Here is a 144,179-nt window from a genome sequence, read left to right as displayed (position 1 = left end):
CTACATCCACTACCAAAACATGGTCAACTGACCCAGATACAAGCAAAAAATAGAGAGTATTGGACTTAGCACCACATGTAATGACAAGATTTCTACATGTAATCTTCCATGAGGAATTACCAAAATAAATTGCGTAACCCACATCATCTAAAGTGTCAGTAGAGATAAGGCTCTTCATCATGAGAGCTAGTACATGACATACATCATGAAGAGTAAACATGCAACTTCAACCAAACTACAACTAGACATTACTAATACCAACTATCTCTAATGCTAGGTCATTACCCAAATGGACAGATCTAGTCAAACTACGATAGGAGTGGAACCACTCTCTATGAGGGGTCACATGAAAGGAAGCCCTTGAATCTATCAGCCAACACTAGGTATACTCTGACAAAGCATCAGTCAATTGTGAAGCATCAAGAGAAGAAGCAACAAGTATGAAATCATCATCAAAATCAATCTACACAGTATTAATCTCTTCAATCTTAATGCCTCACTTACTAGGGGCACTGCTGCAATCATCATTTTTGTCATATACTTTACCCTTGCCCTTTTCCTTGTGCTTGTCCTCACGTATTTTACGGCACTGTGTCCAAATATGCCCTACTTTGCCACAGTAATGACAAGTCAATGAGGAACTTATTGCGAGACTATCCACGTGATTGAGAATGAGACTGTTGAGAGTTGCTCTCAAAATGGTCATTACCACTTCTACCATTATTGCCTCTAATTGTCAAAGCATGAGAAGTGCGAAAAGCATCTACATTCTTTCTATTAACCTCTTCATTCAAGAGTGCACCCTCTATGCCCTGTAAGTCTAACCCATCAATAGGCATATTGACACACATAGCAATACAAAATGTATCCCATGATTCAAGTGCTATAACCAAGAGGAACAAAAGGGGGAGATTATCCTTGAATTCAATCCCCTGTAAAAACAAATGGCTGAGAATAGAATGGAATTCGTTTAAGTGGGCTAACATGGAAGTGCCCTCCTTCATGTGAATGTCAAGAAGTTGCTTCAACTAATACATCTGAGAAGCGAGACTCTGCTTGCCATAGACATAATGAAAATTTTTCCATCAATCCCATGTGGACTGCCCATCAGAGACAACATTATAGAACACCTGCTTCATAGAGAGGAACAATATAATGGTGGACTTACATAGCTCATCTAATTCAATCCGATCCTTAGCATCAATACATTTGGCCTTGACACCCTCATGTTTCAAAGGCTTAACTTGTATTTTTTGCACTTAAACTTGCCAGATTTGGGCCTTCCAATAGCTATAGTTGGTACCATCCAACTTGTCAATATTAAAAGATAGCATTATCATTAGAACCACCGGCCATACTAAGACCAAATAAATGCACAGAAACTAAGTGGCTATAATTACCCACAAATCAGCCCCAAAACCACTGCCAAATCAAGTTGAAAACAAGGGAAACTAACCAAGTTATAAACTATTCACAAACTCAATGCAAAGAACTGTCAAATGGAGGTGATTGCTTGCATAAACAGTGCAATAAACTACAATTCTAGCATGCTAAGAATGAAGTACAACAATGAGAAATCAATGCCAAAAAGGAGCAATCACTAATATAAGACAAAGTACAATTGCCAGGCAATGGCTCCAACTAGTAGTGAGTGAATATGTGACAGGCACCAAGAACTGTTAAAAAGAATCAATGTGTCAAACTAAGATACATCCCATAGGCATAACAATCATGCATAGCGTGAGTCTCACGAGTAACAAAAGAGACCAACCAAAGGCACAACAGACTCAGCAATGTAATGGAAGCTCAATACATAACCAACCAAGATGCATACATCACTGACAACATCATGAAAAAGATAGGTGCCGGTCCAAGAGTAATGTCAAATCAACCCACTAAGCATCAACTATGCATATAAAGCATGATAAGAGCATGTACATATTGCCAAGTCCCCCAATCTCACTGTGAAACCCTCAAGCTCAATTGCATAACTAAATGTTCAATGTAATATCCAAGTGTTAAGTAGTGGCCCCTACTGGAACAAATGTAGAATGGCAGATGAGCAAACAAAGCTCAAAACATCATTTGGAAGGCATCCATACATCCAAGATCCAAGTGAAAGGTGAGAAGGATCGAAGCTTGCACTCCAGAGCTATGGCGGGAGAGCAAAAGCAAGAAAGAGAGAGACAAGAAATGGGAGCTCCAACAGTCACAATGTGTGACCGGGCCTTCCTTTATTCAAACTGTCACTAAAAGAATAAAGAATAAAGTGACGGTGATGAGCGCCCGCCACCTGCAGTGTGTGCAGTGGTGGTGACTGTTAGTGTAATAATACATGGGCGGCTAGGCGGAGGCGCCTTTACCCCCAACAACCTCCCACTTAAAGGCGAATCTGCCCTAGTGAGGAGTGAAAAAGAAAAAATGAAAAAAGATAGTACAACATGTACACATGTACAACAAGATGAGGAAAGACGTCATCTCATCCCATGCCCATCAACCTCCTGAGGAAGGCAAAGCACTCTATAGAGAGGCTTTTCATGAGCAGATTTGCAAGATTCTGGTCAGTCGAGATCTTGACAAGGTCAATAGACTTGTCCTCAACGACCCCATGTATGAAGTGATACCTCACCTCAATGTGTTTCGTCTTCACATGGAAGACTGGATTCTTGGCTAAAGGATTCATGGCTAACTGAATAGCACTCATAGAATCCGAATGCAGTGTAGGGATAGCATCAATACCAAGGTTAGCAACCAAACGACCCAACCAAATGGCCTCCTTGAAAGCCTCTGTGGCTACAACATACTCAGCCTCTGTAGTAGAAAGGGCCGTGCATTTCTGCACCCTGAACATCCAAGAAACAGCACCTCCAGCATAGGTGAATACATAGCCGAAAGTGGACTTCATACTATCTGCATGTCCTGCATAATTAGAGTCAGTGTACCCCACGACTCCTGTATCTGGTTGCCATAGCATATGCACATATCTGCAATGCCCTTCAGGTACCTCATGATACCCTTCACACGACATCCTAATGCTTCTTGCCAGGTGTAGCCATATAGCGTGCCACAACATCAACTGCAAAGGCAATATCTGGACGAGTGGCTATCATGGCATACATAAGACTGCCCCACTGCAGATGCATAGGGAATCTTGGCCATCTAGGCCCTCTGCTCATCTGTCTGCAGACGATCAGCCTATGATACCTTCACATAAGAAGGCAATGGACAGCCAATAGGATTTACATCCTACATGCGAAAGCACTCAAGGACTTTATGGATGTACTCCCTCTGTGATAAGTAGAGAAGTCCCTGATGCTTGTCGCGTCTAATGCGCATACCAAGTATGTGAGCGGCCTATCCTAGATCTTTCATCTCAAAGCTCTTCTTGAGCTAAGCCTTAAGAGCATCTAGCTCATCATGAGCTTTCCCTGCTATCAGCATATCATCCACATAGAGTACCAAAATCAATAAAGAACCATCACGAGCTTTCTTTGTGTAAAGACACGGATCCATAGCACTCCTCTTGTAGCCGTGTGACTGCATAAAGGTATCAAACTTATGATACCACTCCCTAGGTTCCTGCTTCAAGCCATAAAGACTTTTCTTCAATTTGCACACTAGATGCTCCCTCCTAGGTTTTGCAAAGCCCTTAGGCTGCTATGTATAAATCTCATCATGCAAGTCCCCATGTAAGAAAGCTGTCTTGACATCCATCTGGTATAAATCCAAGTCAAGCTAAGCAACCAAAGCCGAGACTAAGCACAGGGTGGTCATCTTAACCACAGGAGAAAAAACCTCATCAAAGTCCACACCATACTCTTGCTTAAAACCCTTTGCTACCAATCTAGCCTTGTATGCCAGCTTGGGGTGTTCAGGGGTACTTTTCAGCTTGTACACCCACTTGCATAGCAAAGCCTTCTTGCCCTCAGGTAAGGAAACTAAATCCCAAGTCTCATTCTTATGCAAGGAGTCTATCTCAGACTGCATAGCCCTCTCCCAGGAGTGACTGTCACCCCTGTGCATAGCCTCATCATAAGTTAAAGGTTCTCATGTATCTGTAACCAAGACATAATGCATCGAGGGCTGAAATCTATCAGGTGGACGTCTGTCTCTAGTAGACCCGTCTCATGGCAGGCTCTGCTACCTGCCCAGCTACCTGTCCAACACCCTGACCATGAGCATCTACTGCAGCTATAGGCTGTCCAATTGGCTATGCGGGAGCTCTCGGCTCCTCCTGAAATATGACCCTGCGAATCTCAACAACTCTCTCAGGCTGCCTATGCATCTTGTCTTCACAAAAGACTACATCATGACTACGGATGACTTTCCATGCCTGCGGATCCTAGAGATGGTAACCCATCTCACCTGCATCCCCATAACCAAGGAAAATGCATTTGACACTCTTAGGATCCAGCTTACTTCTCTTGTCTCTGGGCACATGGCAAAATGCCTCACATCCAAAGACACGGAGATGCGCATAAGAGGGAGGTTTTCAAGTCCATACCTCCTCAGTAACCTGGAAATCCAAACCACTAGAAGGTGATCTGTTTATGATATGCACAGTTGTACTAACTGCCTCAGCCCAAAAGCTCTGTGGTGGTAAGCCTGCATGGCTAAGCATGCTACGTACACGCTCCTGGATGGTTCTATTCATCCGCTTAGCCAAACCATTCTGGGGGGGTGTAGGGGGCGGTCAACTGACAGTTAATACCCCTCTCATCACATAACTGCTCAAAAGCACATGAGACATACTCACCCCCATTATCTGTCCTTAGGCATTTTAGCCTATACCTAGGCTGGTCCTCAACCAATGCAAGCCATCTCTGAAACACATCCAAGACATCGGATTTCAGCTTAATGGGATAAGCCCAAACTTTCCGTGAAAAATCATCTATGAAAGTAGCAAAATACTTGGCACCACCCATAGATTGACAAGGCATGGGCCCATAGACATCCGAATGTACCAATGCCAAGGGCTCACTCATGCGTGGCCTACCAGACTTCTTATGCGTAAACCTAGTTTGCCTGCCATAAAGACAATGCTCACATGAATCAAAACATGCATAATCAAGGGGCGGTAAGTACTACAAACCAGAAAGCATTTTCATTCCCTTCAAAGACATATGGCCCAAATGGGCAAAGAGATACATGTGGGATGCAGACAAAACATGATCAAGGGAAGAAACGGATACAATCAAGGCATAGAGACTGCCAATCTTGGCACCTCTCGCAATCACAAGTCTGCCACCACGAATGATATTCCATGCAGATTCTCCAAAAGATACATGATAACCTGCATTATCAAGCTGTCCAACTGACATGAGACTGCATGTCAAAGCAGGTACATGACGTACATCCTACATAACAAAACTGCTGCCAGAAGGAAACTGTAGCCTAGCATCACCAATGCCCACAATGTCAAGAGAGCTGTCATCACCCAAGTGCACAAAACCCGAAACAGTACGATATGAATGAAACCACTCTTGGCAAGGTGTCACATGAAAGGACGCACCTGAGTCCAAGAGCCAACACTGTGCATACATAGAGTGTATCTTTGTCATCTGTGAAGCACTAGAAGAACCATCATCATCAACATCCTCAGGCTGCATAACATTGATCTCTTCAATTTTAACACTGGACTTTGCAAGCACTATGCTGCGATCAGAAGACTTATCCTACACTTTGTCTTTCCCCTTATCTTTGCGACTTCCATTGCACAGTTCATGGCGTTGTGGCCTGGTATGGCCCTTTTTCCCACAATGGTGACAAGTAACATCTGCATTCCTGCCATGGGATTTGCTACGTAACTTCCCATGAGACTTGAATCGAGATTTTTGAGAATCCCGTCCACGGCCACTGCCACTGCCATGCTGTTCATATCCATCATTCCTGTCTCTAACTGTCATAGCATGCGACACAGGAGAGGCATCCAAATTCTTATGATTAACCTCTTCTTGTAGAAGAGCACTCTCAACATCAAATAATTTCAAGATAGCAGTAGAGGCACATAATGCAATGCGGAATACATCCCATGACTCATTAAGAGTACCAAGCAAGAAAAGAGGAGTGACATCCTCTACAAAAGTGATGTCCTACGAAGTCAAGTTTTTGAGTATAGTATGGAACTGGCTCAAGTGAGCAAACATAGTCACATTCTCCTTCGTGCGCAGATCCATAAGCTACTTCAGCCAATACATCTGACTCACTAGACTTTTCTTGTCATAGAGATTCACGATTTTATCCCACAACTACCATGCACTCTATTCTTCCTCAAATACATTGTAATGAACCTATTCTATGAGAGATAATACAATAGTGGACTTGCATAACTCATCAAGCTCAAGCCATTCCTCATTTGGCATAGTTGCAGGCAGATGCACGCTCAACCTCAAAGGTTTGATCTGCGATTTTTGCACCAACACCTGCCAAATCTAGCTCTTCCAATAAGAGTAATTCATACCATCAAGCTTAATGATGTTGAAAATAGCATGAGCAGTGGACGAACTCACCATAATGCAGGCTGAAAGACTATAGACAATTCAAAATTACTTATTGTTTACTACAGAAAATGACCAAAAAATCACCAAAATCGAGAGAAAATGGCAAGAAAAGTGTAACCAAAGCTATTGCCTACCAAGTACTAGTGAAAGTACATCATTTCAAAATATTTCAGCATGAAAAATCCATGTCAATCTGAAGTTATATGCTTGCTGTAATAAATGACAACAGGGTACTGTGAGAGTTCATTTTTGACCAAATCACTGGACCAAGTCAATAAATGACAACCAAAACATGACCAGCCATAAACGGGCATAAATCACTACCAAACAGTCATCAAGACTTTGAGCAAACACCCAAACATGTCACCAAAGCATCCATCAATGAGTAGGCATACCCCTTGGACAATAGGGCAAAGTATACATAACACTGGCAAGACCTGACACTAGTAGGTGTATGCTCACAAGAGTGCAAAGCCCAAGCTCAAGTCAAAAGCAACTCCAAGATATCAGTGCATGAACCATGCAACATTTTAGTGTAAGAGATCCCAAAGTCTCAAGTATCTGCAAAATGCTCAAAATAGCATAAACCTCCTGCTCAATGTCGGTCAAGCATACAAGATGCTCCCAGTGGCACAAGAGGATAAATGAGCTCAATAGCTCAATCAAACCAAATCAGAATACCAAAGACACGTAACCAAGACAATGCCTCAATAGCATCCCAAGAGCATGACGGCTACAAAGCAACTATAGGTAGCATCCATGAGCAAGACATACATCCCAATAAATATCTCTGACAACCAAAGTGACATCCAATACAAAATTCCAAAATAGAAAATTAGAATCCAAGCCAAGTCTTCAGAGAGCACTGAAGCTCAACAAGTACATGGTACACTGTGCCAAGACAAATGCATCAAGCCGTAGGCATCGGGTAACCATGTACCCAAAGAGCATGTAACTGTCAAAGCACTGACCATTGTCAAGCATAAACCAATGTCAATAAGTACGGGCTGAAATAAGCTCAAGCTTCCAAAATCATCTAGATCCAATGACAAGCTCGAAGCCGTCCGTCGATAATCAATACATCATAGCATAACCCAAGACATACATCCAAAACCAATAGGCATATGTCAAAGCATGAAAGATAGCTTCAGCCCAAGAGTATTCAGCATGCATTACTGTTATAAATTGAGTATTTCTAGCCCTACAATCAGGCCAAAATCATAGCATTACATGTAGCTTCAATCCCCCAATCAATCGACATCAATAGAAGCGTCACATAAGCCATAGGTATACAAATACATGTTGTCTCAGACCTGAAATCTGTTGTAAAATATTCTCTCATCAGAATTTGGCAAATTTGACATCACCATCGCGTCCGAAACATGCCAAAACCCCAACTTAGACTCTTACCTTGCCTGAATCGGGTTCCAAATGCCCGAGATATGACAAAAAGAGTGATTTTTGGGCCAGATTTTGAAACAGGCGCAAAAAAAACGTGAGCTGGCTGGGGGGGTCTGCTGTTCCACATCTCAACAATGGGGCCTAAAGGGGGTACAAATGGGGGCCAAAGAAGGCCTACACCAAGCCTCAACAAGCCTTGATAGGCTGGAAGCAAGATCCAGGTGAAGGAAGCTCCAAGAGGTGTGAGCTATGCCTGCCCACAACCTGTGAAAAACCTTGTTTACCTAGACCTGTGGACTAAGATAAATCTCTGAAATATGAAGCAATACCTCAATTTCAATGTCCTGGTGGTGCCTCAATAGGCCGGAAAGAAGCTCGGGAAGCTCGGGAGTGACGGGAGCTCAAGAGAATGAGCTAGACCTATGTAAAACTGAGCAAAAGAGTTCTCAATCCCATAGCATTCCAATACATTGGCATAATATCCTTAGATGATTCAGCATCAAATAGGCATCCTGAGTGTTGAGAAATAGACAAATGATGTATGCTCAAGGAAGAGATGTACTAAATCCCATATGCACAATGAGGAGATTGGAACAACCCAACTTCTATAAAGCATTGTACTTGACTATCATTTTCATATGAATATATACAATGTCATGATCCTTTGTACTTTCAGTTAAGTATCTTGTCGTTGTCAGTCCTACACAAGATTATGTTTATGAGTCCAAGCTTTCATCTTGGAACCTAATTCACTTGTGTAATAGTTTGTCTCTACTTGTCCATGTCATCATGAATTTGGTCTTTATCTTTCATCCGCCATAGCTTTTGTCATGCTCTAGATTCACATCTTTTAATATGGTATCAGAGTGCAATTGAGCATGGCACAACTCCATTTTGCTCTCATCTAGCCTAATGCAGGACAAGTCTAGCACCTCATCTCCCACTTGACCTTGTCCAGTGCAAGACCAAGTCCAGCACCTCATCTCCCACTCCTTCTTCTCCACTTGACCTTGTAGCAGCCATAGCCAACAATACCCTACTTGCTTGAAGCTCTCATATCTCTCTCTACTGGCCAAATCTTACCGAGCCTCCTTCTGGAGAAGTGTTCCCCATAGCCAGCAGTACCCTTTTTGCTTGAAGCTCTCATATCTCTCTCTACTGGCCAAATCTTACCGAGCCTCCTTCTGGAGAAGTGTTCCCCTGCTACGGAAGCTTCTTTGTATCACTTGAAACATCAGCATTGCCCTGCCATAAGCTCAGCATTATTAATTTTCTCAGGATTGTTCTATGTCTACCATAGCCAAATCTGTACCTACCTTTGATTGAGCTTCTTAATCTCCACCTACAGAGCCTAACTTCACTTGCTTTCTTCTAGGGGATTGTTCCTTGGCTCTGGGCGGCGCTGCTATCACATAACAGCACAATATTGGTCATTGTAGAATGCAGCATTACAAAAATTTGTGGTCATTGGAAATTCTACGCCTGTATCAATTCATACATCTCGATCTCTATCTGCACGCTGCAATTCCACCTCTGATCATAGGGCATTTGAAGAATGACTTCTAAGCTTCATCTCAATCAAATATGCGACTGAATTATCCACCATAGATGCTATATCATCAGAAAAAACAGTCACCTACACCTCAAACCCTAATAAACTCCATAGCCAAAGCTCCAAATTTTCTCTCTTACACTTTCTCAAGCTCACTAGAGCTCCTACCACTCAAGTCCACTGCCCAATCAAACCAACAAATCAGTAAGGAGGATCTTGCAAACTTGAAAGACTTGGAGCAAGCAACAAAGACTTTAGCAAGAGGAAGGTTTGAGAAGCCTAAGCATCAACATTCAAAACATAGTCAAACAATGCTTCTTGGCACTTGATTCTTCAGTCTACTCATGAGTAACTCATCTTCTGATTCACGCTTCAAAGCTTATTCTCAATGTGTGATGATTTAAAGTCACATTGATAAAATCCCATGTAAATCTCAATCTTCTTGTAAAAGGATAGACACTGCCTGAGAGTTCTTGTGGTAAGACCTCCTACTAAGATGACTGAAGTAGAACAGATAGCAAAGTTTAATGGCGAAGGCTTTCATGCCTAGAAGGAGAAGAGCATGTACCACCTTATGCGAAAAGACTTGTGGGACTTGATTGAAGATGAGGAAGAAGATGCAGATGACTGGAAAGAAAATACAGCAAAAGACCAGCCTTAAAAAAAGGCATAGAAGAAGATGAACAACAAAGATCTAGGTATTATTGCTTGGGGTCTATCAGATGATATATTACATCACATCTTCGGCATCAGGGATGCAAAGAAGGCATGAGAAGAACTTGACAAAATCTTTGTTACATAAGCAAAGAACTCAAAGGTAAAATTACTTATGCAGTTTTATAAGTTGGATGCAAAAGACAGTTCATCTATGATTGTACACATCAATAAGTTCAAGAGCCTTAAAACTTAGCTAGCAACTCTTAAAAAGAACAATGATGAGGATGAGGCAATAGCAGTGCTACTTGCCAATGTTAATCATGAACCATATGAGAACCTTGTTTCAACACTGAGTAATGTTCCCAATCTCTCACTCAAAGATATTGAGCATTCACTGCTTGATGGAGAAAGCAAGTTTAAAAGCAAAGACGTAAAAGAGACCAGCTCAAGGGAAAATCTCTTATACACTAGAGGAGCTACTGGACCTAAGGGAAGAGGTCGAGGATTCAACACCGACAACAGAAGTCAGATGACATGTCGTTATTGTCGTAAGACTAGCCATATTGCCAGTGAATGTTTTCACAAGAAGAGAGCACAACAAAGGCAAAATGACCACCACCAAGGTCAATTCATGAATGAAGAAGAAGAAGAAGAAGCTTCCCCTACCATCAACAACTCTGACAGATTGTTCTAAGGAATTTGTTCCCTTAGTGGATTTGCTTTGTAAAAACCCTTGCTAAAGATGTAAAGTCTCAAGCTTTAACTTGACTAGGCTGCCTATGAGCTAGTCTCCTGGGCCATGTTATCATATAGGGGGGAGCAAAAGCCAACAAGTGTAGGGACTCATCATTTGAGGGGGGGTGTTGAGAAATAGACAAACGATGTATGCTCCAAGAAGAGTTGTATTGAATCCCATATGCAAAGTGAGGAGAGTGGAACAACCCAACTTCTATAAAGCATTGTACTTGACTATAACTTTCATATGAATATATACAATGTCATGATGCTTTGTACTTTTAGTTAAGTATCTTGTCATTGTCAGTCCTACACAAGATTGTGTTTATGAGTCCAAGCTTCCATCTTGGAACCTAATTCACTTGTGTAACAATTTGTCTCTACTTGTCCATGTCATCATGAATTTGGTCTTCATCTTTCATCCACCATAGCTTTTGTCATGCTCCAGATCCGCATCTTTTAACACCAAGAAGCATAAGTGACCTCCAAAAAATGAGTGAGGAGCTGTCCAAAACTATAATACTACAAACTATCATAAATTGTGAGCCAATGGCTAAGCCCAAGAGCTCCAATTGATGCTCAAACTCATACCAAAGGCATCGGGTACAATGCCAAGTGATTGCCCAAGACCAGGAGTAATGCCAGGAGCTAGAGATAACATAGGATAAAGCAAACCTAAGCAAGAAAGGAGGCAGCACAATCAGTGCAAATTGCATATGTTGTCATGGGCTCAATGCTAGCTGGGTTGAGGTCAATAGAGCTAAAAGAGAGCTCAAGGGGAGCTCAATGAAGCTTTGAAACATGCCTTGATGAGCTAGATAGTAAATGAGCAACAATACATACCACTTCAAGCTAAACCATGGTTGCCATTAAATTGTGAATTGAAGGTATGCTCCGCAAGCTAAAGCAATGCCAAGTTGGGCTCAAACTCTTGGTGAAGGTGACTTTGATACTAGTTGAATGGAGTGAGCCCTGAAGTGGAAGTACAGAGTAGAAACAAGAGCTATGGTGGAAGGAGCAAGAGCAAGAGAGAGACACACACAAGATGTGGGAACTCCAACAGTCACAATGTGTGACTGACCTTCTCTTTATTCAAATATCATTGAAAGAATAAATAATAAAGTGAGAGTGATGGGCACTCGACATCTACAGTATATAGGTGTACATGTAACTAATACAGTGTGTAGGTAGTATTAGTGTAACTAATATAAGGGCGGCTAGGCACAGGTGCCTTTACCCCCAACACCATTGAAGAAAAACTGAAGCTTTCAAGTCCAAGCTAAAGTAAAATGAAGGGAAGAGCTCCTCAATCTCAGCTCTAATACTAGTTGAAGGGAGTGAGCCTTGAGTGGAAGCCCGTGAGTGAAAATAAGAGCTATGGTGGAAGGAGCAAGAGAGCTAGAGTAAGAGACACAAGGTGTGGGAACTCCAACAGTCACAATGTTTGACTAGCCTTCCCTTATTCAAATGACACTAAAATAATAAAGAATGAAGTGACAATGATGGGTATCCACCACCTGCAATTTACAAGTGTGCAGGTACTGTTAATGTAACTAATACATGGGCGGCCACTAGGCACAAGCACCTTTACCCCCAACACCTTGGCATCCATCTTTTTCCTCAATAGGCATTTCCATGGCAAGGGCATTCTATTCAAAGGAAACATAGATGATATGCATTACTGAAATCATTCTTTCAACCTTCAATGATATGCATGAATTTGATCAATGAAAGTAGAATTAAAATTTTGAGATTGTTTGAGGGTCTTACCACTGCAAATTCCTGACTCACTAATTGCAATACTCAATCTTTACAATATATTTCTTGGATACAAGAGAATCACAAAATCAAATCAAGGTTATGCATAAAGACATTGAAAATGGTAATCATGATGAGATTGGATTGAAATGAATGCTAAAATTTAATGTAGAGAACTCTAATTTATGGAAAAAAACATTAATCTCTTGTCTATTACTCATTTAGAAGCTCAAATGACCATAAATCTCCCATCAACAAGTGAAAAATCTTGAAAAATGGATGTAGAGAGATTTTTAGAGATTAAGCAAATAAAATATCTCTTATTGACTTGAAGAAGATGGATGATTCATTTAGAATCAAGCCTTAGTCCATTAGTAGAAGGAATTACCCCAAATCACTCCAAAAACTTCATGCTCCCATTATGAATCCCTTGAATTCATCCCATCCTTGCTTGGAGATCATTAAATCCTCGAAGAATAGTCGCCTTGAGTCCTCTTGAATACTTGAATACCAAATATTCAAGTTTCTTGACCAAAAGCCCCAAAATGTAACTCCATTATGCACTCTAAGAAGCTTGATTTGCTATAGTCCTTCCAATTTCTTAAATCTTGAAGCCAATCTTACTTGATAGTAGCAATAAAGAAGCCTTAGAGGTTGGAAAGAGCTAAATCTTGAAGAAATTTGAAGCTTCAAACCTAACACTATGGCTGTCCTCCTAGTTTTTAGGGTTTTAGAGATCATGATCAAATGAATGATGAAGAGGGTTAAAGATCACTTTGAGAATAAGATTATTTTCTTGCTTTTGAAGCCTAAAGAATCTAGAGTTAAGTGATCAATGGCTGAGAAGTACTGTAGAACTCAAAATAGGTAGTGCATTTTGTATTGAATTTTTTGAGGCTAATCATGTAGTAATCACACACTTTATCTTAGCAAGTAGGTACTTTATTTGATGCTCAAAAGATATGGAACAATTGCCCCATGGTTAGAGTTAGAGATGTGATCACTGGAGAGTAAGAAATCACAATCCATGCTGATCTCCATGAAAGCTTTCATAAAAGCTTGAAAGAAAGAGGAAAGAGAAGGTGTGTTTAAAAAATAATGGGACTTCTAATCCTGACTAACTCTATTTTCCCATTCTTTAACCATTTTACCTCCAGAGTGGCCTATTTCTTGTCCATGACCTACCATTTTTTCTGTGATACCTCCAACTTGGTCTCCATTTAGCTCTAATTAGATTGTCCTTGGTCTCATTGGTTTTTGCACATGTCCACTTCCGAGCTAACACCCTATCTATGAGAAACTAGAACAACATAACTAGTTTGAGAAGGAAATCTAGGGAAAGATTATGACCAAATAGATCAAAGACTAATCCTTTGATGCCACTTGTGAAGAAGAGGGTTGAGAGATGAGAGAAAGGAGAGCATAAGAGAGAGAAAAGAGAAGAGAGAATGAGTGATGAGGAGAGAGAAATACTAAAAATATAGGAGAGAAGAGAAAGAAGCCATGGGAGCTATGAGTAAGAAGGTGAGATGAGAGACAATAATTGTATTATTTCCAATAGTGATGAAAATTTACGTCTCACAACTTTTGTACATGTGTCACTATGACAATGTATTATTAATAATCTCTCACTAAAATATAAGTCTTCTCAACTTCTTACACCAATGCAACCAAGGAAACAAAGGATTCACAAAATAAATGATGGTTTATTTTATTTTTAAAATCCCCCAAGAAAATGCAACTAAGAAGATATGTATATTTGGCATAAGAGTGGTAGTGAGGATAGTAGCAAACAAGTTAGCTTTATGAGGCCCAAGATTTTGGTAAGGGAAATATGCCTAGGGTTTTGAATGGGGATTAGGGTTATGCAGAAGTGAATGTGAGTGTGCATCTTTGTGTGCATGTTCGAGTGCAATGTTGTGTGTGTGTGCCTACATGTGCATGTATTTGTGTGTGTGGACACCCTCTTTGTGCTTGCCCATGCACCCCATTGCCCCACTACTAGTACTTCCACCTACATGCTACCACCTACTATCCTTTTGCCTTCTCTTTCCCCACACGAAGAGAGGGAATCCCCAATGTGCTCATCCATCCACTGTATATTGGTGTGTGTGTGTGTGTGTGTGTGTGTGTTCCTATGTGAGCATATACATGGGTATAATTATCTATATATGCATGTGTAGTTGTATGTGTTGATATGTGTGCATATGTAAATCTATGTGTTTCTTACCTTGAAGATAGTGCTTTCATGTGTGCATGTGTGTGTGTGTGTGTGTGTGTGTGTGTGTGTGTGTGTGTGTGTGTGTGTGTGTGTGTGTGTGTGTGTGTGTGTGTGTGTGTGTGTGTGTGTGTGTGTGTGTGTGTGTGTGTGTGTGTGTGTGTGTGTGTGTGTGTGTGTGTGTGTGTGTGTGTGTGTGTGTGTGTGTGTGCGCGCGCGCTAGTGTGGGGACAAGTATGCATGTGAATATGTGTGTACTAATGACTAATGTGTACATGAATTTGGGTACATGCACATGAGGGTGCACAAAGAGATAGAGTGGACATGTGTGTGTATGAGTGCTTGCACATGTATCAATGTGCTTACTCAAGAATTACATCAACCTACTGAGATGAGAGAGAGAGAGAGAGGTTTGTAATTCACACACACACACACACACACACACACACACACACTCTCTCTCTCTCTCTCTCTCTCTCTCTCTCTCTCTCTCTCTCTCTCTCTCTCTCTCTCTCTCTCTCTCTCTCTCTCTCTCTCCACATATACTTGCCATGCCACCTGGCCACTGATTTTCGTGTCTCTGTGCCTCTCGACCACTGCTTTGAGTCTCTCTATCGTTGCTCTACATCACTTTGTATTGCTTCCATTCCCACTTCGCCATGTGTATTGCTTCTTTCCTTCATGTTGTTGAGTGCCTCACTGCCCCTTCACCATGCTACTCGAAGCCCAACTCCTTTCACATGCCTCCGCTGCTCTGTTGGCCAGTTCGCCCACACTGCTTTGTCGTATTTGTTGTTCAATGAGATGCTGAAAGATGGGTAAAGAGAGAGATAATACTCTATCACACACACAAAACACATGCAAGATCATCCATAGGACCATCATACTTGCCAACTTGTGTTTGAGCCCTTTGCAACACTCTGTTGGTTGTTGGCCACCTCTGTGTGTGCGTGCATGTGCGCGCTTGTGTGTGTGTGTGTGTGTGTGTGTGTGTGTGTGTGTGTGTGTGTGTGTGTGTGTGTGTGTGTGTGTGTGTGTGTGTGTGTGTGTGTGTGTGTGTGTGTGTGTGTGTGTGTGTGTGTGTGTGTGTGTGTGTGTGTGTGTGTGTGTGTGTGTGTGTGTGTGTGTGTGTGTGTGTGTGTGTGTGTGTGTGTGTGTGTGTGTGTGTGTGTGTGTGTGTGTGTGTGCACGCGCACACACACACACAGACACATGCACATGCTCTCAAAGCATAATAAACAAAAATAGAGGAAATATAGCAAGAGTGTTAGAGAGAGAACCCTTCTAAATTTTAAATTTCATAGGTTTGTTAAAATGCTTATGTTTGGGAGGCTTTCTAATGTGTAGCATGTATTACTAAAGGAAAATCATTTTTTAAAAATTACAACAATATGAAAATGCAACGAGGCATAAGCCTATTCAACATTAACCTCCATAACAATATATTCATTAACCTCCATAAGGCACATCCCTTTCCCATGGAGGGTTAATAAAAAGCCTATTCAACATTAACCTCCATAACAATATATTCATCTTATTAGACTCGATGGTCTTCCAAGCTCTTCTTGCTCTCTCTTCCAAGTTGACACTTTGGTGAATTCCAAATTTGTAAAGCCACGTGAAAAGAGGGACCTTGCACCTCCCTACTTTTCTTGCATTGCCATAGTGGTTTACTAGAATCAGCAATCATGTGCTTAGTTGGATGGCTTAAGATTAGGACAATTAAAGTCTGCCAAGGCTCCTAGAGTCTAGAACAAACTTTGATTAACCTATCCAACTCCTTATTTGAGAGTTAAAATTATTGCACGAGACTTGCCAAATATTTCCACTTGTGGTTTATCAAGTCCTAGATGTCAACCCAAATTCTTATCCCTTTCCCATGGAGGGTTTTGGAGACGAGGACGCTCCAGCACTTGAGGGTGATGTGGATCATATGCATGGCCTAATAGCCAAATATATCGATGAAGTGATGGATCTACCCCTTCTAGATACCTTGTTAGACCAATGTGCCTCCTTCAATAATGAACTCCATGCTTTAGCTAAGCTATGAGCAATTAGTGAAAGAGGTATTTTGATGGAGATACTACCTAGAACATCAAACTAGTTCAAGTCCAGCCATATGTATGATAGTTGAAGACATTTAGTATCGCATAAGAATTGCTCATGGTTGGTGGACTAGAATCCTCTTAAAAAGATTGAGAAGAAGTCGAGTAGATTTTGTTATGGAATTATGTTTATCAAGGTATTATATTAGAAGGATGAAATTATCACAATTTTTTATCTCAATTTTTTGTGGATTTTGATTTATTTGCACAAAAGCGAGTCATACAAAGTGAGGAAAAGCAAGAAACACAAAAAGGATGCTTTCAATGTATTTTGAGTACAAAAGCTTATTCTAATATTATAAATACATTCATGGGGGAGGTGCTCATCCATGCATGGGGGGACATTGTACCCAATCTTATGCATGCATGCTTTCTTCAATTCTCTCCTCTTTTGCAATTTGTGTTTCTTTTAATTTTGTTTAATGGCTTGTTGTTGTATGGTGAAGATCCTCAACATTGGTATTAGATCAAGGTGATTGGTGGATGTATCAACATCGAAGAAGAAGCATATATCCATCTTGAATAGTTATCTCTTCATCCCCATCAAGGCACATCTTATTATCCATTAGATACAAGCTTTATACATAAGTTTGTGACAATGTAGTATATTCTTATAGATTCTTAATGCTTATTATCTAATTATCATCATCACTATCTTTTGTATCTGAGACTTGTCAAGTAGTCTGACACAATTTACAATATGAAGCCTTCCAAGCAATCATTTGTGTGAAGGGACCTGTAAAAGCAACTACGAAGGTGTTATCAAAAAGATTTATCTCACAATATATCAACATTCCCAAACCAACTAGTGGAGCATCTCTAACTACAAGCATTCACGAGATAGTCCAAGTTCCAAGTTTGATATTTAGATACGTGTTCAATATATGACTTAAACAACTTTCTTATTGAATTGATTTTTTTGCCTACGTTAAGTTAGCACCAAAATTAGATCTGAAGATATTAATAAAGTCTAACTTTCATTTTAGAATAGACCCATATGTTAATTATTTAGTTTATTCCACTAAAATCCCATAGCCCTCTTAAGATTTACCCATAGAGGAATTAATCTTCCACAAAGATAATAATTTCAAAAAGACTTAAGCTTAGTTTGATATTCCATTGATTATATTTTTTTCTTATTAGATCATATAATTATAAAATTAAAAAATATTAATTTTAAAAAATCACTCACCTCCCTAATTATACATTGTGCTAACTATTACTATGTCTTATGTATCTCCAATTTTTCATATAATTAGTTTGTTGAATATAAATTATGCATGTGTATATTTATGTATTTATATCTTTAGATTTTTTTTAACAAACTTGAAAAGAACTAATGATATGTATATATCTATATATATTTTGATAAAGTAAAATATTAGGCTTATATATTTATCTTAATTAGATTTTCTTTTCATACCTTTCATTTTAGTATTTTTACAAAGTCCCTTAAATGCTCCATATTCTGTTAGATATGATCAATGCCCCACCCTCATTAGGTGCTACCAATGATCCATGGTGCTCAAAGTTGTAAGGCCCCCATTATGAGGAGAAGCCAAATGTGAGCCCGGACATTGGTTGAGTCCTGACTTGTATATCAGATGAGGTCTATGTGACCGGATGGCAAAAAGGTGACTGTTGTGGGTCTAATCTTTGGGTTAGACGGAGTGGTTAAGTTGGTAGCAACTCGAGGCACATTGCATCGAGTTGCGTGGTAAGGGAGTTAAAAGGGGCCCCTATTGTGGGGTCCGGGGGCCGCGGAAGCGGCCCCTGGCTGGGGGGTCCCAGGGGGGCCAGCGGCCCCCCTGGCGGGGGTCCGGGGGCAGCGCCCCCAGCCCGATGGTAAAGGGAATATTCCCTGGCCGACTAGTGGAGGCTCATATGGTAGGTCGGTCAGCAAGCCGACCTAACGACTTTCGCGGGCTATAAAAGCTAAACCCCTTCGCAGCCATCACTCACTCATCTTTCATCCAGTCAGAGTTGTTGTTCCAGCTACCCTTAAGCTCTTCACCTATCTTCTGTCTAGATCGCCATCTAAGCTTCACACAGTGGAAGCGCACGGGTGGACAGAGCCATCTTTGTATCAGTTGTTTGAAGTTAAAGAATTTACTGATTCTCCTCTTATCTGTTGTGTACTCTCTATCTCTTTCTCAGATTCTGTTCGCTACGCCGTGTAATATTTTACATATTCCAAGATATTTGTGATCCTATATCTTTTCAAGCTATTAGTCAAGTCCCATGAAAATCCTTTATATTGGATGTTATCATAGTATTCGACCATTTATTGATTATAGCAACCCAATAAAATAAATCTCATATATATATATATATATATATATATATATGATGAAAGGTGAGCTTTGCAATCGACAATAAGGATTACTAGAAACTTTTATGGATCATTATGATTGGGACTTAGTAGTAGGGTGTTTTCCTTTTTTTCGTTCACTTGTCCAAAAAGTATATGGCATAAATCTTTCATGCATTGGCTAATTTTTCCACATGTTTTTGTTACTTTGGAAAAAATGAGTATATGTTTGACCTTGAGTTTCTTTTTGAGTAGTGATTATTTGTTGTTACAATGGTAGTCTTTAATCTTATAAATCTAGATGTCAAGGTTACTAAGTGCTACATGACTTAGTAACTATCTATATCTAGTTATCACTATGTATACACTAACATACTGGTAGAGCATCAAAGTCCATGGTTTTTTTTTAATCCATATTTTCTATTCCCATGATAATATAATCATTGTTGTGCAAACAATTAATGCTCTAGGCACTATATCGATATGACATTTCTAATCCATGTCATTGATAAACTTAATGATTCCTTGTGACTTATGCCTTCATAAATATAGCATCACGATTTGATAGATTCTATCCTTAGATTTTACTTATAAAGATGGTTCTATTATGCCTTCTCATTGAAAAGAGGAGACTACAAAACATTGAAAGGCATCCAAAGTTCAAATTTGCTCCAAAATTTATATTTAGAGTGGACATTTCTTCTCATTAGAAAATTCATAATTCTTTTCTGATCAATTTGTTGAAACCCTTCAAGGAAACACCTCCAGTTACTCCTATAGGTGATGATCTACTTTTGTTAGAAGCTAATACTAAAATTTTAGTTCTTAAAGTAATACTTGACCATGACCACGCTACTACCATAATAGGAAATCAATATCATAGAATATATTTATTCAAGTATAGAACTCATTATGTAGAAAAATCACAATGGATACAAAAATTAGCACTAACTACGTAATATGACAATTTAATTAACGTCTACTACTCACAATCACATTAAAGATCCCAAGGGCACAAATTTGCCATAGTAGGTAGTGTTTCATGTAAAATCCATGGAATTTTATAGCATAGATTCAATGCAAGAGGCAGCATTGCATGCGGTTGGCCACCCTTGCATATTTTTCTTTACAACTATGGACAGTTGCTTTTTAACACCCAAGAAATGTTATGGAATTATGTTTATATGGTGTTTTACCAAAATTATAGAATTATGTTTGTCACAGTATTATACTAGAATCATGAAATTATCATGCCGTGTTTTACCATAATGTATTGTGATTTTTTTTCATTTGCCACATAATATGTGACTTATCATGTGAACACATGTGCTCGATACTAGTCACATTATGCTTGGCAAATAGATGGAAGGATACTAATGTATGTTGTGTTGTGATGAGTAGATAATTAGATAGACTAAGCGAAATAATTATTATCAAAGTGTGTACTTTTGTGTATGGAATTTATGCACTCTTCACTGTGGAAAAATATTGCCGAAAGCATATTTTTGTATATGTCTATTAGCATAAGGACTTTGCATGCACACATGTGTAATATATTTATTTTTATGTATTTATTAGAGGAAAAAATACTATTTTTGTAAAGTTATTAGAATAGGGTGTGTTTTGATTTATTTGCACAAAAATAAGTCATGCAAAGCAAGAAACACAAAAATGATGCTTATGATGTATTTTAGGCATAACAGCTTCTTCTAATATTAATACACGCATGGGAGAAGTATTCACCCATGCATGGGAAGAGATTGTACCCAATCTTGTGTCGTGCATGCTTTCTTCAATTCTCTCTGTTTTTGTAATTTGTGTTTCTTTCAATTTTGTTTAATAGTTTGTTCTTATACGATGAAGGTTCTCAACAAATTTAGATTACAAGGATTCCAAACCACCACCACCATCTTTCTTACATGTTGTTAGGGTGGACCAAGAAATTCGACCAAAAGGCTTGTTTTCTTCCTTGTTCCATAGGAAAATCCTGAAGGACTTCCTAAATTGCAACCATGCAAAGCTAGTAAAGGGGAGGATGGAGCCGATGGAGACCAATGTAGATATTAAAATGGTCTTTATTATAGAGCCAATGAGAGACAACTATTCATTTTTCCACTTAGCAAGTTTATTATAGATTTGCTTCTTGAAATAATAAAATTGTTGCTTGGAATATATGCCCACTCCAATAGTGCAACCTTAGGATCTAAAAACTTCCATCACTCTTATGAACCTGAATCCATAAGACAAAAGCCACGGCTAGGGGTCTTCATATGATAGGGGGACCAACTCCATTTTAGAGGAGTTGATTTTGGAAACATATAGCACTTGAAATCCTTATGAAGTGATAGCAAGTTGTTTGCTAAATACTTATCCGCTTGCACAATGCTTGCATTATCATCTGCAAAAAATTGAGCAACAAAGTGTTCACCATTAGGCAGGGGAAGCACCTTAATTACATCACTAGTAACATACTTATCTATCGTTCTAAGTAAGGGATCTATAATTAAGCAAAGAGAAGTAGGGCCAAAGGACAATCGTGTCGATTAAATAGCATGAGGGGAAAGGGGGAGTACACTAGTCCATTAACCATTACAAAGGTGAGATCATCCTAATAAACACATGACTAAAACCAAATGCCTCCATAGTTGAATTTATAATCTCTAACTAACCCTATTGTAAGTCTTATCTAAATCCATGTTTACCAACAAAACTTAGACTAGTTTGCTAGAAATCAAATCATCTTAGATCTTACGACCATGGATGAGCCCAAATTGATGCAGATGGATCACTCTAGCCATTAAAAGCTTAATTATATAGGCTAGTGCCTTTGATAGAATCTTATAGGGGAATGGAAGCATAGTCAAAGGCATCTAGTTAGAGGGCTTGCTCCTCTCCAAGGACTTGGGGGGCAGCTTTATAATTCCCTCATTTAGCTTATCAGGGAGGTAACTTGACTTTCTCACCTAGCTGCCGCAAGTCAACTAAGTTAGTGGAGTAAGTGTCCCATAAGCTCTAAAATAGATCAAATCCAAACCTAGGGCTTTTCCATGCTTCATAACCATGAGTGTTGACTTGACTTCCTCCCGAGTGAAAGATCTTTCAAGAAGAAGAGCTTCTTCTAGGAGTGGGGTTAGAGACACCATGAAAGAAAGCAACTATTATTTCATCATAATCATGAACCATAGGAGGTTCAATGCCCATGATGGGAGCAAGATCGTCTCCAAAGACTATCGCAATTTCCCGATCATCATATGTCTTGTTACAATTTGGGTCCTCCACAAAACTAATAAGCTCTTTCTTGTGCTTTTTCTTCAAATAATTAAAAAACATTGGAGTGGGGGCATAACCCATGATCTCCTAGGTGCCCCTCAACAACTGAACCTTCATTGTGTTCACCCAATCAACTTTAAGCATGCTTTGAAATAACTCAATCTCAAAGAGAAGGCATTGTAGAACCACATCACCAAGGGGGAGACTTTGAGAGCATCCAACACCGAAGAGTGGATGCTCACAATCAAGTTCCAGTCCCCCTTTTTTTTTGGGTAGCTTTAAGTCTTCCATGTTTCTTTGAGGCTTCAACTACAGTTGACAAGCATTTTGGTCACTTGAAATCCAAAGTTAGAGAAGGATCTCGAGTGTCCAACCAGGTCTTTTTCAAGTACTTCATGAACTTCTTATCTTTGAGAAAAGATACCTTGAACTAGGATGTGTCGTGAAGAGGATTTAGAAGCCAATGGTCTAATTTTGGCCTCAGGACATAGCCATCAGGTATTAGCATTATCGTAAATTCTGTCTAGCTTAGAAGCTCTCAGTGTGCTCCCTTTATGCCTATTATGCCAAGTAAAACCAACATTTTTCCCATCTTGAAGTGCCAAAGCAAAATCATAGAGATCATGAGCTAATTCCAAGTCATTCCAAGCTTCTTGTTCCACACTGACAACATATTCCCTCCCCCATGGGATGCATCCTCAGGTCTAGTAGCCATGTTCCATTCCCCCATTAAAAGAGCATGGGTTCTAAGAAGTTTCTCATCTATGCATAACCACCAGGGACCCCTCTTAGATGAGGATAGAGGTGCATAAATAGACCAAATATGCAATTCTTCACTACATAGAAAAATATTGATAGCAATGGCAAATCCATCACATGACTTCCATACTAAGCTAGGGGAGTATTCCTCATTGATTGAGAACCTAGTAATGCACCACATCTGCCTCTATTGTAGATATCAACAAATATAGAAAATCTAGGGAGTGAGAAATCTCCAACACTAGAATAATCAAAATTTAACTCTTGTAGAGCAATATTGATCCCTCATTTGTGCTTGCAAATCAAGCTATAACATGCATTCTTCCTAAGGTTGGAGGATAAACCCCGTGCATTCCATGAAAGGAATACTGCTTTGATTGAATGCTTTAGTTGATTAATCACCTCCATCAATAGTCGCATAAAAATTCCTATCGACCAAAGGGGTGCGGGCCAATTTTTGGAGTGATATTTTGGACTTTTTTTAAATGATTTGGTAGCCTACCAAACACCCTTGGGGGAAGATTCTGTTTCTGAGGCACCGACTTGGAAGAACCCTTTGCTTTGTTAACTGTCCTTGTAGCCAATTCTTTGAATCCATCAACTTTCATTGTGTCAATCTTGGAAGTTGAAGGGAGGGGAGCTTTGCCTTTATTAGAATCTTTGTCCTTACACATGTATGGTTTGTTAGGCAAAGTGAGGGAAAGTAGTCTCCTTTGTTTCCTAAGGCTCTTGCACTTTACCATCATCATTTGACTAAATGTTCCTCTTAAGATAGGTCCTAGAAAAATGCCCATTCTCATGGCATAAGTAGTAAGAGTTTGGGAAGGGTGAGAAGTAGATCCCTAGAACCACATTAAAACCTTGCACGTTAGAGCTTTCCAAGAAGTCAGGAGGTTCATTCCTATGATCCCATGAGATACACACCTTGTGCTCATCTTTGAATTTGCCTAAGATAGTAGTCGAGGTAGGGACATAAAGTTATTTGCCAAATGCTTATGCTAGTTTCATGACTTCATCATCCAGCCATGGAGGTAGATCTATGAATGTATCCCACATGAGGCACTCGTGTTGAAGGACCCCTTCTAGCAAGAATGATGAACACCATGGTAGTGTGTAGACTAGATTCCCCTTATGAAACTGACTATAGAGTCCAATATCTAATCTCGCTCAGCTCTTGATCCAACCACCACAAAGCATTTCCCAATGAAGCGGTATTGGACTAGTACTACCTTGCCTTGGAAAGTAATCTTGAACTGGTGTACAAAGTCATACTCACTAGGAGAACAATTGAGAAAATCAAAGAACATGCCTAAAGAAACAAGCTTATCATAATTTTTCTTAACTCTATCTAAAGATAATGTGATTACTGCTTTATGCACTCTTTTGCCCAGCTTAGATATGACTACCTTTGATATCATTGTTCCTAGTTTGATCAACTTGCAACTAGTTCTCTAGAGTAACCATATCAACATCAAAATGCTTCATTGCCTTGCTGATAATACATTCCCTATGCTAGGGGAATCCTCCATTTGAGTCACTCCATTCACCTCAATCCTTTGGTGCTTCCCACTCAAACCCCCACCTGCATGCATGCAACTGTAGAAAACTTGTGGTCGTCTACTCTTATTGTTGAACAATGTCATAAACAATAACGCCATGAATAGTCCCCAATGGTTGTAAGTTTGCACACTTTAAGTAACATAAAGACTCACTAAACAATAACCTTGATAACAAGGTGCTTTTCCTTCAATACAAAACAACACCCCATGTTTGGGAGGCTTTCTAGAGGTTTGGGGCCTCCCAACCCTATTGTCAAAATGATATATAATATAGATATAGTTAACATGAACACATGGCTTGCTTGCTCAACACAACCAAATAATTGCACATCATACTAAAAGATGTTAGATGGAAATTATATTTATGCAAAACCCAAATTTCTAACCATATATCAAAGCAATTGGATCAAACACGCTACTACGTTGTGTATTTCAAACACTATGAATTTCAATGTGTGAAACACTGATGAGTTACAAAGCGCTAAATATGATTTGTGCATTCATGCAAATGATGAGGTCCGACTAACTTTTTTATTCAGTCTTTGATTTTCTAGCTCATCAATAAGGTGATGAGGTTAACCATGGTCCATGAGTGTGATTAGAAAGCAAGATAGAGAAAATTGTAATTTCATGATGCTAGGAGGCATATTCCACGGTGGATTTCGTAAAATTATATTTATTTTTCGGGGCTCGTACACAAGGTGGATTCCTTGTGTGAAAAGTCGATGGGGACGCCTGTCCTTTTCGGGTGCCATGTTAATTTAATGTGCAAGTGGGTGATTCCATAGCAGGTGATTCCGTAAAATACATATTTAAATTACTGGACATTTACGAGTTTAGAGTGCGCACTCCTATTAAATTAAGGTTAGGATAGAGTTCCAACCTATTTATTTATTTTGTAGCTAAAGACTGCTAGGTATTCACTTTTGTCGGTTTTATTTTATTATTTTCTAACAATTGTGAATGCTTTAGTTGATGTGTAGAGTAGGTGGCGGTGGCGCTGGGAAGCATTGAGCGATAGTGTGTATTCAAGTTATTTAGAATAAATTATCATTTTTTATAGGCGCACGTCTTAGGCGTGGTGCCAATATTTATTTTGACGTACTTATTTATTAAAGTGCTTGACATATATTTATTATTTTGTATGTGCATGGACGCACGATTTAAATATTCATTATTAGTCGTTATATTTAGACATAGCCCGCCTCTTGGAATGCCCAACTGCTTTATTCTTTATTTGGACAAAAGCAAACACAAAATCTAAAGCATGCTAATTGTAAATTTGGGCTATTTTTGAGCTTGGAGATGAATAATATATAAAATACATGCTTTGTGGAGTGCTCACACAAGGCATGGGGGGAGATTGTACCCAATTGGTCTTCTTACTTCATGTCGTGTAAGTCTAATCTCTTGGATTTTGAGCAAAAAGTAGAGTTTTTTATTCTTGGGGATATTTCGGCGCTCGCTACGTACACATATGACATCCGATTTGTGCACCAGTGGTATCAGAGCGAAGCTGAGATCGAGGGCTTCCAATCGCTTACCATCTCGTGCGAAGGCGAAGCTCCTGGAACGAACGGGCTCTACAGTCGATCTCATGACAATTCGTCAATACCATCGTGTTCCTGGTGGTGAAGAACCCTCTACTATGCAGTCGGATCGCAAAGGACCACTCTCAGGAAGTGAAGGACCACTGAGGAAGTCTCTTTGAAAGTCGTTTTTTATCTCAGATATCAGAAAGTAAAAATCTTATTAAGAATAAGCGTAAGAGCTTATAAAAGCTTAAGCTTAACTTAAGCTTTGGAAATTTGACGATGGCGTGGCGGATGGATATACTGCAGTCCGACGACGGCGACGTCAAACAGCTCCTCACATCTTGAAAATTTCAAAAAAAAAAAACTATTAAGCTTTTATTAAGCTTACTAAGGCTTAAAATTACAAAGCTCCAATCTCTCCCATAGTGGGCATTCACACTCATCTTATCCCGAATCGGTTTTCGACCTCCCTACAAGCCCCTGTTCACACCTATGCTGTGGCAGAGAAGGATTCCAACAAGCAGAGAATCACACGCAGATTATACAGAAAACGTATCCGCTTGGAAGAAGGCCGCTGACATCAAATTCCATAACCGAGAAGAAGAAAGTTTACTAAAAAGCCGTTTTTTAATTTAAAAAAAGCAAGCCTTGTAAACCTAACTTTGAGCTATGCTCGTCCCGCTCACACGATTTCAAATGTGTGAGGTTGTTTGAAATTTTGTAGGATGATTGATCAAAATATGGAAGATTTTATGGCCGAAGGTGATCTATTGGAGCCAATGATGGAACAAAAACTAACCTAATTATGATGCAACTCCAAGAGGAACGAAGAGCACGTCAAACTTTGCAAGCTCAATTGGCTAGTCTTCAACGATCTACTACCAATCAAGATAGACCACAACCTAAAGATACGATATGACGTACGATTGATGCGACACTTGAAGCACAATCTATTCGGAAAGAAACCAAGATAAGTAAAAGAAATTTCAAATTTCATACTTTCAATGGGTCACGCGATGGAAAGACTGTACTTGCTTTTATCAGTTAGTTTGATGATTATTTCCATGAAGAATAGTATGCCGAAAAAGACAAAATTAAGTGTGTCACTAATCATTTAGTGGACAGAGCATCCCTATGGTGGATTGTTGTTTGCAAAAGCATTGATTGTCCTACTACTTGGGAGACTTTCCAAAAGAAAAATTCGCAAAATTTTCTTCCACCCCAATTCCACAAAAAAGCAATCAAACAGTGGGATCTTCTGCAACAAAGTGATTGCGAGCCTATTTCACAATATATTGAGCGTTTTTGGAATGCTTTATTGCAACTTTGAATGCTCAAGGACGCGCATCTTAGGCATGGCGCCAATATTTATTTTGACGCGCTTATTTATTAAAGCACTCGATATATATTTATTATTTTGTATGCGTATGGGCGCACAATTTAAATATTCATTATTGGTCATTGTATTTGGGCATAACCCGACTCTTGGGGCGCCCAACCACTTTATTCTTTATTTGGACAAAAGTAAACACAAAAGCTAAAGCATGCTAATTGTAAATTTGGGCTATTTTTTGAGCTTGGAGATGAATAATATATTAAATACATGCTTTGTGGAGCACTCACACAAGGCATGGGGGAAGATTGTACCCAATTAGTCTTCTTGCTTCATGTTGTGCAAGTCTAATCTCTTGGATTTTGAGCAAAAAGTAGAGTTCTTTGTTCTTGGGGACCTTCCAACGCTCGCTACGTATGCATACGACATCCGATTTGCGCACCATTTCACTAACACTATGACACATGCAAAAGGATCGTAAGTTGCCAATGCCCTTCATCAATGATACCACATATGCAAAAGAGCACCAAACTTATGAAGACATCATGGGCTAATGTTCATGGTTAGAGAAATCACTAACTAATGGGCAACAATAGCTTTTTTTAAACAATGTAGACCTTTATATTGAGTGAATTTTTACATTTGAAAGGAGAGTAGATTGAAAGTGAGTTTAGGGGCTTGATAATTACAGCTATTTGGGATCTTTAGATGAAGGTTATTCTCAAAGGTTGTCTTGGTGTTATGACTAGACCGGGAAAATTTTATTGTTAAGGTATTTAAGTAGCAACTTCTTAGATGATATGACAATGTGATCTCAAACAACAATATGGGATTATGTGCACTAGTTGTAATGTACAAAACTGTAATAGGTCCATGTGTTCAAATTGACGCGTGTACATCAATGTTGAGTTGAACCTTGACAATCTCCAAAGTGAATCTTAGTTAGCCAAGTAGCCCATTTTGAGGTGTTATGTGATTTACTACAAGTGTTGATGACATGGAGGTGTCATGTTGGTTGCATTAAGCTTGATTGCATCTTCTCTTTCCTATTGCCATGTTGATTTTGTCTTCTCTTTCTTCACATTGATGATTGGGTCCATGGCAAGCTTAACTTGCACATGGATGAAATGACATGAAGTTTTTGCTATAGCCGATGCATCATGCATTGGTTGATCGACTTGTTAGAGGGTTATAAGTTGGGGTTAGTATTAGTAGTTAAGGGTTAGATTTAAAAAAAAAATGCGATGCCATTTCTAACAATTTATTTGGCACCCTCATAGTGCCCCATACACGTGGAATGACAAATCCACTAGTTCTGCCCCAAAAATCGAGCTTGGCTTCTCGCTAAGAAGTTATAAGTGGGGGTTAAAAATTGATAAATTAAAAGTTACATGTTTCAAAAAATGCGATGCCATTTCTAACAGTTTTTTTGGTACCCTCTCACAAGGTCTCGTACAAGTAGAACAATAATAGAAATCGAACTTGGCTTCTCGCTAGAAAGTTATAAGTTGGGGTTAAAATTAACAAATTAAAAGTTACATGTTTCAAAAAATGCGATGCCATTTTTAACAAAATTTTTGGTACCCTCACAAGGCCTCGTACAAGTAGAAAGATAATAGGCAATGCCATTTCTAACAATTTTTTTGGTAGTCCTCGTACAAGTAGAACGATAATAGGAATCGAGCTTGACTTCTCGCTAGAAAGTTATAAGTTGAGATTAAAATTAACAAATTAAAAATTACATGTTTCAAAAAATGCGATGCCATTTCTAACAGTTTTTTTGATACCCTCAGAAGGCCTCGTACAAGTAAATCTCGTACAAGTAGAAGGACGATAGGAATCGAACTTGGGTTCTCACGCAACACAGAAGCAAAGCAGTTGCATTACCAGCTACTCTTAATGCTGCTTGGTTAAAATTTTTATCAGGGATTAGAATTAGCAGGTTATTAACGAGCAGAAATCCTCCCAAACAACAAGCGAGGCACTTAGAAGTTAGCATGGCTGTGGCTGCTCTACCTTGATCCACAGGAAATGGTTTCCCGATCTGAAGCTTCTCTGCGATGGCGCTTACTTCGCCATTATCTTCTTCCGGGTCGAGGTTTGTGAACTTCGCATCTTCAAAAGAAAAAAGATAGAAGTGATCCTGATGATATGCCAGCTAAAAAACGGTGCTCATCGTCATAAAATGCTTGCTCAGACGGAGCTTCGCAAGAGGATGAAGAGCTAGCCAGGATCTCCAGACGGCCACGCGGCAGCTTTGGTGTCGTCTCTGGTGAGAGCGTTGGATCTTGTGAGGAAGAGCCAAGCACTGGGCAAGGGAACGTCCTGATCAGATACAGCCTTCATGCAGGATCAAAGAAGGAACTAGTTCTCCTGTAAGTAACAGCATGTAACTAGGAACTACCGCTCCTGTAAGTAGTAGCTGTAAGGTTTCGTCTTTGTAATACTTCATATTTCTGATGGTAAACTTGTGAGGACGTGAGAATCCTTTCCACATACCTTTAAGATCACTTTCAACCTGACAGCGTCGTCAACATAAGAATACTAAAAGCACTGCCAAAACAAATGGTTGAGAAGCTCTTCCTAAACACAGCCACACAGTGATTGCCTGAAAGTTGCCGGAAAGTACGGGAGTGTTTGTCAATCTATGAACATGCATTGCAATCTACATAAGTTGATCACACATACCAACATCTTGTCTAGTTAAGAGGTAATGAAAATCAGCCAAGTATGCAGGACATTTACCAAATACCTAATTAGCATCTACAAGAGGGAATCCTTGGAAGCATACAAGCCAAGTCCGAAAAGATGTTGCCTTTGTTGTCATGGAAGAGGAATGTCCAGGAAATTTGGCTAACTCTATTCCCCTATTTTCCAAGGTGCTGCCAGTGAGTGGACGACCGTAATGCATCTCCAAAAGAAAACTCTCTATTTCAGGGGCAACTTTTTCCCCCACACATTTTCAAGTTTAGTTTGCATTGTTTGTTATTGGTCTTACATATATCTCATAGCTGATTAGTATGCTCCATGAACCAAGTTCTAGAAGTAATTGACTTATAAATATTACTTGCTGATATCTTCTTTAAATGTTACCTCATTTTCTTGTTGTCTATCCCTTAAGAGGGTCATCAGTATGGTTCAGTCTAAAGGCATATTAATCGCTATACTTGCTGTTAGTATAAACTCCAAAGCTTTTGTCTTCTCTGAGATCAAAGGGAAAGTTAAAACATTGCCTTACTCCAAGCATTACAAGACACATTTCTTTGATTTTGGTAATACTATTACACATTGTCTAGTGAACCCCAAAAAGAAATAAAACCCACCATCCAAGTACAAGAGAAAGTTTACAAATCCTTGTGATGGAAGAAACATGATGTAAAGGCGAATGGACAGAAAATTGCACTCAAGAGTGAGGGATGCAAGTAACAACTTAGATACAACTACTTGGCAATAAAAATTGAGCAATTGATTGATTCTTGTAAGTTGTCATGAGAGGGATGTTAGGATAAAGTTGATGTAAGCATCTTTAGACTTCCAAGGCAAATCTTGTGAGAGTGTGCAATGGAAGAGATTCATTGAACATGGAGAGAAAAGGAGAGAAGGCAGAAAGAGAAAAATGATCAGCACTGAACAAATCGACAGATTCATGCTTGGAAATAGTATCCAGCTACTACTATTGTTGTTGTTGCAAATAGGCAGTAAAATTTTGCAACAATTGCCTTACATAATTTGTGGGACCTAAAGCATCACCCATCCTGCTAAACTGCGTTGCAGACTTTCACATCAGATTCATCAAAGATGTTGAAGGATTAAGTGTCCAGTGCCAAAGTCATAGAAACTCAAAAGAAGTTCAGCAGTAGGCTAAGCCCAAAAACAAGTTAGAAAGAAGAGGAGAGAAGAGGTTGTTGATTCTAGACAGGGGTTCAAGAGAGCCAAAAACCACTTTGTATTGACTTCATGCATCCAACAAACATACATACATCTGACTGTATCCAATAACTATTGTTAATCTAAAAGACCATAGTTCATCATGATCAGACCCAAATTTCAATCAGATGATGTCTTTCTGCTTGGAAAGCATACATAGAGTCAATGTATCAAAACAGTCCTATTCTTTCATAAGAACAGTCCTGGGTATAAACAACCCACATAAACCTGTATTTCCTTGATTTGGAGTAGTTTTAGACCCTTCTTGAATATTCAAACAGCAATCTATTCATACATGACAGTAGAGATGGCCAAAAACATCAAATCTGTCCACTATTTTGCCTGGGACAATCTTCAAGAAGCATACAAATATGGAAGAATTATGGACAGCAGTAGTGCTGCCCCTGTTGTACCCTGTTTACTTAAAATCCCAGCCTTTCAGTTTTTACAACAGTAAGAAAAGAAAATTTCAAATCTGTCCACGCTTTTCCCCTATTTGGGACAGCCAAGAGTAGTTGAATGCACCTGGTTCAAGAGAGTTCTGCTTGTAAAAGCTATGGGCAGCAAAGGTCAGCCTATATACACTGTATTACAGTAGTGAACTGCTGTACGTCAGCCCCAGATTTACAGCAAAGAACACTTCTTCCTCAAGTCTTCTCCTTCTGTCTGGCCTTGTATCTATCACCTAGTTGAATGCTTGTATGCTCAAAAACTTTAGATCAGCCCCACGTTTTGCTTCAGCCCTTCACTTGTTTTTTGCGCTGAATTTTCCCCTTGGACAGCATGTAAAATTTCAGCATAAGAGCTCCCTTTAATCTCTCCCAAAAGCATACATTAATGTGTATGTCAAGACTCTCTTCCTTCTCTTGTGTAAAGTGTCCTATAGATATCTAAACTTTAGCATGAACCACATGAACTTGTCAAGTAACATTAAGAAAACTGAATTTTCACTGAGCATGTAAGCCACTTCTTAAATCTTCCTGTCCGGTTGCTGAACTAAGTTAACTCCTCATGTAGAGAGACCAACAAGTGTTTGTAGGTGTATAAGTGAATTCCTTGCGAAAACTTTTTCATCGCTTTCTTCCACTGGACTAAAAACCGCACGACAATGCATGGCCTATCATGGTCCTATGAGCTTCCAGTGGTTTTGTGCATGTTATTGTATCACATTGTGAAGAGTAGATTTTAACTTTAATACTAATAAAACACTCATACAGATCCAACCTGCACACGTGCCACAATAGAAGCCATACTTCTGCAAAAACAAAAGAGAGAGGAGAGACTTCAAGGTCACCTCCTAGCCATAGAGCCTAATGGGATTCACCCTCAAGCATGGGAAAAGTAGCATTTTGGCCGTGTTGACATAAGGATTTATAATGAGCTTAAATTATTCCCATGCTCTTACAGTATACACTTGCACGTTGGATGGACTCATGTTAGTGTTCTTTGTAGACTCTAGTGATGCAGATGCAAATCAACCACATATTTAATAGATAGGTATCATGATGGTATGAAATAGTTGACCAGCAGGAGTAAAGGTCTAAGGGCAGATTAGCTGCTCTAAGATATGGTACTCTCGTGATCCATTACATAAACTAGTTGCAATACAAACAATGGGTCTCATTCCTTTTGGCATTTGAACTGGTCAAGCTATATATAAAACAGGAACTATTTGTATGTAGTCAATTTTCTATTATGTATTTGTCTATAGTGAATCTTCTCTTTCTACGTAGTTGCATAATTTGTGGGTATTTTGATGGGAAGGATGGTACAGCCAACGATCTGGTGATGACCTTGGTTTGACTGATCTTGCACTTACTAAGATGGAGAATGTCGACATGACAGGAATTGTTGGTAAGCAGTTTGCTGAAAGTACCTAGGTGAAAAGTTTTTATTGATCCAAGTTTAAAGTAGTGGTGTACTATACATAGGCTCAAACAAAATCTCTATGCATAGTAAACTTAATAACTTTTTCCTCTTCTTGCATGTGAATTATTTATACTGGAATCATTGTTTGGAAAGTCTAAGAAGGAAAAATTATTATAATGACCCTACTTCTATGTGAGGATTTGATACTGTATGTGAATTAAGTGGGCTATAATTAATTGCACAAACGAAAGCTGATGCCCCAAAGGAAAATACAATAATGAACAGTTGCAAGAACCTAAGTGAGGTGCAATGTGGTAGAATAGGATCCAACTGCAGGTTTTGGACCAAGAGTGAAGGCTATAAGGCAAAATACGGTAGTAGGACACATGGTTTAAGGAAACTCAAAGAGGCAGTCTTGGCTATGTGAAGCACATGTGTTAGGGACTTTCTGAGAGGTGGTTTGGACTTTGAGGTGCTGAAGGTAGAGTTGAAGATGCCATGAACAGCAGTGTGGAGTATGTTGTCACTCGTATACGTTCCTGAATGTGAGCAGCCAACCAGGACTCATAGTGGACTGCGAGATGGGTTTGTGTTTTGGATGTGAATGATGTGAGCAAAATCTGCTTCTTGGCTGTATCAGCAGGTGGGGCAGCAACAGTCCATGTTTGGTGGTGCAGACAATGTGTTTTGGGCATAGGAGAAGTCCGGGGGGCGTCACAGTCTGTGTTCAGGTTGTTGATGGATTAGCAGCAGCATGAGGTGTTGTCTAGGGCTGCAGCAGTTGCAGCGGAGGTAGATAGTGTCATGACTGGAGGAACAACAATGTGGACAGTAGAGTGTGGTGGGGCTGGAGGCGGAACACTATTGAAGAGACGTGATGCTGAAAAGTGGTAGTGTTCTTACATCGTATCAGAGCTGGGTGCTCTTGACACCTAGTGCTACCATAACATTTAGAGCTTTCAAGACCATATGCTAACACTTGATATCTCAGCCATCTCCCTTGAAGCTTGCACCATTGGAGCCCTCATCCTCTTATCTAGTTCCCCCCATCCAACTTGTTAAGGCACCTTGCTCAACTATCCTCCCGAGCATAGTCACATGGAACTCCATTCCAAGGCTTAAGGAACTTGGGAACACGATCCATGAGCATCACTATTTCTATTCCCGTTCCCATTCCTCAAACATGCATAGTGTGATGAAGCTATCTTAAGGTGCGTATGGATGAAATCCTAAACTTAAAATCACTTCTTAATCATATGAGTGTCATGTATTGCCACATTTCAATAGTTATATATTTTGGGCCTTATATCATCTTATGTTGCAAAGGTCGTCAATATGTTAGTGACATGGCATTCTGAAATATATTTAGTGCCCACATTCCCATCCCGAAAAGGATTCTTGTTCCATCTATATGTTCCCATTCCATGTGGCTCTACTCGTAAGCCTTGTGGATCTTTTTGAGATCTGTACTTCAATAAACCATAAGTCACCTTTGATATCTGTGAATCCTTGCTATATTCTTCATCTTTGGATAGAACACTGGCTGTGTTCTCACTATGATTTCAGCACCATCAGCACTAGGCCTTCAAAAGGTGCAATGCAGCTGGGGCAACCAGTTGGCTTGAATTTGGGGCTCCTAGTTGTGAAGAAATGCTCTAAATGCAGAAAACACAAAACCAATCGTACGACAAAGCATAGATTGATAAACATAGAAGTTTAGAATATGGTTAGGTTTAGGGTTCAGGTAACTCAGAGATAGTGAACACAATGAATAATGAAATGAATGAATATCGAATATATAGTACTCATGTAGTAAATGCACTATTATGGATAACTCTTTTCAGCCTTGCACATGGATGAAATATTCTTCAATTTGCCTATTTTGCTTGTTGTCCATCCCTGGGTCACACTAGGACAAAACTGCACCTTTGAATTTGGTTCATGTAGGAGATGAGCTTAGACCTAATTATGCATAAGATCAAACAAGCGGCAATTTATATTTCATATTCTAATATGTAAGTAACTTTGAAAAATTAAAATCAATAAAAATTAGAAACAGATTTGCTCGGTTCAATGGATTGCCTTGTTTGCTCCACTAGTTCGCTTGTACGGGCAAAGCTTGCAAGCCCACGGTTGAGAGCCTCTATCGGTCAATGGGTGGTCAACATTTACTTCTTTCCACCATGACCAATCATCAGACCTTCTTCCTCAACTATCGCCACAACAAGCAAGGTGGAAAGATAAAGCCATTTCAAGTTGAAAATTGAAATAAAAATAACTCAAGAAATGCCTAAAGGGCTGGCCATTGCGAAGAGCCTTGAGATAAGAGAGAAGAGTGAGCGAGAACTTAGAAGAGAGAAGGAAAAATTAGAGAAGGGAGAAGGAAGAAGAGAAGAGGAGAATAATGGAGAAGAGAAGTGAGAGGAGGGAAGTGGAGGAAGAAGGAAGAGGAAAGTTGTAGAGCAGAAGGAAGAGAGAAGAGTGTTAGACAGCCATTTCTTGGATAGAGGGTGGACAATAGAGTACGGCAGAGTGCCACGTTAGTAGTACGGATAACAACAGCCACGTCAGCAGCCATGTCAGCAATTTGCGCAAGTGTCACGTGGCAGCCTGCAGTCGGACAGGATAGGCTGTAGTTGGACAGTTTTTTATTATTTTTCTGCAGTCGGCTGTATTTAATGCAGCCGACCTGGTGCTGGGCATTCTTTTCTTTTTGGCTATTTATAGCTAGTTGGTGGCACACTCCAGTTATTATTCATTTCAGTTTTTGATCTTGAGATCTGTTGGCTGGGACAAAATGTGCTCGGGCTGACGGAGATCGAGGTCATCAAGTTGAAGACATTTGCAGATATTTCCTCTGCCCCCTTGTGTATTTTTGCACTCTTATACAACATACTACACTGTAGATTTTCTGCATTTACACACTCCTCTCTCTCTCTCTCTCTTCTCTCTGTGTTCACTCTCTCAGTCTTTGTCCTATGCTTCCGCATTGTTGCACTTTGACATGGTATTAGAGTGGTGAAGATGGACTGACTGAGGGCTGAACCTATGTGAAGAGGAGATTTCAGCGCGACACAAGGCTGCGTTTCTAGGATTCGAGGGCAAGCGGGAGTGTTGTGCATCGGATCAAGGCTGAAGTGAGTGTGGGCATGTGGGAAAGGAGTCTAATCGGTGAATTTGCTGCAGGTTATTGATGTTTGAAGGGGCCAAGAGGCTGCTCAACATAGATCTCCTCCTGCAAGTCACCATTCAGAAAGGCCGACTTCACATCCAACTGATAGATAGGCCATCTCCTATGGCCAGCCAAGGCAAGAACAGCTCGAATAGTCACCATATGAGCAATGGGGGCAAAAGTATCATGGAAATCAATGCCTGGGCGCTGAGCAAAACATTTAGCAACAAGGCGAGTCTTGTGCTTGTCCAAAGAACCATTGCTAAGGTACTTGGTCTTAAAGACCCACTTGACTCCAATCATCTTCTTGTGAGAGGGACGAGGCACAAGAGACCAAGTGCCATTCCTCTCAATAGCCTCCAACTTGGCTTCTATGGCCTTCTGCCAATGATCAGACTGCAAAGTCTCCTTCATTGAAGTGGGCTCTCAATCTTGCATAACACGGGTCAGCAAACAATAGTTGGAGCAAACAAGCTCCGAAGAATGTGTGTGGGTCCTCCGTGACCTCCGTGGTCCACCCTACGGTTCCCACTCCTCAAGGATCCCCTCGATCCCTGAATCTCGGAGTGTGTCATGGGCCCAACAAGGAGGAGGATGAACCTTTCCTCGGCGCTCTCCATTTGTTGAAGACTCAAGAACATCCATCGGCAGAAGCTTCTCGGGGGTGGCCGGTGGAAGATAAGACTCTGAATCAAAAGAAGAATCTCCTTCAAGAGGCTCTGGCTCCAAAAGAATTGTCTTGGGAGTCCAACTCTCCCATGGATCTCCAAGGACGGGGTGCTTCTCACTCCTCTTTGTGGTCGGAACTTCCATGAACTGCACATCTCGGCTCGTGTAGACATCCCGCTTGACAGGATCAAACAAACGATAACCTTGGGACTGGGAGCTATAACCAATAAAAACCTGTCGTTGGGAAGCTGCCTTGAACTTATCACGTTGCGTCTTCGAAATGTGCACATAAGTGTCATATACCCAAAGATCCTGAAATAAGAGACATCAGGCTTAGTCCGAAGTAAGTCTCAAAAGGTGTCATCTCGTCAATGGCTGAAGTGGAAGATCGATTGAGGATGTGAACTACGGCGGCCATTGCCTTGCCCACAGAAACTGAGGTGTCTATTGGTGCTCCATCATGGTGCGCGCCATCTCAATCACACTTCGGTTCTTCCGCTCTAAGATGCCATTCTCTTGGGGAGTGTTGGTGTTAGCAAACTCTTGGTGAATGCCCCTATTTGCACAAAAACAAGCAAACTCATTAGATATAAATTCACCTCCCTTGTCTGAACGCAAGGTCTTCAGTCGCCGGCGAGAACAGTTCTCTTCAAAGAGAAGCCAATCCTTGAAGTGAGAGAAAGTCTCCGACTTCAAAGTCAAGAAATAGGCCCAAGTCATCCTACTGTAGTCATCTACGATCAACATGAAGTACAGGCTTCCCTTCAGGGACTCGGTCCTCATCGGGCCACAAAGATCCGTAGATACAAGCTCCATGGGTGAAGTAGACCACTTAGAAGCTTTGTTGGGAATCACATCCTGATGCAGTTTCCCACGAATGTAGGAGACACATGGCTGATAGCTCACCACTATGTCCGGAAATCCTCGGACAAACGACCCTCGCGACGCCTTCCAAAGGTACTCGTAGTTCAGGTGGCCAAACCGAGCATGCCAAAGCTCGGACTGTGTCTGAGAAGTAAGAATAAGAGAAGTAAGAGCTGAAGAAGACTTCAATTTATAGACGCCATTCTCCTCATACCCTGCAGAGAGAACCTTCCTCCATCCACGATCAAGGATTCGAACAATATCACTGTCAAACTCCACCTAGAGGCCAAGAGCACAAATCTTATGGACCGAAAGTAAATGATACCCTAAACCTGGCACATGCAACACCTCAAGTGTGGGTACCACCATGTCCATCTGGAATAAGCTGCATCTCATCCCGTGGAGCAATAGACATAGAAGAGCTGTCTCCAATGAGAATCTGCCCATGCGAAGGTTGCAAATGGGCAACACCAACGGAAGGAGTCATGTGCCGGGAGGCACCACTGTCCACAATCTACTCACGAGCCTGGGGAGCTGCCATCGCAGCATCAGAAGTCTTTGGTGTAGAGTCCTCAGTGACTGCTAAGTGTAGAAAAGTAGTTGATGAGGGTGCAGTCACTGCTCCAGAAACCTTCGTGTCCTTCTTCTTGGTGTCCTTCTTGTCTTTGTTGGGGCAATCCTTCTTTCAATGACCGGTCTTTCCACAAATATGGCAAGTTGATTCCTTCTCCTTGTCCTTCTTGGATTTGCTGTCCTCCTTCTTCTTTTGCTCCTTCCCCTTGAGAGGCTTGACCAACCAATGCCTCCGATTTGGAAGCATTCTGTCCCTTTAATTGTTTCTCCCAGTCCAAGACCATAGGAACCAACTCTTCCCACCGAAGAGTTGACTTCCGCCCTGATGCAATAAGAGCGGAACAAAAAGTACCAAATAGTGGCGGCAACTAGGATAGTAAAGTGATCGCCATGTCTTCGGAGGAAATAGGCTTTCCCGCATTTCGAACCTACATCTGAAGCTGCCGAAGCTTGTTGATGTGTTCCCGAAGCGAAGAAGACTTATTCACGGACAAGGTCCGCATCTGCACCTCCAAAGAAACCCTCTTTATCAGGGTCATCCGGTTGTACATTTGATCGAGCTCCAGCCATATCACTCGAGCCACCGTCAAGTGCTTGATATGAGCTATCACGGTTGTAGTGCAAGACAGAAACAGAAAAGATCGAATCCTGGAATTCAGTTTGTCCCAATGAGATTGTGCCTTGGTCAACTCCGCGCGAGCATTGGAAGAGAGTTTGGACTCATCCCTCACCAAGGGCCTGTTAATCTCCTCCATCACCAGTTCCACCAAATCATAAGACTCCAAAATGGCCAATATCATCACCTGCCAGATGCGGTAATTATCACTATCAAGCTTTTGATTTGATGGAAGAGCCAGTAGGACAGGCACCTTCTTTTCCATTATCGCCTGGAACTCCAAATCAGTCTCTGTAGACATGTTAACCTGAAATACCTGCACAAACGCAAAATCAACCCCCTCTGATTGTGAAAGCGCAGCCTTCTAGGGCTGGTTCCTCCGCTGCCCAAACCTTTTTCACCCGCTAGAGGCGATGAAAAGGTAAAATTTGCAATGGAAGGCCTCAAATGCAGAAAAGTTTACAGGTTGAAGAAGGCCTTGTATGGCCTCAAGCAGGCTCCGCGTGCATGGAACGAGAAGATTGTCTTGTTTCTTCAGTCGAAGTTGGGATATCGGCGCTCCAAGGCTGATCCACAGCTTTATGTTCACACTTCCAAGGCTGGTCGTGTTTTGTTTGTGTTATATGTTGATGATTTGATTCTGACAGAGGATCATGCACAGAAGGTCCGAGAGACCAAGACAGCTTTACATCAGGCATTCGAGATGACGGATTTGGGGCTTCTTCATTTCTTCTTGGGTCACAAGATTTATCAGTCTCAGAGGGAGATTTTCATCTCTCAGCAGAGGTACATTCAAGAGCTCTTGGTGACTTTTGAGATGGAGACTTGTCGGCCCATTACTACTCCTATGGATCCGAATTGGAAGGCCACTTCACACTCAGATTCTCCCATGATGGATGCTTCACACTATCGTTAGTTGATTGGATCCTTGATTTGGCTTCTCAACACTCGTGTTAATCTTTGTTTTGCTGTGGGTCTTTTGGCAGGGTTCATGACTAAACCCAAACAAGTGCATTGGTAGGTTGTCCTGAGGATTCTTCGGTATTTGAGGGGGACCTCTGACTTTGGGATTTCTTATCTCTTAGGTACAGATGCTTCAGATTTGGTTCCTGCAGGTTGGAGTGACTCAGATTGGGCCGGCGATGTGGACCATTGACGGTCTACTACGGGCTACTATTTTACCTTGGGTACAGGTGTTATATCTTGGAGTAGCAAGAAGCGGCCCACGGTAGCCCTTTCTTCTACTGAGACGGAGTGTTGGGCTGTGTCTTCCACCGTATGTGAGGTTGTGTGGCTTCGGAGATTGTTGGAGGAGCTTGGCTGCCCCCAGACTCGTCCTACTCTTTTGCGATGTGACGATGAGAGTTGCATTGCCTTGGTACAGAATCTTGTTTTTCATGCTTGTACAAAGCACATCGAGATCCAATATCAGTTCATTTGGGAGAAGCTTTTGGATGGGACCATTGATGTGGAGTATTGCAAGACGGAGGATAATCTTGCAGATTTGTTCACGAAGGCGCTTCCCCAGGCTCTTCTTCGGCAGCGTTCCAGATCCCTCAGTCTTTTGACCTGTCCAGGATCTGAGAGGGGGTGTTAGATAGTCATTTCCTGGACAGACGGTGGATAGCAGAGTATGGCAGAGTGCCACATCAGCAGTATGGATGACAGCAGCCACGTCAGCAATCTGCGCGGGTGCCACATGGCAGCCTGCAGTCGGACAGGACAGGCTGCAGTCGGTTTTTTATTATTTTTCTGCAGTCGGCTGCAGCCGACCTAGTGCTGGGCATTCTTTTCTTTTTGGCTATTTATAGCCAGTTGGTGGCACACTCCAGTCATATTTCATTTCAGATTCTGATCTTGAGATCTGTTGATTGAGACAGACTGTGCTCGGGCTGACGAAGATCGAGGTCATCAAGTCGGAGACATACGCAGATATTTCCTCTGCCCCCTTAAGTATTTCTGCACTCTTATACAGCATACTACACCGCAGATTTTCTGCTTTTACACTGTCTCCTTTTCTCTCTCTCTCTTCTCTCTGTGTTCACTCTCTCTGTCTTTGTCCTACGCTTCCGCATTGCTGCACTCTGACAAAGAGGAGGTGATGGCATTGCAGATGGGAGTGACGAATCATAGGGGGCTGGACCTAATAGGACTTGCAAGTGGGCGAGAGTATGTAGATAGAGCTGGACAATAGTTGCAAAATGAGTAGGAATCGACCGAGCTTCAAGATAAGTGGCCTATCATGTGGCGTTTCTTGACCTTTCTTGATAGGGAATGTAGCAAGGAATGCGGGAGCAGTAGTCAACCGAGCTTTAGGATAAGTGGTGTGCCACATGGCGTTCCTTGTCAGGAACGGGACATGGAATGTTTTGCTAGATGAGAATGTAGTTCGAGACGGCAGGGATGGCGTTGCGGCGTATCAAGGGATTATTCCTATGGATCTCACAAATGCTTCAGTAGTGTTTCAATATCTAATGAATGACATCTTCCTTGTGTACCTAGATGACTTTGTGGTAATATATTTAGATGATATTGTAATGTTTTCTAAGAACCAAAAAGAGTATGGGCATCACGTGAGGTTACTTCTTGATACCCTAGATGAAAATGACTTTTATGCTAAATTGGAAAAGTGCTATTTTCATAAACTAAAAGCGAAATTCCTTTGATATACTCTCTCAAAATGGAATCTCAATGGACAGGATTAATTGTAAATGATAAATTTATGTGGAAAAACTTTGATGCCGAGAAGGCTTTTCAAATACTTAAGCAAATCTTTTCTACAACCCTCCTCTCTATTGGTACATATAGATCCATTCAAGCCTTTTTTCTTGGAGATTGATGCTTCATATATTATGCTCTTGGTGCTATCATTTTCCAAGTTGGCAATGATGGTTGAATATATTCAATGGCTTTTCATTTTTAAAAATTCTTAGTAGTTTGAAATAAGGAACCATTTGGCTATTATTGACTCTTTTGAAACATGGAGGTATCTTCTAGAGGGGACACTTCACAAAATCATAGTCTTTACATGCTATTAACCTCTAGAGTACTTCCATGAGTTCTTAGGTGTATTGTCTCAACGCTCCTATCTTACACCTAAAAAAAGAAATGCACTTCATGATCAATAGGATTTTTTTATTTTAAAATTGGGACAATTCCAAATTTGCACAATAACAAACAAAGCTCTAGAAGATCCAACCTTTCTTCTACAAGTCAAGAAAAGGCTTTACAAGGATTGCTTTGCTTAAAATGTCAAGCAAAAAATTCAAAAAGGGTGTACACATATTGAAGGCTCTTGGAAAGTTGAAGGAGTGCTCTATTGTCAAGGGCTATTGTATATACCACTTGGATCACTTCAGCTACATGTACTCCAAACAAGACATGATGTTCCAGTTGTACGATATTTCGGGGTCAATAAGACAATAGAGCCCATCTCTTGAGACTATTGGTAGCCTCAAATATGGAAATTCGTTAAAGAATTTGTACCACATGTGATAGGTGTAATAGAGCGAAAGTCCCTTGCCATGAACATCATGGGTTGTGTCACACCTTGCCTATTCCTAATCACCCTTAGTCATCTATATCAATGGACTTCATTATCGATCTACCTTCTTTCAAGGGGTGTGATTCCATTCTTGCGGTGGTTTATAGATGGCACACTTCATCCCTATCCACAAGATAGTTATTGGCAAATGCATGGCTTGACTTTTTCTTCTGCATATCTTTCGTTATCATGGGATACTAGATGATATTATTTCAAATCAAGAACCTCAGTTTGTGTCAAGTTTTTGGAGAAGTCTCCCCTAGCTTCTAGGCACCCAAATCACTTGTCTTCAACCTGAAAGGGATGCAGGAGACATGGGAGAGAGGAGCATACACAATGTAGGTGCTGTCAACAATGTTATGACAGCCTTATTGCACTTTCATATATATATATATATAATATGAATAAATAATATGGGCGGTCATTGTACACGGGTAGGCCCAAGGGCCTTTTACCCCAACAACCTCCCACTAAAAGGCCAATGGGCCTGGGAGTGAAAAAAGCAAAACAAAAGAAAAGAGACAGGGTGAGGAATCATGACATCTCACCCAACGCCCAATCGGAAAGTGAGCTATGCAATAAGTGGCGGGAACCTCCTCACAAGAAGAGTCAAGCATCCCCGAGTCCATGACATCCGGGAGATAAGCGATCCCATAGCTCTAGACAATAGAGCAATCCATTACTGCTTCCCATGAAGCAAGCAACATAACTCATAAGTGCACGGCTGTAAAGCATGAGAGTGGCACATAGCATCAGCGTAGTGCATAAAAGATAGCGGAGAGCATACAGACTCTCCAAGGTCAATCATCGAAAGAGGGCTAGCATCCCGGACATAAGTCAAACGGGGTCTCAAGACAGTATGCGGCCTCAGCAAAGCGGAAGACTGACATACGGCTATAGAATCAGCCATAAAGCGCATTGAACGCGCATCAAGAGGCCTGAGAGGTGTCTGCGTCTCATAAAAGACAGCATGATGGCTGCGTAGAACCTGTTGGGCATCTAAATCCCAAAACATGTAAGCCGTAAAGTCACCATCTCCATAACCAAGGAGTATGCATCTATGTGACATAGGCTCATGTGGCATACTGACATCCTCAAGTGATCATAGGAGGGTCTCATGCCACTCCATGCCTCATGCAGAGTAATAACATCCAAAGAGAAACACGATGTCCGATTAACCAAGTAGACTGCCGTTATAAGGGCCTCAACCCAAAATCCATAAGACAACCTAGCTGTGGTAAGTATAGAAGCAACCTTTGTCTGTAAAGTAAGGCACATGCCATGACCAATCCCATAATACCGTGGGCATAAGAAATCAATGCCATATTGCTAACAAGAGATCCGTAAGCTGGGAGAGATAGCATGACTCTCATAATCCATTTGCAAGCATCTAGGCTTGCTACCAGTAGAATCCATAAACCTGTCAAGCATAGTAACAGTATCCTTAATCCGTACCAAAGGGTAAGCCCAAACACGGTGGGTAGCATGATCCATGAAGGTCACAAAATACGATGCCCTACCAAGTGATTAGGAAGGCATAGGTCCATATACTGCAACATGGACTAGATCTAGAGGAGCATGCCTCACACGATCGCCATAAGCCAAAGAGGCTCTGCACGGACCATGAGTACAAGGAGGGCAAGTAGCATGGGGAAGAGCAGGCAATAAGCCCATATCACATAAAGCATCCATCTCAGTGTGTCGTACATGGCCTAGGAAACAATGCATGTGGTATTTGTGTAACTACAACCATAGAATCTCCCACATGAGAGACATGCACTACGTAATCCAGTGCCATATCTAGCACCTCTAGCCAATACCAAGCAACCACGATGGATTTTTCATGAAGTATCTCCAAGAGAGACATAATATTTGGCACCATGCAATTGACTGACAGAGATTAGGCTCTTACTGAGCGTAGGTATTTACAAGACATCATTGAGCATAAGAGAAGACCCATTTGGCAAAGCCAAGTGTATATTCCCTGTACCAGTAACATGACAATCTTGCTCAAGGCCCAAAGAAATACATCCATCAACCTCCCTGTAAGAAGAGAACCAAGCTCTATGCGGAGTAATATGGCAAGATACCATACTGTCTAAAAGCCAATCAAAGGTATAGGCCATATCGCTGAGCAAGTAATCTGTAGGGTAACACGATGCTAGGAGTCTAGGCTCAGCTGCATCATCATGGATAACTACATGCACCATACCACTATCAACAGTGGTCTCACCTACTGTATCACTGACTCTACTCTCATGTCTAGTGCGGCGGTTGAAGTATTTATGCTTCACATGCCCTGTCTTTCCACAATGAAAGCAAACAGAACCTGTAAAACCTATAGTATGAGTAGGGCTGTCCAATACATCCAAGGAGCTCAAAGAATCAGGGGAACTCTTATCAGAGAGAATAGGCTCATCAAGAGGACTGTCTGCATGACTAGATGAGCTGGAAGTCATCATAGTATATTGCAAAGGGTGTGAGAGTGCGCTGCGGAAGAAGGAATACGAACACGGAGGGAGAGAGAGAGAAAGCAGAAAATAAGGAAGAGAAATCTGCACTGACTGAAATGAATGCTGAATACAAACGGGAAGGCGGAAGGAGACTGATCAGTCCTTGCATGCAGCCCACAGCGCCAGTGAGGGCACCAGATCAGGTTGATGATGATGGCAGCACCACCACGGGGGAGGAGTGTTGGAATCTGCAAGAAGACAAGTGATCAAGTGGGGGGGGGGGGGGGCTGTCTATAAATAGGCAAAAGAACAAACCCTAAAAATGCCCTAAAATGGGCGCCCCACATCAGTGACCAAAAAAAGTGGCCGGGCAGCCAGTGGCTGCCCACTAAAAGAGGCCAAAAAGAAATGCACATCCTAAGATAGCTAGTCGAGAGTGACTAGTCTCCCCCATCATAACACATGACAGACATGTCAGAGCTCCTAATGTCCTCGTCTGACTCAGACTGAGGCTCACAGGCAGGAGATGACAAGGCATGACAAACATGACTGCTAACACCCCCTCTCAGATCCTGGATGTGGTTGAAGGCCGAAGAAGAAATAGATCCTGGGGTGGCAAGAAGAATGCCAATGTCGATGAAGTCCGCCGATGTAGACTGCCGCTGAAGGAGCTCCTCACGATCTTGGGAATCCCCCTCTAAAACACTAGGGGCCAGGGAATCCATAGTCGCATCACCGAGATTGTCCCCCTCTGAAAGGGATGGGAGGTATGAGGGAACCACCGGAGGAGAGGGTGGGAGATGGGAAGGAACCTGTGGAATAGAAAGTGCATAAGCGGGAACGGGTGTAGCAATAGACTGCCTTGGAGGACCCTGCATCAAAGAAGGGGAATGAAGCCTGTAAAGCCTGCTCTCCTGCCAACCTGTAGATAAGATAGCTCGTGTAAAAGAATCCTCAATAACAATGGCATGCTCAGTGAAGATCACTCGTGTGCCAAGCCTCGTAAGGCCATAAACTGAGAGGAGGGGAAGGCCCAAATCCGGAACATATAGGGCCTGTGAAAAGGAGCTCGAAGGTCGGTCGGTAAACAAAGGCAATGTGCCAACACCACTAGTAGGCACGGATAAAATGTCACCAACTGACTGAACCCTCTGATGGATGGAGATCCTGTAACAAATCACCTGGGGGAGTCATATGACTCGAAGCACCACTGTCCACTAACCAAGGCTGCGCAGAAGACACTGCAGCCACGGAAGAAGGATCCTCTCCAAAGCATGGATATGAAGGAACACTGACTCATGGGTAACAGCTGGTGTAGAGGTAGAAGAAGGCTCTGATGTAGATCCACCCTTCGCTCTCGGACGAAGGTGAGGGTACTTCTTCTAGCATTTCTCCTCGGGATGTGTCCCTTTCCCACAGTGTGGGCACTTCGGGCTTTCTGAATCCGAGTCAGAGCCTGAAGAACTGTCCTTCTTCTTAGCCTTTGACTTCTTCTTCTTCTTCTGTCCTCCCGAACCTGCAACAAAGGCTCTAGTGGAGTCGGATCTACTAGCATTGACCTCTCTAAGTCGCTCGTCATGCTCCAAGACAAGTGGGGATAGCTCCTCCCATAGAAGCTTGGCACGGGTCCTCAAAGTAAGAAGGCTGGTGTAGAAGATATCAAACCGAGGCGATGGTAGTTGAGTCAAGAGAATCATAGCCATGTCTTTAGAAGATATCGTTCGACTTAGGGATGCAAGCTCATCCCTCATATCCTATAATCTGTTGATGTGGTCCTTCATGGAAGGACTATCATCAATAGCGAGCATCCGCAACTTCTTTTCGAGAGATATCTAGTGGGCAAACGTCTTTTGTTGATAGAGAGACGCGGGCTTTCTCCACATGTCTGCTGCAGTCTTCAACCTATGAGCATGAACAAGAACAGAATCCTGCAAATTCAAAAAGAGGAAAGATCTGGCTCTAGAATTGAGCTGATCCCATAAGGCAGCACGATCCATAGATGTCCCTTCTGCGGGATCCACCTTAGGCCGGGGAATAGGAACAGAAACAAGCTCCCAAAGATCGAAGGAGTTCAAGATACACTTCACCTTGCTGGACCATAGAGAAAAGTTGGAGCCATCCAACCGGTCCTCTTTGGGCAGTTGAGGAAGTACGGGTACCTATACAGGGGGTACCAAAGGCTGCATCTTCGACCCACTGGAAGGGGCTCGCCGAGATACATGAATAGAAGGGGGACGGGAAAGAGGAATAGACTCCGGACGACGGTCCTCATGATAGAAATCACACCTCCGTTTAGATGAGTGTCGAGACAAAAGCTCGTCATCTAAGTCATCAAAGCCCGTAAACTGATGATAAGACATCTTCGATATCTACAAACACCAAAACACAACAAGGGAAGGTTGTCGGTGCTGAAACGCAAACACCAAAAGCTCCTGAGCTGGCCGCCTTGCACAGAACGCAAGGATGATGTCAAACGCAAGTGCTAACGATGCAATCACCACAAAAAAAACAGCCTCCTGCCCCTATATGCAAGTAGGAATGAGGTCGCCAGCTTGGAAGAGTGCTGCCAGAGGTTGAACGCAGCCACAGAAGCTGAAAACGCAGCTTGGTGGAGTGTCGCCCAGCTGTTGGGGAGGCCGCTTGGCTGAAAATGCAAGCAGGAAGAGGTTGTTGATGACGTGGCAGCAACTGGAGAAGGCGCCAGCAGCAAACACAAACAAAGATTTGGGACCTCCTGAAAGGGCTACCTTGGCTGTTGGGGATGATGCCAGCAGCAAACGCAAGTAGGTTGACACCAAAACATGCCGCCTTAATCAAGGAGATGGTGCAGAAGGTGACGCCTCAGCTGTTGAAGACGTCTTGACCAACAAATGCAAGGTTGTGGGTGTTCTCCTCCGTAGATCTCAGCTCCGTGTACTCTCCTTCGGCTCTGATACCATGTGAGAGTGCGCTGTGGAAGAAGGAATACGAACACGGAGGGAGAGAGAGAGAAAGCAGAAAATAAGGAAGAGAAATCTGCATCGACTGAAATGAATGCTGAATACAAACGGGAAGGCGGAAGGAGACTGATCAGTCCCTGCACGCAGCCCACAGTGTCAGTGAGGGCACCAGATCAGGCTGATGATGATGGCAGTACCACCACGGGGGAGGAGTGTCGGAATCTGCAAGAAGACAAGTGATTAAGTGGGGAGGGGGGGCTGCCTATAAATAGGCAAAAGAACAAACCCTAAAAATGCCCTAAAATGGGCGCCCCACATCAGTGACCAAAAAAAGTGGCCGGGCAGCCAGTGGCTGCCCACTAAAAGAGGCCAAAAAGAAATGCACATCCTAAGACAGCCAGTCGAGAGTGACTAGCCTCCCCCATCATAACACATGACAGACATGTCAGAGCTCCTAATGTCCTCGTCTGACTCAGATTGAGGCTCACAGGCAGGAGATGACAAGGCATGACAAACATGACTGCTAACAAAGGGGACTCATTCAAACCAGAAGGGAAGAACACAAAGGCATCAACCACGGATGCAAAAGCTCCCACACGGACAAGCCTAGCAGACAAAAGCATGACATATCCAACCACTGTAGCTTGCAGCCATAAAAGTATAGCATGCCGCGAAGTCATAAATGCATAAGCATCCCCGAAACATAGGAGTATACATAACTTTGCAGTGTCTCAGACCATGTATTGACATACATGTCCAGCCAAGAACGGCAGGTGGGAAATAAACCTACAAGAATCAAGCTCCAATAAAAGCCCAAATATCTGTGTAAAAGCATCCAGGTAAGAGGCTCTGTAAAATACATAGCAGCAGACCATGTGCATACACAGGTGGCCATAAAGATCAACTGCTCCCTGACATACATGGGCAATAGTAGCCCAAATAGCATAGATATCATACAACATAGAAGCATGACGGCCATAACTATAAATCCCAAGCACTATCCAAGTCCACTGATCAGTAAGTATTGCACATATCAAATGCAAACGAGCAATCACAGCTCAATAGACAACTGCTAAAACAAGGGAGCAGTTCACTGCTCAATACTTGTAACTACATCCACGTAATAGTCAAGATCCATAATCAGAGCATCAAATCCCATATAGCATCCAAGGTCGTAACGGAAAAAGCCAAGTTGTAACGGAAAAAGCCAAGTCAATGTCCAACTGCTCAAGGGGATACTCAAATGAGTGTCGAGATGAGGCTCAAACAACTGCCATCCACAACCAACCAAAAGCATTTACCAAGACTTCATAATCCGCACTGGGTAGCCTAGGCATAAACCATGTCATGATAGTGAAATGCCTGCTGCAAGGAAGTGACAGTGAACCATAAAATCGAGCTCTAATCTCAGCTCAAAACAATTTTGGAGCATAGAAGAACCATGTGGCATCATCCAAATCCGTGAATATATCAACCCAAGTAGCCGGGAGCACCCCGTACGCAATAAGCATAACCTGGCAAATCATTAAATAGCTTCAGCCCTGAAGTTTCCAGCAGCATATAACCTCTGTAAATTGAGCAAATCAGTGCTCAATTCAAGTTCAAATCCATAGGCAAACCATAGGCATACATTCCCGCATGTATAAGCACCAACCGGGCATAAAATGTCAAGACCAAGCATAAAATTGAAGTAACAGGTAGATGCCCTGTTTTGGACAGATTTGGGACTGTTCAAAACAATCAATGGTTGAGCTAAATTAGCTCCAAATGCGTCTCACATAAGAGGCATAACATTCACAAGTGATCCGGTATCAATAGACATTAGTAGAAGTATCACATAAGCCATAGGCATACAAATACATGCTGTCTCAGACCTGAAATCTGTTGCAGAATATTTTGTCATCAGAATTTGGCAAATCCGACATCACCCTTGTGTCCGGAGCGTGCCAAAACCCCAACTTAGACTCTTACCTTGCGTGAATCAGATTTCGAATGCCTGAGATATGACAAAAAGAGTGATTGTTGAGCTATTTTTGCAAACAGACGCAAATAAAATGTGAGCATGCTGCTGTATTTGAGGGGCCAAATCAGGGTGGGTAGGGGATAAGCAAGAGCCCAATGAAGGCCTACAATAGGCCTACACAAGCCTAGGACAAGTCCAAGCAAGAGGTGAAGAGAACAAGCTTCAATGATGGAAGCTATGGCTGCCTCTTCATAAAACCCTGCTGTTCATGTCAAAGAATGTCTGAGAACTGAGTGAGAAGCAAGCTCTCATACCTCGTGTAGATGCCAGGGAATGTTGGGAAGTTCTCGCGAAGGACCTGCTTTGATACCAATTGAAATGGATGCAGGAGATGCGGGAGAGAAGAGCACACACAATGTAGGTGCTGTCAACAATGTTATGATAGCCTTATTGTACTTTCATTTATATATGAATAAAGAATATGGGTGGTCACTGTATATGGGCAGGCCCAAGGGCCTTTTACCCCAACACAGCCAATGTCTTCGGCCAATCACCCTTGAAGTAATGGACAAATAGAGACAGTGAATCAAGTTTTGAAACAATATTTTCAATGTACAATGAATTTACATCAAGATAATTAGGTGGATTTACTTTTCTTGGTTGAACTTGCGTATAATAATGCTAATTAACTTGAGCTAGGCAAACTCCATTCTTTGCCAACTATGGAAAATATTCTACAATAGACATTTATATGAGTCACCCAGTAAAGAATCCAATAGTTATGAATCTAGTTTAACACTTGTCAAAGATTCATAAGGATTTAGAGTCGCATATTCAACAAGCCTAGGAAAGATATGGAGACAATGTTGATCAACAATAGATGTTTTTGAGCTAAAATGCATTAGTCTAACTTAAACAACTCTAAAACATGCTTAATTAATGAGGAAAACCTCTTATTTTAAAAAGAAACGCGATCCTATAGAGTCACTGTGTTCCACATGTTAAACCCTAATTTGGGTGTCCCAAACTTTCTATAATATGCATGTAGCCTACCACTCTTCCTTAATCTCGTATTTGTAGGTTTTAGGAGCTGTATCTTTGTTGCCCATACCTTTTTCGCGGAGGACATTGCGATTAGAGCTTTTAGCAGCCTCTTGCTACTATATGGTGCTTGATTCCAGCCTTCCTCACATGTTTGTAGTTGTCGCTAGGCTCCATGAGCTATTGCCTACAATTGGGTAATGCCATCTACGGTTGGTTGCTGCTGTCATTAGTTGCTAGTTGTTGCCATGATTTTCTCTTTTCTCTAAATGTCGCATTTTGGATTTTTGGTTGCCACCCTAACATTCTCTCACCATTGTCTGTTGTGCCTAACAATTGTTGTGTAGATTTTTACTCTCCTCAGGTACTTGTGTTTTTAATCTTTCTTTTCCCTGTATTGCCGTCTCTATCAGATCCAATCTTCCTTGGCTATGTTTGTTGGTGTTTGATACTCGGAGGCTGCCTTTGTTGCGATTTAGGATTTGTTTGGAGTACGACACACTCTATAGCTCATAACCTCTGTCTTAATCCCAGAGATACGAGAGTTTGAGGTTCGGTATTTATTGCATAGTGTGTTTGCTACATGAGCATTGTATATTCATTATTCATTGTGTTCACTGTCTCTGTGTTACCTAACCCTAACTTTGATTGTCTTTTGAGTATCAGTTTGTGCTTTGTCGTAGGATTGGTTTTGTGCCTTTTGCGTTTAGAGCATTTCTTCACCTACTATCAGAGCTAGGTTCTATTTGAGAAACCTTGGCCTTTGATCATCAAGCTCATTCGCTAAAGCAAGAACAACAGAAGGGTTAAATGACTTCAAACACATTCACAACATTGCTCCAATTTCTACAGCTAAACATGGATATAAACAATCAGGAGTGGGTCTCCCAGCTTGCTACTGCTTGATCTGACATCAGCAGAGAATTGTTGGACTACCATGGAGTCTACAGACCATATCAAATTTTTGCGGTTGAGAATGATCTCATCCTTATGCATAGGGCTCAGCTGGAGATTGAAGGTAAGCTAAAGTTTTCTCCTTTAGATTTAGTGCACAAAACTCACGATCTGCAGGACCTTCGGATCTTCACTACGGACCGGCCATCTACAAGTGGAACTTGACTCAGATTACACATCACTTCCTCAGTACGTTTTTCCTCTAATGCTAGGTATGAACCCTATTATTTCAGATTCTATGCCAACTAATTCTATATTTTTTGTTGGATTGAAAGATACTTATCAAGAAGGGACTCTTCAAAACAAGCTTTGGTTTGTGAGTAATGAGGAGGATATGTATTTCTTTATGAACTGAAAACTAGGTAAAAAGCTAAAAGAAGAACTTGTAAATATTCCTACCTTTCCTTTTTCTTCAAATGATTTTATTTCTCATGGTCAATATGGAGTAGGTGCATCTTTATCTAATGCATTTAATGAACAAAAGGAACCTACGATGTTTCCCACAACATCCATCACAAATCTCTTTGGGTTCCCTTCCATCCCTTTCTCATCTTCCGCTTTACCCTCCTTTTCGCTTTCTTAAGTGGACCGTATTATCCACCACACATGACACCGGGGGGTTCTACATATTTAGGCACAACCTTTAGGATCTCTACACATTTAGGCGTAGCCTTTAGGATCTCTACATACCTGTTTCTAGGTGTACCTGTGACGGAGGCTCGACCTACACACACACATTCGGGCTATCCCTACAGATATTTTGACCAAGGTGGTCAACCGGCCAGTTCTCCAATAATTTCTACCATGGATTGGCTTGGATACACCCTTCTCTACTTCTTTAGATTGACAAGAAGAGGGTGCTTTTCTCGTACTTTTCCCTCCAGTTTGAGAGGAAGAAGTTTTCTTCTCTTGATAGTGAGAGTGATGATGTTTATAACTTTTTAGTTTCAGACATTTATTTATTATGTCTTGTATATTATGGATATTTGTAACTTTATCCACATTGTCAGAATGACATGATTGTAAAAGGGTGCTTGGGTAAGTGTACAGTTTCCCTGCGAGGGCACTATCCAAATGGCACCGTTGCATTGTATTCTACATGAGCATAACTATTTGCATCCTCCTTTGCATTACCCCATGCATCGGCATTTTGTTCATGTAAATATGCATATGTGCGCATTTATCCCTTTTCAGTCACCCTTAGAGTGGTAGACTTTGGATTCACCATAATCGTGGCATTGCATGTGATTGTCTTCGAAGGCAATCTTTCCCTATGCTTGCATGTTGGCTTTACTTATCTTGCTTGCCTACCTGTCTTCCCTCTCTCTTCATATATTCTCCATATGATTGATGCATACACACACACACACACACGTAGGTATCCCTTAATACTTATCCCAGTAGTGTGTGGGATTGTTTTGCTTGTTGTATAAAGGTCATGGGGCAATCTATTTTTTTTTTCTCGTACTTTGGGGCATAGTGACTCAATGGGACGAAAATTGATTTGAAACCATTACTTAATACTAGATCTTTTGAAAAAATCACATTAAGATTTCTCAAACAAAATAAAAAAATAAAAAAATCAAAAGTTCATTGCTTATTTTATCCACATTTGCAAGACTTGGTAGGCTCTTGGTCAGCCAATGCACACCCTTGGTCCGATGCCTTGGCCTTTCTAGGGTGTTCACTTGGGCTCCCGTGGTAAGATAACCATTGCTCTAGGTAGCTGACGTGCACCATTTATTTGAAGCCCTAGTTGCTTTGGGATGGGACGCCTTGGGGTAAAAGAAAATATATATCAAGGGTTTATTTCTCATGGCTCAGTTTTGGGCCTGAGAGTGTTAGAAGTGGAGTAGTAATGGAAGCGTAAAGATACGTTGTAATAAACTGTTGAAGCACAAGACAAAAGAGATTGGGAAAGAAAGAACACTGGAAAACACAATATAGATGAGAACTCAGATGTATGCTCGGGAAATGGAATCCATATATCCAATACGAGACAGTTGCATACAACAGTGAGTCACTGGCTGTGTGGGCACTGGCACTAGCTCCTCTCTTCATGGAGTCTCCACACGTGAGGTGGCAGATGAGTGACTAAGTGAGGAGTCATTGTTTGAATATATAGAACAAAAAATATGTCTTTAATATGATCAGGTCGGCTAGCATTTAATGCTGGTCAGCCAGCATTAAATTCTAAATGTGACCATAAAAAATACCCAAAATATCCTAAATAATGTGCTTAGCCTTTGCATGTATAGGCTCACACATGAATTGACGTATCTGCTAATAGGGAGGGGGTGTCGAGCTAAAAATGCATTAGCTTGACTTAAATAGCCCAAAACACGCTTAATTAATGAAAAAAACCTCTTATTTAAAAACGAAATGTGATCCTAGAGAGTTATTGTGTCCCATATGTAAAACCCTCATTTGGGTGTCCCAAACTTTCTATAAATATGCATGCAGCCCACCACTCTCCCTTAATCTCGTTTTTGTAAGTTTCAGGAGCTGTATCTTTGTTGCTCACATCCCATTCACGGAGGACATCTTGGTCAAAGCTTCCACTAGCCACTTGCTACCATTTGGTACCAGATTTCAGCCTTCCTCATGTGTTTGTAGATGTCGCCAAGTTGCAAGAGCTGTCACCTAGAGTTGGATGCTATCGCCATTAGCTAGTAGCTGTCGCCATGATCTTCTCTCTCCTCTGAATGTTGCATTTTGGGTTTCAAGTTGCTGTCTTGATATTCTCTCACCACTATTTGCTACGTTTGCACATAACAGCTGTCGTGCAGATTTTCTCTCTACTCAAGTACCTGTGTTTTTAGTCTTTTTCTCTCTTGTACTGCCGTTTGCATCAGATCGAGCCTTCCTTGATTGCGTTTGCTAGTGTTCGACTCTTGGAGGCTACCTTTGCTGCAATTCGGGGTCCGTTCAGAGTACAACACACTCCACAGTGCATAACCTTTGCCTTCATCTCAGAGATACGAGAGTTTGAGGTTTAGTATTCATTGCATAGTGTTTGCTGCATGAGCACTATATATTCATTATTCATTCACTTTATTATTCATTGTGTTCATTGTCTTTGTTTCGCCAACCCTAACCCTAACTGTGTTTTGAGTTTATTAGTCTGTGCTTTATTATACGATTGGTTTTGTGTTTTTTGCATTTAGAGTATTTCTTTTGAGATGCATTATCCAACTTATAATATCGGAGATTGAGTTTGGGCTTTATGGCAAGATTATGTTATTCAAGCCCTTTCCAAACTAGATTATCAAAGATTTCGGTTGTTCAAGATCATTGGCCAAATGAATCGAGTCACTTATCGTCCCCTAGTTATCATGATCCATGAGAATTCACCTATTCCATGTCTCAATTGTGGAGCCTTGCCATACATTCTCAATAAGAGGGAAAACTTACAACCACCACCATATGTTAAAATCGAAGGTCACCCAAAGCATGAAGTCCAAGCTATCTTTGATTCTAGAATCTTTTGTGGAAGACTTGAATATCTTGTTCATTGAAAGGGCTATGATACTAGTGTTACTTTTATTGTGTAGTTGTTGGGAAATAAGTGTGAGGGATGACCGTTCGGGGGACCTTGGGCGCCTGAACGGGGTCAAGGGGAGCCTAGGAAGTAAGTGAGTTTAAAAATAGTATAACTCACCTAAAGTTGACGGCTGGCAGGGGAGTCACGATTTTGGGTGGAGAGTAGAGAGGATCTCTTCGTGCTCGTTTCCCTAGAGTTGAGTGGATATCATCCGCAGAAGACAAAAGGAATAGTCCCATATGTAATATTGGTATCAGAGCCACTTTGACTACATCCGATGTTGGCGACGATTGCAATTGAGCCACGTTCTGCGTCATCGTGCCCTGTCTTCAGTCGCTACGGCCACCTTCTGCATCATCGTGTCCTGTCTTCAGTCGCCATCGTGTCCCGTCTTCAGTCGTTGCAGCCACGTGATCAGGTCCTGTTGTCAGTCGCTGTGGCTATATTTTGCATCAACACGGGCCACATTAATTATCACTCTGGCCACGGCCTTGTTCCCATGCGACCTGGTTGTGGTGTTTAATTACACCCTTACCCAGCACACCCTTACCCAACGCTCCTGCCAATAGGTTTTGTTTCCACGCAACCTGCATACAACCACTATAGATTGGAGAAAAGTCGCATTGTTCCTCATGTGCTTTCTACCACTGAACTATAAAGGCCATCGACATCTATCCTACCTTTGTAATCAGGGAAGTACCCCATCTTTGTTTGCAAATTTCTTATATTTTCTTTTCAATTCCAATGTATAGATGGGAAATGTATAGATGGGGGAAAAAGGGAGAGAGGGGGCAACGGGAGCCTCTAGTTCCGGGGACCACCCTATGGTGGATCCCCATGAAACTGAAATGCAAGAAGAACACTGGGAATAATTTTTTGCTACACGAGAACAATTTGATGATTTAACTGCTTGTGTGCAAGCACAGGGGTTCAAATGGAGCTGCTAACTCAAGCACTCATCGAAATAAAATCTCAATTAGCCTTATTACTAGAAAGGGATAAAGGTAAGGTAGAGACCTCAAATATTCCATCTTCATCGAAAGACCTAGATGCGACCATGCGAGACCCTAGGGAATCCCACCAAAAGCTGAGGGATAACCCAATGTTAAAAGATATGAAACCCCCTCAGTTTCATGGGGAGGAAAAATATAGAAATAAATATACTATCTTTAACTTCCTCCAAAAATGGGAGGATTTGCACAAACTTAAGAATACTCCACCACATCTCCAAGCGTTGGAGGCCAGTCTAACCTTGGGGCCAAAAGCATATAAATGGTGGAGAACTTTAAAGGAGGCAAATAAAATACCTGAAACTTGGGCTCAATTTGAATCGGTCTTTTTGAAAGAATTCCTTCCTGAAAATGAAATGGAAAGAAATTGGGAAGATTGGGATTTTGTCAGACAAAAGGGAAGACCTTTGTTGACATATCTCGAGGAGTATTGTGAGATAATCCTCAAATTGGAAGGAATAGATGAATTTCAAAAGACGAGGATTCATAAGGGGACTGGATAAGGCCTGTAAAAAGGGATTGAAAAGGAGTTCACCCAAGAAGCTCGAAGTGGCAATTGAATTTGCATTAATCAATGAAGATAATATGCGTCCAGGTGCACTCACTAGTCTCCCTGATACGGAGCCCAAAACTAAGGAATTTGAGACCTCAAAATTTGTTTGGGAAATCCAAAAGGAAAATGCCGTTCCTTAAGGGTAAGAAACAACCCTTTGAAAAGAAACAATATGTAAGGCCGAAGTTAAGTCAAGATGACTTTGATAAGGCCAAAAAAGAAAGGCTGTGTTTCAATTGCCTATCCCCTAACCATGCTGCTTGGAATTGCCCTCAAAGAAAGAAGGGAAAAGATAAAGGAAAGGATAAGGACAAGGGCAAGGGAAAAGAGAAACAAATCCATGTAATGCAGACCTTGGAATTAAAGAGACATGAAAAGTAAAAATCTTTAGAGGTCTTGCACAAGGATGTACAACATAGGTGTTGTATGACAACTTCTATGTGGCAACCTACCTTCGGGCCACATGAATTAGTTAGAGTGTATGGATTGATAGATGGGGAGCAGTTTAGAGGCATGATTGATGACTCTGCCACCCACAATTTCATAAGTTATGCACTTGTCAAAAAGTTGAAACTTCCCCAACAAAAGAGTGAACAGCAATGCATTGTTCGTATGATAAGTGAAACATGGTACGAAGAAGTCGAAAAAAAAAAAAAGGATTACCTTGATAAAGGGTTTATACAACCCAACAATTCACCTTGGGCTTCGCCAATTTTATTAGTGAAGAAAAAAGATGGTTCTATGCGACTTTGTGTTGATTACAGAGCGCTTAATAAAATAACGGTGAAGAATAAATTTCCTATGCCCAGAATGGAAGATCTTTTTGATCAATTATAAGTGGCAAAATTCTTCACAAAGATTGATTTAAGATCAGGCTATCACCAAGTAAGAATTAAGGTCCAGGATATTCCTAAGATGGCATTTCGTACTAGATACGAGCATTATGATTTTTTGGTGATGCCTTTTGGTCTCACTAATGCACCAGTTACTTTTATGAAGCTGATGAATAGTGTATTACGGCCCTATCTAGGACACTTTGTAGTAGTCTTCTTGGATGATATCTTGATTTTTAATAAATCAAGAGAAGAACATTTGGAACACTTACGGTCAGTATTCCAATTGTTAAGAACCCGTTCCCTTTATGCGAAGAAAACTAAATGTGATTTTTTTGCACAAGAGGTCAAATATTTGGGGCATATTATCTCGAAAGAGGGAATCAAGATGGATCCAGAAAGAGTAAGGGCAATTATTAAATGGCCATCTCCAAGGAACCTGGAAGAGTTGCAGATCTTCCTAGATTTATTTGGATTTTATCGTAGATTCATTTGAGATTATGCCAAGCTAGCTGTTCCAATGATGAACCAACTTAAAGGAAAAGGAAAGAGCTTTAATTGGGGAACAGACCAAAACGAAAGTTTTAAAAAACTTAAGGTAGCTATTGCTACAGCTCCAGTACTGTTAATTGTGGATCCCAATAAACCATTCGTGGTTGAAGCTGATGCCAATGATAGGGCAGTAGGCACGGTCTTATTACAAGAAGGTCAATCGGTTGCTTTTGAAAGCAAGAAAGTAGACCGTGCAAAACGGAATTATTCTGTTTGTGAGAGGGAGCTGTATGCAATAGTGCATGCAATGAAGAAATGGAGGCACTATCTGTACGGTGCCAAACTTTTGATCTTGTCGGATCATGAAAGCATTAAGTGGCTTAATGACCAACCGGATCTACAAGGGCGTAAAGCCAGATGGGCCAAACTTCTCCAAGAGTTTGACTATGAGATAAGATATAGAAAAGGAAAGTATAATATAGTGGCTGATGCACTCAGCAGAATGCCCATCATAAATGAATTGAGTTTTACTCAGTTCACTTCCGATTTGCTTGAATCCTTAAAAGGGAAATGCCAGGTCGATTTGGCATATTCCAACATATGGGAAGCAATAGAAAATGGGGATCCAAATGGAAGAGCCTCCACTGAAGAAGGAACATCTAAGGATGTTCAACAAGGAAATGGAGCATCAGGGGTTGCTCAAATGGGATTCAAGTGGAAGAATTTTACCATTGATAATGGTTATTTACTCTACAAGGGTAGGGTATGTGTCCCCGAAAGATGAAGAAATAAGGCGTCAGTTACTCTTTGAGTGTCATGATACCCCTAATGCGGGACATCCAAGAGTTAATAAGACTTATAGTCTTATTAAAAGGCAATTCTATTGGCCTGGAATGAATAAGGACGTCCTTGACTATGTGGTCAAATGTAATAAATGCCAGGTTAATAAAGCTAAAAGATTAAAAATGGGAGGACTTCTCCATCCATTAGAGATTCCTTTTAGAAAATGGGAGAGTATCTCCATGGACTTTATTGTCGCATTACCCAGAACACAGAGGGGGCACGACTTTGTGGTGTGATTGTGGATAGGTTAACCAAAATGGCTAGGTTTATTCCAACTTTAACTGATGTTAAAGCACCAAAATTGGCTAGATTGTTCACAGAGAACATATACCGATTGTATGGCCTTCCAGCAAATATAGTTTCTGATCAGGATAGAAAATTTGATAGTCAATTTTGGCGTGATGTATTTAAAAAGTTAGATACTAAACTTAGCATGAGCACGGCGGAGCGCCCACAAATTGATGGGCAAACTGAAAGGGTTAACCAAATCCTTGAAGTTATGTTGAGAGCATATGTAAGTAAAAGGCAAACTAATTGGGAAGAGCATTTATTGATAGTAGAGTTTGCATATAATAGTGCCAAGCACTCTTCCACTGGATATAGTCCATTTATGCTAATGTATGGGTTTCAGCCCAGAGCTCCTCATGCAGTAGGACTGCATAAGGAAAAGGTTCAAGCAGCCAATGATTTTTTGGAGGATATGAATAGTATGTTAAAATTTGCTCAAGAAAATATTAAGAAAGCTCAAAATTGAGCTAGAGCTTATGCAGATCCTTATCGAAGAGACATCTCCTTTGAGGAAGGAGAATTGGTCTATCTTAAGGTGCCTGAACAAACTAAAACCATGAAAACGGGACGATGCCCAAAGCTTTCACCCAGGTATTGTGGTCCTTTCACTATACTTAAGAGGGTGGGGAAACAGGCTTACAAGCTCCAACTACCTATTGGTAGTAAAACACATCCAGTTTTCCATGTAACCAAGCTAAAAAAGAAACTGGGTGATGTGGATAATCTAATCTTAAATGATAACATTGAGGAGCTATTAGGTGACCAATCTATTCCACATGAACCAGAAAGAATTTTAAATGTTCGTAATAGACGAATAAGGAATACTATTTATCAAGAATATCTGGTGAAATGGAAAGATTGTTCAGAAGAAAGCTCAACATGGGAGCGAGTAAGTACTTTAGGGAAAAGGTTTCCCAATTTACAGTTGGACCTTCCAAGTATCGTTTCGAGGACAAAACCGATTCTTAAGGGGGAGGAAATGTTACATTTATTGTGTAACTTGTTGGGAAACAAGCGCGAGGGATGACCGTCCAGGGGCATTGGGTGCCCGAACGGGGTCAAGGGGAGCCTAGGAAGTAAGTGAGTTTAAAAATAGTATAACTCACTTGAAGTTGACGGCTGGCGGGGGAGTCACGATTTCGTTTTGGCCAGCAACTTCCTAGGTGTGGCTGGGTGGAAAGTAGAGAGGATCTCTTCGTGCTCGTTTCCCTAGAGCTGAGTGGGTATCACCCGTAGAAGACAAAAAGAACAGTCCCGTATGTAATAACTAGTGAGCGAACATGGGAACTAGCCTTCTATCTTTGCCAAGCACTTGTTGAAGTAAAGGAGTTTCATCAATGACATCCATTGAAGCCAAGAGCCTTATCAAGAAACCTCATCGCTACTTGTGGAACTTGTTGCTAAAGGAGGATGTAATGTCATTGACATCAAGAAACCTAGTATCTTCTAGAAAAGTCTAGAAGATTCTCTTTTCAAGGACACTTGCAATGTTTACATAAGCATTGCTTATGTCATGCCTTATTTGAGTGATACTTGTGTCATCATCTAGAAGCTTCCCCTTAAACTCCTCAACTTTAGTATAAATAAGGGTCTGGGGTTACAAGCCCTTTAGTCTTGCCAAGACTAGTTGTTAGGCTCCTGCGAGGTAACTCTTCTCTAGTTCCAGTCCAAGCCATGTATCTCTGGTTCTTGTCTTATCTTTGATCTAGTCTTGTATCAAGAAATATATTGTTGTACTTCATCCTTTTGAAATAAATAAATAAGTTTTTCTTCTCTTCAAGTTATTCCCTTGCAAGTTACGAGGGTGACAATTCTTGTCCTCTCCAAGTTCTTGTTGTCCTCATAACAGTTCTGTGGCCTTGGATCAGGGGTTTCCATTGTACATGCTTGAGGTGTATTCTTGTGCCAAAATCTTGTGAGTGAGAGACTTTTGAGGAAGGCCCTTGCAAAAAGGGAGCAGCAAGGAGGGTTGGCCTTGAGGGGTGAGTGATTGGAGGAGAGTGGGGAGAAGGTATAGGAGAAAGAGCAAGGTAGTGGAAGGGGAGGTGACCAGGTGGGGGGAGTAGCAGAGATCAGGGTGGTGAGGCGAAAGAGGGGGCTGATAGAGGAAATTGTATGTGGCAAAGCTAAGGTGGCATGCAGCACAGCAGAATATGAGAGGGAGGGGAGTTGAGGACTCTGTGAGGCGAAGAAGGCATGAGGGAGGCGGAGGCACAAGGGGTTTAGGCTGCAGATGACATTGGGCAGCTCAGGTGGCAGGAACTTTAGTCAGTTCGTCACTGCTCTCCAAATGTGATAAGGAACTTGGATGTTTTGAAAATACATCGATATTTTGGGAATTTCACAAAAATTTGAGGTTGTTTGGGCCGGTTTGGAAACTTCAAAAGTATGTGGGTTGTTTTGGTGATATAAGAAAAAATAAGACCATTTTCCTGTAATGAACTCTGAACTAACATTCAAATGTGATCATGTTCTGGCATAAACAAACTTTTATATGGTGGAATGAAATATTATGTTATTGTTTTTGTTATGATGAATAACCGAACAAGTGGACTGTCTTTTGCAACAGGATTATGGCCAGCAGAAGAGGTGCTGACATATTTTTGCATTTCCAACACTTCCCTTTTCAGGTGCAAAGTGAAAATGTCTGTTTTGTTGTAGGTAGAGCTTCATCTTGGGTAAGTAATTTTACTGGATATGACTCAGAGTAACAATTTGATTTTCAGATCCAAACGTGTTTTAGAACTTGGCTCAGGATATGGACTAGCTGGACTAGCAGTTGCTGCATGCACTGATGCAGCCGAGGTGGTGATCACAGATGGAAATCCGCAAGTAATAGAGTGTATCCTTGATGCACAAAAATTTTCTTGATTTCTATTTTTGTGCTTTTTATCTTGTAAGGCTAAGGTGTTATGCTATCCTTTATTATTAGGTTAGCGAATATTCTTCTCACGTACCCTTTTTACCAATTGTGTTTTCTCTAAGCCTGTGGACAGCTTGGAATGTCTTTGCTGATGTGGAGGTAGACAATGGACTACAAAAAGAGGCAGAGGAAGGGCAGCACTGGATCAAAGGGCTATAAGGAGAGGACAATGCTTAGTTCTAGGATATTGAGGAAGACTCTTTCTGGGAGTCAGCTGGTTGTGAGGGGATGCATTGATTGCAGGATGAGATCAAGTTCTTCAAGGAATCAAGTATAAGTAAGAAGGTCAATGATATCACTTAATGCCCTAAATGGTGACAAAAGGGAAAATCCTTGAGGAGCCATCAATCAAACGGGCTGATAGTAGTGACCTGTTACCCATCATCCAAGTTTGGGCAGCCAGAAGGACAGTGACAGGTAAAATTCTGTTCTTGGGTCCTAGATCCATGGTTGTGACATTGTCAACAGAGTCTTTCAGGGAGGATGTTGGCTGTAAATTCTGTGATGGCAGCAAAATCTGAGCTTGTGATGAGTAAGTCATCAACGTACAGTAGGATATAGCTGACCCCCTTTGCAGTAGATTGAACATATAAGTTCAGGTCATAAGGGGTAGAATGGTATATGTGAGTCTGTAAGAACTCATCCATCCTATGAAACTAAGACCGCGGCGCTTGCTTCAGCCTATAAAGAGCTTTCTACAAGCGGAATACCTTATCCTGCGAGTTCCCAGAAGGAAAGCCCGGTGGTTGCTCCACATAGACTTCCTCCTCGAGATAACCATTTAGGAAGGCACTCTTGACATCCATATGATGTATCGGCCAACCGTAGTGAGCGGCTAGTGCGAGAAGCAACCGTAAAGATGTCAACCGCACAGTAGGGGCAAAGGTCTCTTCATAATCAATGCCATGCTTCTTTTGAAACCCTTGCACTACAAGGCAAGCCTTGTACTTGGCTAAAGTCCCATTAGCTTTTAGCTTGGTCCTAAAAATCCACTTTGTCCCGATGGCTTTCTTATGGTTCGGACGATCCACCACTGTACAAGTCTCATTTCAGTCAATACTCTCTAGCTCCTTCTCCATGGCCTCTCGCCATTGAGGATGCTGAAGAGCCTCCTGCCATCTATTCGGCTCAGAATGTGCTATGTAATCAGCTGTAAACAACGATGCAAATGATACTTGAGGAGCAAGTCAAACAGATCTTTTAGGTCCCTCCGGAGTGAAATCCGGTGATAAGATCCTTGAATCCCGCATGGTCTGCTAGTACCAACAAGGTAACGAGTCTCGCAGAGGGAGCCTAGGAGCTAAATAATCTACAAGAATGTCAAGAGCGGGAAGTAGACCAGGTTTAGTAGGCACGATATTCGATGATGTGGAAAGAGGAATCAGATATAAAGGACTACAGGATATCCCTCTCTTAAAAAACAACGTTCCTCCGAACGATCATCTTGTTTGCCCGAGGATCTAACAAACGATAGGCTTTCGCTTTAGAGGAATATCCGACAAAAATAAGGAGGTCAGCGCAGGGAGTGACCTTTCCTAGCCGCAGTCGAGCACTGGTTAAGGTTGTACACTGCAATGTTAACAGCCTCAATCCAAATGCGCGCAAGGAGCTTTGCTGCGAACAGCATAGAGCGTGCCATTTCTATGATTGTCTGGTTCTTATGCTCTACAACTCCATTTTGAGAAGGGGAGTTGGTAGAGGTGAGTTGGTGAGAGATGCCATGCTGTTATAGAAACTCGGAAAACTTGTGAGAGAGAAACTCACCACTGCTATCACTCCTCATGCAACCAACACGATGTCGAGTCAGGTTATGAACCAGCAATACCCAAGCATAAAAATATGTGAAAGCATTTGACTTATGCTTGAGGAAGTATATCCACATGTATGTAGAATGGTTATCCACTATAATAAAAAAGTACAACGCACCGTTCAAGGTGGCAATGGATGTCGGCCCTTAAAGATCAACATGAATCAATCTAAGAGACGCCTTAGTATGATGTGTGGACTGCTGAGAAAAAGGGTTACGGTGCTACTTTTCGAGCTGATAAGCTTAATAGACATCGCGAACTAGCTTTAGGCGAGGAAGGCCCTTTACCAGCTCATAGCGCAACAACTCATAAAGAGAGTTATAACCAAGATGCCCTAAGCGAAAATGCCAAAGACGCTCATTGTTCGTAGGCTCCCGAGATGTGGCAAATGCTTAGAAGCTATGGAACATGGAGCCCTCGGCTGTTGACTCGGTGAGAAAGTGTATCATATAGTATAGGCCATTAGGCTGTGCCTCACCGTGAGCAATCACTAAACTAGTTCGAGAGTCAAGGATCTCAATTGTGATTGTTGTAAAGAAAATTGCTCGCCTCAATCGGCAAAGCTGCTAAACAGATAACAAGTTCACCCCAAGTTGAGAAACATGATATACATTGTCCAACAAAGCTAGATCCAGATCCTTGTCAATGGCAAAATTGACACAACCTTGAGTCTAAATCTTGATCGAGGAATTGTGCCTGTAGGGGCTCGGATATGGAAAATTTCCTCTATAGGAGTCATGTGATATGTAGCTCCACTGTCCACAATCTAAACATGAGATGAAGTGGTTGGTTGTGACGAGTGGGCCTTTGTAGAAACCTTGTCAGGAGGCAACTCACAAATATGGACGAGACTCGCATCTGATGTCTCTACGGAGACGATGTGGGCTGTTGCAGACTAGTCAGACAAGCCCTCTGGAGTTGAGAACGTTGTCAACTGAGATGGCTGATCGGTGGCAGTGTGAGTCTGAGCTTTAAACTGCCCCTTGCCATCACCCTACCTCTCCTGTTGGGGGTTGCTCGACTGAGGGATTGGGGTCTGAGACTTAGGTTTTGGTGCTGTGCCTCTTGCCTTTGATTGACACTCCTCGTCAAAATGACTAGTCTTTTGACAATGTTGACAATACCTATTCTTCTTAGATACATTTTGCCACCCTGGTTTGAGTTGTGATTGGGAGTTTCCTTGTGGTTTCCCAGATTGATTTTGTTTTTGATTTTGATTGGAAGTTTGATTTTGTTTACCCTTTTCTTGTTGCCCCTTCTGAGAATGAGCAACAAGACCTCCCTCTGATGGATTATTCATACGAAATTGATCGAACAACCGTGCATAATGCAATAGCTAACACTCAAATTCATAGAAAGTAGTCATGGTAGGCTTTGAAACTATACCTTCCACAAAATTGAAGTATTTCTTGAGGAGTTTGTTTAGAAATAGTGTGACCTGATCGTCAGAGGACTTGGGAGTCCCCGTAATGGAGAATTCAGCAAGAAGACGTTGGTACTCAGCCAACTTGACTTTCAAGTCATCCCGGTCAAAGATTTTGAAAATTTGAAGCTCATGGTTAAGATTGATACGATGGGTTCTATCCTGAGCTGCATAGCAGTCAGTCAAGTGTGCCCATTGCTCTGACGCTAAGTCAAAATGATGAACCTGAGAATGAAACTCAGGCAATAAGCTCTACATTAGCTTGACAATAGCACAAGCATTCCTAGCCTTCCATGAGAAAACGACCTCATATGGAACAAGTGTGGGATTGGGTTGGGGTTCCAACCTTTGCATAAGATCCCATAGGTTCTGGTAGTCAAGGACATGTCTCATCAAGTTCCACCAAGTGGTAAAGTTTGAACCGTTGAAATGAGTCTTGTCATTGAATGCATACTTGACTGAAGATGAGGTAGAACCATGAGGTGTTGGAAAAGTGGGGTAAGATGGATGGGTGGAATAAGATGGTGGTGCTGGTGGAGGGGTTTGATAAGGAGGGGGAAGAGGTGGGTAGGCAAAAATGGGCTATGAATGTCCAACGAGTGCCGATTGAGGCAGAGACACTGGAACATGAATGCTTCTATAAGGTGCTGGTGTAGATGGAGGCACGATGATATGGAAGCCCTGTCCAAAGTTCGGCTAGAGCATAGCAGAATGACCAAAAGGTCCACTAGGCAAGGCCATGGAGGCAAATTATGGTACCAACTGATCCACACTTGGAAGAAACGAGGAGGGATACCCAGGCTGCAATGATCCCGAAAGTGTGTGAGAAGAAGGTGGAACACCACCCGACTGAGGCAAGGAGGAGGTCCTAAAAGGTGTGCCTATGTTTCCATAGCCCTTAGGTGTGATGTGCGGTGCAACATGAGGTGTCTGAAATGGGAATGTGAATGGTGTGAATGGAAGAGTAGCAGGGGAAGAAGATGGTGGAATGGGTGGGTTTTGAATTTGTGGAGTGAAAGGTGAAGATGCATTTTGTTCATTTTTTCCATTTAATGATTGAAAATGAAAAGACGATGATAAAGATGCATCATGTAACGAAGGAATAGGAATACCAAATTCATTTTGATTTTGAGAAGTAAATTGAAAAGAAGGGGGTAGAAGAAGAGGTACTTGGCTTTTTCTTATAATCCCCACGACGTGTGTTAACATATAAGAATTAGTCCTGCAACATTATCAGACTTATACGCAAAACTTGAAGAGAGAAAATCATGTATACCTTCATTGAGTAGTATTTCTTGAAGCGAAATCCTTTGGCCGAGCTCCTCAATCTTCTTTTGTCTGTAAGCCATGATCATGTGATATTCTTCATCGGACAGCTTAGATAACTTTTTTTCTTCGTTGTGGTTAGAAGTGTATTCCACCATGCCAGAACTTTGTGGAGCAAGCTGATTTGCCCACTCTCGCTCGATTCTCAACATAGATGTTTTTGGAGACTGAACTGGTGTTGTTATGTTCGAAGTGGTAAATCCTTGATTACAACTAAACCTTAGCAGTAAACAATAATTGCAAATCTGAAAATACAAATTTACCTATTGATCTTGGACAATGCACACCCGATTGACGTCCCTTTCGGTATTTCTTTAGCTTTATTGAAGAAGAAGTTGATTTACAATGGGATTCTCCCGATCCCCTTCGCAATCCAAACTCCCCTTGCTGTCCAAAGTGACCAGCAAATCTTCAATCTGATTTGCCCCTTGATTCAAACACTTAATTGGCCTTCATCGAATTCATAGACGATGGAAATGCCCCAAATTCAATGGCTGGCTAGTCCCAAATTCAATGGCTGGCTAGTCCTCCATCTGAATTTAGCTACAATTCACCTTCAGCCTTGAAAAATCTAAGTCTTGGAGCTTCCAATTTTTGGCACGCTTTCCAATGTTGCTAGTAAACCCTGATTTTTGAGAAATTTGCATTTTCTCAGTCTCCAAGGGTGCAAATGCTGAGATCTTTGAAGCAAGGTTGTGAAATGGTTGGGAGATGAGAGAGAAAGTTGTAGAGAGAAAATTCAGAGTTTTGTTGCAAAGAATGACTAAAAATCAGTCAAATGCAGCTGCTGCCCTGCCACAACAGCATTAAATGCTGTCACCTATAGCTGAGACATCCAAATCAGTTGTCACCTTGTACCTGGATGCAATCGTCCAGCTATGGAGGGTCCGAATCTATAATTGCCTCCTCAAAACTCATTTGTGATTGGTTGCAATGGCTAAAAGGCCATGGCTGCTCACAGCTCTTCCATATTTGCTACAACAAGAATGATCTCGTTTTTCCTCTTCTTCAGTCTTTTACCAGCCTATGGCAAGTTTGCCAAGTGGCAGTCTTCCCAAATCGTTTTTCCAACATTATCCAGCATTAAATATTAAATTTCAGCCTTTATTTACCGAAAATTAATCTAATAATTATTTCGGTGCCCAGAAAAATAATCTGACTAGCCAATAATTAAATTGGCTAGGCATCTTTCACTCGTGAGTCTCTCTGTGCTACCTTTGACCATTAGATCGGCATTAGGTACCATTAAATGCCACATCTCTAGTGTCACTAACTGATACTTATGACCAAATGAATGATCTAGGCCAACAATTGACAGTAGATACCACCAAGTATCTGTGCAACATAACTTATAGCAACTTTTGTCTTTGACATCCCATGATTTTCTCAGGTCTCGGGCTCGTAAATTTACTCTAACGCTAGTTACATCTCATATATGCAACATTTACTTAATCATGTGATTAAAAATTAATCCCATGTTAAGTGATGTTTTAAAAATACATGTCCTCATGACAGCCCTCCCCCTTGAAATCCTTGCAATCGTCTTCGATTGCATTGCTAAATGCATCAAAAGCAAAGCACTACACTGGAATTTCCATAGGGCATCATAGTCAACATAGCATTGGGCATTGTTGTTCAACCATTCCATATGCCCAACATATGCTGAAAATTACCAGCCAACATAACATAACATAAGGCTCACAAAGAATCTCATGTGACATGTCCATTTCTCATGAGCTCAACTCATCTAGCAAAACCAAACCAAAGTATAGCGAAAACCAAGCATAAACCATGGCTGAAACATCAATGAATCTCAAAAACATTGCTAGATTATCATGTGACATGTCCATTTCTCATGAGCTCAACTCATCTAGCAAAACCAAACCATAGTATAGCGAAAACCAAGCATAAACCATGGCTGAAACATCAATGGCATCATAAGACATGTTGCTGTTCACAAAACCAGCTGAATACCACTGAATATTAATGATCATATGCTGAAAACCAACATTCAATAATTAGCCCTTGATGGTCATTAACTGATGCTACATCAAGCATAATCAATGCCATACCAAGCATAATTGATTACACACCAAGCATAATGGATGTAAATGTATAGTTTGAGAGTTGCAGTGAAAACCATACTGATCTGCATACCAAACATAGTGACTAGTACACTAAATAGTGATCTCCTGGCAAACATGCTGTTCGGCTACAATACCTTGAATGTATGCTGAATACATTCGAGATCCACTACTTCTAGAGCTGTCCATTACTGAGGAGCGGAGGTGCTAGCTCCCTCACAAGCATCAGGTAATACTCTAGATCTTTGCTCTGCCGAATCTGATTGAGCCCAAACTAAAGTCGGCTCTAATTGGAAAGTATCAAGGTAAAGCACAACAATTGAGGATGGTCTGCCAAGTCATCCTCCTCCATCCATTTGGCATCCATTGGTGAATAATTCTGAAATTTCACAAAATACCTTTTGGAACCCTTACCCATGATCTTCCTCTCTTTGTGTGCCAAAATCTGCTCTGGTACCAGTATTTCATCGAGCTCTTCAACCTGTGGCTGAATTTCAGCAGATGCATCCTCTAGCATATCTCCATTATCACTTTTATCCTCGGTGAAAACTAAGTAAGCTGAAAGATGATTTTTCATTACTTTAGAAATAGCAGAAGCAGATACAACAGGGACAGATTCCCCTTTCAGTTTTACATCCAAAGTATGAACTTTGCCATGGAAGAAGGTCACAATCTTATTATGAGTATCAATCACTGCATGCACACGATGACACCAAGGCATACCAAGTAAGACATCACATTCTTCCAATGGAGCAATAAAAAACTCTTCGCTGCCCACGTAACTTTGACTGTGCAAATGAAGCTTTCCAATGATAGGAGTGACCGGCTCTGCATGTCCCTTGCATGCCATGCCAATCTCACCATTGGCCCCATCTCATCCTCTCTGATGCCTAAATGGGCTGCCATATCAAGAGATGAAATTTGACTGTGCCCTTGGATCAAGAAAAATCAATGCATGCTGATCTTTGATTTTGTCCCATGTTCTGCAAAGTTCAATACTGTCTTGATTAGGCTAATCTGCCACTACATCAACCACTAAACCAACAGTGGTTTTGCCTTTCTTTTCCTTATTATCATCCTTTTCAGCTTGCTGTTTATTAGGACAGTTGTGTGCCATATGCCCTTCCTGTTCACAAATATAGCATTTATTTGCAGCCATCAGCTCCTTACGTCGTGCATCACTTTTCCCACTCTTTCTCTGCGATCTGTTCCTCTTTCTAGCCCTATTTTTAGATCTGCCTTGATTTTCAGCTTTATTTTCAGATTTACCCTTTTTCTCAGCCTTTGTCTCTTTGATATGTGGCTTGGCATCATCATTGTGGAATCCTACATCCTTTCCACGCAACAATGTGTCGGCTGTAGTAGCAGTTTCTATAAGCTGAGACATGTTGGAAACAGTGGACTTAATGCAAAAATCCCAAATACCCTTGGCAAACCACAAATATACTTCACTTGCTCATGGAGGGGTACTGTGCAATAAGAAGTAAGTGGCAAGAATGCATCCCAAAATTTCTTATTATACTGATCCAAGTTCTTGCAGTCTTTGGAATTCAATTGATTCCAAGCTGTCATAATGTCTACTTCAAAGGTACTTGTCAACCAGTTTGAAGCAAACATTTGCTTGAACTTGACCCAAGTGGTAGGTGACTTCCCTTGAATAAGAAGTGTAGACCACCACTACCATGCATTTTCCTTCAAAAGTGTGGTTGCCTTGCGTATCTTAGATGCCTTTGTGAAGTTGCCTCCAAAATAGGTTATATCAAATTGCTGAATAAAAACAAGTGCTTTCAGCCTATCTTGTGCACCATTGAAAGGCTCAAACTTTACGCTTTTGCCACCTTCATCATAGTCCTTCAGCAGACCTATGGGAGTCAAGTTATTATAAATGAGCTGCTATAAAAAGGGTGCATTGACTGTATTTGCATAAAAACTAGTACTATCTAAAGCACCTACATGACCAGCACCAAATCCTTGTGCTCCGACAGTCCTTGGGGGTGCCGATACATATCCATATGGCCCTCTTTGTGCCCCAGACATCTTGCCTATGCTGCCATACATGGGATCAGGCATTCCACTTACCCGGACACATTCGGTGTTGTGAGCCATGCATTGGTTGCTGCATACCATAGGGATTTGTGCCATACATTCTCGTATGCGGTGCCTGTCCAACCATAGCATGAAAAATGGTACCACCACCAAATTATCCTTGCTGTTCCATGCTTGCATGTGCATAATTGCCTTGCTGCCCACGTTCCCATGGATTGGCACTACCAAGTTGGCTATGCATTTGCACTTGCTGCCCCACGGATACCAACTGTTTGTGCTCATCAAGCATTTTGGGCGTTTCTAAAGAAGGCTTAGGAATTTCTTTCGGTTCTTGTGGCTGTCCTGGAGCTGTAGAAGGTGTCTTTTTCTCTTTGCCTTCGCTGTCCTTCTTTAGGGCATTCAAGAATCGAGTAAACTGGGGATCCTTTGCCAATTCAGCAAAAAGATTTTCTGTTGTACACATTCGATCCTTGAAGCTATCATCAAATTCTTCAGCCCCTTGCTGGTCATCAACCTCTTTATGCATTGAAGTGTCAACATTTGGGTCATTTCCCACATTTTCAGCATGCTGTTCATGCTGAGAACCATGGCTAACATCAGTCATTGCATTTTCCCCTTCATCACGTGATTGACCAAGGAGTGATGCATCCTCTCGACTTGATCCCGTATCACCATGTGAAGACATGCTTATTGTAATTCACTGCTGAGAACAATTTCAGCAATAATGCAATAGTCCCAGGTTGCAATCAATTACCTTGAGCCCACCAATTCAAAGGATTTGATGGTATCCCGGCAAATGGAACCATGAAATCAGCCTTCCTTTCATGGTTGGGTGGTAAATCCTTGATTATAACTTAATTACAATAGCAAACAATAATTGCAAATCTGAAAATACAAATTTACCTATTGATCTTGGACAATGCACACTCGATTGGCCCCAAAATTGGCGCCCCTTTTGGTGTTTCTTTAGCTTTATTGCAGAAGAAGTTGATTTACAATAGGATTCTCTCGATACCCTTTGCAATCCAAACTCCCCTTGCTGTCCAAAGTGACTAGGAAGTCTTCAATTTGATTTGCCCCTTGATTTAGGCACTTAATTGGCCTTCATCCACTTCATAGATGATGGAAATGCCCCAAATTCAATGGCTGGCTAGTCCTCCACCTGAATTTAGCTACAATTCACCTTCAACTTTGAAAAATCGAAGTCTTGGAGCTTCCAATTTTTGATACGCTTCTTGAGGCTACTGCTAAACGCTAATTTCTGCTGTAAATTAGAGTCTACAGTAGAGAAATTTGTATTTTCTCAGCCTCCAAGGGTCCAAATGTTGAGATCTTTGGAGCAAGGCTGTGAAATGGTTGGGAGATGAGAGAGAAAGCTGTAGAGAGAGAAAATTCAGAGTTTTGTCCTGAAGAATGACTGAAAATCAGTCAAATGCAGCTGTTACCCTGCCACAATAGCATTAAATGTTATTGCCTACAGTTGAGACATGCAAATCAGGTGTCACCTTGTATCGGGATGCAATCGCCTAGTTGTGGAGGGTCCGAATCTGCAATCGCCTCAAAACTCACTCGTAGGTGGCTGCAATGGCCGAAAATAGGTTGGCCATGGCTGCTCATAGCTCTCCCACATTTGCTACATCAAGAATGATCTCATTTTTCCTCTTGTTCAGCCTTTTAGCAGCCTATATGGGCAAGTTTGCGAGGTGGCAGCCTTTCCAAATGGATTTTTCAACATTATCTATCGTTAAATATTAATTTTCAGCCTTTAATTATTGAAAATTAATCTATAACTATTTAAGTGCCCAAAAAAATAATTTGACTAGCCAATAATTAAATTGGCTAGGCATCTTCCATTGTCGAGTCTCTTTGTGCTATCTTTGACTATTAGATCGGCATTAGGTACCATTAAGTGCCACATCTCTAGTGTCGCCAAACAATTGACACTTATGACCAAATGAATGATCTAGGCTAACAATTGGCAGTGGATACTACTAAGTACCTGTGCAACATAACTTATAGCAACTTTTGCCTTTGACATCCTGTGATTTTCTCGGGTCTCGGGCTTGTAAATTTACTCTTATCCCAGTTGCACATCACATGTGTAACGTTTATTTAATCATGTGATTAAAAATTGATCCACATGTTAAGTGAGGTATAAAAAATACATGTTCTCATGACAGCCCAAATACATGTCCTCATGATAGTTTCCTTGAGAGAACCTTGCTCTGATATCATGTAAAGAAATACCCAAACACAGAAACACAAACAGAAACCGTACGACAAAGCACATATTGATAAAAGAACACAGTTAGGATTAGGATAACTCATAGATAGTGAACACAGAAAATGAATGAAGCGATATGATTGTTGAATATTCATTGCTCATGCAGCAAACACACTATGTAGTGAATGAATATTGAACCTCGAACTCATGTATCTTAAGAATCAAGGCAAGGGTAATGAGTTGGAGAGTGTGTCGTACTCTGAACGGATCCGGAATCGCAGCAAGGGAGCCTTCGAATGTTGAACAACAGTAAATGCAGCGTGTGTATGGTTGGCAGACGGGAGTCTAGAGAGAGAGTGTGCAATAAATGCAAATTGTAGAGAGAAAAACAGCAAACACATGCTATGAAGAGAGAAAATTTGTTGAACATAGGCAGAGGAGAGAAAATCTGCAAATATAGGCAGTGGAGAGAGAGAATCTGTTGCGATAGGCTGAGGAGAGAGAAAATATGTTGCAACAACAGGGAGAAGAGAGAAAACTGAGAAGGTGGTAGCTTGAGAGTGATCAGCAACAGTCGCTCTATTGTAAACAATTGCAAACATTTGCTTTGGTGTAGATGACAACAAGAGACAATTGGGACTGCGATGTCCTCCGTGAAAGGGGTGTGGGCAGCAAGGTGAAAACACTTGAAACCTGCAAAAATGAGATATTAAGCTACATGGAGGGCAGCATACCTATTTATAGAAAGTTTGCGCCCTCCCAAGTGGGTTTGTGCTTATGGGACGTGGACACTCTCTAGAAACACATTTCTTTTAAATAAACAAGGTTACTTCATTAATTAAGCATGTTTTGGGGTTGTTTAGGTGAAGCTAATGCATTTTTAGCCCAACAATACATGCATCCATAGAATCACCTTTTGTCATGTGCTCCATCTCAAGTTACTTACACAAATAGACTACACGAGCCTTATTGTGCACCCGATACAATGAGGCAAGCCTTTCCCAGCATCCTTGGCCATTGTGCACAATGGATGCAGAATAACCTATTTCTTGCACAAAAGTGCAATCAAAGCATGAGCTTGGGCATCACGCCTATTTCATTTCAATTGATCTGTTGTGGGAGGTGTAGGAGGGGCTAGAGTTGAAGATCCACTGGTGATTGTGGATGAGTGAAACCATACTTCCTTCTTGGATAGGGTGGTACTAATCTGATTTAATAGTAATTACAGCAAGCGTAAAATCCACATTAATTGAAATGCACACTTTACCTCTTTAATCTTGGACAATGGACAGCTTGTTGGCCCCAAAACTGGCGCCCCTTATGGTACACATCTATCTTGAATTGCAATTTGGAGGAAATATAATGAGATTTTTTGAATCTCCTTCACTTTCCAATTGCCTCTTGCAGTCATTTCATAAATGACCAACCAACCTTAAAACCAATTTACCCCTTGGTTTGCTCGAGGATTGGCCTTCACCTTGCTCTTTGAAAGATAAATTTAGCCCCAAATCTAATATTGATTGGTTGGCCTCTTGAATCTTCGTGAAATTTCTCAATTTTAGTTGCTAGAATTTAACTCCTAGGCCCTCAATTTTAAGCATGCATCTCGAGGTGGCTATCAAACCCTGATTTTTGTTGTAAATTACGATTCATACCAGAGATTGATGGAAATCTCTTCCTCTAATGGCTCAAACTATTGAAAAATGCTAAGATAACTTGAGGGATGGCTAGGGAATAAGAGATAATGGTGTAGAGAGAAATTTCAGAGTTTCATAATGAGAAACGCTAAAAAGCTATTGTTGTCTTGTTTAAATAGCCATGAAAGCTGTAATCTACAGCTTAGAACCACTAGAAAGATTATTGACTCCTCTTGTATACTATCATCTGCACAAGAAGGATCTTGGGCTGTTGTCACCTACTCTTGGAGGGCTCCAAAACTACTATCACATGATGTATTGATCGGTGGTGGCTAAAAATCACATTAGTAGTATCTCTTTGCTCTCTAATAGCCTCCTCTCTCACAATGGCTAGAATAGATTTCCACCAATTTCTAAAAACGTTTTCTTCACTTGCATGGATAAGTTTTGCGAAGTGGCAACCTTCTAATACAATTTTTAAGCATTATCCGACTTATTAAATTAATTTTAAGAATATTGATTTTAAAAATTAATTTAATAATAATTATAATGCTAATAATATAAATTCCACCAACTAATAATTAAATTGGCTAGGTTAATTTGTCTCCGAAGTATCCATGAGTAGTTATTGACCCTTAGACTAGCATTAATTAATTAATTAGTTAATACCTAGTCTCTATTACTACCATTAACATTAGTGGCCAATAAATTGGTCTAGGTCCAAATCTGATACCGGGTACCACCTAGTATTTGTCAAGCATAACTTATTACAACTTTTGCCTTTGGCATCAACAAATATCTCAGGTTCCGAGGTCTCACATTGTGAAATAATTAATTTGCACCTCACATGTGCAAGTCACATTAAGCACATTTGATTAACTTTTAATCAAATGCTAAGCAAATCAATAAAATTTCACGTCCTTGTGACAATGAGCCAGAATATCCTCTGACATTCTGTGGCAAGGCTTGCAAACCTAACTTCTCAACCACATACATAACTCCAAAGTTACTTGGCAACAAGTACATGCTTCATCATGTATGCCCACATGGGATAATAAGTGCCATCTAATTTGTTTGAATCCCCAAACATGTTGAGCAAGTCATTTTACTCGGCTATTGCTTGCTGAAATTTTTAGTTTTTTTGTAACTAGCTGTTGTCCATAGTAGAAATGCATTTGCAACACAAATATAAAGCAATGAAAAGACCCAAAAGTCACAATTTTACAATAAATTGATGGCGTCTATGAAGAATTTTCAGTTGAAATGGTTTCAATATCTACAAATGGCAACGTAGAAGGTATAATTGGCCTCAATGTTGGTGAATTTGGGAAATTTCGTAAAAGCCCCAAATTCAATCTGTGAAATTTGGTGCAATCGGAGCTCGAATATAAAAAGTTTCAAATTGTGGCGCAAACCAAGCAATGTCGAAGCAACAAGTGCAAAATTTCCAAAAATTTTGGTGAGATTTGGGGTTTTTAGGCAAAAGCCTCAAATTTTTGAAAAAATAAGTTTTGGATCTGCTACCAAATTCCCAAAATTTGTACTTCATAGTGGTAGTAAGCGCAAATAGGAGTAATTTAAAGGGCTTAGGGTTGATTAAGACTTCAGAACATTAATATTTTAATGTTTTTTCTTGAAGGTGATGGATGAAGTACGTGTGAGGCTATTAGCGAATTGTCCAGCTTGTTGAGCGTCAAATTCGTGGACGTTGGGACTTTAAATGTTATAAGGTGATGTGGGAGTATCTAGCGGGGGATTGACGGGCTGTCAAGGTAGGATTGTCGAGAGGCATGTGGTGTGGCGGATATGATGGCACTTGTCAGGGATTGTCGCATCAATTGCTGTAGGTGCAGGCGATGTGCGAATGGATACTATCCAGGTGTAATCAAGTTCCACGTGTGATTGTCGGTGTAGGTTACAGAACATTGTACGCAATAGAGCATTGATGATGAGCAAGGAGAAGAGCAGCCAAGCACAGGGCTCAATGGTGGCTGAAGGGGTGATGGTGGTGGCTAAAAGATATGCTTTGATACCACTATTAGGTTAGGATTCAACAATATATGGACACTCACACACACTCACGAGTGAATGACAAGAGAGAAGAGATTGTTGAAAGGTCACATCCACTATGTGAGAATGAACGAAAATACAATCCCTAAGGTACTAAGTACCACACCCACTGACGGGTGTTCACATGAGGAAAAAAACCCTTCTCTATCTAGAAGGTAAAAAGTGCCCGTGAGATAAGGGAGCATTCACATTATAACTTAGGAGTAACACAATAAGTGTAACGCTTAAGCAACATCAAGGACATATGTGTAAAGCTCTTTCGGATTGATGATGTCTAGACTTGCAAAGCATTGGATACTTACTAGTCCATCTAACTCTAGAGAGAGCTTGTAGAGCACAATCCCCATAAGACGGGCAATTGGAAGGATGGACTACATATGATGAAGCTAATCCTATACTTGTGTAATGCGAAGTAGGAAGGATTGAATAGTATCCTTTGGTTCGAACTTCATTTGCTAGAGTTATCCATAGAGGGTTACTGCACACATGGTCAAGGGAGCCTTGTATTGTTGGGGGTAAAGGCGCCTCCATCTAGCCGCTTGTGTATTATTACACTGACAGTCACCGCCATTGCACACTGTAAGTGGCGGGCGCCCGTCACCGTCACTTTATTCTTTATTCTTTTAGTGACAGTTTGAATAAAGGAAGGCCTGGTCACACATTGTGACTGTTGGAGTTTCCATTTCTTATCTCTCTTTCTTGCTCTTGCTCTCCCGCCATAGTGCTGGAGTGCAAGCTTCAATCCTTCTCACTTTTCAACTGGTATTAGAGCATGGCTTCTCGACTCTTGAGCTTGGCTCATGGCATTCTCACCTTCCCATTGACTCCCCACTCGCATTGGGTCTTCTTCCTGGCAGCCATAGCTCATTCTCTTGAGTTCCCATCACTCCCTGGCTTCCCGAGCTTCTTCCCGGCCTATTGAGGCACCATCAGGGCATTGACATTGAGGTATTGCTTCATTATTTGAGAGTTTTACTTAAGTCCACAGGTCTAGGTAAACAGGGTTTTCATAGGTTGTGGACAGCCATAGCTGACACCTCTTGGAGCTTCCTTCACTTGGATCTTGCTTCCAGCCTATCAAGGCTTGCTGAGGTTTGGTGTATGCCTTCTTTGGCTCCCATTTGTGCCCCCTTTGGACCCCATTGTTGATACGTGGGACAGTAGACCCCCCCAGCTAGCTCACGTTTTTTTTGCGCTTGTTTCAAAATCTAGCCCAAAAATCACTCTTTTTGTCATATCTCGGGCATTCGGAACCCAATTCAGGCAAGGTAAGAGTCTAAGTTGGGGTTTTGGCATGCTCCGGACGCGATGGTGATGTTGGATTTGCCAAATTCTGATGACAGAATATTCTGCAATAGATTTCAGGTCTGAGACAACATGTATTTGTATACCTATGGCTTATGTGATGCTTCTACTTATGTCGATTGATTGGGGGATTGAAGTACATGTAATGCTATGATTTTGGTCTGATTGTAGGGCTGGAAATACTCGGTTTATAACAATAAATGCATGCTGAATACTCTTGGGATGAAGCTATCTTTCATGCTTTGATATATACCTATTGGTTCCGGATGTATGTTTTGGGTTATGCTATGATGTATTGATCATCGACGGACGACTTCGAGCTTGTCATTGGATCCGGATGCTTTTGGAAGCTTGAGCTTATTTCAGTCCGCACTTATTGACATTAGTTTATGCTTGACAGTGATCAGTGCTTTGACAGTTACATACTCTTTGGGTATATGCTTACCCGACGCCTACGGCTTGATGCATTTGTCTTGGCACAGTGTACCATGTACTTGTTGAGCTTCAGTGCTCTCTGAAGACTTGGCTTGGATTCTCATTTGCTATTTTGGAATTTTGTATTGGATGTCACTTTGGTTGTTAGAGATATTTATTGGGATGTATGTCTTGCTCATGGATGCTATCTATAGTTGCTTTGTAGCCATCATGCTCTTGGGATGCTATTGAGGCATTGTCTTGGTTACCTGTCTTTGGTACTCTAACTTGGTTTGATTGAGTTGTTAAGCTCGTTTATCCACCTTTTGTGCCAGTGGGAGCATCTTGTATGCTTGACCGACATTGAGTAGGAGGTTTATGCTATTTGAGTATTTTGCAGATACTTGAGACTTTGGGATCTCTTACACCGAAATGTTGTATGGTTCATGCACTGATCTCTTGGAGTTGCTTTTGACCTGAGCTTGGGCTTTGCACTCTAGTGAGCATACACCTACTAGTGTCAAGTCTTACCAGTGTTATGTATACTTTGCCCTATTGTCCAAGGGGTATATCTACTCATTGACGGATGCTTTGGTGACATGTTTGGGTGTTTGCTCAGGGTCTTGATGACTGTTTGGTGCTGATTTATATCCGTTTATGGCTGGTCATGTCTTGGCTGTCATTTCTTGACTTGGTGCAGTATTTGGTCAGCAATTGCCTCCCTGCTGTTATTTATTACAGCAAGCATATAACTCCGGACTGACATGGATTTTTCATGCTGAAATATTCTGAAATGATGTACTTTCACTAGTACTTGGTGGGCAGAAGCTTTGGTTACACTTTTCTCGGCATTTTTCTCTCGATTTTAGTGATTTTTTTGTCATTTTCTGTAGTAAACAGCAAGCAGTTTTAAATTGTTTGCAGTCTTCCAGCTTGCATTATGGCGAGTTCGTCCACTGATCATGCTATTTTCAACATCACTAAGCTTGATGATATGAATTACTCTTATTGGAAGAGCCAAATTTGGCAGGTGTTTGTAAAGAAATCACAGATAAAACCTTTGAGGTTGAGCAGACATCCGCCTGCAACTATGCCAGATGAGGAATGGCTTGAGCTGGATGAGTTATGTAAGTCCACTATTGTATTCTCTCTCACAGAACAAGTTCATTACAATGTATTTGAGAAAGAACACAGTGTATGGTAGTTGTGGAATAAAATAAAGAATCTCTATGACAAGAAAAACCTAGCGAGTCAGATGTATTGACTGAAGCAGCTTATGGATTTGCGCATGAAGAAGAATGTGACTGTCTGCTCACTTGAGCTAGTTCTATGCTATACTCAAGAACTTGACTTCGTAGGACATCACTTTTGCAAAGGATATCACTCCTTTTTTCTTGCTTAGTACTCTTAATGAGTCATGAAATGTATTCCGCACCGCATTATGTGCCTCTACTGCTACCTTAAAATTATCTGATATTGAGAGTGCTCTTCTGTAGGAAGAGGTTAACCGTAAGAATATGGATGTCTCTCGTGTATCGCATGCTATGACAGTTAGAGGTAGGAATGATGGATATGGAAAGCATGGTAGTGGCAGTGGCCATGGACGGATTCTAAAAAATCTCGGTCCAAGTCTCGTGGGAAGTCACATAGCAAATCCCATGGCAGGAATGCAGATATTACTTGTCACCATTGTGGGAAAAAGGGCCATATTAGGCTACAATGCCATGAACTGCGCAATGAAAGGCGCAAAGATAAGGGGAAAGACAAAGTGCAGGATAAGTCTTCTGATTGGAGTATAGTGCTTGCAAAGTCCAATGTTAAAATTGAAGAGATCAATGTTATGCAGCCTGAGGATGTTGATGATGATGATTATATCCTTGCAGCTTCTTCTAGTGCTTCGCAGATGACAGAGATACACTCTATGTATACACACTGTTGGCTCTTGGACTCAGGTGTGTCCTTTAATGTGACACCTTGTCGAGAGTGGTTTCATTCATATCGTATTGTTTCGGGTTCTATACGCTTGGGTGATGACAGCTCTCTTGATATTGTGGGCATTGGTGATGTTAGACTGCAGTTTCCTTCTGGCAACAGTTTTGTTATGTAGGATGTACGTCATGTACCTGCTTTGACACGCAATCTCCTGTCAGCTTGATGACGCAGGTTATCACGTATCTTTTGGAGACTCTGCATGGAAGATCACTTGTGGCAGACTTGTGATTGCGAGAGGTGCCAAGGCTGGCAACCTCTATCCCTTGATTGTATCCGCTTCTTCCCTTGATCATGTTTTGTCTGTGAGTTCTATCCCATATGTATCTCTTTGGTATGTCCGTTTGGGCCATATGTCTTTGAAGAGAATGAAAATGCTTTCTAGCTTGCAATACTTACCGCCCCTTGATTATGCATATTTTGATTCATGTGAGGATTGTCTTTATGGCAGACAGACTAGGTCTACGCATAAGAAGTCTGGTAGGCCACGCATGAGTGAGCCCTTAGCATTGGTACATTCGGATGTCTACGAGCCCATCCCTTGTCAGTCTATGGGTGGTGCCAAGTATTTTGCTACTTTCATAGATGATTTTTCACGGAAAGTTTGGGCTTATCCCATTAAGCTGAAATCCGATGTCTTGGCTGTATTTCAGAGATGGCTTGCATTGGTTGAGAACTAGTCTGGGTATAGGCTAAAATGCCTAAGGACAGATAATGGGGGTGAGTATGTCTCACATGCTTTTGAGCAGTTATGTGATGAGAGGGGTATTAAGCGTCAGTTGATTGCCCCCTACACCCCCTCTAGAATGGTTTGGCTGAGTGGATGAATAGAACCATCCAGGAGCGTGTCTGTAGTATGCTTAGCCATGCAGGCCTACCATAGAACTTTTGGGCTGAGATAGTACAACTGTGCATGCCATAAACAGATTACCCTCTAGTGGTTTGGATTTTCAAGTTGTATAGAAGGTATGGACTGGAAAACCTCCCTCTTATGCGCATCTCCGTGTCTTTGGATGCGAGGCATTTTACCATGTGCCCAAAGACAAGAGAAGTAAGTTGGATCCTAAGAGTGTCAAATGCATTTTCCTTGGTTATGGGGATGCAGGCGAGATGGGTTACGGTCTCTAGGATCCGCAGGCGCGGAAAGTCATCTGCAGTCATGATGTAGTCTTCCATGAAGACAAGATGCATCGGTAGCCTGAGAGAGTTGTTGAGATCCCCAGGGTCATATTTTAGGAGGAGCCGAGAGCTCCCGCGTAGCCAGTTGGATAGTCTACCGCAAGAGCAGATGCTCATGGTCAGGGTGTTGGATAGGCAGCTGGGCAGGCAGCAGAGCCCACCGTGAGACGATCTACTAGAGACAGACGTCCACCTGATAGATTTCAGCCCTCGATACATTATGTCTTGGTTACAAATGCTGAAGAGCCTTTCACTTATGATGAGGCTATGCGCAGGGGTAACAGTCACTCCTGGGAAAGGGCTATGCAGTCTGAGATAGACTCCTTGCATAAGAATGACACTTGGGATTTGGTTTCCTTGCCTACGGGTAAGAAGGCTTTGCCATCCAAGTGGGTGTACAAGTACCCCTGGACACCCCAAGCCGGCACACAAGGCTAGATTGGTAGCAAAGGGTTTTAAGCAGGAGCATGGTGTGGACTTTGATGAGGTCTTTTCTCCTGTGGTTAAGATGACCACCCTGTGCTTAGTCTTGGCTTTGGTTGCTCAGCTTGACTTGGATTTATACCAGATGGATGTCAAGACGGCTTTCTTACATGGAGACTTGCATGATGAGATTTATATGGAGCAGCCTAAGGGCTTTGCAAAACCTGGCAGGGAGCACCTAGTGTACAAATTGAAGAAAAGTCTTTATGGCTTGAAGCAGGCACCTAGGGAGTGGTATCATAAATTTGATGCCTTTATGCAGTCACAGGGCTACAACAGGAGTGCTATGGATCCGTGTTTTTACACGAAGAAAGCCCGTGATGGTTCTTTATTGATTTTGGTACTCTATGTGGATGCTATGCTGATAGCAGGGAAAGCTCATGATAAGCTAGATGCTCTTAAGGCTCAGCTCAAGAAGAGCTTTGAGATGAAAGATCTGGGATAGGCCGCTCACATACTTCGTATGCGCATTAGATGCGAGAGGCATTAGGGACTTCTCTACTTATCACAGAGGGAGTACATTCATAAAGTCCTTGAACGCTTTCGCATACAGGACGTAAAGCCTATTGGCTGTCCATTGCCTTCTTATGTGAAGGTATCACAGGCTGATTGTTTGCAGACAAATGAGCAGAGGGCCGAGATAGCCAAGATTTCCTATGCATCCGCAGTGGACAGTCTTATGTATGCCATGATCTTCACTCGTTCAGATATTGCCTTTGCAGTTGGTGTTGTGGTACGCTATATGGCTATACCTGGCAAGAAGCATTGGGATGCCGTGAAGGATTTCATGAGGTACCTGAAGGACACTGCAGATATGTGCATATGCTATGGCAGCCAAGATACAGGAGTCGTGGGGTACACTGACTCTGATTATGCAGGACATACAGATAGTAGGAAGTCCACTTCTGGCTATGTATTCACCTATGCTGAAGTTGCTGTTTCTTGGATGTCCAGGGTGCAGAAATGCACGACGCTTTGTATTACAAAGGCCGAGTATGTTGCAGCCACTGAGACTTACAAAGAGGCCATTTGGTTGGGTCGTTTGGTTGTTGACCTTGGTATTGATGCTATCTCTACACTGCATTCGGATTCTACGAGTGCTATTCAGTTAGCCAAGAATCCGGTCTTTCATGCGAAGACGAAACACATTGAGATGAGGTATCACTTCATACGTGGGGTTATTGAGGACAAGTTTGTTGATCTTGTCAAGATCTCGACTGACCAGAATCCTGCAGATCTGCTCAGAAAAGCCTCTCTACAGAGGGCTTTGCCTTTCTTAGAAGGTTGATGGGTGTGGCATGAGATGACGTCTTTCCTCATCCTATTGTACATGTGTACATGTTGTACTGTCTTTTCTTTTTCTTTTTCTTTTCACTCCTCACTAGGGCCGATTCGCCTTTAAGTGGGAGGTTGTTGGAGATAAAGGCGCCTCAGCCTAGTCGCTCGTGTATTACTACACTGATAGTCACCGCCACTGCATACTGCAAGTAGTGAGCGCCTGTCACCGTCACTTTATTCTTTATTCTTTTAGTGACAGTTTGAGTAAAGAAAGGCCCGGTCACACATTGTGACTGTTGGAGTTCCCATTTCTTGTCTCTCTCTTTCTTGCTTTTGCTCTCCTGCCATAGCTCTCGAGTGCAAGCTTCGATCCTTCGCACCTTTCATGTACAACATCTGAAGCTTCACCCATATCGTTGAAGCTGTCTTGTAGTAGGAGGTGACCACCTGAAGAACCTCTTTAGAAATACAATGAAGAAGAGAAGAGTATGCATAAGCATCATCAAAATCCGATGTAAGCACAACGTCCTCGTGGTTGTTGTGGTCCGAATAATTAGGAGGAGTGGGAAGCTAAGGACTCTCACGAGCTCCAAAACCTTTCTCTCCTCCTCTTTCCCCAAAAAAAGAAGAAGAAAAAAACAAAAAAAAACAAGCAACAATACACACTCACTTGGGAGACATCTTATTTTGCAAACCAGCACTCTAACTCTATCAGTCTACATACTCTTGCGTCATTAGCTTGATTGATGCCCTCACTAATGCTTCAGGTTGCGTATAGGGATTGATTAGTCTAGTCTGTATTTAGGATTTCATTTACAGGTCAATGCAAATTTTTCCTTATATTGTCTGCATTCATATTAGTCCCTCTTTTTCCTTCTTCGTTGTATTTGTGTTCTTCTTCTGTTGTGCACTCTCACCAAAGACAATGAAAACCATGTCTACTAATAGCATTATGGTGGATCCATGCAGCAGGTTGGATTAGAGATGATGTAGGCAGCAGAACAAAGATGATGCACATATCCACCTATTATCTATATAATCCAATTAGATGCTTGTGATTGAAACTAATTACAGCTAATAGGATTGCACGATCATGAAAAGTTTGTGCAATGAGCATGTGTAGATTGAAAGTTTAGAATGTAGATATTTGTACATAGAAATCTCATATCAAGATATTGCAAATGGCTTTATGATATACTTGAAAAATCTTTCATATGATATCCATATTGGGATGGTTAGAAGAGCAAAACACATAGCAGAATAATGAAAATCGATCAAAGAGAATGTATAAGATGTAATTGGAAATAGGAATCCACTATGACAAGAGTAGAGTGGTTGAGCACCAACCCACACACTTCACAAGCTCTCTCTCTCCACATCAATTATTTGAAAGTGTGATAATAGATTATGGCGACATTTCCTTTTTTTATAGACAATATTCAAGGAGTTGTCCTACCATAAAATAAGTTGGCCAATGTTAACCCTCAGATGAACAAGGTAAAAAATCCGAAAAATCTAAAGTAGAGAAGACAAGGCCGAGGCAAAAGTGAAACGGAAAACAAAGGCGTGCCAAGAAAAATATGGAAAGAGAAGAAATGCAGAAAAGTCCCAAATCAAGGGAAAGACGCACGAGAAAAAGCGCAAGTTGATACTTTTACAAAAGAGCGCAAGGCGCATCATGATTTATTTTAAGAGCGCTGGGCTCTCACCTGTGCAAATTATAAAGGTAGATAGGTGGTAAGAAGGAAGCTAAGAAAATAGAAGGACAATGGGAAAAATGGCATAGGCCACAGTTACCCATGTAAAAAAGGAGATAAGGGGATTTAGGTTTTTGTATATAAAGTTGAATGAGAAGCTCATTCTTGTGTGTGGCCAAAAGTAGCTCTCCTCTTCTTCTTCTTCTTCTTTTTGTTCTTGCTTGCTTTAGCTTGTGCTTGAGAGAAGGAGTGTGAGTGTGAGGGAATGAGTATGTGAGGGTGAGGGATTGTGGTGGAGAAGCTCTCTATCTTCTTCTCTCTTCTTCTCTTCTCTTCTCTTGCTCGTGGGGCAATGGAGCTTGGAGCTTGGAGCTTGAGAATCGAGCTTGCTTGAAACTTGCACTTGGATCGTGGAGCTACCGGAGTGCTCGGGAGAGGAGGCAACTCGATCGAGTATGGAGGTAAGCTCACTACACTCGTAGAGAGAGATAGTGCGTCGGCTATGTGAGAGGTAGCCATTAGTGCTCAACTTGAAACACTTGAAACAATAAACGGTCCATGGGTCTTGGTGGTTGAGCTTGAGTTTGAGCAGCAATATCAATAAAGGTTACAACAATGCAAAAAACATCTCTATCAACAATCCTTAACATTTGATACCATGTTAAAAGAGCAAAACACGTAGTGGAATAATGAAAGACATAAGATCAATGAAAGAGACAATGCACCAGATGTAGCTAGAAATAGGATCCACTATGACAAGAGTACAATGGTTGAGTGCTAGCTCATACACTCCACAAGCTCTCTCTCTCCACACTAAGTATCTGCAAGTATAAGCGTGAGAATGGACTGTAACCACACTCCCTCGTTTTATAGACAAAAATAAAGGAGTTGTCCTACCACAAAATAGGTCGGCTAATTACCAAATAAAGAATAAAGAGAGTGCCCATATATTAGGTTGTGGGTACCTATAAACTTGTGATATGACCACTTCTAAATGGGGGTCTTTAAATTGTAGGAGTCTCAAATTTTTTGGGAATAAAGATCTCATGCCTTTAAATGTGCTCGGGTGTGAACACGCCCTTAGCACTTGTACTTACACACACACACACACACACATACATATATCTAAAAACCTAGAGGTACACACTCGTCATTGTACCTACAAGCGTACACTCTCTGCTCTCTCTCACTCTCTCTGTCTCTCCGCACAACGAACACCTACTGTCTCGATCTTAGTGCTTGACCCATCACTACAAACTGGTATCAGAGCGGGCAAGAGACAGCTCAAGTGTTGCAGGAGTCCCAAGTGGACTCCACGAGCAAGAGTTGTCACGGTCGAGCTACGGTTGAGGTATTCGTACTTCTTAGAGTTCAAGCAGGAGCTGACAAGCAATCTCAGGTCGTGTTCGTGGGCGATAGGTCGTGCAAGCAGCCATTGAATAGGTCGTGTGCTGCAGAAGGTGGGCTGTGGAGAGTGCGATAGGGCCAAGCTCCAACTGACAAACAATAGGCAACTAGATGTACATGATGACTACAGTGCTGACGACAAAGGTGACTGCACGCGACTGCCAGGAGCTGTAGGTGTGGCAGGTTGGCGATGAAGGCATGGACCAGCAGGGCTCACGGGCTCATTGACGGCAGCTGGTAGTGGGGCGACGGTTGTTGGTGCGCGACGGACTAGACCAGCAAGACATTCCAAGGACGGGACAGGGCAACCACCGTGCAGACGTGACCAACGCAACCAAGCCAGCACAACCACTGCGTGCGACGAGGACGGGTTCAGCAAAGTGAGGACAAGCTTGACGGGTCAACGGACCTATCATTCAACTTTTTTTCTTTTAAAAATCTTTATTCAAACTCCTTCCTCTAACCATGGTTCACGCGCGCAAGCACAAAAGGTTAGATTTGTGCGACTTTGCACCTAGAAAGTTGGGGCTTTTCCCGGATTTGGGGATTGTGATGCAGGACAAGACAATTTGATTCTGAAATTGCAAAGTTGGTGCATATTTGCCTAGGAATTTCAGGGCTTTTTCACATTTTAGTGAAATTCTTTCAATTTCACTCAAATTAGTGCACGCATGACTTGGAAAATTTGGGGAATTTGCCCAAATTTGGTGCGAGCAAGATGCAATAGTGATATTTGTCTTAGAAATTGCAGGAATTTGTGACATTTTGTCCCCGACATTTGGGGCTTTTCATGTACATGCACAAATTGGGCTGAAATTTACCCAATTTCTCGACATTGATACACATTGGACCCTGTGCAATTTGGGGCTTTTGCAGTTTAGGAAAAATCTGTGCAGCATTTGGTCATTTTATGTACATGCAAGTTGAATTCCACGCAATTTGGACATCAACACTTGGTAAAATTTGGGGGTTTTGCTGAAATTGCTCTATTTTGGCAAAATTGGCTTGTTCTGTGCACGACAAAGAAAATGCAGATATGTGGTTGATGCTTTGAGCACAAAAATTTTGGGGCTTTTGACCATTCGTGTCAAATTTTATGCCCATGGGTACATAAACAACAGAAATTGCAGCTAAAATTTTGGGATTTCTCATGTAATGTGATGCATATGCCCTTGGAACAGCTGTAATCAGTTGTGGAATGCTGTAGCACATGGTTTGGAGCTTCTGAAAATTTAATTACAGATCTGAAATCTGTGCTTCTACTTGGTCATTTATTGCTGGTTGATACTTGTTTGTACCTTAGTCACTTGGGTGACAGTTTTGGGCCTGCATTTGCTGATTTTTTTGTCACATTTGGGCTGAAAATCATGGCTCGCAACAATAACAACAGTAATCTCATGCACATGAAGAAGCTTGAAGAAGCACATAACTTTGCAGTTTGGCAAAAGCAGTGCTACAATATTCTGTTACAAAATAAGCAGGCAAAGCCGATTAAAACCAAAGGGGCAAAGCTCGCGGACATGGAATAGGAAGAATTGGGATGAGTTAAATGAGCTTGCATGCTGGACCATTGAGCTATTGATTTTTTATGCCTTGTTGTTTAACATTGAAGGTTTGGATTCTGCATATGCTATATGGACTCGACTGGAAGAACCGTATGTACAAATGAGTCTTGCAAGCAAAGTGTATTGGCTGAAAAAGCTTATGGATTTGCGTATGAAAGAGGGTACAACAATATCTACTCACTTGAGTGAGTTTAACTCTATTTTTAGCCAGGTGGTTGCCTTGAAGTTCATAATTGATGAAGAATTTAAGGCTACTTTCTTGCTTTGCACTCTACCAGAGAGTTGGGATACATTCAAGACTGCTATGAGCAATTCTAATGCGATTCTTTTGTATGTTGATGTAGAGAGTGCTCTACTCATGGAAGAATGAATCGGCAAAACAATGCATCTAGTAAGTCTTCCAGTGCTTTGAATACTAGGGGTAGATCACAGTAAAAAGGCAAATATGATAGCAAGGGACACAGTAAATCACATGGCAAAGATGTTGAATGCAATCATTGTAGCAAGAGGGTCACTTTAAACATGACTGCTACAAATGGAAGAAAGAGAAAGGAAAGGACAAAAAGACAAATGATAGAAAGGAAGAAAAGAGAGACAGTCAGTCTAAGAAAAGCAGTGTCAAAATTGAAGAGGTGAATGTAGTCACTCATGAGAGTGATAGTGGGAGTGACATACTCTTTGTCTCTTCACACTTTGGTGCACATGCTTTACTTGTAGATACAAATGATGACATGCATATTTGGATTCTCGATTTAAGTGCTTCTTTTCATGTCACCTCTCATCGTGAGTGGTTCTCTGATTATACAGGGGGTCGACATGGTGTTGTCCATCTTGGGGACAACTATCCATGTAACATTGCAGGTATTGGCAGTGTGCAGTTGCAATTTCAGCATGGCTCTATCTTTACACTTTAGCATGTACGGCATGTACCTCAGCTCAAGAAGAGCTTGATTAGCACAGGGTAGCTAGATGATGATGGTTTTCATACCACCTTTGGTGATGGAAAATGGAAGATCTGTAAGGGATCTAGAGTGATTGCAAGAGGGTGCAAGAGTGATACTTTGTATCCACTTCATGTATCTAGTGTACGTGACCATGTTGTTGCCGTGACCGAGCAGCCAAGTGTTTCTTTGTGGCATGGCCGGTTGGGACACATGAGTCAAACATAAATGAAAGTGCTTTCTCATTTGGGTTACTTGCCTTGTCTTTGTTATGTTGATTTTGAGCATTGTGATCATTGTATTTATGGCAAACATGCACAAACATCTTATAAAAAGTCTCTTTTGTTGAAATCTTATCCTCTAGAGTTAGTACATTCATATATATATCAAATGCCAGGATTATCTTTAGAGGGAAAGAAATATTTTGTCACTTTGTCGATGATGCTACACGAAAGGTATGGGTTTATCCTATTCGTAGCAAGAATGAAGTGCTCGACAAGTTTAAAAAATTCTTGGTATTGGTTGAAAATGAGACAGATAAGACACTTAAGTGTCTTTGCTCTGATAATGGTGGGAAATATGTGTCCAAGGCCTTTCAGGTATTTTGTGACAACAAAGGGATAAAGAGGGAGCTCACTATCCCTCATAATCCACCCCAAAATGGAGTTGCAGAGCGTATGAATTAGACCATACAGGATAAGGTCCGTACGATGCTGTCTCATGCTGCATTACCCCATGGTTTTTGGGCAGAGGTTGTTATGACAGCCGTTCACTTAATTAATCAGTCACCAAACAGGTCTTTGGGAGGGGAGTTTCCCAAGAAGCATGGTCAGGCAAGCCACCTTCATATGCTCATTTGAAAGTGTTTGGTTGCGAGGCTTTTGTGCACATTCGTAAAGAAAAACACAACAAACTTGAGCCAAAGTCTTGTAAATGCATTTTCTTAGGATATGGTGACGAGGGTGCAATGGGGTATAGATTATGGGATACCGAGAAAAGGAAAGTAATACACAGCAATGATGTTATCTTCTGAGAAGATCGCATGCATAAACATCCCAAAAAGACTGAGGAGGTCTGTAGGGTTGTATTCCTGGAAGAAATACCTTTTGATAGCAAAATGTGCCCGCATAGAGCAGCAAATACTTGTTGTAAATGAACCTGTAAATGCAGAAAATGATGTTGAAAATGATCAGCCAGCTATTGCCCATGATAATGAGCCACTACATGTGCAGGAACAGCCAGGACAACAAGCTGTTAATGCTGATTTGCAAGTTGAAATGCCAGGACAGCATGCTGAAAATGGAAATTTGCAGGAACAGCCAGCAAACAATGATCATTGGGTTAGGAGATCGTCTAGGGCTACTAGACAACTTGATAGAGTTGTTCGTGGTACAAATTATGTGATTGATTATGTTATGTTGGCAAACTGTGGTGAACCGTCTTGCTTCAAGGAAGTAATGGACAAATAGGACAGCAAGAAATGGTATAAAGCCATGTTGTCAGAGATGGAATCTCTAGAGAAAAATGGCACTTGGGACTTGATGCAGTTGCCTAAAGGGCAGAAAACACTTCCATGCAAATGGGTTTACAAGATGGTCACTTCTGGTTTCTCACCAAAGTACAAAGCAAGATTGGTTGCAAAGGGGTACAAGCAAGAGCATGGAATTGACTTTGTTGAGATTTTCTCTCCTATAGTCAAGATGACTACATTGAGAACCATTTTGGGCTTGGTTGCAGTTGAAGATATGGAACTCGTACAGATGGATGTAAAGACTGCATTTTTACATGGTGATGTGGATAAAGACATATATATGTAGCAACCTGAAGGATTTGTGGAAAAAGGGAAAGAAAAGATGGTATGTAAACTCAAAAGGAGTTTGTATGTGTTGAAACAAGCACCCAGGGAATGGTATCATAAGTTTGATACATTTATGCAGTCTCAAGGTTTCCATAGAAGTCAAGTGGATCACTGCTTGTACACCAAGAAGGCAGTTGATAGTAGCCTGATTATCTTGGTTCTGTATGTTAATGACATACTAATTGCTGGCAGGGGTACTCATGCCTTGAACTCACTGAAGCAAAGTCTTCATGGTAGCTTTGACATGAAGGATCTTGGTGCTGCAAATCACATTCTTGGCATGTGAATACTTAGAGATAGGTCGACAGGCTTACTCTATCTATCTCAGCAGGAGTATATCTCCAAGGTTTTGCATCATTTTAATATGGAGGGGGAAAAAACAATTGGGATTCCATTGCCTTCATATGTGAAACTCAGTGCAGAGAACAACCCTATATCTGATGATGAGAAGGCTGAAATGGCCAAGATACCATATGCTTCAGTTGTTGGCAGTTTGATGTATGCTATGGTTGCTACACGTCCTGACATTGCCTTTGCAGTGGGAGTGGTTAGGAGATACGTGGCAACCAGTGGCAATAAGCATTGGGATGCAATGAAAGGTATTATGAGATACCTCGAAGGCACAAAGGAGTTGTGCATTTGCTTTGGGAAGCAGAAGGCATTTGTTGTTGGGTTTATGGATGCAGACTATGCTAGTCATGCGGAATGCAGAAAGTCCACTTTTGGGTATGTGTTTGTTTTCACAGGAGGAGCTGTCTCTTGGATCTCCAGGCTACAAAAGTGTGTTGCATTGTCTACTACAGAGGCAAAGTATGTGGCTGCCACTGAGGCATGCAAGGAGGCTTTATGGCTTTCACGTCTAGTGGGAGAGCTTGGCATCACAGAGTTACGTGTTCTCCATTGTGATAGTCAGAGTGCTATCATGCTAGCACAGAGTCCTGTCTTTTATGCAAAGACAAAGCACATACAGGTGAAGTACCACTTCATTAGAGATGTACTTGATAGCAAGAGCATTGAGCTTGTCAAAGTGCATACAGATGATAACCCTGCAGACATTCTCATGAAGGGTCTTCTAGCAGAGCGGTTTGCTCATTGCCGACAGATGATGGGAGTTGGAAAGATTTATGTATTTTGGCTTTGTACATACCTAGACTTAGCTGATTATTTTCTAATCTTAAGGCACATTGCCTTTAGCTGGGAGGTTGTTGGGAATAAAGGCCTCGTGCCTTTAAATGTGCTCGGGTGTGAACATACCCTTAGCACTAGTACTTACACATATATATATATATCTATCTAAAAACCTAGAGGAACACACTCATCATTGTACTTACAAATGTGCACACTCTCTACTCTGCTCTCTCTCACTCTCTTTGTCTCTCGCACAATGAACACCTACTATCTCGATCTTAGTGCATGACCAGTCACTACACAATTGACGTAATATGCTTATCCTAAAAATAGGGACGATGTTTGAAAAATATTTGAGTTTGTGTCCTAAAAGATTTACTAAATTTGGATATTTCTATTCTTGACAACTTTCAAGCAAAGAAGGAAATCTATAAAGAGACAAGTGCTAGGAGTTAAGACACTTCTCATTGAAGCTTCCAAGTGTCACTTCACTTGTTCCACTTCATAATATGTAGCTGGACATGGGTTCCATGCTACTCTACTTTGCCTCTTTATTGTGGCTACCTTTTCCTATATTTTTGTCATTTTACATGGAGTTTCTTCGCTATCATCTTGTCTATAGCAAGCAGATATCTTTCCACAATTGGTCAGAGCCATCTCCCTCTCTCATCTTCCACATCTTCATCATTTAGTCTCTCAATTTCCCTCTTCTCTCACCACTGTTTTAAAGACGAGCAACCCATAAATTCATTTTCAGCTCTTTTGCGAAGCATTTCCACTTTTGGATTGTGAAAGAAGTCATGCCAAGACACTATTTATCAACTATGAAGAAAGCCTGATTTTTCCTCTCTATTGTTTTGCATGTGATGCATGTGTAGATATTTTGCATGCTCTTGTGACCTTGGGAAATACTTCTCCTTACTCTTAAGTTGTCTATAATTAAGCTCAATCCCAAGGGACTTTGGTTGAGTAGAAACGCTTCCTTTTGGAGGTTCTTTTTTTTTGGTTTGAGGGGTGTGGAGATACACAAGGGTTTGCGAAAGAAAACACGAAGTGTACAACCACAATTGAAGCATAGTAAACTCAAACACTAACACAAAAATGCAAAACACAAGAATGAAGGTAACTGAATGAATGAAAAGTGCTGAATAATGTATTAATAAATGAACAATTGTGTACACAATGCTCAAGGGAAAATTTTTCCAACAGCGGATGGCTCTTGTGGAAGTGGGCTGAGGAAGATGTTGAAGCATGGTGCCTACAGATCCCAAGTCCAAAAACTACCAATACAAGCTGAATCTGATGCAAGAGTGGGCAGGTAGCAAAGACACAGCCTAGAGAGGTGTAATTGGAGCAGGATGGTCTACTAGGAGCAAGGGACACCAGTAGAACCTGATCTGGTGCAAAACACAGCTATCCCCTGATTGCAGATCAGCAAGGCAGCAGCTGGAGAAGGTAGAACATGTGCTGAAGATGTTGAGGAGGCTGTCCGTGACAGATGCAGTATGTGACCGGCAGTTGCGTGCCAGCTGTAAACAGAAAAACGCAGGCTGATCAGATCATACTGATGCAGAGGATGATGATGTCAGCAAGCTGGGGCAAGACACAGCCAGCATGAGTCTCTAGGAGGGCTGGCAATAGCCGAGGATGACCACAGCAGCAGGCTGGAGACAAACACAGTTCACTGTAGATGGAAGGGCAGCTGAAGGATGTCCATGGAAGCTGCTGGAGAAGACTGGGCAGCAGCAGGGAATGAGCTGGCAGCTGTGTGATAATGAAGACCAGGTGCAAGGGAAGCAACTGGAGTAGAAGTGATGACAAGGGATGCAAGTAACCTAGCACACACTATTTATAGGGATGGAACCAACCGAAACAGGGGGAGTTTACTCATGGAACATTGAAACGCACATTTGAGTTTTGGGGCTGTTTAATGAGCTAATGAAGTTTTAATGTGTAATGCACCTTTTTTAGCTGAGCTGGGGGTGGGGGGGCATCTTGAACCCTTAATTCAGCTCTATATGTTTTATGCATTTATTGCTATAATTTATTTCTGAGTAATACTTATCTTCAGCCTCAATCTTTCGTTCTTGCCATATTCTTGAAATGCTTAGTCACAGAAATAAGAGAGTCCTGAACTTTTAAGCATATGACATTATACGTGGCTCTTACAAGGACAAGTGAACTCTACAACTAGAGTGATGATGTACTCGACTCAAATGAACGGAGAGAGAGAAAAAAACGAAGAGTGAACTAGTGACTCAAATGAAATGAAAGCCAAAGGCAGAATATAAAGTATGTAGTCTAGATGCAACCATAGGTAGGCTAGCCTGCTAAAGCCAAGGCAAAGTTCAACTAGAGCTAGACCGCAAGAGTACTCGCACAAACTACAAATCTGCTCCTACTATATTTATCTCTCAAATGGCTTCAGGACACCCATTTGAGACGTGGGCTTGACTGGAATACCGCTTTTGCACATGGTGTAACCACCTCTGCTGGAGTAATTGTGACTATGGTGCTTGAGGGAAGTCTTGGGTGAACCCAACAATAAAAGTAATTTTGAGGAAGGTGGAGTCGTGTGGATGCTCCCATGCCTAGCTAGGTCCGATCCTGAAAAGAAGGGTTCATGTGGACTTCATAGAGCAAAGCCATGGCTTTGCTTGAGGCTATTGAGCCCCAAGTCATACTTATCATGACTTTGATGATAGCAGATCATTTGAGTCTATACCTCACATGGATTGACTTATCAGTAGCAGGCATCAATATGATGTCTATAGGGTTAATTATCTTGGGAAAGCCTTCAATTGATAGGCATTAAGACGAGCTGAGTAGGGGTTTTAAGTTTGTAGGATGGCCTCAAATAAATCAATGATAGCATATATGCAATAAGATTTCTCATCCCTCCTGTCTTTGGTTGGGCAAACATAGAAGTCTCTCTCTTGTAAGTGACAGGTCCAAGGGAATAGCCCTCAAGAAGAACGTTTTTTATTGATGTGGACTCTCGATTTGTTAAGTGCATGGCCTGACAGAAGTAATTTAAAGAAATTGGCTTTGTTTGAGACATGCTTCATGTAATTATCTGTTGACTTAAATAGCACAGATGTTGAACACAATATTAGAAAAAATTCAGTAACATTTGGAGAGACGTGTGTGCATGCATGCACTCTGCGCTGGGGCCAAGAACAGTCATTTTCAGTTGGTCAGTTCGATATCGTGATTGCAGCTGATTGGTAAGACACATTCTTCATTGTTGGTCTGGTTTCATTCTTGTTTTCACAAATGAATCCCTAGGGGATGTTTGCATTTGCAGTACTTTCTTTGAGTCATCACATGCAGATTTGGCACATACTATAAAGTGCCTCTTGAAAAGATCGATAGAAGCTCGGGCGTTGTTATTCAATCCCAAAAGAAACAGAAGTTTGAGTCTTTTCTTACAAGCAGCTCAAGGGTTGTCACTACATGTAGAACTTTTGGAGCAGTATAATGACACCATCTGGCAGATACATCAGAGTCTCTTGTTAGCAGAAAATTCCATATGGAAAAACTATGACCCGGAACATTGCTATCCTATGTTAGCAGTAATTAAACACGCACATTGGGGGCAATGCTGTGATGTCAAAATCCTTCACTGAATTGCCGTTGGAACCAGGAGAAGATGCAAATGGCTGCACTGCACTTGGATATTTTTGAGCTATCTTCTTGAGAGGCCTGTTATTAGCAGGTCTAATGTGACAGCATTTGCTGGATCACGTGCCTTCATGCTATTGATACATTTCTTTCATTTGGTGTTTGGAGAGACCATGTCATGGCCCAGTAGTGGTCGGGGAGACATGTGGAACATTGGAGATGTAATACTTACGTTGAAGGTGTTGGGAGTAGCTATAATTTAGTGTTGGATGCAAGGACACAGCCTCAATGCAAGTCTGCCTAGGCATCTGAATGAACTAGTCACAAATTTGCCGACATGTTTGTTAAATTAATGTAAGTATACCAGTGTTATGAGGATGCTGATGAAAGCATTGACCAAACTTGAGGATTGGCTTGTGAGATTTGTTAGATGTTGAATTCGTTTTTAACTTTTTGGCCTTAACAGATGCTTACAACAAAGAGCGTGTTGATCAATATTGATGATAAATTATAGAGATCTATAGGGCAGTGATTTTAGCTTACATAGCTTGGAGTATCAATATTGATAAATTATAGAGATCTTAAGTATTATTGGCTTTGTTGTGTAGCATATTAGTTGATCCAAGACTAGTATATCAAGTTGAGGATGCTGCAAAATCATGGTATGTGCATGTATGTTACGTGAAAGATAGACATCCCAAGTCTTATAAAGATGATAATGTAACGGGACTATCGTCTCCACTAATTCCTCATGCATTACTTTGAAAAACATGTGCTCACTCTCTTAAACAATCACTTTGGCACAATCCTTATAAGCCTGTAATGCTTAGAAATGCACGTTATATATACACGAGGGACATCTTTGTAAGCCCATGATATCTACAAATATGCATCAAGGATACAACAGTTAGAATATGAAGACCATTGTATTGGAATTGATGTTGGGATACTTGAGCTCTTTTGCTAATCCCAAATCACTAATGCAAACAAATTAGAAGAAAGCAAGAAAGAAAATGGATAACATAAACTACTCGTAAATTGATATTTCTTGAAATAGATGAATCAATGATAGAGCTTGCTTTCCTTTTTAAGGTCGTTACTCAATCTTAGCAAATATTAACTGTGGCCCAAGGCATAAAGTTGAAAGAGATCTCTTCATACAAAATGTGATGATCTTTGAATATTGAAAATAAGCAATCCCAAATAATTCTATTTTGCTAGTAATATGCTAGCAAAAGTACATATAGACTTGAAAAAAATAAAAAAAAATTATATTCATGTGTATGCTCATTAAAGATTACCATTTATGCTAAATTTGGACTATTAAAGTTTAAATAAATATATGAATATAATCATAAATGAATCAACAAGCAAAAAAAACACACTAGGTGTAAATGTAGAGAGAATATTACTATTTTCAAATTACTCTTTTATGATAGTAGCACTAACCACAAATTGCTTAATGCAAAATTCTCCAATGATAATTAAAAAAGTAACACAAAAACTAGAGTAATGCTACATCCAAATTGTTTTGAGTTACTCTTTGGAAATCCCAAAGAGTTAATTCACTACCAATAATACAATGGGTTAGTATGATTGGTAGTATTATATTGCAAATTATTAGTACCAAGAGAAATTGCAAGAAAGTAAGAAAGATTGCTTGAGAGGTTCACAACCCTCATGCTTGCACTTGTGTTTTAATGTTTCTCAAAATGGATAGACAAATAATAGAGCTTCCTTTGTTTATTTAGGTCATTGGTGACCTAAAAATCATAGCCTATGGCATAAATAAAATTTATAGTTATTAGATACAAATAGTGACGAACTTAGATAGAAAAATATTGATAATAGCTTATGGCACAAAAATAATTTGTAGTCCTTAGATACGAAATGTGATTATCCTTTTCGCTCAAATAATCAAAATGCTAAAGGATCCAATATCCAAAAAATATATTCGCATAATGAAGAATAACAAGTATTAAGAGTAATATTGGTCGCAATTTGTAGTGAGAATGCTAGTTGCTCTTGGAATCCTTACTGGCAAATTACAAGACTTCAAAAGGTATTTTACATGTTGAGATGTGAGGTGCATTATAATAGATAGATTGTAGAAGGTGTAGGTGTTTGTTGGTCTTTGAAAATATGTATAACATATGATCCAATTCATGTTTCTTACATGTAATAAAGTAAGCTTGTTTATTGAAGTTGTCATCAATTGTCTAAACCATGTTGTCATGTAAATATAGTAGAAAAATTGGTGATAACATCCACTAAGATGTTAATTGCTAAAAGTATCAGCAATTTGTATTAACATCCATGGTGATGCTTGACTCATTGCCAATCTATGCATTTAGAGAGAAAATTATCTACATTCTTAAGATTTCAAAATAGAAAAGTGTAAACATTCATCGATACCTTTGTCCCACAAAAGTCTGTTGATGCATCTCTTCTAAAATACCATTTTCCTAAATGGAACAAAGACAAATGTTTCTCAAAATATAGAAAACCATAATTTTAACATTTTTTGAACATAAAATAATTTGGATTATATATATAGTTACTTCTCTATAATTAGAAAGTGAATAGCAATGACAAACAGAATGTTAATTTGGATCATGTATATAGTTACTTCTCATGGCATCAGCAAGTAAATAGCAATAACAAATAAAATACTAATGTTGGGCTATGTACTTACTATATTCGCAACTATGTTAGCTTTTTTAGACGATACTAAATTAATGAGTGAGACATTTAGATGAAAGACACCCATTTGTTGTGCCTTTTAGCCATTGAAGGTTGGAAAGGTTGACATTCATTATATTTTTCTTGTCTTCTTTGATAAGGAATTCTAAAATCACGATATAGTTTTTCAATGCATGTATTACAAGAAGTTCCTTATCATATATATCAAAATAGCTTAGACTCCTTGAGTTTTTTTCTCTTGAATGCAATTCAATGATTGTCTTGCATAATTGTAGTACCTATGTCAACACCACTAGAATTGGTAACACCACTATCTTTAGATCAAGCAATTGAGGAATAGATACATGTGTTAATATCTATTTTAGTTTGCCAAAAGGCTTATTATTCGGAGTCGCCAACGAAAGGCAACACAACTTTCAAGAAGCATTGTTAACAGTAAGGCACTCAATGAAACTTTTTGCACAAATTATATGTAAATACATAAAAGCTACAAATACTTAATAACGAAGTTCATGTGTGATTTTAAGTTTAGGAAATTTTAAGATAACTTCTATCTTCTTCAGGTCAATTAAGATAGCAGTTTTAGAAACAACATGACCCAACTTTTTGGAAAAACCTATTTTTATCAAGATTTTCATGCAATCCATTTTCCTTTAGCAACTTGAAAACAAGAGATAGACTTATGCTCTTTTCAAACTTACCAACAAGAGTAAAAAATCATCAATTATGAGGAAAGCCACAAAATTATGATATTTTAAGAAGATATGATTCATCATGTAGCTAAATGTTATTGATGCATTAGTCAATCTGGATTGCCTAACTCAGAATTCACAATGGCCAAATTGAGTCCTAGAAATAGCCTTGTCAATATCCCTATGAGCCATGTGAACTTGATTATATTTGGACTTTAGATCTATGTTACTGAAAACAACTTATTTTAATATACTAAGCAAGCAACTTATAGTAGGGATGGGATAATGGCTCTTGGATAATCTTTGCTCAGATCTCTATAATGATTAATGCACATTCTAGAAGTGCCTTTTTTCTTCTTCACCAATAGGAGATGTATACCATATAGAGAACTACTGGACTAGAAGTACCTTTTTTTTTCTCTTCACCAATAGGAGATGTATACCCGAACTACTAAACTAGATGAGTTTGTGATCTCAAGTTATTGGACGTTTTTTAATCTAGATGACCTTTTTTTCTATGCTTAAAACATCAAGCTTGGAATGCATTAATGGCAGATGGTGCTTGAAAAGACTCTAGCTTAAAAATATGACTTGTTGTAAAGGCACACAAACTTAAGAGAGAATGCATGCAAAGCTTTGATTGAGATAAACATTAAATTTTGTTGGGTTGAGAGGCAAAATCCGTTGTACTATTAAAATTGGATATTCTCCACCCCATTGGAATGATGTGGATGATTGAAAGTGAAAAAGGAATATACATTTGTTCGGATTTGAGAAACACACTAATTTAGGTGCAACTTTTGAACTACTAGGATATATATTGAGCACCCTTCTTTAACTCATGTGGCTTGGACATGCACACTTAAATCCAAACCCCCTCTTTGTTTAAGGCCTAGGTACAAGAGAGGGATAATGACTGACCTTACCTAAGACATTTCTAAGGAGAATGGGCTCACCTTTCATAGAGTAATGTTGTATCACCATTTGGCAACTTGTCATCGAGTACTTTATGCATAATGTTACCCAACATAAGATATTAGATCATTGTTAGTGTTATCCTTGCAAGTTTTGGCTAGCATTATTTACTTCTTTTGCTTGTCAATTTAATCTTGATTATTTTAACATATTTATTAAACGTTTCAACATTTTGGCCATTTGAGTCTGAATGATCATCTTTTGAAGAGAATAGAGATATGAGATTAGAGTATTATTATTTTATTGAAGTGGACGTAATTATTTTACTGAGCATGTTAGTGGCAATGAAAAATGAGCATGTTAGTGGCAATGAAAAATATTCATAGAACTATATAACACATATAATCCTCATGCTTATTGGAATATATCAGTTTCATCGAAACTTGTAGCAGCACCAGTTTGTTGCCATCAATTTCATCACCCTCAATTCTAACATTTTGAAATCACCATCAAGTTTGGAACCTGATGTCCTACATGTGAACCATTAACTCTCCAAAATCTTCTTCCTCAATTCTAACATTTTGGAATCACCATCAAGTTTGGAACTTGATGTCCTACATGTGAAGAATTAGCTCTCCAAAATCTTCTTCCTCTACCTCTTGCCAACTATATGATTGATGACAACTCGCACACCATGGATTATAAGTAGTGTTTGGAAAAATCATTATTAAGAAACGTACATAAATAACTCAAACTCTTATCCTGAGCTTGAAAATCAAGCAATTTGGGCATTATGCTCTCTCTCTCTCTCTCTCTCTCTCTCTCAACATCACTGTGTTCGCATTATGCCCATCAGCAGAGCAAGTCTCCAGTCAGGGATGACAATAAATACAGTTATGACCCTTCGTGCGGGTGAGGGATTACATGGTCAAGGGAGGCAACTGGTACAAGAGAGGAAGAGATGGGACGATTTCATGAGATCCAGAGAGTTTTTAATGAAATTTTAGAATTCTGTTTGAAGGATGCTGTAAATAATGGCTCACCGCCTCTTCGCCTCAATGTATCCTTCCCAACTGATGGGCGATTTTTACAGCATCTCAAGGGAGAGTGGATAGGGAGGTGGACCAAATGCAAATCCGCCATAACTGAAGTACAAAAAGCATGGTAAAGACTATGCTAGGAAACGAAGGAGACCGGAGTATAACTATGCAAGATGTCAAGATTCATTGTTGTTGTCTCTTACTGATTGCCCTAATGATTTGATTTTTCATAAGACCCTCAAAGGAGTTGAGAAATTATTCACTGAGTAGCAAGAGAGACATACAATTGAAGCTGCCAAAGTGCAGCTGAAGGGCAAATGGTTGCTCCCCCACAAGCTACTTCAAGTCGTTGAAGGTGAAACGCGGTGGGAATTTATAGCCCTGATTTGAGGATAATGAAGGTAACATGCTTGAGGACGATGCACAGAGATCATCAAAACTTGCTTTGAGCATCTCCCGGCAATCACTGGGAGTCGTCCCCCCATCCCCCGAGGTTACGAATAGAGGTTAGCTTCCTTTTTGGAGGTGGAGACGCCCATGGTAACCAAGGAAGAAGCCCGAAAGGTTTTAATCAAACTCATTCCTAGATTGCCTGGTAATATGAATATGTCCATAACGGAGAGCACTAACAATGCTCAATGTGGCTTATAAGGGTATGGCCAAAGCAATGGCCTAATAGGATCGAGTTTTTAATGAGAAGAATATTTTTACTTAAGGAAGGAAGATCCATGGTGCCATCCTAAAGCTTATTTTTGTCATGGATCATATGCTCTAAGTCTACAATTGGAACATGGATTTCGATAAGACCTGCAAAAGAATAAGTTGCATTTTATCACAGAAGTAATGAACGTCACAGGTTTTGACAGTGTGAAATAACCCAAGCACTGTTTTCCAGCTCTATTGCAATGATTTTTTGTCAATGGTTTATGCTCAAAATCTTTTCTCTTGGAAATGACTGTGACACAAGAATGCCCACTACCCCCACTAGTTTGCAGTCATAACTCACCCTCTGCCAAAGACTCTGGAAGGTACAGCAACACACAATTTAAGGATTACCTCTGCGTTGAGGATTTCTTTGTTTCTCAAGTTTTCACATGCGTCAATTCTAATAATGTCAAAGCAAAAAGGAGTTCATTTGACAGCCTACCAGATGCATATAATCAGTTTTTCGCACTATCGTGCTCTATGATTAGTACCCATAAAATAGAGACAGTCGACCTAAATCAGAAAGAGCCAGAGCCTTGGCTGAGTCAACTGGGCTTCAAGGAAATTGGCCCAAGTTAAATATTAAGATATTTGGGATGTATAACAATAAAGCACAGGCAGCCTGCTTGAAGGAAAGTTGATGGATAAGTTGAAAATGATTTTAATGTCAATTCTTGTTTATCCAGCAATAGTTCTTTGCTTCAATGTGCAAGTGGTGCTCTGGACAATGCTCATGGGTTGTTGCACAGGACACTCATAGGGATCCTCACTTCTTCAGGCAGCATGCGCTTTCAAACATGCATTCAATCCTCTCTCCATTTCAATGGAGAAACCAAAATTTGTGCATATGACAGGTAAGATTATAGTCAAGTGGTTGAACATGTGGGACAAGTAGGAGCTGGAAGTTCCAACTATAGATAAACTTACACGTTTGTACCATCTAAATGACAAGAAAGTCAAATGGATGCAACACATACTAGATAAGAAAGAGATGATTGCCATCAACAGCCTGTGCTGACAGTGGTACTAAATTTCTTGCAGTGAAAGTGCAGAAACAGGAAAGATTTTCATAAGCTGGCTCATGCTTTTATCCATATGGCTTTAATCGTTCCCCAAATCAAGGTTTGCACTTCCACTGCAAGAATAGGTTTGCCAGCTTATGAAAATCCATATGGCACTCTCCACAAAAAGTTCTGAGAGTGCCATATGAATAGGCCTGTCATAATGAATAGGTTTGCCACCAAGGAGAAGATAGGCAAGTCTATTCAAGTGTTTCCCCTGTGCATATTTTGCAAGAGGGAAGGAGTGTGTTCCTCAGTTATTGTGGAAGTGCGAAGAAGTGAGGGCTGTGGAGACAAGTGCGAAATTGGAACTGGTAGGCGAATTTTGCAGATGTGACATCAATTTGTAGTTGGTTTTGTTTGGGAATGAAGGCATACCACATGATGCATCTTTTAAAGTTTGGAAGTTGCTGAGAGCAGTCTTAATAGACTGGCCTTGGGAAGCAAAGGAATGATAAGTGTGTTTGGTAGGAACAAGCAATCCCTGACTTTTAAGGGAGATGTGGCCTTAAGGCACTGAAGGAAGCATTAACAGCACTTTTTGGCTCAAGAAAGACGTACATCAATTGGTATCATGAACAAGAAACTTCAATAGCTGCAGTAAGAATGTTATAGCTTGAACTCTGAATAGGCATCTCTGAGGTACTGTTAATATTATTACCACTCTTAATATGACTATAAAGAAAGGAGACCGATTACATGTTGGCTCCTAAAGAAATCACTCTCTTTAAGTAACTAGCAAGCCCCTATCACGTAGCCAATAACACATCATGCGGCATGCCGACGTGGTATGTGTAAAATGATTTAAGTTACTCTCTCATTCGAGCATACAAGCTCAAAACTCATCAGGCTATTGGCCTGCATCTGTTTTTTTCTCGAAGGTGAGTATGTGCTATCGTCAACACCCTAACAACTTTCATCTACCTGTTGCTTTACGCAACACTTTTGATCTCAGACACTGACTCAAGACGAATGGAGTTATGTATGGTCCTTCACCTATTTTTATCCATCATCAAAATATTGCCACTAAAATGTGAAATTTGTACAGTTGATACAAAATGCCCTTTATTTTGTGCACTCTCCACAAAAAGTTCTATGGGAGTTCCTCTGACATTTGGAGTGAAAAATCATGATACCAAATTTGCTCACTCCATTGTTTATTTTGACCGTTTACAAGCACTTCAGACTTTACTACCCATGAAAAAAATTTACGTATACTGAGTGCCAATATGGCTGCATATTGAGTGTCATGATGCATTGAAGCACTCCTTTCTTGGTTCCAAATAGCCCAGGAAAGTATGCTCCTGTTTGAGGTGTCTTCTCTGGTCTAAGCTGTATACTTACCCAGTTTTTCAATGACAGCATCCACCACATCTTGGGTGGTGGCCTTTCCACCTAGGTCTTTGGTCCTATGAACACCTTCCTTAATGACTCCCATAACAGCTTGCTCCAGCCTGTCAGCAAAGGCAGGGAATTGAAGATGCCTCAAGAGCATGGATGAAGACAGCAGAAGTGCTGTAGGGTTCGCTCTTTTCTGCTCCACAAGCTTTTCATTCCCCACATTACCAGCCGATGCTCCTTGCTCAAAAATAGCATGCTCTCCGCCTACATTGCCTGCACTCATACAACACTAGATGTGCTATCTTTTCTAAATGAAAACAAATGCATGTTTGCTGACATATATAGGAAAACCTTCATGCACAAAAATGCTGACTAGTGATTTCACATCAAAGGAAAAGCCAAGCACTACCCCTGAAGTGCTGCAAAAACCGTCATACATACCTCCTGGCATTACACCTGTGCCGCCAGCTATACCAGCTGCTGTATTTGACACCAGGTTGCCATACAAATTTGGTGTAACCTGTGAGCAAGTAAACATAACATTGGTCCCATATCCAAAGCCAAATATGATTTTATTTCCTGAACATATTTTCATGAAGAGCCACTTGAAATCTAAAAATTCAATCCTCCTAGTTCATCAATCTAGATAATGACGATTCTAAAGCAAAGCTTTGCTCTGTCCCTTCATTAATATGTGGACCTTAAATGACCAGGATGCTAGCACATCAGGCAATGGTTTCCATCCTTCAAGTTGTTCATCTACAGGCTAGCTCAAGATCCAGGAAACTCCACAATCATAGGACTTTACACAAAACACAGCATCTGCTGGTTCTGTATTAAAAAACTAAGAGATCATCAGCTGCTATTTCAGTCAGAACCAGGAAAAAGATATGCAGGCTTGTGTTGAAACAGGATCCCAAAGAATCTGGTTCATTCAGCACGAGGGGTGTGTGGGGAGATTCGTGTAAGGAGCTGTTACTGCTCTTGTGGTGGCACATGGACTTCTATGTAGACAAAGTTGTTGATCATGCAGGCGGGTTTGATCCTGGATTCTTGGAATTCCACTTCTGTGTAGACAAAGTTGTTGATCATGCAGGCGGGTTTGATCCTGGATTCTTGGAATTCCACTTCTTTTGGCACCTGTGAAATGCCAGTCTTGATGGTGCTTATTTCCAAGCACACATGGGCTGCTTTTGCTTCAACATTTCTAGTGGTCAGTTCCTACACAACATTCCAACAGGATACAGCATGCTAGCATGACCAAACAGAAATGGCATTCTGTGTTTCAATAGAACAAATCCTACAGGTCAATAACCATAGCTGACTATCCATGATGCAAAGTGCACTGCACTTAATGCCACTAGGTACCAGTGATTACTTCTGGAGCTCTCTAACTTGTATTACTCTAGACAAGCTATAAATTACAGGAAAAGTGAAACGTGGAGAAATTAGCTCAAGTGCCCAAATGAATTTGCATCACAACCATCTAGTCTTGCCTTGATCCACAATTCCCTCTTGTCTATGCCTTATGTATGGTCAAGTCAATTATATTATATTTTCCATTCCAGGAAAGGTTTCTCTCCTGAAGATTGTGTTAGCATGTAAAACGTACTCAATTCTTATATCGAGTCTTTTGACTCAACTATAAAGAAGAAAAACAATAAGAAGATCTTTTGTTTTCCACAAGTTATTATCATGGCTGTGTTCACAAATCATACAACTCATAATGGAATAACAGAAAGGTCCAAGCACATCAAACCGAGTAACCGAGTTTCAATTTGTAGCTTATATGAGAAGAAATTTACCATAACATCAAACTGTTCTGGTCGGGCTACAAGTTGCATGCAGCAGTTGTCTACAATCATCTCATTATATTTGATCCCAGGATAACTTTTGGCTACTTCACGGCAAGACTCCAAGAAAAGGCCATCAGCCAGCTTCATGATGTTAGCTTTATGCACAGCTGTGACCACTTTTCGGTTATTTAGGTAAGCATATTCAAAAGCATACTTGGCAATTCGCTCTGAAGAAAACTTTGTGATCACCTAGCAGTATCCAGCCATGAGTTTTTATGTAAAAGGAACAAAACAGAACTACATTCAAAAGAAAAAAGTTCACCCCTCTAGAAACAAAATGCCGCAGTTCAAGAATGCAGGTGCTAGACATGTCTTTACCAAAAACAAAAACCACATTTCCTGTCGTCAAGTATTATGTCCATCCACACTCAACATATTACGCCTATGAAAGACTAATAATTAACAGCAGACAGGAAGAACCACCATGAAGAAGAATCAATTGCATTAGGAGTAGGAACATATGAATGCATTAGAAGTTGGAATCTAAAGGGGTAAGACAAGATGCATGCAAGGATTTGAAGTACAAAAACAAAACCTCCTGAGGCCATGCATGCATGTAAACATGCCATGTGTATTAATAAGTACAAACTTACCATATGGGAAGTAGAAAATAAGGTGTATTTTTAGATGTCAATGCCTTACATAACATGGAATCAGGATGGATTCAAGCCCCTGTCTCGGATTATGCATATAAAAATTTAGAGATATTGAAACCGGCTTTCAGTAATCCAAAGGAAAGTAAAAACCTAAAATTTGAACAAACACACAACAACAACAAATCAGCAATCAACTCAAAAGATGGGAGCTAGACTGTTCCTACTCATGCACAATGACACATGTGGGACCATGGCACTCCTTGCAGTATTTCTTCAAATTGTCAGACTTGACTGAGTACAAATGATTAAATTTGATGATCAGCCAGAAAACCCTAAAGATACAGCCATAAAGCAGCAGCAAATTTCAGCCTCAAGCAAATGGACAAATGCTCCAATTCCTGTCTTCCTTTAGGGTCTGCCTTGCATTTCTGTGGCATTCCCAATTGTGTGATTCTCACTTTCTTTGTGACAATCCTGTCCAAAAGAGTTCCAATTGATGAGAGTTTTGAGAAAAGAGAGACAAACGGGCAATAGACTGATTCAGTTAGTCAATCCTCACAATAGGAAGGTGAACAGAATACACGAGCTGATTACTATGCATTCGTGTTGATCGTCTATTCTCACAAGCTTCATCTACCTACAATGATGCTGTCCAACCCTGACATGGCTGCTGTCAAAGCATTCTCCATAGCTGATAACAAAGGAATTCAGTCCTAAAACCTGCAGTTTTTGCTGCGACCAACTTGTGAGATTATCTGACAAAAGGTTTTTTATTGGAGCTAAGCAAAACTCTCACTGGTAGGGAGTTAAGGCCTATACTTAATGTTGGGACTTAAAATAATGCACTTCAAATGTTTAGTCTTTACACTAGAACTTTATGTATGGAGAGCTTGAGGATAGAGAGGATGGAGAGCTTGAGAGCGGAGGTATGGGAAAGAAGAGCTTGAGGGAATAGAGGTACAGAGCTTAAGGAGAGAATTTGAGAGTAGAGAGCTTGAAATTAGAGAGAGAGAGTGTGTGTGTGTGTCTGTGCAATGGAAACATAAACATGTGCTGAAATAAACAGCTGAACACAAGACAAAAGAGAAAAGAAAAGAAAGAGAGAACACAATACAAATGAAAACTCAGATGTAAGCTCGAGAAATGGAATCCATATATCAAACACGAGACTATCGCATACAGCAACAAGTCACTGGCTGCGTGGGCACAGGCACATGCTCCTCTCTCTCCAAGGAACCTCTAGGTGGTGAACTGACTAATTGAGGAGGAGGAGCCCAGAATATATAGGCATGAATAATGCCATAAAATATGGCACGTCGGCCAACATTAATGCTGGCCGATTGGCAACAATAAATGCTATAAAGCATAAAATGCTATGCAATAAAAATGCCCAAAATATCTACATAATATGACCAACCCATAACACATGCTTAGACTCACACATGAGCTGACATACTTTGCTAACACCCTCTCTTAGATCATGAGTGATCTGATACAATACAATAATACAATGATAGATGACTCATCATAGTCCATACAACATAGAACCACCAAATAGAACCATGGATACCTAGGTAGATGTATAGATGAGGCGCAACTGCCCCATCTCACCACCCTCTCACACTCCCTCTCTGGCACTGGAGAATCGTGAGGGATGTCGTCATCACCACCACTAGAAAGCAGCTGAGGAAGGGGCCATCAATTCCTTTCCGTGATCCGAAGAAGCTGATCCTTTCTGCACCTTGGACTTCACCTTCGTCGGAGGATCTAAGCCGGAATCTGAGGCAGATGATCACTCGTCAGAGAAGTCCGTATCCCACTTCATCTTCTGCTCCTTTTTCTTCTAGGAAGCTGCCAACTCTTTGCAATTCTTCCATAAACGACCTTTCTTCCCATAGTGGTAACATTGGGTCTTCGACTGTTAGAGCTAAGTTGTATGCAACAAAAGTTCGAGAAGTGGGAGTGACGACTGGTGAAAGTGAGTTAGAGAGAGGGAGCGGAGTGAAAGTACGATGCAATATGAGTGTACCAACAATGTGTTGGTACACAAAGAATAAAATGTATTTTTAGTTAGGGCACACAAGGGTGCATTCACATGTACAGCTAAATAATGTATATATACTATACACGGAAGGTTAATAGGGCCTTTATCCCAACAAACTCCCACTTAAAGGTCCGAAGTGAACCTCTAACCAAATCCCACTAGTCGGATGCAATGTTCATACTGAGCTTTGCTTAGACTTTTAGTGAGAACATCTGCAAGGTTATCTTGTGTTTTGATCTTGGTCAATGTGATTTGACCATCTTCTAGAATCTGTTTGATGAAGTGATAACATCTAAATGCTTTGTGTGAGAGTGATACATGGCATTCTTAGCCAGATACACAGCACTCTGGATATCATATCCCAAAACTGCAATACCCATAGACATGTCAAGATCCTCTGCAAGTCTACTCAACCATCTAGCTTCCTTAGAAGCTTCAGTAGCTGATATGCATTCAGCTTCAATGGTACTCAGTGCAACAATGTTCTGCAACTTGGAACACCAAGAAACATGTGAGAGAGCACAACGGAAGAAGAAACACGAACACAGAGGAGAGAGAGAGAGAGAGAAAGCAGAGACTGAAGGAAGCAAATCTGCACTGACTGAAATGAATGCTGAATACTCTGAAATGGACTGATCAGTCCCTGCACGCAGCCCGAAGCGTCAGTGAGGGCACCAGATCAGGCTGGAAACAAGGGCAGAACCAATGCCGGAGTGGGAGAGGAGAGAGACTGTGCTGAACCTGCGAAAAACAATGTGTATGGCTGATGAGGGGGGCTGCTATATATAGCCCCCCAGCCATAAAACTGGCCGACTGGCCAAAAACTGGCCGACTTGGCCAAAAAACTAGCCGACTTGGCCAAACTGGCCGACTGCACCAACAAGAAACCTCTAAAGGCTGACTGCCACAAAAAACAGCTACACCTAAACTGACAAAGCTCCTCTGTCTCCTGCCAAACTCTGACAGGAGCTCACAACCAGGAGATGACAGACTGACACTGAAATAGAGCAGTCTAACAAAACAGCCCCACCTGCAACTGTAAAGACATACCCGCTGGTGGACCTACGAGTGTCCAAGTCACTTGCTATGTCTGCATCACAATAACCTTGCAAACTAAGTGCACCTTGCCCATAGCAAATACACTTTCTTTGTGTACCCTTGAGGTATCTAAGAATACACTTGACAGTCTCCCAATGTGTTTTGCTAAGATTTGACATAGACCTGCTAACAACTCCCACTGCATGAGCAATGTCTAGACGAGTAGAAACCATAGCATACATAAGAGAGCCACAAGCTGATGCATAAGGAACTCCCTTCCACATCATCTTTTGCGCTGTTGGCTTTGCTAAGCTTAAGGTAAGGAGGTAAGGATACCCCAAAAGCCTTAGCTTCAGCCATGTTAAATCTGTCCAGTACTTTTCTTGAGATAAAAACAGCAATTTCTCCATTCTATCTCTACGAATCCTCATGCCCAAAATATGCTCTACATCCCCCAAATCTTTCATGGAGAAGGCTGATTTCATCTGATTTTTGAGAGCATCCAAGCTTAGCTAGTCTTTCTTTTCCCAGCTAGCAACATATCATCCACATACAAAACAAGTATGATGGAGTTGCCATCTGTATCATTTTTCATGTACAAACAATGATTTGCATGGCTGCATGTAAACTCATGAGATAGCATAAAACTGTCAAACTTTTTGTACCACTGCTGTGGTGCTTGCTTCAGCCCATAAAGGCTGTGCATTAGTTTATACACCATTTGCTCTTTTCCAGGAACTACAAAGCCCTCGGGCTATTTCATGTAGATTTCCTCATCAATGTCACTATCCAAGAAAGCTGTTTTTACATCCATTTGATATAGCTCTAAGTCCAATACAACAGTGAGAGCAAAAAGCACACGTAGAGTGGTCATCTTCACAACAGGTGAGAAGACCTCTTGGAAGTCAATCCCTTCCTTCTATGCATACCCTTTGGCAACGAGTCTTGCCTTGTACTTGGATTTCCCATCAACTGTCTTTACTTTGTACACCCATTTGTTCGAAAGAGGCTTCCTTCCCTTGGGCAATGACACAAGATCCCAAGTATCATTTGCATATAGAGATTTAATCTCTTCCTACATAGCTAGCTTCCACTTACTACTGAATTCGCATGACTTGGCCTCTTTGTATGTAAGAGGCTTGTCCTCATCTGTATGCATCACATAATGCAAGGAGGGGTCAAACCTATGTGGTTGCCTTCTTACGCGTGTAGACCTGCGTACCCAATGATCAACATTTTCAGGAATTGGGTCTACATCTGGAGGTATATTTTTTTCAACATTTATTGGCTGTTGTAAGCCATTTTTAGCATGCTGTTCATGTTGTACAGCACTTTCATTTTCATTATCACTATCTACATTTTCATAATCAGCAAGACTATCTTGCTGTCCATGGCCTCCTTGTGCTCCTATTTGCTGTCCATCACCATCTAGCTCCAAAATAACCGGTTGATCATCAATTTCAGCCTGTGGTACAACACCATGAGGTTCATTTTTTGAAGTAATACACGTGGCTGCAAACTCTGAAATTTGACATTTTTCATATCTTCATTAGAGGCTAAAGTACCTTTTAGCAATTTTGCCTCATTAAACACAGCATTACGACTGCGAATAATTTTATAGGAGTGAGATAACCATACTCTATAGCCAAATTCACCCTCATCACCATAGCCCATAAAAGTGCATTTGGTGGATTTTGGGTCAAGTTTGTTCCTCAGCTCATCCCTAACATGCACAAAAGCATCACAACCAAATATGCATAAATGGTCATATGAGGCCGATTTACCAAGCCAAACCTCCTCAGGGATGCCATTATTTAAGGACCTGTTCGGAGAGCAGTTGCAAATGTGAACCACGGTTTTGAGTGCCTCTGCCCAAAATTCATGAGGGAGATTAGTAGTGGACAGCATGCACAGCACTATTTCACATAAAGTCCTATTATATCTTTTAGCCACCCCATTTGAAGAAGGGTTGTAAGGGGTTGTAAGCTTTCTCTTAATACCATGCAAGTCACAAAAAGAATTGAATTCAATCGATGTGAACTCACCCCCATTATCAGTTCTCAAGCATTTCAGCTTTCTACTTGTCTAATGGTCACAAATGCATGAAAAGTTTTAAAAACAGCAAACACTTCACTTTTCTTTTTCAACAGGTATACCCAAATCTTCTTGAAATAGTCATCAATAAAGGAGATAAAATATGTAGCACCACCCAACGATTTCACGGACATAATACATACATCAAAATGCACTAAGTCCAAGACATTGGACTTACAAGAGACACCAAAGTAAAAGGAATTTTTAATTTACTTTTCAAACTAACACTCGTTACAAAAGTCAAGTTTAGAGCATTTTCCACCAACCCTGTTCAAAGAGGTAAGGACATCAAGTCCTTTTTGGCTCATATGGCCTAATCTCTTATGCCATAACTCCAAGTGGCTGCAAATTTCAGCAACTGCAAGAAACTTGCCATTCAAGGCTTTACAGAGCAAACAATACAAAGTGTCCTTCTTGGTTCCTTTTGCAATTAGCATGGAACCCTTTTTCACTTTCCACAAACCACCACCAAACAGTGTGGTGTAGCCATGCAAGTCAAGCTAGCCAACAGATAGTAAACTCTTTTTAATGCCAGGCACATATTTGACATCTTTCAACACAAGTTCTTGACCAATGTCTAAAGACAAGTGTTCAATATCAATCCCATCAATGCTCCAAGCATGGTTATTTCCAAGATACACCTTTCCATAGCTACCTGCATTGAACATAGCAAAACACTCCAAGCAAGGACTTGCATGCAAAAAGGCGCCAGAGTCTACAATCCAAGTTTGAGTGACACCATGAGTGCATCAATCACATCAGCCTTGGTAATCTGCATATCCTGCATGTGACATACAAGGACATCATAATCAAGTGCACCTAATACATCAGCCTCTGTATCTGAAAGCTCCTCTATGACCACACTAGAGGCCACATTGGCCTTTTCTTTGCCTTTGGTTGCCTTAGATGCATCTGTCTTATCTCTCTTATTCTTTTTATCTCCTGCATTCTTCTTTCTCTCTTGTTCCTTCTTGTAATACCTGCAATCAGGTTTCTTATGGCCCTTTTGACCACAGTGATAGCAAGTAATGTCCCTCTTGTCCTTTCCTTTGCTCTTGCTCCTATTTCTCTATCTTGCATTTGCATTTTTCTTTTCAGCCCTGCCTCTTACATTATAAGCTGAGTTGCTGCCTTCTCCACTAGACATACGTCCAATTTCTTTATTCAAGATTGAACCCCTCACCTCATCATATGAAAGATTGAGGTTATTGCTAAGTGAAACCACCAAGGTCTCCCAAGAGTCAAGCAGTGACAGGATCAAAAAGATCACCCTTAACTTATCATCAAAGTCCAAATTTGCATCTTTGAGCTGATTTAAAATCCCTATAAATGCACTCAAGTATTGAGCTGCAAGCTTTGACTCATCCTGTTGCATATTCATCAACTTGCGCATTAAATGCACTTAACTAACACGTGAGGTTATCTCATAGGTAATTTTCAGCTTCTTCCATATTGCATAACCTGTATCTAATCCCTTAATGTTTGTCAAGATGTCATCAGTGACACCCATGTTTATGTAAGCCACAACTTTTTTATTTACTCTAGCCCAATCTGCATCAGACATTAGTGCGAGTTTATCTACTTGCAAAGCATCCTCACAATGTGCCTAAAATGTGCCAACGTGACCAGTATGACCCATCTAATGATGTTGCATGCAATTGCACAGGTCAGAACTGGAGCCACCTGCAGTCGCCACTGGTCAGAGTTGACCGCCACTTGGTTACGCAGATTACCATCTGCCGTTTGCCTGGTCACAGAGCCGTTGAAGGGCTGTTGCCTGCTGAAAAAACCGACCTACACACAGAAGTGACAACCTACCATTCTCTTCACGTGCGCATGCAAAAACTCTACAATCCTCGAGAAGCACGCACACTTCCCGTAAATCTGATACTAGCTTGAAGAGGGGGGGCGAGAGTGCCCAGGTGATGTGCCCAAAGAGAATGGGGTGTTCAACAGTAAAGAGTGCAGAGAGAGTGGAGACTTGAGTTGGGTGTGTATCAGTATGGTACACACAAAGAATAAAAGAATGTATTTATACTTAGGGTACAGTACACTCACACCAACACCATGTATTTTAGGATATGGTACACTCACACCCGTAAGGATACAATCACATGTACAAGTAAATTTATACACAGGAGTAGCAAAGGGCCTTTACACCCAACACTTTTGCCAAGTGGCAACCTTCTAATTGAAATTTTAAGCCATTTAATTATTTTCCAAAATAAAAAATTCTAAAATTAATTTCAGCCCTTATCCTTGCCCAAAAAATTAAATGTGCCCACCCACAATTAAAATGACTAAGCCATTTGACTCCCAAGTAGTCATGAGTATTAATTAGTCCCCTGAATTGGCATTAATGCCTAGTTCCTAATGTCACTGCAAACTTTTTCATTTGATACCACTGCAAACTTCAAGTCCTTGGCCTGTCACTGTGAGTTCTAACTTGCATATCACATGTGCACCTCACATGTGCACATTTGATTAATGCTCAAGCCAAATGCTAAGCAATGCATTAAAAATACAATCCCCATAACATCTCATATTAATCTCGTGTGTTCAACATGTGGGTAGACTTAATCTTTGTCGCTCCTTGCAAGTCGACATGAATAGGAGTAGTACATGGCACATTTCTTGATCCACACCAAGAAGATCACCACAACGTCCTAAACACATTGCCACTCATCCATTTTTTATCCACCTTCATCATACATGCAATCCACTAGTCCATTAGTCACAATCCAGTCAACCTTTTTTGTAAAATTATATACTCACTTTCTTGTATGCGGTGCCTGTCCAGCCATAGCATGAAAAATGGTACCACCACCAAAGTATCCTTGCTGTCTCATGCTTGCATGTGCATAATTGCCTTGTTGCCCATGTTCCCATGATTCCCATTTGCACTGCTTGTCCAACCATAGCATGAAAAATGGTACCACCACCAAAGTATCCTTGCTGTCCAATGCTTGCATGTGCATAATTACCTTGTTGCCCACATTCCCATGGATTGGCACTACCAGGTTGGCCATGCATTTGCACTTGCTGCCCCACGGATACCAACTGTTTGTGCTCATCAGGCATTTTGGGCTCTTCTAAAGAAGGCTTAGGCATTTCCTTCGGTTCTTGTGGCTGTCCCGAAGCTATAGAGGGTGTCTTCTTCTCTTTGCCTTTGCTATCCTTCTTTGGGGCATTCAAGAATAGAGTAAACTAGGGATCCTTTGCCAATTCAGTAAAAAGATTTGATGTTGTACACATTCGATCCTTGAAGCTATCATCAAATTCTTAAGCCCCTTGCTGGTCATCAGCCTCTTTATGCATTGGAGTGCCAACATTTGGGTCATTTCCACATTTTCAACATGATGTCCATGCTGAGAACCATGGCCAACATCAGTCATTGCATTTCCCCCTTCACCATGTGATTGACCAAGGAGTGATGCATCCTCTCCACTTGATCCCGAATCACCATGTGAAGACATGCTTGCTGTAATTCACTGCTGAGAACAATTTCAGCAATAATGCAATAGTCCCAAGTTACAATCAAGTACCATCGGCCCACCAATTCAAAGGATTTGATGGTATCCCGACAATGAAACCATGAAACCAGCCTTCCTTCCGTGGATGGGTGGTAAATCCCTTATTACAACTTAATTACAGCAGCAAACAATAAATGCAAATCTGAAAATACAAATTTACCTACTGACCTTAGACAGTCCACACCCGATTGGCCCCAAAACTTGCACCCCTTTCGGTATTTCTTTAGCTTTATAGAAGAAGAAGAAGATTTACAATGGGATTCTCCCAATCCCCTTCGCAATCCAAACTCCCCTTGCTGTCCAAAGTGGACAGCAATTCTTCGATCTAATTTGCCCCTTGATTCGGGCACTTAATTGGCCTTCACCCACTTCATAGACAATGGAAATGCCCCAACTTCAATAGATAGCTAGTCCTCCACCTGAATTTAGCTAAAATTCACCTTCAGCCTTGAAAAATCAAAGTCTTGGAGCTTGCAATTTTTTGCATGCTTCTCGAGGCTATTGCTAAACCCTAATTTCTACTGTAAATTACGGTTTACAGTAAAGAAATTTGCAATTTCTCAGCCTCCAAGGTCCAAATGCTAAGATCTTTGGAGCAAGGCTATGAAATGGCTGGGAGATGAGACTCCAGAGAGAAATCTCTAGAGAGAGAAAATTCAGAGTTTTGTCGCGAAGAATGACTGAAAATCAGTCAAATGCAGTTGTTGCCCTGCCACAACAACATTAAATGATGTCGCCTACAGTTGAGACATCCAAATCACTTGTCACCTTATACCTGGATGCAATTGCCCAGTTGTGGAGGGTCCGAATCTGCAATCGTCTCCTCCAAACTCACCCGTGGCTAGCTGCAATGGCTAAAAATAGGTTGGCCATGGCCGCTCACAACTCTCCCACATTTGCTACAGCAAAAATGATTTCGTTTTTCCTCTTCTTCAGCCTTTTACCAGCCTGTATAGGCAAGTTTGCCGAGTGGCAACCTTTAATTATTGAAAATTAATCTAATAATTATTTTGGTGTCCAAAAAAATAATCTGACTAGCCAATAATTAAATTGGCCAGGCATCTTCCACTCTCAAGTCTCTTTGTGCCATCTTTGACCATTAGATCGGTGTTAGGTACCATTAAACGCTACATCTCTAGTGTCACCAATTGAAACTTGTGACCAAATGAATGACCTAGACCAACAATTGATACTAGATAACACCAAGTACTTGTGCAACATAACTTATAGCAACTTTTACCTTTAACATCTCATGATTTTTTTGAATCCCGAGCTCGTAAATTTACTCTGACCCCAATTGCACCTCACATGTGCAACTTTACTCAATCATGTGATTAAAAATTAATCCATATGTTAAGTGAGGTTTCAAAAATGCATGTCCTCATGACATACACCATCATGGGAATCCATGATAGGTCAAGATTTGGGGACTATAACAAAATCCCAAAGGTCACTGTCATCGAGGAGACACTCCATGTGGCACGACTATAGAGGATAGTTCATCACATCCAGCTTGTTAGATGCGTAGAGAGGGTAGAACTAGCACCTACTTAGGAGATGCCATCAATGCCAATCGCTGACTAGAAGCCCCAGAAGAATATTCTGAGAAAGAGTAATAAGATGGTGGTCGGTCTAAATGATCCCAAACCACACAATCCCCCATAGCATACACGTTGGCCATAGATGTCCTTCAAAAAATACCTACAAGAAAACAAAAAAGATACCTGCTGAAATAAAGGCAACCAATAAGAGGTGTCCTCGGGATAAGTGGGGTCCATCATCGTGCCACAGTACAAAAGAAAACTAATTGAGGCAAGATACACGCGGAGTATTCGATGCCAAAGGGAACACACAATGCCGAGTAGAGAAAGGAAGCAATAAATGCAAAGAAAAACAATTCATCAGTTTGTAATCGTAGTCAATCCAAGGGCCTCGATAATGTACCAAGAGTGCCTGGAAATGGTATACCTACAATAAACACAAATCTGCACTACTACTCGCCTAAAAAAGAGGCTGCCTAGCAGCAAAAAGAAGTTATCCTGGTCAACAAAGACCAACCAATATGAGAACATAGCAAAGAAAGAAATCTATCTGGCTAACAATGCCGGCCAACTAAGAAGAGCTGCTGCCTAGCAAAAAGGAGATTGCCCAACTGCAAAATGCAAATTCAAGGAAGAAAACGCAAGTAATGCAAGGCCTATTCCTGCACCAAGTGTGTCGAGGGTTGTCTACATAAAAACGCAAGTGATATAGGAGCCTATTCCAGCAAACCCAAAAAGTGCAATAGAAGGGGATTTGCCTTCAAAAACGCAGACCTAAATGGGTAGAAAACATGTCGCCCAACCCGGTAGAAACTGTTCAGCCTACCAAAAGCTGCTCGAGGCCAATAACGAAAATCTACCCCACCAAACACAACAATAAAGGGCTGGAAACATGCTGCCCTTCCCTCAACCTTGTAGAAACTGCTCAGTCTATCAAAAGTTGCTCGAGGCCAATAACGAAAATCTATCCCACCAAACACAACAATAAAGGGCCGGAAACATGCTGCCTTGCCTATTTGACTCCAAACACAAGATTTGCAGCACATGTAAAAGGCACCCAACAAGTTTCATTGCAAACAGCACACTCCTTTTCAAGATCTCCAGCTCCCACATGGCTCTAATACCATGTGAGAGTGCGCAACGGAAAGAGAAAAGTCAACACGGAGAGGAGGAGACAAAGGGAGAATGCAAGCAAGAGAAGGAACAATGTGACTGCAATGGCTGAAGGTATAAGGTTGCAACGATCAACCCCAGCACGCAGCTCTATGCGTCAGTGTAGGCATCAGACAATAGCAGGGGATAAGAAAATGAGGAGGGGTGGCTAATCACGAAGGATCAATGATGGATAATGGATAATAAAAGTGGCAAGGCAAGCTGCCTGTATATAGGCAAAAAAAAGGGAAAACTCTAAATGTGGTTAAACCCCTAAAAAATAGCCAAAAGTGCACAAAAAGAAATGCACTAATGAGCCCTCCATCTAAAGCATCTAAAACTCATAGAATGACAAACAAATACAATGTCAAAACTCCTAATATCCTCACCTAACTTAGACTGAAGCTCACATGCAAGAGATGACAGTTAACTACACAAGACACACGATTGCTAACACTAGCTTTATTTGTAAGAATACTCTCCATCATGTGTGTCTCCTCTCAAGAACTTGTTGTGGGGCACTAGACATTACCTCCTATAAGGTAACAACTTTCCATTTCTCTCGTATATTCTATGCCATGGGTTCAACCACCCATGACATCAAGAGGTATCTGTTATGACATTACACCTCTATCTATGGATACACATCCATCCATGACGTAAAGAGGGATACGTTATGACATTATGTCTCCATCCATGAGCACACATAATTATGTCTAAGTATGTTTGTATAGGCGTGAAAACCTTCTACACCAAAAAGCATTTAATAAGGATTAAAATTTTTGGTGTATGACTTGGCCTATATATTGAGGCCCTAGCTTTGTACTTTTCTATTTCTCAATCAATCTAGTATTCAGATGTGTCGTGTACTCTCAGATTCCACACACGTGCTCTCTCTCTCTCTCTCTCTCTCTCTCTCTCTCTCTCTCTCTCTCTCATCCATGGAGTTCCACCTACCATACCTATACTCTCCAACTCTTTCAAGCTGCATATCCCAACATCCAAATTCAATTCACTTTCTGTTCAAGAAATGAGATGTTCATAGTCCCAAAAACCCAAATCTAACTAAGGCTCTTGTGCATTCAAAAACAGAATAATCCTTGCTCCATGACATAACTCAATAGTGGTTCGTAACCACATGACACTATGAACTGCTGACACATCTCATGCACAACAGTGATTGCACCCTGCAAGGCATCATGTTACACTTAAGGAGCACCCTATGTATCCAAATGACCCATTCAATTCAACTATCTTTGAATGGTCTGTTTCCCAACCCAGTTAATAAACCTCTCCCTCCCTCTCTGAAGATTGTGTATGCAGGATGCTGTTTTTTTTTTTTTTAAATGTGACTTGTACCTGTTATGGGTCACCCATAAGCCATATTTTGGCACCCTGAAAACAATAATATATCACATTAACTGCTTACATTCCCCTTTCTCCCCTATGTAACCTATGCAGTTTCTACAACGAGTATATAGGTACAGATTAGGCTTAATTCAAGGAAAGACAAACCATACGTACATACCTTAAGACTTTCAACAACGCCAGGGATGACTTCATGCTCCAATCCAGAATATTCCCCTTCCGTATTTTCTCTGATAACAACAATGTCAACATTGTCATGCCGTGTCTGAAGTCCCGGCAAATTGAAGCAGTGCACCAATGATGCAAAGAGGTCCAACTCCTTGCGCAGCTGCACATTGAGAGAGCTGACGCCCCCTCCAACAGGTGTGGCCAAACCCCCTTTCAGGCAGACCTTGTTTTTCCTGATAGAATCCATAACCTCCGTGGGGACCTTGTCCATATTGCCACGGACCTCATATGTCTCGAATGTAAGTGGAGCATGCATGGCCTTCATCACATCCACCACAGCTCCAGTAACAAGTGGGCCAATGCCATCTCCAGGGATTAGGGTTACTGCACGCGGGGCACCATCCCCAGGCCGGGGCATGTATGTGATGGATCGTCTTTGTCTGCCTGAGCACATACTGAAGACGCCATTGCTTGATTGCAGCCATAGATGCTTTCTCTGCTGATGTGGAAATTCGGAGCGTGAATTGAGCCCTGTATCGTGCTTGTGATGATGCGGTGATGAGGATTTATGTGCTGTAGGCAGTTTACTACATCGCCTGATGCCGTGGAGTAATCTGGCAAACGCCATGAAAGATCGAAGTGGAGCTCTTCTTTCAAAGTGCCTCTGTGTTGCTCTGCACAGAAGAGAACAAAAGACTGTCCCGCTCTCACTGTGCTGAGAGAATGCGATCGTGCGAAGAACTGTGCCCTTCCCCGCTGGAAAAGTGCATCTATATCTATATTCTCTTCTTATTTTGCTGCATCTATATTCTCTTCTTATTTTGCTGCAGGTTCGGTTATCTTGGGAACCTTCCATTTTGCTGCAGGTTCGGTTATCTTCGGAACCCTCCATTTTTCGCCCGAGCCTATTCTTCTTTTCAAACTTCCATTTTGAATTTATATTTATCTCTTACTACTATATTACTAGTGTTCTGCACGCACTTCGCGCCCACAGAACGTTAGGCCACTTCGCGGCAACTTCACTATCTCTAAACGGCTTGCGAAGTTGCAACTTGTTGTGCTCAACAATTCATTTCTCATCTTTCTCTCTCCTCTTTTTCCTCTCTCTCTCTCTCTCCCCCAAATTCCCTATGTTTAAATTTTCTATCCCTCTCTCTCTCTCTCTCTCTCTTTGCTTTCTATTTTAGTTTATTTTTTCTTTTCTCCTGGTTTTCGCTCTCTCTCTTTTCTCTCCCCGCTTTTTTTCTCTCTCTCTTCTTTTATTCTCCCCCCTCTCTCCTCTCTTTTCTTTCTCTCTCTCCTCTTTTTTCTTTTTTTTTCTTCTTCTTCTCTCTCTCTCTCTTCATTCTCTTTTTAAACTTTTTCTTTTTTCTCTCTCTCTCTCCTCTCTTTTCTTTCTCTCTTTTTCCTCTATTTTTTATTCTCTCTCTTTTTAAATTTTATCTTTTCTCTCTCTACATAGTCTCTCTCTTCTTCTTCTTTCACTTTCTTTCCCCTCTCCCCAGTCTCTCTTAAAGTATGTAAATTTTATATTTTCCCTATATATAATTCTCTCTTTATGTTTATATTCTCTCACTTTTTCTCTTCTCTCTCTCTCTCTCCTTTTCTTCTTCTCCTATTTCTCCTAATTTTCCTTTTTTTCTTCTCTCCCTCTCTACCTTTTAAATTTTATCTTTTTATTCTCTCCTTCTCTCTCTTTTAAATTTGATATTCTCTCTCTCTCTCTCTCTCTCTCTCTCTCTCTCTCTCTCTCTCAAAAAATATTTAAATTTTAAAAAGAATTTTCTATTTTTTCATCTCTCTTCCTCTTTTTCTCTTTCTTCTTATTCTTCTCTCTCTCTCTCCCCTCTCCTCTCATTTCCTTCTCTCTCCGTTTTTTTCTTTTTTTAAATCTCTTTAAATGTTTTTTTCTCTTCTTTTAAATTTTATCTTTCCTCTCTCTATAATTCTCTCTATGTTCAAATCCTCTCTCTTCTTCTTCTTAATTTTTCTCTCTCATTTTCTTCTCTCTGTCTCTATCCCCCCTCTCTCATCTTTTTTCATTCTCTCTCTCTCTCTCTCTCTCTCTCTCTCTCTCTCTCTCTCTCAAATTTTATATTTCCTCTATAATTCTCTTTCTCTCTGTTTCCCCTCTCTCTCTCTCCCTCCCTCTCCTCTTTTTTTTGCTCTTTGTATATTTCTCTCTCTCTCTCTCTCCTTGTTTTAATTAAAAAGAAAGTTTCTCTTTTTTATTTTATTTTTTTAATCTTTCCTTTCTCTATAAATTTCTCTCTATTTTCAAAATTTTTCTCTATAATTCTTCTTCTTATTTTCTCTCTCTCATTTTCTTTTCTTTGTCTCTCCCCCCTCTCTCCTCTCTTTTCCTTTTTTTCTTTTATTCACTCACTCTCTCTCTTAAATTTTATATTTTCTCTCTCTGTAATTCTCTCACTGTGTTTAAATTATTTCTCTTCTTCTTCTTATTTTCTCTCTCTGTCTCTCTCCCCCTCTCTCCTCTCTTTTCCTTTTTTTTCCTCTCTCTCTCTCTTAAATTTTATATTTTCTCTCTCTATAATTCTCTCACCGTGTTTAAATTCTTTCTCTTCTTCTTCTTATTTTCTCTCTCCCCCTCTCTCCTCTCTTTTCCTTTTTTTTCCTCTCTCTCTCTCTCTCTCTCTCTCTTAAATTTTATATTTTATCTCTCTATAATTCTCTTTCTCTCTGATCCCCATCTCTCTCCCTCCTCCCTTTCCTCTTCTTTTTTTTGCTCTCTCTCTCTCTCTCTCTCTCTCTCTCTCTCTCTCTCTCTCTCTCTCTCTTTGTTAGATTAAACTTTTTAATGTAAACATTTTGTTTAATTAAAATGAGAGCTCTCTCTCTCTCTCTCTCTCTCTCTCTCTTTGTTAGATTAAACTTTTTAATGTAAACATTTTGTTTAATTAAAATGAGAGAGAGAGCTCTTTGTTAGATTAAACTTTTTAATGTAAACATTTTGTTTAATTAAAATGTGAGAGAGAGAGAGAGAGAGAGAGAAAACCTAAGCCCTACGCATGAGAGAGAGGGGGGAGAGGTAGAAGAAAAATGTTTAATTAAAAAAGACTATTCTCTTTCCTCTTTCTCCCCCTTCTTTTTATCCTCCTTCTTCTTCTTCTTCTTCTTCTTCTTCTTTTCTCTCTCTCTCTCTCTCTCTCTCTCAAAATGTATGGAAAACTATATTCGAAAAACTTTAAATTAAAAAAATCTTTTAAAATATTTAATTAAAGAAAAGTTTAAATTAAAAAGTTTAATCTAATTGAGAGAGAGAGAGAGAGAAAACCTAGCCCTACACATGAGAGAGAGAGAGAGGGGAATAATTTAATAAAAAAAGGGATAGGAAAAAGAAAGAGAGAGATTATAAGTGTGAGAGAGGTGAAGGGGTTTTAATTTAAAAAAGAGAGGTGAGGGGAGAGAGAAGGCTTTAATGAAAAAAGGGAAGGGGAAGAGAAAATGAGATATTGCACGCGAGAAAAAAAGGAGGGAAAGGGGTTTCGATTAAAAAAGGGAGGTTTGGAAAATGAGGTAGGTTTGGGAAGCCCTCTAGAGGTTCAGGGCTTTCCGAACCTATAGTTAAAATAATATAGTAGTAAGACTATTCTCTTTCCTCTTTTTCCCCCTTCTTTTTATCATTCTTCTTCTTTTTCTTCTTCTCCTCCTCTCTCTCTCTCTCTCTCTCTCTCTCTCTCTCTCTCTATTTTTTCATATTTTCACCTTGGTTCATTCATCTTCGAGCGTCGAACACCTTTGGATCTTCAGTACATTCGAGCCTTTGGCAAGACCTATGTATGGATCTAGACGAATGAACATCCATTAATAGGGCCTAGAAAGAGAGAGAGAGAGAGAGGAGGAAGCTTAGACAATACTTAGGTGGCCTTTGTTGAGCGATGTGTGCATGTGCTAAGGCATGGCCATTGATGCATTTGGTTATGTGTGTTGGGCCTAATACGTGTGTATTCTTTCACTTTGGAGTCTAGGATATCCTTGAGACTAACACATCTTCAAGTTTGAGTGATGCATGCTGGGGCTTTAGTGAGTATCATGTGCACATGTAGATGAATGGACATCCATTGGAGAGGGGAATCATTAATTGGCTTTTGGCGAGCACTATGTATGTATCTGCATATGCATGATTATTTGCGCATGTGTTCATGCATGACTATTCCTTTGTCTTTGAGTCCAAGACACTTTCGATTTAGGGTTTTCAGTTGGAAATGTATTTGCCTTCAATAGCTTTGAGATTTCTCTATTGGGACTCTTATACTCTATTGAAAGTTTCTTGTAATGATCATGGAACAAAGCAAAGCTATGGACGTTGTTCCAGACATAGTGCTTTGCTAATAGTAATTAGTATGATTAGTATGTATGATTAGTATGAAGGAAGAAGACAATTCGTGGTGCACTTAGGCATGTTGAAGGATACGAAAGTTCTTTTAGTTTCTCGAGAGTCATCCATCCCTTGGATGGGCTTGAGAAGCAAGTGAATGCACTATTTCGACATTAAAGGTCTTTGATTTCTCTTGGTGAGAGCATTGATAGTCGTCTACGAAGGATTGAGAGGATTTTGGAGGAAAATACGAAGGGAACATTTGTGATGGGGTGAGGATACAGGATGAGTTAGAAGAAATGAAGGGTTATATAGGGAAGATATATGACCATGTTCAAAAATATTGGATCCTTGGATGATCATGATGAGAAGATGAAAGATCTTATTGACAGTGTTGGCTATATAGAGAATGGCGTATGTGAGTTAATTTCTCACAAGAATGAGAATGTTTCCCTAGATGTGTAACTTACTTTTTTGAAAGTTTCTCTTAATAGTTTTTCGACAATCTTAATCTAGATGAATCGTCGTGTGAGGTCACCCCCTTACACTCGAGAACTTTGCCCTTGATGTGCAAGTTGCTTCTTTCAAATTTTATCTAGATAGGTTTTTGGCAATGTTAACTTGGATGAGTCGATGTCGCATAAGCACATCCTTGAAAATCTCCATTTTGAAAAACATTGTCTATCTCTTCCAAATTGAAAATTGCCACATAGTTAATATATATAACCTTTGCAAGACTTTTTAAATGAGTTGTATTTTATTCGATTGATGAAAAACTCCATTTTGAAAAACATTGTCTATCTCTTTCAAATTATTAAAAATTTTTGAACTCATTTTAATAATTTATTTTTTCATATTTTCACCTTGATATTCATTCATCTTCGAGCGTCGAACACCTTTGGATCTTCAATACATTCGAGCCTTTGGCAAGACCTATGTATGGATCTAGATGAATGAACATCCATTAATAGGGCCTGGAAAGAGAGAGAGAGAGAGAGAGAGAGAGAGAGAGAGAGAGAGAGGAGGGAGGTTAGACAATACTTAGGTAGCCTTTGTTGAGCGATGTGTGCATGTGTTAAGGCATGGCCATTGATGCATTTGGTTATGTGTATTGGGCCTAATACATGTGTATTCTTTCACTTCAGAGTCTAGGATATCCTCAAGACTAACACATCTTCAAGTTTGAGTGATGCTTGCTGGGGCTTTAGTGAGTGTCATGTGCACATGTGGATGAATGGACATCCATTGGAGAGATGAATCATTGATTGGCTTTTAGCGAGCACTGCTGCGTATGTATCTGCATATGCATGATTATTTACGCATGTGTTCATGCATGACTATTCTTTTGTCTTTGAGTCCAAGACACTTTCGATTTAGGGTTTTCAGTTGGAAATGTGTTTGTCTTCAATGGCTTTGAGATTTCTCTATTGGGACTCTTATACTCTATTGAAAGTTTCCTATAGTTATCATGGAAGAAAGCAAAGCTATGGATGATGTTTCAAACATAGTGCTTTGCTAATAGTGATTAGTATAATTAGTATTAAGGAAGAAGGCAGTTCGTGGTGCACTCTGGCATGTTGGAGGATACATAAGTTCTTTTAGTTTCTCGAGAGTCATTCATCGCTTGGATGGGCTTGAGAAGCAAGTGAATGCACTATTTCGATGTCAAATGTCTTCGATTTCTCTTGGTGAGAGCATTGATAGTTGTCTACAGAGGAATGAGAGAATTTTGGAGAGGAAATACGAATGGAACATTTGTGATGGGGTGAGGATACATGATGAGTTAGAAGAAATGAAGGGTTACATAGGGAAGATATATGACCATGTCCGAAAATATTGGCCACGTATTGGATCCTTGGATGATCATGATGAGAAGATGAAAGATCTTATTGACAATGTTGGTTGTATAGAGGATAGCATATGTGAGTTAATTGCTCACAAGAATGAGAATGTTTCCCTTGATGTGTAACTTACTTCTTTGAAAGTTTCTCTTAATAGGTTTACGACAATGTTAACCTAGATGAATCACTGTGTGGGGTCACCCCCTTACACTCGAGAACATTGCCCTTAATATGCAACTTGCTTCTTTCAAAGTTTATCTAGATAGGTTTTTGGCAATGTTAACTTGGATGAGTTGCCGCCGCATAAGTACATCCTTGAAAATCTCCAATTTGAAAAACATTATCTATCTCTATCAAATTGAAAATCACCACATACTTGATATATATAACCTTTGCAAGACTTTTTAAATAAGTTGTATTTTATTCGATTGATGAAATTCTCCATTTTGAAAAACACTATCTATCTCTTTCAAATTATTAACTTTTTTTGAACTTATTTTAATCGTTTATTTTTTCATATTTTCACCTTGGTATTCATTCATCTTTGAGCATCGAACACCTTTGGATCTTCAACACATTCAAGCCTTTGGCAAGACCTATGTATGGATCTAGACGAATGAACATCCATTAGTAGGACGTGGAGAGAGAGAGAGAGAAGGGGGGGCGGAGGTTAGACAATACTTAGGCGGCCTTTGTTGAGTGATGTGTGCATGTGCAAAGGCATGGCCATATATGCATTTGGTTATGCGTATTTGGCCTAATACGTGTGCATTCTTTCACTTTGGAGTCTAGGATATCCTCGAGACTAGCATATCTTCAAGTTTGAGTGATGCTTGCTGGAGCCTTTAATGAGTGTGATGTGCACATGTGGATGAACGAACATCCATTGGAGAGATGAATCATTAATTGGCTTTTAGCGAGTATTGTGTATGTATGTGCTCATGCATGATTTTTCACGCATGTGTTCATGTATGACTATTCTTTTGTCTTTGAGTCCAAGACACTTTCGATTTAGGGTTTTTAGTTGGAAATGTGTTTGTCTTCAATGGCTTTGAGATTTCTCTATTGGGACTCTTATACTCTATTGAAAATTTTGTGTAGTCATCGTGGAACAAAGCAAAGCTATGGACGATGTTCCAGACATAGTGCTTTGCTAATAGTAATTAGTATAATTAGTATTAAGGAAGAAGGAAGTTCATGGTACACTCAGGCATGTTGGAGGATACGAAAGTTATGTTAGTTTCTCGGGAGTCATTCATCACTTGGATGGGCTTGAGAAGCAAGTGAAGGCACTATATCGAGGTCAAAGGGCTTCGATTTCTCTTGGTGGTGTTGGGGGTAAAGGCTCCTTCGTCTAGCCGCCCGTGTATTACTACACTAACAGTCACCGCCACTGCACATTGCAGGTGGCGGGCTCCCTTCACCGTCACTTTATTCTTTATTCTTTTAGTGACAGTTTGAATAAAGGAAGGCCCGGTCACACATTGTGACTGTTGGAGTTCCCATTTCTTGTCTCTCTCATTCTTGCTCTTGCTCTCCCACCATAGCTCTCGAGTGCAAGCTTCGATCATTCTCACCTTTCAACTGGTATTAGAGCACGGCTTCCGACTCTTGAGCTTGGCTTGTGGCATTCTCAGCTTCCCATCGACTCCCCACTCCCATTGGGTCTCCTTCTCGGCAGCCATAGCTCATTCTCTTGAGCTCCGGTCACTCCCCAGCTTCCCGAGCTTCTTCTCGGCCTATTGAGGCACCATCAGGGCATTGACATTGAGGTATTGCTTCATTATTTTAGAGTTTTACTTCAGTCCACAGGTCTAGGTAAACATGGTTTTCACAGGTTGTGGGCAGCTATAGCTCACACCTCTTGGAGCTTCCTTCACTTGGATCTTGCTTCCAGCCTATCAAGGCTTGCTGAGGCTTAGTGTAGGCCTTCTTTGGCCCCCATTTGTGTCCCCTTTGGGCCCCATTATTGACACATGGGATAGCAGACCCCCCAAGCCAACTCACATTTTTTTTGCGCATGTTTCAAAATCTGGCCCAAAAATCACTCTTTTTGCCATATCTCGAGCATTCGGAACCTAATTCAGGCAAGGTAAGAGTCTAAGTTGGGGTTTTGACACACTCCAGACGCGATGGTGATATTGGATTTGTCAAATTTTGATGAAAAAATATTTTGCAATAGTTTTCAGGTCTGAGACAGCATGTATTTGTATGCCTATGGCTTATGTGATGCTTCTACTGATGTCTATTGATACCGGATCACTTGTGGATGTTATGCCTCTTATGTGAGATGCATTTGGAGCTGATTTATCTTAGCCATTGACTGTTTTGAACAATCCCAGATCTGTCCAAAACAGGACAGCCACCTGTTATCTAAATTTTATGCTTACAAGTCTTGGCATTTGATGCCCGGTTGGTGCTTATACATACGGGAATATATGCCTATGGTTTGCCTATATATTTGAGCTTGGATTGAGCACTGATTTGCTCAGTTTATAGAGGTTATATGCTACTGGAAACTTTAGGGCTGAAGCTATTTATGCTACATTTGGGTTATGCTTATTGGTCACTGGGTGCTTCCGGCTACTCGGTATGATGTCATGATGTATTTGGACTATGTTACATGTCTTGTTTATGCTCCGGAATGCTTTTGAGTTGAGATTAGAGCTCGATTTACGTTTGACTGTTACTTCTTTGCAGCTGGCATTTCATTTATGACATGGTTTATGCCTAGGCTACCCAGCACGGGTTATGATGTCTTGGTGAACTCTTTATGCTTTGGTTGTGGATGACAGTTGTTTGAGCTCGTTCTCGACATTCATTTGAGTATTTCCTTGAGTAGTTGGACATTGAGTTGGATTTTTCCGTTACGACTTGGCTTTTTCCATTATGACCTTGGATGCTATTGAGGCATTGTCTGGTTAACTGTCTTTGGTACTTTGACTTGGTTTGCTTGAGCTGTTGAGCTTGTTTATCTGCCTTTTTGTGCAAGTGGGAGCATCTTGTATGCTTGACCAACATTGAGCAAGAGGTTTATGCTATTTGATCATTTTGCAGATACTTGAGACTTTGGGATCTCTTACACTTAAACGTTGCATGGTTCATGCATTGATATCTTGGAGTTGCTTTTGACCTAAGCTTGGGCTTTGCACTCTTGTGAGCATACACCTACTGGTGTCAGGTCTTGCCAGTGTTATGTATACTTTGCCCTATTGTCCAGGGGGTATGCCCTATCACTGACAGATGCTTTGGTGACATGTTTAGGTGTTTGCTCAGGGTCTTGATGGCTATTTGGTGCTGATTTATGTTCGTTTATGGCTGGTCATGTCTTGGCTGTCATTTCTTGACTTGGTGCAGTGATTTAATCATCAATGCTTCTCACAGTACCCTGCTGTCATTTATTATAGCAAGCATATAACTTCGGACTGACATGGATTTCCCATGCTAAAATATTCTGAAATGATGTACTTTCACTAGTACCTGGTGGGCAGCAGCTTTGGTTACACTTTTCTCGCCATTTTCTCTCGATTTTTGTGATTTTTTGGTCATTTTCTATAGTCAACAACAAGCAATTTTGAACTGTATACAGTCTTCTAGCGTGCATTATGGCGAGTTCTTCCATTGATCATGCTATTTTCAACATCACTAAGCTTGATGGTACGAATTACTCTTATTAGAAGAGCCAGATTTGACAGGTATTGGTGCAGAAATTGCAGATCAAACCATTGAGGTTGAGCGGGCATCCGCCTGCAACTATGCTAGATGAGGAATGGCTTAAGCTTGATGAGTTATGCAAGCCCACTATTGTATTATCTCTCACAAAACATATTCATTACAATGTATTTGAGGAAGAATAGAGTGCATGGCAGTTGTGGGATAAAATCAAGAATCTCTATGACAAGAAAAGTCCAGCGAGTCAAATGTATTGGCTAAAGCAGCTTATGGATCTGCGCATGAAGGAGAATGTGATTATGTCTACTCACTTGAGCCAGTTCCATGCTATACTCAAGAACTTGACTTCGCAAGACATCACTTCTGCAGAGGATGTCACTCCTCTTTTCTTGCTTGGTCTCTTAATGAGTCATGGGATGTATTCTGCACTGCATTATGTGCCTCTACTGCTATCTTGAAATTATCTGATGTTGAGAGTGCTCTTCTGCAGGAAGAGGTTAACTGTAAGAATTTGGATGCCTCTCGTGTGTCGCATGCTATGACAGTTAGAGGCAGGAATGATGGATATGGAAAGCATGGCAGTGACCATGGATGGGATTCTCAGAAATCTCGGTCCAAGTCTCGTGGGAAATCACGTAGCAAATCCCGTGGCAGGAATGCAGATGTCACTTGTCACCATTGTGGGAAAAAGGGCCATATTAGGCCACAATGTTATGAACTGCACAATGAAAGGCGCAAAGATAAGGGGAAAGAAAAAGTACAGGATAAGTCTTCTAATCGCAGCATAGTGCCTGCAAAGTCCAATGTTAAAATTGAAGAGATCAATGTTATGCAGCTTGAGGATATTGATGATGATTATATCCTTGTAGCTTCTTCTAGTGCTTTTTGCAGATGACAGAGATACACTCTATGTATGCACAGTGTTGGCTCTTGGACTCAGGTGCGTCCTTTCATGTGACACCTTATCGAGAGTGGTTTCATTCATACTATATTGTTTCGGGTTCTGTGCACTTGGGTGATGACAGCTCTCTTGATATTATGGGCATTGGTGATGTTAGGCTACAGTTCCCTTCTGGCAGCAGTTTTGTTATGCAGGATGTATGTCATGTACCTACTTTGACACGTAGTCTTATGTCAACTGGATAGCTTGATGACGCAGGTTATCATGTATCTTTTGGAGACTCTGCATGGAAGATCACTCGTGGCAGACTTGTGATTGTGAGAGGTGCCAAGGCTGGCAGCCTCTATCCCTTGATTGTATCCGCTTCTTCCCTTGATCATGTTTTGTCTGTGGGTTCTATCCCACATGTATCTCTTTGGCATGCCCATTCGGGCCATATATCTTTGAAGGGAATGAAAATGCTTTCTAGTTTGCAGTACGTACCGCCCCTTGATTATGCATGTTTTGATTCATGGAATTGTCTTTATGGCAGGCAAACTAGGTCTACGCACAAGAAGTTTGGTAGGCCACGCATGAGTGAGCCCTTGGCATTGGTACATTCGGATGTTTGTGGATCCATGCCTTGTCAGTCTATGGGTGGTGCAAAGTATTTTGTTACGTTCATAGATGATTTTTCACAGAAAGTTTGGGCTTATCCCATTAAGCTGAAATTCGATGTCTTGGCTGTGTTTCAGATATGGTTTGCATTAGTTGAGAACCAGTCTGGGTATAGGCTAAAATGTCTAAGAACAGATAATGGGGGTGAGTATGTCTCACATGCTTTTGAGCAGTTATGTGATGAGAGGAGTATTAAGCGTCAGTTGACCGCCCCCTACACCCCCTCCTTAGAATGGTTTGGTTGAGCGGATGAATAGAACCATCCAAGAGCGTGTACGTAGTATACTTAGCCATGCAAGCCTATCATAGAGCTTTTGGGCTGAGGCAATTAGTACAGCTGTGCATATTATAAACAGATCACCTTCTAGTGGTTTGGATTTTCAGGTTATCGAGGAGGTATGGACTGAAAAACCTCCCTCTTATGCGCATCTCCATTTCTTTGGATGTGAGGCATTTTTCCATGTGCCCAGGGACAAGAGAAGTATGTTGGATCCTAAGAGTGTCAAATGCATTTTCCTTGGTTATGGGGATGCAGGCGAGATGGGTTACCATCTCTGGGATCCGCAGGCGTGGAAAGTCATCCGCAATCATGATGTAGTCTTCCATGAAGACAAGATGTATAGGCAGCCTAAGAGAGTTGTTGAGATCCGCAGGGTCACGTAATTGGATTTGTGATAAGTGCTATAACTTGGATTGGATTTTGATGCACCCAAGTACTCGAGGGAGTTTCAAGGTCAGGCATAAGGATGTTGCAAATCTTAGGAAATATTGGAAATGTAGAATTTTAGAGTTCAGAAAAGTGTTTAATGGAACAAGTATAGTAACAGAAGTGTTGATCCAACATGTTTATATGCACAAACAAATCTTTGTATACGACAAGAACTACATTGCAAATTATAAACAAAACAGTAAGTTTTTAAGTTTTATCATTACTTATTCTTTTGCATCAGAGTTATTTTTAAAAATCTTTGTAGTGATATCCATCAACTTTGCATGAATGACAGAATGTGGAATGTTTGAGCAGCAAGATACATGTTTGGCATGAAGACATAGGTTATTTGATCTATGATAATAACTTTGAAAGTCAACTTGCAACTCAAAATATCTTTTTTTATCATTCATTGTATGTAGTAGAAAGCCAGAGATTGCAACATGTTCCATGGCCGCTACTATCTAGTGGTGAATGGTTGATTGGTAGCTTGGAGTTGTCAGGAGCATGTAAGTCCAAGATAAAATATGACATCAATAGTGCTATGAAACCCACCACAGGCTTCAAAGATGTGCATCTTAGTTGGTTTATTTCATTCTCATTGTTTGCACATTTGTTTGGTTCATGTGATGTTCTGAAGAAAACAAAGATTACTTATCAATGCAAGTGTACATCTGAGGAATGGATGAGCCAGCTATTGGGTGAGTCTTGGCAAGTCAAAAGAACACATTTTGATGAGACGATTATATGTAGGGTCAACTAATCTGGTCTCACATTCAGGTAAATCTTTTTTACTACTTTGAATGCCTTAATTTAATTGATATAGGTCTTGCTTAGATGAATTGTTGTGTTATTCGCATTTACTTACCATTATTTTTGTTTTTATTACATGTATTTAATCGCTAGATAAACTATGTGCATTCGCTTTCGATATAGAAGATGGCAACTTTTGAGAGGGGAGTGGATCAGCTTGGATCAAGATACCCGAGATGAGACACATACAGCTCTCATAGATGTGGTTATCTTGTGAAATGGTCACAATCCTTTTGTGGTCAGCGCAGAGAGCCATTGGCCTATTTCTTTTTTGAGATAAGAAATCCAATTAATGTCCAATGAGCCCCTTTGCAACTTCTATTTCAAGTTAGATAATAGAAAAGTTAGGATTCGTAGTGAGCAATCCATGACATGTAAACAATGTGCTTCTCCACATATCCTTGAGATAGTGGAATCCTTGTAAATTTAAAAAAAAAAAAAGAATGAATATAATTTTTTTAAAAAATTTTGAGTACTTTCAATTTAGTTAATCTTAGTTTACTATGATCCAAGCGTGCGATAATACATACTGTAATTAGTCAATCGTGCTAGTTAAAATCATAATTAAATTACAGGTTGGAGTTCTATAATCTATGCAATATTGTCTTTGCATAATGATATATTATAGCTCATCTCTTCTACTTATTTCTTAAAATTAAATATTAAATTGGATCAAAGGGATTTTGAAGGTCTTTCAGATTTCTTTTCTTAAAAATTTTCTATATTTTCTGTAGTTGGACTTGCATATACCCAGCAATCTAAGTATATTCGAGGATATAATAATGTAGAATGAAGCATTTGTTTGTATGAGTAATTTTAACAGTTACTTTAAAGTATTAAAATAAAGAAACTAAGGTAAGAGTTTTAATTTGAAACTTTAGGGTTAAAAAAGAACCTTTATTTAAAACCCTAGATACATAAAAACTATAACTCCAAACTCATTTCACTTTCATTCTCTACTTCCCTACACTTGTGCTCTCCTCCCTTCTCTCTTTGTATGCCATGGCTACGACTCCTACCTTTGCCGCATGGATTAGCTCCACATGCTACGCACACATAGGAGACCAAATATACCCTAGGTTTTGCTCGACCTTGAGTTTAGAGAGCGACACGAGCTCTAGTATATTGACATCATTTTGTGATGTGGCAAACCCTCTCACTTGCTCTATTCCAGACTCTGCTCTCAGATGGGTCCCCATAGATTTTCTATATAGTTTACATGCTAGATCAAGCTATGCAAAGGTAATAAATCGAGCCCTCGTGCATGTGGGGCAGTATCTCCATGTCAGAGTAGTGCCCACCTCATCCAAGGACCACGCTACGATGGATGTCATCGAGTGTGATGCATCATTTGCCATATATGTTTTGTGCATTGAGGTGCAAGAGGACACTGAGGAAGCCATCGGCACACCCTCTTGGCCACAACTAGCATATTTTGAGAGGGAGCTTGAAGAGATCACACTCGATCCGAGAGTAGAGGTAGCACAAAGCTTAGCCATTGTGCACCCACCTCCTTGCCCTGTTGAGATGCCGACAAGAGATGAGCCACCCCTCACTTCTCTCCATGGTATTATCATCGAGGGGGTGGAAAATTTACTTATGTAGGATGTACTAAAAATTTTGGAGCTAAGGGAAGAAGAGCTATACTGTATCATGGTGCATGATGCACCTGATGATTTTATAGATTTTGATATACAAGATGCGCCAGTACATGTTGATGAGATGACTCGATATGATGGCACAAGTGTCGATGACATCTCTACCATTGTGAGCATCCAAGAGCAGATTGAGAATGCGGCACCACGGGATGAGATGTCACATGAGGAGTTCGAGCAGTTGCAATAAAGCATTTTTGGACCTTGACCCAATTGTGTAGTACTGATCCGGGTTTTTTACAACCCGGATTATTACCACAAAATTTGGCCAAAGCCCCTATCAAGAGCTTACCATATCACTTTGGGTTTACTCTTCAAGCACTAGGTATGCTACATTGCTTCTCGATTATGATAACTCTAGCCAATGGGGGGAACAAGTTCTTAAAAGGCATGTCAATGTAAAGGGTAAAAGGGATGGTTATCTTAGTGAAGATGAAAATGGATTATACCTAGGAGTTGAGTGAATGCATAGATTTTTCAAAGGACTAGCCTCCAACTACACATGGGCCCCGTTTGCATCACTAAGATTTGGAATCTATCACCATCATTAGAGGACACCTCACCCTAGCACACAAGTCAATATCCACATCATGGTGTCATTTGGATCTTGCACAAAAGCTTACAAGCATGGATCCCTTTTGTCACATGCTTATATGTATTTATATACATATGGGGGACTAAAGTCAAAGCAGCTTTTAGAAGCCGTTTTTTATAATCTCAATAACTCCCAAGAAAAAGTGAATTTCAAGAAAATTCCCACGAAGCCCGATCGATTTCAACCTGGTCTACAAAGTTGCAAAAGAAACTTTTTTCAAATTCCTCACGGATTTGAAGTTACGAAGGCACAGACCGCTGGCTACATGCAATTTTCTTCTCTCTTTCACCACACCAACTTTCCACTCTGTCCTTCTTGTAAATATATTATAATAATGTGCTTTGGGCACCCACCTCTTGTAATCTAGCTCCATTTCTCTATTTTGTCTACCACCACCCTTGGCTTCTTGCATGATGACCAAGGTGGGGACTTGCCCCATCCACTATACTCCATATTTTCAAAGATACCATACATCATCTAGGATTATATTAATAAAAAAGATTAGCTTAATTTAATCCCTCATGGAGGCTATATAAAGAGCCCATGGAGAATGAAGAGAGGGAGAAGAACAATGACAAGCCCATGAGAGCATTCTAGAATACCCTTATCTCTTTGAGGTGAGCTATGAGTGAGTTCTTTTATTATGTAGCATAATGGCAAGCTTCTTCTACCTCTTCTCCTCTTATCTCCCTCTCTTCTCATCTCTCTCTCTTATATTCCAATATGGTGTCTAGTACATATATTCTCTCTTGTAAATTTGTGTCTTGGTTCTCTTGATTCTCTTTGAGAAAAGGGGGAGGAAGGACAATGACAAGTCCATGAGAGCATTCTAGAATATCCTCATCTCTTTGAGATGAGCTATGAGTGAGTTCTTTTATTATGTAGCATAATGGCAAGCTTCCTCTACCTCTTCATCTATTATCTCCCTCTCCTCTCATCTTCTCATTCCATGTAGCATAATGGCAAGCTTTCTTCTACCTCTTCTCCTCTTATCTCCCTCTCCTCTCATCTCTCTCTCTTATATTCCAATATGGTGTCTAGTACATATATTCTCTCTTGTAAATTTGTGTTTTGGTTCTCTTGATTCTCTTTGAGAAAAGGGATGTCCTAGCCCATCCTCCCTTTGGCTAGGTGGTGCCCCTCTTTAGTTCTCTTAGTGAGGATTGGAGGTTGGATGGGTAAGAGGCAACCCGTTCATCATTTCAGCCCTCATTTTTGTTGCCCCCACTGAGGATATTCTCAACCACAATTCTCTACCTCCTTATGTGGAATGATACAACACATGGTGGTGCATCCTCTACAACAAGTTCCCCAAGTGGCTTTTCCTCAACGCCTTCACCAACTATTTTTGAAGCTGGTCGAAGTCCACAACTCCGAGAATTGTCTCCTAAAGAAGCTCAAGAAAGAAAGTATGCCTATCGGATGACGGCACGCATGCGGGTAAAAGGTGTTCACTTTAGAAATTCCATTATCTCACAATGGAAAAAATTATGTTGCTATCAATTGCTAGGTTCTCATAATTGTGGTGAGTGTTTTGCAAAGTGAAGGCCTTTCCGAGAGGTCCTCGTCTCCAAATCATCAAATCCCTCTCTCTCTCTGGCCTAATCCATATCAAAGGAGGACAACTATGCATGAACGGTGTGGAGTTTTGTAGAAGTGCAAAGTATGTTGACTACCTTCAACTGTTGTTAGCTCGAAGGTTGGGCGTGGTTGAAAAGGTGGCCATCACACCTTATGAAATATATGTCGTCGAGGATGGACACACCAAGGCAAGAACAATCACTGGTGAGCAAATCCTCTGTATAGCAAAGTTGGTGGGTTCCAAAAAGTAACACTCTGGGAAAAATCCTTCATAATTCAAGAAAGTGCACTCCCTCTACTCCCTTAAGTAGTCTCCACTCATGAATAATAACAATGGCCCGAATTTCTACACATTCCACTCTGTACAAAACATCCGAGTTAATGTATGCATTAATAGGAAGATTTTCTTCCATCAGCATCTTGTCATGTACTTTGGGGCTGAAAGATTAAGGGAGATTCTTGTATCACCAGAACCTATAATCTTCCCAATGCTAGACTACAATGCATTCTTCAATGTACATGTCTTTATCCTATTATAATAGTTTCTCATGAATCAGAACGAGTTGTATGGACCTATCCGTCCACTTGCTATGCAAACTGTGCATATTATAGCTAGTACAAAGCTTAGATTCCAAGGCATTATTAGAAGCATACTAGGGCCTAGACGTCTTGCTGAAATCAATGCATCTGTGAACCCATTCATCCTTCCCCTTATAAAATACAACTTAAGTCTAGACATTTTCATCTTCATACTCTACTAAGGCAACATGGCATTTCCAAGTTTTTTTGGGCACAAAGGGGAGAAAGCTCTAGATTTTTTGGATGACTTAGAAATGGCCTTCCTAGTCACAGGCCGGGATGATGAAGCAACCAAAGTACGGGCCTTCTCTTTAGTTCTAAAGGGTGATGCTCGAGTGTGGTATCAAGTTCTCCCGGAGGCTAAAAGGGGTAATTGGGAGAATCTCAAGACCGCATTCATGCACAAGTACCAAGATACAGAGCCACCTGAATATATTTGGAGACAACTCTTAGATCTTCGCCAAACCGTAGTAGGGGAATACCAAACCTATGAAGGCATGTTTATAAAATTGTGGGATAAATGGACAACCTCTTTAGCCGAGGGAGAAAGAGTACCTGATTGCCTTAAGAAAGATTATTTTCTAGCCGGACTCCATCCTCTACTAAGGGAGAAGGTCAAAGGAAAGTTTCCCACATCCTATGAAGAATCAGTCACTTATGCAAGGGAGAAAGATAGAAAATTGAAGTATCAAGCCCAGTTGAAGGGGGGAGTTGAGCCCATGCAGGTTTTACCAACCATGCCAAGGCCTAGAGAAATAGCAGAGGCCCCACCTGAACCAGAGATACCACAGCAAGAGCTCCTACAACGCATTACTAATCAACTTGAAAGCCTTTCATTAAATTTGGTGCAAGGAGTACGACCCCCTCCCCTCATAAATGAAGGCAATCGAGGTCCAAGAAGATAAGAAAGAGAGTATGTTTGCTATAATTGTGGGGAGACTGGCCATGGTATGTACTTTTGCCCTCATCCTAGGCGTTTTCCAGGAAATGGGTTCCAACCAAGAAGGAGGGGATAACAAGTGACACCACCTAGGGAAATGTTTGTTTCATCGAATCCAGGGCCTCCACCACCGGTTCAAGTTCTCTAGCATTCTCGACCACTTGCAGAGGTGCCGCCCTTGCCTGTCCAGCCGCCAGAGAATCATGATGTTAGGATAATTAGTTTAGATGAGAGTGATGTCAAAGGGAAGGCCAAAGTAGTAGAGGTTGAAGCAATGCCGGTGAAGAAAGCCTGGAGAATTGAGAAAATGGAGCCTACACCACCAAAGGAGGTTGAAAATATGGAAGAGGAGGCAGAGTCATCAATGGCTGCAAAGACACATAACAATAAAAAGAGGAGGGCTCGCTCACGCCGACACATTGAGCCAAATGATTTTTCCCTGGGTAAAGGTACTAGAGCTTATGATTTACTTGCTGATGTGAGGAATCAAGGGCCAAAAATTTCATGGCCCCAATTACTACATCTATCTCCAACAGTGCGGCGACAATGGTCAAAGATAGTAAGCATTAGACCCATGAAGAATAGACATGTGAATGCAATCCAGGCTAGAAAGATGAAAGATATTGTGCCTCTAGTGGAAGCCGAAGTCAATGGGCAGAGAGTGTTAAAGACATATGTGGATGGAGGTGCAGAGATTTGTGTCATGACGGAAAAGTTGATGCATTGTTTGGGATTAGAGGTAAATAAAACTACTAAATTTGGGGCTAAAATGGCTAACAATGTAGTAGTAAATTGTTTGGGAGTTATAAAGAAAGTCAAGGTAAAGGTGTGTGGAGTGCAATTGGAGCTTGACATGTATGTGATGCCAGTGAAGGGGGACAGCTATCCGCTCATTCTTGGGCGACCATGGCTAATGGGAATGAAAGCCAGACAAGATTGGGAGACAAGGGCTTTAGAGCTAAGGCCACAAAAGGGGCTGCATAAAAAATGGAAGAGCACTATCTACAACATGAAGGAGGGCCGACAGGAGGATCTTGTATTAGAGACCACCGCTGATGAATGGAGTTCCAGCAAGGGTTGGTCATCTATGACAGAGGGAGAGTCTTCTAATGAGGAGGAAGAAAGCTCTCTAGAAGTGATGGGGATTACATTAAAAGGGCCTTCTAGTAGTGAAATTCCGCAGTAGCTTCCAAAGGTCGAGAAGGAGGGGTTAGAAAAAATGTTGGCTAAGGATCTATCAGTTGAGGAGAAGGCAGCCTACATGGAAGTGGTGATAAAACACTCTGCACTTTTTATTTCTGATTATGAATACATCACAGGTGTGACAGCAGTACAACATCACATTAATCTAAAAGAGGGAGTACGGCCAGTAGTGCAGTGACTACGACGATTGGGAGTAGTTCAAAAAAACGCTCTACTCACTGAGGTGCAACGACTTTTAAAGGCAAGCTTCATCTATCCAATAGGGGACTCAGAGTGGGTTTCACCTGTGGTGGTGATACCCAAGAAGAATGGAAAATGGAGGATTTGTGTGGATTACAAGCCGCTAAATGCTGCAACTAAGAGAGATCACTTTCCTCTTCCCTTTCAGGATGAAATACTCAACGAGGTGGCCGGGCATGAGAGATACACTGTTTGTGATGGGTATTCAGGTTATTTCCAGATTCGAATAGCTGAGGAGGATCAACAGAAGACCACCTTCATTACACCTTGGGGTTGTTTTGCTTACAAAGTAATGCCATTTGGATTAACAAATGCCCCAGCTACCTTCTAGCGATTCATGAATTATGTATTCCAACCATATTTTGGGAAATCCATCAGGGTCTTTATTGATGATTTTTGTATTTATAGTTCTAAGGCTTTACATCTAGGAAAGGTGGATGAAGCTTTCAACCGACTCGCACAAATGGGGGGGCAGTTAAACCATGAGAAGTGTCGCATTGGCGAAAGCAGTGTAACTTTGTTAGGGCATGTCGTAAGTGAGAGGGGCATTGAAGCAGATCCAAATAAAGTTAAGGCCCTATTGGCGGTGCCATCACCATCTTCTGTGAAGCAACTAACCTCTTTCATTCAGAAGGTGAGATATATGGGGCGGTTCATTCATCTCCTCTTCCAATTAATATTTCCACTGCAATAGTTAACCCACTCTGAGGAGCTCCTGTGGAGTGACGACAACGAAAGGTGCTTTTACGAGGTGAAGAAGGCTCTTAGCACCCTTCCTATAATTTTACAGCCGTGTTGGGATCAGGAGTTTTTTGTCAATCCGAGTTTTGGGGAAGATGCTCTAGGGGCAGCACTAATACAAAAGGATGCCAAAACTGGCCTAATGAGATCGGTTTACATTTCTAGTAGAGTAATGACAGCGTTAGAACGAGGGTACAAGATGGTCGAGGTGATGATTTTGTCTCTAATGTTTGCTGTAAGAAAGTTTCGTCCTTATATTCTCCCTAGGCCATTCACAGTGATCACGACAGAAGAGCATTTTCCCTATGCCTTACAGCACATGGATGTTTCAGCTAGAATCGCTAAGTGGGTGATACAACTCCAAGAGTTTGACTACACCTTCAAGGTGGAGGATTCTACTCGAGCTTGCCTAGTTGATTTGTTGACCCATAGATGCCATCAAAAGAAGGAAAAGGAGAAGGGAAAGGTAAAAGAGGAGACACCTTCTCTTGAGGAGCCGCCACGGGTGGAGAATGCCCATGCCCTCTACTTCGATGGAGCCTACAAGCGTATTAAAGACAAAGAGGTAGCGGGAATAGTGGTGTTCAGTCCCGAAGGTGACAAACTTTATGGAGAAGGTATCAGCTTGGAGGATGTCCATTCTAACAATGAGGCAGAATATCAAGCCTTGCTTTTAGGTTTGAGGTGGTGTCTTTCACATGGTGTCACTCGACTTAATGTTTTTGGGGATTCTATGCTCATTGTTAAGCAAATGAAAGGAATCTGGGCTTGTAAAAATGATAACTTAGCAGTGAAAATGAGGGAAGCTAAAACTCTCATGAGAAAGCTACAGAAAGCCCAAATCTATTTTGTGCCAAGGCACACAAATGGCGACGCAGATGCTCTAGCAGCTGAAAAATTGAAAGAGGTAATGGTGGGCATCATTACAGTAAAGCTTCCCTTGTTTCAAGGTAAGTTTCAACTACAAGATGTGCTTTATTTTCTTGAGCAAGGTGAGGCACCTACACATATGAGTAAAAGTGAGAAAAGGTGGCTAGCTACTAAGGCCACCAAATACCGCTTGATAAGTGATGTGTTGTATTGCAAAGGAAAGGATGCAGTGCTTAGAAGGGTGCCAACAGCAAAGGAGATTATAGATGTGATTAAGAGCTGCCATGAAGGGGTTTGTGGCGGACATTTTGCTCAAGAAATAACCAGCAGGAAGATTCTCCAAGCCGGTTTTGTGTGGCCTAGTCTACATCGAGATGCGCAACATTGGTGCCGCACTTGTGATAATTGCCAAAAGGCCGAACCAAGGAAGCTAGTGCATGAGGAACAAAATCCCATAACTACATATGGCCCATTTGAGAAATGGGGGATTGATGCAATAGGCCACTCCCACGAACTCAATCTGGCAAGGAATACATCATAATGGGTGTGGACTACATGACGAGATGGGCAGAGGCTTCAGCAACTAGTAGGATCATAGCCCAAGAAGTGGGAAAATTTGTGTTTGAAAATATTTGTTGCAGGTTTGGCACACCTTTGGAAATTATCTCTGATCGGGGTCCTGGTTTTAGGGCGAACCTAGTAGGGGAGCTAATGGAAAGGCTAAAAATCAAGCACAGGCATTCTACTCCCTACTATCCACAGTGTAATGGTTTGGTCGAAAAAGTGAATGGGCTGATTTGTAAGATAATTACCAAACAGGTACACATGCACCCCAAGCACTGGGATAAAAAATTGAATGCAGCTCTTTGGGCCTACAGGACTTCATTCAGAACCTCACTTGGATATACTCCATTTCACCTCGTCTATGGCCAAGAGGCTTTGCTTCCTATAGAGGTGGAACTGGCCAGTTTGCATGTTTTAGAAGCCAGTCAAGAGAAGAATCAAGATAAGAAGTTAGAGGAAAGGATCTTGGATCTAGAGAGGCTGGAGTTAGACAGAGAAGCAGCAATCCAACACTATTCCATGCAAGCTGAAGAGAGGAGGAAGACCTTTAATAAGAAGCTGGCTAGCAAACACATAAGGGAAGGATCACTTGTGCTACGCTATGATAACCGCTTTGATAACAGAAAGGATGCTAAACTTGTGTTCAAGTGGGAAGGGCCATTCATGGTTATAAGGAGATATTCAAATGGCAGCTATAAGCTAGGTGACATGGATGGGAAGGTTCACAAGACAAGGGTAAATGGATGGCGACTGAAGCCTTATTTTCAAAGAAATATGAACACTTTGGAGCAATCTTTCAATGAAGAGCCACCAATGAGGGGGTGCAGTCCTCCTTGCTCTATTGGACCATCATTATCAAGCTAGAGGCATGAATACCTCTAGCCTAAGGGGAGGGCTAATGATCCGGGTTTTTTACAACTTGGATTATTACCACAAAATTTGGCCAAAGCCCCTATCAAGAGCTTACCATATCACTTTGGGTTTATTCTTTAAGCACTAGGTATGCTACATTGCTTCTTGATTATGATAACTCTAGCCAATGGGGGGAACAAGATCTTAGAAGGCATGTCAATGTAAAGGGTAAAAGGGATGGTTATCTTAGTGAAGATGAAAATGGATTACACCTAGGAGTTGAGTGAATGCATAGATTTTTCAAAGGACTAGCCTCCAACTACACATGGGCCCCGTCTACATCACTAAGATTTGGAATCTATCACCATCATTAGAGGACACCTCACCCTAGCACACAAGTCAATATCCACATCATGGTGTCATTTGGATCTTGCACAAAACCTTACAAGCATGGACCCCTTTTGTTACATGCTTATATGTATTTATATATATATGGGGGACTAAAGTCAAAGCAGCTTTTAGAAGCTGTTTTTTATAATCTCAATAACTCCCAAGAAAAAGCGAATTTCAAGAAAATTCTCGTGAGGCCCGATCGGTTTCGACTTGGTCTACAAAGTTGTAGAAGAAACTTTTTTCAAACTCCTCACGGATTTGAAGTTACAAAGGCATAGACTGCTGGCTACATGCAATTTTCTTCTCTCTTTCACCACACCAACTTTCCACTTTGTCCTTCTTGTAAATATATTATAATAATGTGCTTTGGGCACCCACCTCTTGTAATCTAGCTCCATTTCTCTATTTTGTCTACCACTACCCTTGGCTTCTTGCATGATGACCAAGTTGGGGACTTGTCCCATCCACTATGCTTCATATTTTCAAAGATGCCATACATCATCTAGGATTATATTAATAAAAAAGATTAGCTTAATCTAATCCCTCATGGAGGCTATATAAAGAGCCCATGGAGAATGAAGAGAGGGAGAAGAACAATGACAAGCCCATGAGAGCACTCTAGAATACCCTCATCTCTTTGAGGTGAGCTATGAGTGAGTTCTTTTATTATGTAGCATAATTGCAAGCTTCTTCTACCTCTTCTCCTCTTGTCTCCCTCTCCTCTCATCTCTCTCTCTTATATTCCAATATGGTGTCTAGTATATATATTCTCTCTTGTAAATTTGTGTCTTGGTTCTCTTGATTCTCTTTGAGAAAAGGGGGAGGAAGGACAATGACAAGTCCATGAGAGCATTCTAGAATATCCTCATCTCTTTGAGATGAGCTATGAGTGAGTTCTTTTATTATGTAGCATAATGGCAAGCTTCCTCTACCTCTTC

General features: G+C 40.9%; 2 protein-coding genes across 9 annotated transcripts; one reads left to right on the top strand and one right to left on the bottom strand.

Moving 5' to 3' along the window:
- The first annotated feature begins 29,556 nt into the window (after window positions 1-29,556).
- On the top strand, window positions 29,557-96,749 carry LOC148012691 (S-adenosyl-L-methionine-dependent methyltransferases superfamily protein). Of its 8 annotated transcripts, none has more exons than XR_015689170.1 (7): window positions 29,557-29,791; window positions 29,891-30,068; window positions 33,395-33,474; window positions 62,410-62,470; window positions 62,567-62,682; window positions 62,837-63,180; window positions 93,835-94,689. XR_015689170.1 is itself a non-coding variant. In XM_087669819.1 (7 exons), coding segments are annotated over exons 1-7 (633 nt in total). In that variant the 5' UTR covers window positions 29,559-29,724; the 3' UTR covers window positions 95,960-96,093. The 8 variants fall into 8 exon arrangements, 5 of the variants coding, with proteins under 5 accessions (XP_087525945.1, XP_087525946.1, XP_087525947.1 ...); XR_015689171.1 differs by having other exon boundaries at window positions 29,558-29,791; window positions 62,567-62,672; window positions 62,826-63,180; XM_087669819.1 differs by lacking the exons at window positions 62,837-63,180; window positions 93,835-94,689 and adding exons at window positions 95,723-95,852; window positions 95,959-96,093 and having other exon boundaries at window positions 29,559-29,791.
- Window positions 96,750-104,385: 7,636 nt separating this feature from the next.
- Window positions 104,386-120,896, bottom strand: LOC148012690 (isocitrate dehydrogenase [NAD] regulatory subunit 1, mitochondrial-like). Its single transcript, XM_087669471.1, has 4 exons — window positions 120,089-120,896; window positions 106,512-106,751; window positions 105,148-105,226; window positions 104,386-104,979 (listed from the first exon to the last, which is right to left on the bottom strand). Exons 1-4 carry the CDS (start codon window positions 120,722-120,724, stop codon window positions 104,693-104,695), a joined length of 1,242 nt encoding a protein of 413 aa, XP_087525597.1. The 5' UTR covers window positions 120,725-120,896; the 3' UTR covers window positions 104,386-104,692.
- Window positions 120,897-144,179: the final 23,283 nt, after the last annotated feature.

The sequence above is a fragment of the Lygodium microphyllum genome, chromosome 27, assembly GCF_053477565.2.
Source record: "Lygodium microphyllum isolate KBCC chromosome 27, Lygodium_microphyllum_v1.1.10, whole genome shotgun sequence".
NCBI lineage: Eukaryota > Viridiplantae > Streptophyta > Polypodiopsida > Schizaeales > Lygodiaceae > Lygodium > Lygodium microphyllum.
Note: the sequence above shows the minus strand (reverse complement) of the source record. Positions and strands in the feature narration are given on the sequence as shown.

Bases quoted from the DNA above. Each gene is read 5' to 3' on its own strand.
- LOC148012691 (XM_087669816.1), top strand. From the start codon at position 29,725: ATGGTTTCCCGATCTGAAGCTTCTCTGCGATGGCGCTTACTTCGCCAT. The intron at 62,683-95,722 runs GTATCCTTGATG...TAAATAGCACAG, and splicing joins AAATCCGCAAGTAATAGAGT to ATGTTGAACACAATATTAGA. The intron at 95,853-95,932 runs GTAAGACACATT...TTGCATTTGCAG, and splicing joins ATCGTGATTGCAGCTGATTG to TACTTTCTTTGAGTCATCAC.
- LOC148012690 (XM_087669471.1), bottom strand. From the start codon at position 120,724: ATGGCGTTTGCCAGATTACTCCACGGCATCAGGCGATGTAGTAAACTG. The intron at 106,752-120,088 runs GTATGTACGTAT...GGATACTGCTAG, and splicing joins GCGTTGTTGAAAGTCTTAAG to GTGATCACAAAGTTTTCTTC. The intron at 105,227-106,511 runs GTAAATTTCTTC...ACTTGCTCACAG, and splicing joins CAGAACAGTTTGATGTTATG to GTTACACCAAATTTGTATGG.